Source organism: Nyctereutes procyonoides, unplaced genomic scaffold, assembly GCF_905146905.1.
Source record: "Nyctereutes procyonoides isolate TBG_1078 unplaced genomic scaffold, NYPRO_anot_genome, whole genome shotgun sequence".
Lineage (NCBI taxonomy): Eukaryota > Metazoa > Chordata > Mammalia > Carnivora > Canidae > Nyctereutes > Nyctereutes procyonoides.
The window spans coordinates 42,697,211-42,841,389 of NW_026575146.1; the positions used below are offsets into that span (position 1 = coordinate 42,697,211).

The 144,179-nt window shown below is 40.4% G+C and overlaps 1 protein-coding gene and 1 long non-coding RNA gene across 4 annotated transcripts; one reads left to right on the forward strand and one right to left on the reverse strand.

Moving 5' to 3' along the window:
* Positions 1 to 9,910: 9,910 nt before the first annotated feature.
* LOC129500180 (uncharacterized) lies at positions 9,911 to 43,367 on the reverse strand. Its single transcript, XR_008662510.1, has 3 exons — positions 43,266 to 43,367; positions 34,291 to 34,375; positions 9,911 to 10,186 (listed from the first exon to the last, which is right to left on the reverse strand). It is a non-coding gene; the product is annotated as an uncharacterized LOC129500180 (long non-coding RNA).
* Positions 43,368 to 43,731: 364 nt separating this feature from the next.
* Positions 43,732 to 119,723, forward strand: RASEF (RAS and EF-hand domain containing). Of its 3 annotated transcripts, XM_055310331.1 has the most exons (17): positions 43,733 to 44,291; positions 73,288 to 73,434; positions 77,006 to 77,096; positions 82,794 to 82,889; positions 85,613 to 85,690; positions 88,330 to 88,445; positions 90,517 to 90,585; positions 91,993 to 92,077; positions 92,978 to 93,066; positions 100,630 to 100,864; positions 101,182 to 101,319; positions 101,434 to 101,581; positions 102,832 to 102,913; positions 104,143 to 104,257; positions 107,923 to 108,042; positions 110,272 to 110,348; positions 116,490 to 119,723. In XM_055310331.1, the coding sequence occupies exons 1-17, from the start codon at positions 43,843 to 43,845 to the stop codon at positions 116,593 to 116,595; spliced, it is 2,241 nt and encodes a 746-aa protein (XP_055166306.1). In that variant the 5' UTR covers positions 43,733 to 43,842; the 3' UTR covers positions 116,596 to 119,723. The 3 variants fall into 3 exon arrangements, with proteins under 3 accessions (XP_055166307.1, XP_055166308.1, XP_055166306.1); XM_055310332.1 differs by lacking the exon at positions 90,517 to 90,585 and having other exon boundaries at positions 43,732 to 44,291; XM_055310333.1 differs by lacking the exon at positions 82,794 to 82,889 and having other exon boundaries at positions 43,732 to 44,291.
* The last annotated feature ends 24,456 nt before the right edge of the window (positions 119,724 to 144,179 follow it).

Genomic DNA, 144,179 nt, shown 5'->3' on the forward strand with positions numbered 1-144,179 from the left:
AAAGGAAAGGTAAAACTAGAAATGAAGTCTTGGAAGGGAATTCCAAAATGGTTCCTGTTACTACAGTTTCAAATTTCACCTTCAGTCACTCTGGAATACTAATCCTTTGGTTAAGAAAAATTCCAGTGTGTTTTCCTTGTTTCTTTGTTAGAGTTATTACTATTTGTGTATATTTGCTTCTAATTGTTTTTCATACGCACATTTTTAATAGTTGTAACTTTTTAAAAGATGTTATTTATTTATTTGAGAGACAGAGAAAGAGAGAGCATGAGAGGGGGAAGGGGCAGAGGGAGAAGCAGACTCTCTGCTGAGCAGAGCCCAATGCAGACCCAATCCTGGAACTCTGGGATCATGACCTGAGCCCAAGGCAGATACTTAACCGACTGAGCCACCCAGTCACCCAATAGCTGTAACTTTTTTGCCTTTAACATTTTATTTATTTATTTATTTATTTATTTATTTATTTATTTATTTATTTCAATTTATTTATTTATTTTAAGATTTTATTTATTTATTTGCGAGAGAGTGAGAAAACATGAGCAGGGGGAGGGGCAGAGGAAGAGAGAGAAGCAGACTCCCTGCTAAGCAGGGTGCATGACTTGGGGCTTGATCTCAGGACCCTAAGATCATGACCTGAACTGAAGGCAAACGCTTAATGGACTGAGCCACCCAAGCGTCCCTGCCTTTAACATTTTAGCAAATATTTTCCCACATTATTAAAAACTTGCAATTAACATCAGGTTAATGTTTGCAAAATTTATTATCCATCTCTCAAGTGTTGAACAGTTAAAGGTTTCTAGAATTTGAAACTAAATACTGCCCCAATGATCTTTGTGCATGGAGACTCCTGCCACTTCTTTTATGACTATGTATTTAAGCTAGAATTAGGGAGATTTCTGGGTCTAACCACATGAAATACCTTAAAATCTTGATACACATTTCCAGATGATTTCAATGATTGAATTAACATATTATACTCCATCAGGAGTGGGAGAGAATGCCTGTTCATGATACTCTTGCCAGTCACTGTTCTTTGGGGTGGGGACAAAGTGAACATCACTGACTTGGTAGAGAAAAAAAGATGTTGTGTGATTACTTTAATACTCCTGTTTTTTATTACTTGGTTTTATCTTTATTCATCTATTACTCTTTGCATTTCTTCACATGTAAATTTTCCATTCAAGTTCTATTGAGGGCACAGTGGTTTTTGTAACAAAGACATTTTATTCACTAAACACAGTTCTTTTCTCTTTAGGTATTAGATTATTATATACATATTTTATTTTATTTCTGATATATTTGATGAAAATTGACTCTTAAACCCATACAGATTTTTAAATACAATGCTTATTTTTATTTTTAAAAGATTTTATTTATTTATTTATTTATTTATTTATTTATTTATTTGGAGAGAAGGAGCAGTGGTGGGGAGGGAGAAAGACAAGCAGATTCTGCCCTGGGTGGGGAGCCTGACGTGGGGCTCAATCTCAGAACCCTGAGATGGTCACCTGAACTGAAATCAAGAGTCAAACACTTAACTGACTGAGCCACCCAAGTGCCCCATAATGCTTATTTATTTTTAAAGATTTTATTCATTTATTCATGAAAGACACAGAAAGAGAGGTAGAAACACAAGTAGAGGGAGGAGAAGCAGGCTTCATACAAGGAGCTCAATTCGGGACTCGATCCCAGGAATCCGGGATCAGGCCCTGAGCCAAAGGCAGACACTCAACCACTGAGCCACCTGGGTGTTCCTCTTGTTTTTAAGATATAAAAATAATGTGTTTTTTAATAATTGAGAACATATAGAATTAGAGAAAGAAAATAAAAATTGTTCTTAATTCTACTACCCAGTGAGGAATACTGTTCCCATCTGATCTATTTCTTTCAGTCCTTTTTCTATATGTTAAAAAAATAATTTGAATAAAACCATGATCACAAGGAAGTTTTATAACTTTTATTTTCATTGACTACATTGAAAGTCTATCCTGAATTCATTAAATATCTTTTGAAAAAATAATTTTTAATTGTTGCATAAAATTTACATGCAAACTCACAGATAATTGGATGGTTTCTGAATGTTTATTATTATATGTAATACGATGAAAAATCTTAGGATAGAGACTTAGAGGTAGAATTACTGGATTGGGGGCATGAACAGAAATATTGCAAAATAGATATCTAGAAAGTGGTAACAGCATATATTCTAGCAGAATGTAAAAGTGTCAATCTAACCTCATTTTACTGGCAATGAGCATTATTATAATTTTAAATAAAAATTTTTGCTTCTTTGATAGAATTAAGTTATACTTCATCATTTTGCTTTGCTGCTCCTTAACAGCAGAGTTGAACATTTAATAGAAAATTTGTTTATCCTAAGTTTATTATTTGTTTCTATTTTTCTGTGAAATATATGTTTATATTTCAGAGGTTTTATTTCTTTTTAAGAGCTCTCAATATAGAGGATATTAACTTCCAATCACAGCTATTGCAAGCATTTTTCAAGTTTTCCATTAACATTTAAAAACTATATTCAGGGGCAGCCCGGGTGGCTCAGCGGTTTAGTGCCGCCTTGAGCCTAGGGCATGATCCTGGAGACCTGGGATCGAGTCCCAGGTCGGGCTCCCTGCATGGGGCCTTGCTTCTCCCTCTGCCTGTGTCTCTACCTCTCTCTCTCTTTGTGTCTCTCATAAATAAATGGATAAAATCTTTAAAAAAAACTATATTCAAAATTATAAAAACTATTTAGTTACATTAATTTCCTTTATGTTTTCTTTCATTGTTTTTAGTTTAAAAAAAGCCGTGAATGCCCTGAACTTAATTAAATATTCACCTATTTTTTCTATTTTAAAATGTGTTTTCTAAATTAACTATTGATATTATTCTTTGGAAACTAAAAACGTGCTGAGAAAATATAATTACATGTATTATCAACATCCTAAATCATCCGCTGTTAATATTTAAATATTTAAGTATGTATGTATGTATTTATTTATTCATTTATTTTGCCTTCCTTTTTTCCTACTAGGAAAAGAGATTCAATGTCAAAGATGCAAGAAAGGAAACTTCCTTCTCACTTATTTTGGTCACTCCTGTGATGTGAAGATTTGGCATGACTTCTGTGAGCTGGGCCAATCTTCTAATACTATTTCCTAGACAGTATTAGAAATGTTTCTAAGTAGTATGTTATTGGTTTAGAAGCTTCAATATCAGATAGTAAGGTTTCCTCCTCATTAGAATATAGAATGGCTACACATTCTATTACACTAATGTGTCTGTCAATTCTTGTGATAACAGCACCTTTCTATTTTATTTTTATCAAATAAAAGGAGACACTCCTCATTTTATTTTTCAATATTTTAGTCTCCATTCATTCCTGTTCCATTTTGTGGACTATATTTAGAAATGTTTTCTCAATTTATTTCCAAAATTCTCTCTGAAATTTTCTTATTAAATTTTTTTGGAATGCCTGGGTGGTTCAGTGGTTGAGCATCTGCCTTTGGCAAAGGTCATGATCCTGGGATCCTAAGATCAAGTCCTGCATCAGGCTCTTTGCAAGGAGCCTGCTTCTCCCTCTGCCTGTCTCTGCCTCTCTATGTCTCTCATGAATAATATATAAAATCTTAAAAAATAAAATAAAATAAAAAATTTTGAACATTAAGTTATCTTAGAAGAATCAATATCTTGTCAAATTTGTAAACATTTGCATTCTGCATATAACCTTCAGCTTGATTTCTAGCTCATTACTTCTTCCACTGCATACAATTTGCCAGTTAATCCATCAATTGAATTCTACATTTTAGTTATTACATTTTCATGCTTGGATTTCTTTCCTTCCTTTCTTTTTCTTTCTTCCTTCCTTTCCTCCATTTCTTCTCTTCTCCTCTTTTTCTTTTCTTATCTTTCTTCAAATCTGCCTGAGCTTGATAGTTTTCATTATTTGCCCGTATTTTCAATATTTTCTGGAATTTCCTTAGAAATACGACATAGTCTTATTTTATATTCTGTATATAAAAATTCCAATGTCTTCAGGCTCTGTGCATCTGACTTTGCCACTTGTTGCTCCTGGCAATTCCTGCTCATTGTGCCTTGTTTCCTCATGTGGCTTGTAAGTTTTTAATGTCAGCTCGTGTTTCAAGCTCCTTTGGGAATGCCAGGAGGACAGGGTACATGTACACTTCTCCAGTAAAAATTTGCCTGTTCTCCTTCCTGATTCTGCAACTTTGCTAAGTTGCATCTTAAAAGGAATTCTGGACTTAGGGCTTTTCAGATCAAACAAGTGGTACAAATTTAGGTCATAAAGCAGTGTGAGGCATAACTTACGATTAAAAATATGAAGGGGAGATGGGCAATTTCTGTGGTGTCTACTTTTTTTGGGTGGATGCAAATTCTTCTTTTACCGAAGGTAGGGTCATTTAAGATCCTGGCTCTATGTGCACATTTCTCTTCTGACTCCCCTCTTCATACATACCCTAGGGTGTTTATATCCTGTTCTCTGTGGTGCCATTAAAATACAAGATCTGTGACAGTATCCCTATTTTCATCTTAAATTAAGATGCCAGACCATCCATATAGAACATTCTCTTAGTAGAGAATGCAATGCTAGTGTTGCAGGATTGGCAAATACTTACTCTCAGCCTATATGAAAAGTAAAGGTTGAAGAGTTAGGGAAAGAATTTTGAGGAGTAAGTTATTAGTCTGCTCTAATGAGAGAGGGCAGTGCACTTTGACTTCAAGCCAAATGGTAAGGGGTGGTGAGAGCACATGTGCCCTGTGGTTTAGGAGTCATAGAGACTAGTGTTAGCCTTATATTCTAATGAGAGAGGGCGGTGCACTTTGACTTCAAGCCAAATGTTAAGGGGTGGTGAGTTTGGCTCATGTGCCCTGTGGTTTAGGAGTCATAGAGACTAGTGTTAGCCTTATATTCTTTTGAGTCCATTTTGGCACCTAAATATGGTTGTTCTCATAGTCATCATTTGTCTACATTGAAATATCCATTTGCATAGGCTAATGTATGCCAATTGCTCTGAGGCCTTAATAATGCTAGCAAACTACTACAAAGGAATATATACATTTAATTTTCTTTAAATAAATATAGTTGTGTGAGTAGTAAAATGCTTTTTTGGTAAACCTATGAAGCCGGTGTTACCACAGATCTGTGGATTGATATCAAACTGACACTGAAAACAGTAAATATATTCAGAAATATGTACCTTCCACTTTGGTAGTTGATTCGTTGGAATTAGAGAGATTCTTGATGACCACATAAAACCTTTTTACTGTTAGGAAAAAAGCATTCAATCTCATTGAGGGGATAGTATGTAACATGGCATTTGAGAAGAAAATAAGATAGGCTAAAGTCTCACACAATGATAGAAATGACAATTTTTTGATTAACAAATTGTCAGCATGGGGCACATTCCTTCAATTTTCAGCAATTTGAGATCCTTACGTTAATCAGCTTTTGTAGAATGCCACCCACTGTTCATACAGCAGCTAGTAAGGCAGTAATGAAAAATTGTAGAACCAGCATTAGATCAGAGATCATGCTGACTAGAGTGCCTTTATTTTGTGTGAAGACCTTTATTATTATTATTATTATTTAGGAATTGGTCAAAACATGCCGTGTCCTCCTTAAATGACTCTGTGAGTGCTTTCTCTCAGGACAATAAATGGTGCTAATAAGTTGGCAGGCCTCCCACCAACTAGACCTTTGATATATTTTGTGTGAGCACATTAATATGAAATCAGAATTATGGAAAAACAGGGAGTATTTCCCTGCTCATAATTGTCTTTTTATGTAATGCAAAATCAATCAAACTATCATGTTGCTCCCAGGAAACCTGAACCACTTATAAAATAATGACTTTTGTTTTTATAAATTGGTTTAATTTTTCCATTTCTTTATTGCTTATTAGTTTCCTACAACATGCAAGGCACTGCAGGGGCTAAATAGATGCGTGGGCAGAGCCCTGCTGTGAAAGAGCTCACGGTATCCTCATACACGCTATTGTTTGGTCCTCATGTTTTTACTTCCTCTGTATTCTTGGTCTGTTGAATAAACATGACAATATTCTTCATGTGTGAATGTGACACTGATCACTCCTTGTCTGTTAGCTATCACTTTGTGCTTTTTTCTAGGATTGAGGATAAGGACTGCTGGTGTGCTTAATCTCTCTTGGTACCAAACTCTAGACATTTTCAGAAACATTTCTAAGGCTAATTAGTATATAGACTGTCACCCAGAAGGAGAACAGAATATATTGACTGATGCAGGACTGGGTATTGTGATCTTTGCAATTTTTTTATTGGCTCAATCCGTGAGTAGTTCCATAAAGCGAATGAGACTGTGAAGTGGAATTTCAATCATCTGTGATTCAAAGAAAAGGGAGCCAACCTGCGGATTGTTCTCAGTAGAGTGGCTGAGTATATGGTGATGGAAACCTCAAACAGGAGGTCTTAAGTTGGGTTTGATGACTGTGCTTCAAAGGGTATAGGAACTTCCTGAGATTGTAAGTAACATTTTATATTTAACAAGCTGTGTGTTTTCTTGAGGAGATAGTCTATAGCTCTCATTGGACTCTCTGAGACAAACAGAATTCCCAAAAAAGTTGCAAACTATTGGCCTAGGTCAGTAGTTGGTGAATTTTTTTTTTCTGGAAAGCACCAGATAGTAAATATTTTAGGCTTGGAAGAAAATATGGCCTCTGTAAACAAATGGGTGTGGCTGTGTTCCAGTTCAATATTTTGTTTGTTTCGTTTTTTTTTTTTTCTCTTACAAAAACATGGTAACCTGCAGGCTGTAGTCCTCTGACTTCTGGTTTAGGCTATGATTTGGTAGCATGAACTTTCAAAATACTGTGCTTATACAAGTTTTCCCTTTATGAAAATCATATCTAATATAATAAATTTTATTTATTTTTGTTTTTCCTGTCTTATTGAAGTATAATTTACATGGATTAAAATGAACAAATCTTAGGTGTACTACTCAATGAATTTTTGCATGCATATACATCATATAACCTACATCAAGATATATTTCATCACTCCAGAAAGCACCCTAAAGTTCCTCTTTAGCTATAATCTCCCTCTCCCTAGAAGTAACCATTCTTTACTCTTCATCACCATAGCTTAGTCTTACTGTTTCTTGAACTTCATTTAAATGAGATTATGAAACAGTGTGTATTTTTTGTGTGTCTTTGGCTTCTTTCCCTCAACATAATGTTTTTGAGGTTCACTTGTGTTTTTGAACACATAGATTTATAATACAGACATCTAGGTTCTGTATATTGTTGTTACTCAAGACCCCACTTAACTAGAAAGAATTTGTTGGTCCTTTTGGTGTTTATAGTGCTATATTAGGGGCCACGAGGAGATGTAGGAAAATTCCTGTCTCTATCTTCTCACCACTTGGAGTTAAACCACAAACATAGAAACTGCAATTCAAGAACTCTTAGTTACAAATAACATCAACAAATTGAAGCATGAACTCTGAGTACACTTTCTCATTGGAGAATTTAAAGGTTTAAATGTATTCTTAACAAATGAGGGCTCTTGTTTCTCTTTACTTTTAGATCAGTAGAAACAAATTTGGTTTTATATTACCATTGCCCCATAAAATTGCGAAGAAATTTCTAATGTCCTTTGGTCCAGTGCTTCTCAAACTTTTATGTGCATGTGAATTACCTGGAAGTCTTGTTAAAATGCAGATTATAATTCAGGTGGTCTGAGTTGTGGCCTGAGAATCTGCATATATGGCAAGTTTTCATATGGTGCTGATGCTGCTGGCAAATGGGAAACATGTTTGAAATAGCAGGGGTCTCATATAGTAATCGTTACTGATGTGTTTTAGACCAGGGACGGCATCCAAGGGAAGTGGCAGTGAAAACTCAGGGAGAAGTAGAATATCTGTGAGTTGAAATGGAGGGAAGTTGCTGAGAAACTGGAATAGTACATGAGGAACAAAAGATACTAAGGATGATGCTTAGAGGTTGGCTTTATGAAATTAGACAAATAGCAGTAGCTCTGGATACCTCTCCAGATCACTATCTACCTCTGGATTGCTTCTGGCCCTGGGTCTTTTGCAGCCACAGGAACTTACAGATTTGGATTCCTACTGGAGCAACATCTATTTCCCATTATTTCTATGTTGAAACTTAAATGATCTGAACATGCTTTGTTCCTGTATTGGGTTTATGGTGGATTTTTTTTCTTAAGAAATGCTGCCTTCTCTATACCATAATATTTACCTAATTTGTTCTCATGATGCTACCTAACCACTTCTGCTTTTATGTATTAAATTTTGGCATAACATATGCTTTTATATTGTTAACACATGTAGAACCTATAGTCTTCAAATGGAAGATTTAGGGACTCATTAACACAATTGCTTCTGACTATTCCATATAACAAGCACAGCCTAAATCAGTAGTAGCAGGTTGTACTGCACTTTTGCCTCTGACACCCTTTGTACCCATCTCTATAATTCCAGAGCTGTTTTTAGATGCTCACATAAACAAATGTAAGACTTTTCATTACAAAGTCTTTCTAACTGCTATCTTTTAAAAAATTGAGTGTATTTGAAAAATGCCTTGCATCAAGACAGTTATCTGGAGGCCCTGATGAGGTGAAAGCATGGCTCTGGTGAAGTAGCTAGAAAAGTAGTTGTAAGCTGGAAGAAAAAGAAGTCAAGATTTAAATAAGGGATGCCCTAGTTAGTAATTTCAGGGTTATGACAAAGTTCAAGGCCATACTAATGGAATAGGTGGCTGATGGCGGTGCAGAGAAGAAGATCGTAAGAGAGCAGGAGGTCAAGAACACAAGGTCCAGGTGTTAGATGGGCCATCCACTTGGTTACTAAAGTCATCGAGGATATTGGTAGGATTTGGGTAGGGAGACTGTGCCCATGCTAAAGTCTTTCATAAATGGTGGCAATTGAGGGATAAGGGAAGTTGATGTGTGACTACAAGGGTGACAAATAATAGCTAAGAGGAAATTGGAGAGGCTGTCATGTATCATGTGATAGGAGGAGATCATTGTTGGCAAGTGATGGTGGGGCACAGAGAAGACAAAAAGTCTCCATCCAGATGTTGAGCTCCGTGGCAGTGAGAGAATGAAGAGTCTCCATTTGTGAGGCATGGACAGGGGAGGGGTCTCCCTTAAGGCAAGACAGAGGGATTAGGCATAGAAACAGATTAACTTCACAGAGAATTTTACTGTATGGAACAGTATTTACACAGAGCTGAGCTCAAGGGTTTTTGATGGGTTTAGAGGGATGGGCTGGGTCAAGGGCCCATAAGTACCAATAGAGGTATAAGGGTGGAAGAGAAAATGGATGGCCAGAGATTCATACTTTGGGTATACTGAAATATGCATATAATGAAAATGCATAATGGGTTCTCAGTTAACCTCTTCGAGGAGAGTAGGCAATAGGCCCATGTACAGATGACTTCTCTTAGATGATGTTAGTTCCAACGACTATAATTTCTGCAATCACTTGGCCTCAGCTGGTGTTCTTCAAGGCTGCAACCCTGCAGTTAAGGCATGAGTTGGTGTAAAATCCTTATTGTTATTCAGCCTTATAATCAAAATTCCTGACTATGATTAGGTTCACCTTTTACACCCTAGCATCACACATGCTTGCAATAAATTGACTGGGATCTATGATAATGCAATCATACACTTTTGTAGTGTTTACAGGCTTTGAAACAGTTTTCAAGGTACTTTCAAGCACCTTAACCCATATAATGCCTTGCATTTTCTTTTTATAAACACAAAGCTTTTTTCTTAGGGTTTACTCATAATTATGAGAAAACTCCAGCTGAGAAAAGAGAATTTTATTTTGGGTTAATTTCAGTTAAATTAATTGTTTTGTAAAGTGGAAATGAAGAAACACATTGAGGGGGATTAAGATTTGAAAAATAAACTTGAGGAGTGAGAGGCAAGGTGTACCCCTCGTCAGTTTTCAGAACCCTGAATGGGTCAAGTTGAAGTTAACTTCATTCAGCAGGTGGGTGTCTATATTGTTCTCCAGGCTTGATGATGGCTTTCACTCTTCTTTCATTTTTAACATAACTGTCCTCAGCGCAGGAGACTATTCTCTCATTTAGCTTCGTGACTCTTCAATATTGAAGGGAAGTGGCAGATATTGTGACTATCTGGCTGTTAATGCAAAGCTCCACTTGGTCTTGAAAGTAGCAAAAAGAAATAGAGCATGAAGTGTGGAAACTTACTCTTACTCAAGCTCAAGCTTGAATCAGCTACATAACCCCTATTAAACCTTAAACTACACAGACAGGACTCGCTGCCCTCCAGAAAACAGAAGTGATAGATGTGAGAGGCACTGGGACTTTCTTTTCTTGGCCAGGGTCCATGAGGTTCTTTCCACAGGCCATCTTTACTCTGTTCTGGGTCCCAGGAAGTGGGGAGGGTGGGAAGAGTAGGTTCTTGGTACTCAGGGCTTAATCCCTGTGGTTGGCCTGTGGCCATGCTGCTGCCTGGGCTCTGTCCCCTCCAGGTGACTGGCCCAGGCTGAGTTCCCCTTGGTAGGTGGGCTCTGGAGGAGAGAACCCCATTCCAGCCTTGAGGAAGGCAAGTATCATGACCCTTCCAGTAGGTAAGGGTATCAGCCTAGCCACAGGGAATTCCTTGGCTTGATCCCTCTCTGCCTCCACATCCAGGGAAATAGCTCTCAATTTTTTAATTTAATTTTTGTTTGAAATAAAGTCCTTAGTTAGCTAAAAAAATAAATAAATAGAAAAAGAAGAAAAGTATACAGAGTTAAATGAGGGATTTGACAGCTGATGCCATCTACAAGAATGTAATTATTTGGGAGATATAGAGTTGTCTAGTCAGATGAAACAAAGAATTTCCCAGGATTTGTTACTGAGATTTTCTTGTTCTGGGAAGAAAAAGGAAATAATTCCTTTTAGTTTGCATGGACTGATACCACCAAGTATATTTGTACAGATTCATCCTCTCTCATTTTCTCCAGCAGACCTTGATTATTAAATGCTTTGTCATTACATACAGACAGCATTTTGAGGAAAGGGTCTCTTATGTTGTTCATCTCCGTTTATTGCACAGACCGGCTCAGTGTTTCTTGCAATCCTTTTCAGTGGCTTTACAGATATCATGAAAGGAAGGCTCTCCAAGAATCACCTCGTTTGTAATTTCCTCTATTGATTGGCTTAGAATTATGGTTTATGGGTTCTTTTTTGTTTTGAGGGGGTTGTTGTTTTAAAGATTCTTATTTTTTTCAAACAAGAATAATGAATTCGGGGAAAGAGTTTGCTCAAACCAAAACGTTGGTTGCTTTATGGAAAATTTAAGGAAATGCTTATGTAAATCCAATGCTTACATTGTGCTTAAACAAAAGTCTGTTGGTAATATTAATATCAATATATATTTTCCTTTTCCTTCTGTTGGTAAGTCTTCCAGGAATTTTCACACCAAGATTTCTGAGTGTAGTCTGCAGAGGATTCTTTCATCAACTTGGCACAGATAGAAATATCATCTTGACCTTGTTTCTGAAGGATGTTTTAACCTTACTAATTAAGCAACCTCCACTGCTATTCAGTGAAGCTCTCTTGAGAGTGAAGAGCCTTTGATTTGGGAAATTTCCTAATTGGATAGGACCTCTCATCATAAACCAGTCATAACATGTTGATTATAGTTTTACCATTAGGAATTCCATTGCTTAACACAAATGGATTATAACAAGAATTTGATTAACCTAAGTCAATTTTGGCCTGGAGGTACTTGGAACCATTGACAAGATCAAGTTACCTTAGCAATCCAGGAGTCCAAGGAAAGAGGCCTTTGATTCATGATAGAAAAAAAAATGTACTATAGAGTTTGCATTTTTATGTAATAGCAATTTTCCAATAATGGCTAAAGTCTAATGCTCCTTTTCTCTCTCTCAACTTGTATTTAAAAAAATTTTTTTTGTTGTTATAAAAATATTCAGTACTCAAAATTGTATAAAGAATTCCCGAGATCCCTGGGTGGCTCATGGGATCCCTGGGTGGCTCAGCGGTTTAGCACCTTCCTTCAGCCTAGGGTGTGATCCTGGAGTCCTGGGATCGAGTCCCACGTCAGGCTCCTTGCATGGAGCCTGCTTCTCCCTCTGCCTGTCTCTCTGCCTCTCTCTCTGTGTGTGCATGTCTCTCATGAATAAATAAAATCTTAAAAAAAAAAGAATTCCCAGGTACCCATCATTCAGCCTCAATGGTACCAATATTTTGTGAATCTTGTGTCGTCAATCTCCTCTACTTCTGTGTTTTCTGGGGTGATTTAAAGCAAATCCCAGATACATTATTTTACCCATAAACACTTTAGTATTTGCCTCTGACAATCTATTTGTATGTTGTTAAAATAACTATAAATGCTAAAACTTACATTAGTGCTTTATGGTTTTAAAGTGTCTTATCTCATTAAGTTACAACAATCATTTGTTATATATTACTATTACTATTTAAAAAAAACACAGAGGTTTTTGAGTGTTGATGACATTCTCAAGGGCCACTGAATAGTGACACTGGGTTTTAAACTTGGGTCTCCTACAAATACTCAGTTCAGTTTTGTACTTCCCATGTATATGACCACATCAAGTAAAAGCCTTATTCCTTGGGTATTCAACTTCACCTGTTCTGCACAGAGGCTCCCTTCTTTTGGTCTTGTCATACCTGAGAATCATCTAAAGAACGCTGAGAGTAGCCAGAGAAAAGTGGTCATTGGAGATAGGTCTTTTTATTTTGATGTTTTGACATCTGGGGTCTTGGTGGCCCTGGAGAGACTGCTGTTTCCAGGGCTCCAGTTCCCAGAAAGAGTAAAGGACTTACCTGCAAGTGTGGTTTTCATATGCAAACCAACCAATCCAAAGCCCATAACACCCTACCCACCTTCTTTACTTTGTTCTTACACTCCAGGCCCAATCACTGCAGGGCTAGGTATCAGACAACTAGGGAGAGCCCCTGTACCCTAAAGCCCACCAAAATTATCCAAACTAACTAATCCTAAACCTGCTTACCCTGCCTCACCCCTTCCTTCCCATGGAAACCACATAAAGGCTCTGTTGTTTCCCCATGTAGTCCAGTGTCATGTGGTGTGCCCCACCTCTTAGGAACTGTTGGTCTATTGGCCTCCTTCTATTTGGATGATAATAAAACCTACATTTTATTAAAGATTTTATTTATTTATTTGAGAGAGAGCGAGAGAGCATGAGCAGCGGGGAGGGGCAGAGGGAGAAGCAGTCTCTCCACTGAGCAGGGAGCCCGACTTGGGGCCTGATTCCAGGATCTCAGGATTATGACCCAAGCCAAAGGCAGACACCCAACCAAGTGAGGCACCCAGGTGCCCTTAAAACTTATATTTTAAAACAAGATGGTGAAAGTTGAGTAAAATCTCTTGAGACTAATATCAAGGCCTTTCTAAGATCAGCCAAGCTTAGCTAGAAGCAGGTGAGGGTTCAGGGTCAGGTATCAGATCGGAGAGAATAGCCATCAGCACTGGCAATGAGCTCAAACACAGATGAACAACATCATAGTTGAATGGCAACAGGCAATCATTACCTTGCTGTCTTCCCGAGGTGGGTTGAATTCCAGGAGGAATTATATTCTTTCTTAGGTATGAATGTCATCTCAAATGCATTTTCTTAAGGATGAGGAAGGCAGCATTTCTTTGCACCCTGATGTTGATGTGTCCCCAGTATTTCTTTCCTCAGGCTACCATTCCCGCTGGTCCTGCCTATCCCATTTTCCCTTGCAATAGCCAACAGGGAAGGACTGTATCTGAGGTTTTCAGTACCCGACTCTACTTCAAATGTCTCTTCTCTGAGATTCTAGTTCTCAAGCTAATGCTTGCATATCCAGCTCAGTGTCTACTTCAGGTAGAATTTTAGATCAGGCACCATAGACTTCTCTAAATTTACTATCTTCATTTTACAGATTAGGAAACTGAGCTTTGGAGAGGTAAAGGACTGGTTTTAAGAAAACAAGCTGCAAAAAAAGTAGAGGCCTTTGCCACATTCCCTTACTACAGCTGGTAATTTTCAGTAAAATTTGACTTCTATTCACTATAGATCAGATCTCAGCATAACAAGTTCTAGCGGACTACTAGTTGGCCATAGCACAATTGATATAATAAATATTTATTTAGATAACTGGGAAATGACTTTCTTATGAAAAAATGTTCTTATAATCATTTATATCACATTTCATTCTAATTCTGATACTGTCATATGCTAGATTTTTCTGACTTTTGCTTCCATCTATACAAATATACTCACAAACTCCACTAACACCCAACATAAACACACCCCATGTCTGAACACTCACTCTCCTTTTGCCCTTTTATTTTTTAAAGATTTTATCCATTTATTCATGAGAGACACAAAGAGAGGCAGAGACATGGGCAGAGGGAGAAGCAGGCTCCTCGCAGGGACCTTAATGCGAAACTCGATCCCAGGACCCTGGGATCCTGCCTTCAGCTGAATGCAGACATTCAACCACTGAACCACCCAGGTGCCCCAGAATAGAAGTATTTGGCTGCCTTGCTCTTACTGCCAAGAGTGTAGGTTCCCTGGCTTTAAAATATCTACACCTGCAGACCCTGAACATTGGGAAAGTCCCCAAGCTTTCTGAGGCCTGCCTGGTCAGGAGCCTGGAGTTATGAGAAATAACTACACCTAATGTTGCTGGCCTCAAAATGGTGAGACTTCTTGGACCCAGACTTGTAATGAAGTCTCTATGTTCCTATGTTTCCAGAACATAAAACTAGTAGTGCTTCTATAGCTTTCCAACCTCATTATGAAGTAATGTGGCAAGATGTGCACTTAAGAAGGGGAAAGAATCCCATAGTATCAGGATAGAAAAGGTTTGGATATCAGATTATTTTTTCTATTCAAAACAATACATTAAACTGGAGAAGCAAATATGATTTCCTTAAGGAAACAGCGCCATGCAGTTATAGAGCAGACGACAGACTTAAAAGTCAACCCATTAACTGGATCTTTTGCCACTTCTGTAACTGAACCAATATTTACAGTAATTCAATAAAACTCTTGAACAAACAAGAGATAATGATGATAGTTATCATTTATTGAGCCCCTCCCATATTCCAGGAACTGTACAAGGCATTTGTTACATGCATTATTTCATTAGCTTCCCATCTTATCTTCCCTGTGGGAGAAGAAATATTATCCTGAATTATCAAGTAGAGTCATTGTAGTTTTGGGTATTGAAAGAAATACGGTACAGGTCACAAAGCCTGTATGCCTGGACCCAGGTGTGCTGATTCCCTACCTGACTCTTCCCACCCCCCCCCCCATATCCTCTGATTTCTGTCTATGAGGAAGGACAAGGCAGGCTGACTTCTCCCTCCAGATATGATGAGCCAAAAGGTTGACATGACCATGGGACATGGTCACAAACTGAATATGAACTGCAATTCTGTGAACTTGGAGTGGATACTTCTGGCTGAGAACATATTGTCATCATGTCTGGTTGACTGCAAGCCAGTGAAAAGGTGATCTGTTGTAAGCAGTTGAATTAAAACTTTTTGTGCTCAGTTTTCTCTTTTAGAGCTGCAATCTTGAGCTCTGAAGTGTTTTTGCCTTGAACACTGCTCTGAATGATGTAATGAGAGAAGGACAATACTACATTTCTTTCTCTTTTAATCAAAATGCCATGCCCTTGAAAAGAATTCTCCATTGAAAGTTGACAGTCTGCTCTTAGTTCACTTGATGATGTATTTAGATATGTTTGGGGAAGTCTTTAAGTCAAAAATCTTAGTCTCTTTTTATTCAAAACAGCAAACTCATAGTAACAATAGCTTAATCTTAGTTAATTTCTAGACATTCTCTTTTTAATCCATGAAAAGCTCCCAAATTAGCATTATGTGTGCCATGTTGGATTACTTGGTATCCTAAATGAGGTGATGGATGCTGTACAAATGCAGAGCCTATTACTTAAATTACGTGAGTCTAGTTTAAGAAATGCTGTATCACTATCAATTTTGAGGTTCCTTAGTTAATCTAAGTATAATCAGGGATAAGCACTTCTAAGACTCTCTGATTTATAAATTTTAGGGCATTGGGGATTCTATAAATTTTGGCACTAAAGGAGGCATACAGGATCACAGATTTGGAGCCCCGTCCCCAAAAGTCTTGGGGCTCTGGGTGTTGATCATGAAGCAAGGCACAGTTGCTAAAATACGGTCAGTGCTCTGTAAATTTGGGGTAACTTAATGACTGGGTTGAAACTAGACTATGAAGGCTATATCACAGTAAATAATGTCAATTGAAATTTTGTGAGACAAGTCTCATTTGGTGGGGTCTTCTTATATTTAAAAGCTTTGCCTAGGGCAACCCTGGTGGCTCAGGGGTTTAGCGCCGCCTTCGGCCCAGGGCCTGATCCTGCAGACCCTGGTTTGAGTCCCATGTCAGGCTCCCTGCCTGGAGCCTGTTTCTCCCTCTGCCTGTGTCTCTGGCTCTCTCTCTCTCTCTCTCTCTCTCTCTCTCTCTCTCTCATAAATAAATAAATAAATAAATAAATAAATAAATAAATCTTAAAAACAAAAAAACAAACTTTGCCTAGAATTACTTTAAAATGAATAGCTACTTCCTAATTTGCTACTGTTTAAGTTTGACTTTCTCTTATAAAACGTTTCCTCAAAGTGTGGATCAGCTGAGTGTATGGGAAAATGAAAATCACCTAGCATAACATGGATCCTGGACAGGATCTCTCCTGTGATTTTCCATTTTCTTGTGCCCTGGAAAGTCAAAGACCCTTTATGATGTTCTCTAAATGTCAAGTCTTTCACTAAATTCTTAAGAGAGTTGCAATGGAAGAAAGGTAGCTCTCTTTGCTCTTGAAACTGTAGGCTTTGTGGCCCAGATAGAGCTCAAGGTTTGAAAAGTGGGCTCTGCATTCACTCACATAAAGAGCAGAAATGTATATGTGCACTTAAACCAGACACTAAGCAGTAAAGGCAATAAATATTACAGCATAAATATGAAACATCATAAGTAAATGCACAGATGATAGAACATGTATAGATACGGATCTAGGTAAAAACACAGAGATGGATAGTTGTAAGAGTTGGAGAGGATCGTAGGACTTGACTTCCCCTTCTCTGTGGGTGTGAACATCCATACACATGTAGAGGGATAGGACTTCTAAGATCCTGTTCTATTATAAATTATGAAAAGGAAAATCTGAGTCTGTGTTCATTCAGTGCCTAGCACCACCCTACTTGCAATTAGGTGATTATTATTGATTTTTCCTGATAATGATAATGTTAGGGAGATGAATAAAATCTTCCTATTAAGATAGTACTCAATAGTCATTAATATGATGGTGATTAAACCATAATGAGCAGTGGTTAAAATAAGCAGAAAAATCACACAGATACACAGTGTTAATCACAAGTTAGATCTGATTTTCCCGTCTAGTTCCAGTTGATGCATTTCGATCCTTCATAACACCTCAACTTCTTCACATCTCATAACTCATCTTATTTTAATAATAACCTAGAACTGAACCTACTAGGTCTAAACTTGGCATTCTTTTTAGAATCGTACAACTAATTCCACTTTATATCATTAGTTTATCAGAGTCTTTCTTCCTAATTTTATTAACAGAGAACCTCAGTGCTTGCATCAGATGACTGACTTTTACCAGTTTAGTTCTTAACCAAAAGTACTTTTGGTAAAAATGCAGGCTTCGGAACCATCACCTCTAGATTTGACTCTGCTTTGCCACATCCTTAGGGGCAGCCTCAGCAAGACATTTCACTCCCAGGTGCACACTTTCCTTATTGTAAAGTAGTGATCCTAACGTATATTTTGTAGGACCACTGTGAGGCTTAGAGCTGGTGCATATGAAGTGACTAGCTCAGATCTGACACACCTCAGGCAGTCCTCAAATGAGAACTACTAATACGATGATGATAATAATGCATCTGAAAAAAATGCACATTTTAGTCATTAACACTCTTGACTCATTGCCCTGTCTTTTCTGTGCAGAGAGCCCTGGGCTGGAAAAGAAAATCTTGTTTGTTTCCTCTTGCAGGTGAGAGATCGGATTGTCCAACTCATTGTGACATAGTGTCCTAAGCTGGACAGGCTGGCCCTCAGCTCCTGCTCTCGATAACAGACAGGAGCTTGGTGGAAATCAGTACCCATTTGCTAACCCTCAGGTAATCTCTCCTCTGTGAGCATTGCAATCAGACCCCAGCAAAGTAGTCACATTGTTCTTTAGCACCATGGTTTGGTCTGTGGAGTTTTCTTCAGTTAAATCACCAAAAGAACAAATATACTCTTGTAGATGGATGAATGAGAAGCCGGGGTTCTGCCTCATACATTTTTTGTGTCTTGGTAAAGCAGCCAGAGTTCTTCTGTGAGGTGACCTGACCCATCAACGCTGACTGGAATAGAATGAATCAGAAAGGAATGGATGCACAGTCTGGGGATCTGTGAGATTTTGTCTGACCAAAGATTTTTCTGAAGGGCAAATTTACGATATGATTCCAATAACAGCACCATGACCATTCTACATTCCTAATGGGCCTGTCTTCCCATATCAGTAAATGGTTCTAACCTCTTCTTCCTTTCACCCTCAAATGTAAGTCAAGAATGGGGATGGTGAGAAGAGGTGAGGGGAAGACCAAGCAGTCATAGAGAACATGCCCTCCCTAACAGAAGCCCCCTTACCAAAGAGTGTTCACCAGAAAAAGGCATGGCATTAAAGCTGATGCTCTAAAGGGTCTGAGCCACAACACTGTTTACTTAATTTATACCCATCTCATGACCAGTTTCTCCACTTTCTTTTAACTCAAAATTACACAGCTGCAAAGGACATGGAGGACAACCTGTTATATATTTATATAATATAATGTTATTAGCCTTTCTTCCAGTTACCATTTCTGTATATCAAACCACCCTGAAATCAAGTGGTATAAAATGACCATTTTATTACATTCATAGATTCTGTGGTGTATGAATTTGAACAACGAATGGGAATGATAGCTCATCTCTGTTCTACAATGTCTGGGGCCTCAGCTGGGAAGACTGAAAGGGCCTAGAATCATCTGGAGGCTCTCTTACATGCTTGACATCTGGATAGGGATGACTTGATCTCTGTACTGAGCTGATACTGATCACTGAAGAGCTTACACATGGCCTTTCCCTATGGTCTTACCGCATGGCAGCCCCAAGACAGTGGTATTTCCTACATGGCAGCTCAGGGCTCTAGCAAATGTATCCCCAGGAAGCAAGGTGGAAGCTGCATCACTCTGTATGAACTAACCTTGGAATTCATTTAATAACATTTCCTCTGTACTCTACTGATGGAAGTAGTGAATAAGTGTGTCCAGTTTTATAGGGGAGGGCACGTAGATCTTACCTCTCAACTGGAGGATTGTCAAAAAGTTTTACAACCATTAAAAAAAATGGCCATTGCCCATTCTATAGTTGAGGCATGTAAGGCAATATTAAAAACTTTCATATAACTTCTAAATTAATTATAGATTTATAATTTTTGAGCTGAAGAAAACCTTAAAGATCCCTCTAATCCAAACATTTGTTTAAAAAATGAGGACATTATCAATACCAGAGAGGTGCTGTGACTTGCCCAAGCTCACACAGCTGGGCAATGGCAGGGCTGGGGTCAGATCCCAGATCATCTGACCAACAAGTGTTCTCTCCATTAGACTTAATGAGTATCAGCAACTGAGCAACACTCACTACAAACAGCTGTGATGGAAGAGAACTTCGGAATAGCAAATGACACTGGCAGCATCAACAATTGCACAAAATAGGGATCCCTGGGTGGTGCGGCGCTTTGGCTCCTGCCTTTGGCCCAGGGCACGATCCTGGAGACCCAGGATCGAATCCCACATCGGGCTCCCGGTGCATGGAGCCTGCTTCTCCCTCTGCCTGTGTCTCTGCGCCTCTCTCTCTCTCTCTCTGTGACTATCATAAAAACAAAAAAACAAAAACGATTGCACAAAATAGTGACGACCACCACTGCTGAAAAATGGCGGATGGAGTAACAGCTGGGAAATCCAGCAATATGCCACCTCTTTAATAATACTGCCTTCTATTGGATTAGCACTTTCACAGACACAAATATTTAATGCCAAAATAACTCTAAATGATAAACAGTTATTCCCATTTTTTTTTCCCGAAGGGAAACTGGGGCTCACAGGAATTAACTTGTCCAAATTTGCCTAATTAGTAAATGGCACTGTGGGCCTCTGCACCAAGTCATCTGGCTGCACAGCCTATGCTATATTTTCCCCGGCAGGAAAGCTGTTTTATTTTTCTATTTCTCTTAAAAGATTTTATTTATTTGAGAGAGAGAGTAGTAGAGAGAGAGAGAGAACAAGCAGTGGGGAGGGGTAGAGGGCAAAGGGAGAAGTAGAATCCCTGCTAAGCAGGGAGCCCTACATGGGGCTCGACCCCAGGACCCTGTGATCATGACCTGAGCTGATGGAAGACACTTAACCGACTGAACTGCCCAGGTGCCCAGGAAAACTGTTTTAATCTTTAATATGCAACATAAGTAGATAGGGGTACCCTAAATCTAAGTACGTTTGCCTTCTATATGGGGAGGGGGTGGAGGTCATGGAATTCATCAGAGACAAGGACACAGAACCAGCACCGTTGACTCCAGCACCTGCATCTGTCTCATGAGCCTTCCATGTCTTAAGAATTGTCCTGTTTCTTTTAGAAAAGAGAAAGGGAGTAAAAGACAAGCAATGCCATTCCTGCTGCTAGAAATGCACCCCCTTTTTAAAAAGATGTTATTTATTTATCACGAGAGACACAGAGAGGGGCAGAAGGAGAAGCAGGCTCTCTGTGAGGAGCCCAATACAGGACTCGATCCCAGGACCCCGGGATCATGACCTGAGCCAAAGGCAGACGCTCAAACACTGAGCTACCCTGGCATCCCAAAATATACCCTTTCATATGGGCTTCTACTGCTGGCTTCCAGGAAAGCCAAGCAGAGGCATCCAGAAGTGCTTATCTGCTTCCCTGGAGAAGCAAGGCAGGTAAGTTATGGTGGTTTCTGAAAATAAGACTCTAGAAGACCCTGGAGGTGATTTTTGCCTCATTAGCTTGAAAGGTGATAAACTGACTAAGGTGACTTTAGAGTTTAAACAAAAGAAGAAAAAAGATTAATAGCATAGAATATAAAGAATATAAACAAGTTAAGATATAGTTATTATTATATCTGTGTAGATGTTTATATTACAAGCCCTTCTCTCTAACGAAAGCTGAAGCTATTTTTGCTCTTGAAAAAGTTTGACAATGATTTCTCATATAGTTTTTCATTTAGAAGACTTTTTATTCTATTTCTTGATTCTGATACTTAAAAATACTTAAATGATGGGACGCCTGGGTGACTCAGTCAGGTAGGTGTCTGCCTTTGGCTTGGGTCCTGGGATCAAGCTCCGAGTTGGGCTTCCTGCTTAGTGGGGAGTCTGTTTCTCCCTCTTCCTCTCCCCCTGCTCATACTCTCTCTCTCAAATAAATAAATAAAATCTTAAAAAAAATACTTACATGAAAGCAGCAAAAACATTTGAGCTTTGTTTGAACTCTGATCATGGAAATCTGGTTTATATTATCTTTAGTACCTTTTAAAATAACTCTCGGGGATCCCTGGGTGGCTCAGCGGTTTAGCATCTGTCTTTGGCCCAGGGCGCAATTCTGGAGTCCCGGGATCGAGTCCCGTGTCTGGCTCCTGGCATGGAGCCTGCTTCTCCCTCCTCCTGTGTCTCTGCCTCTCTCTCTCTCTCTCTGTGTCTATCATGAATAAATAAATAAATCTTAAAAAATAAATAACTCTCATGATCAGAAAAGTCTATGAAATTCTAAGTAAGACTACACTTGTTTAGATATTTCAAGTTCACGGTACTTAACCAAGTTGATGTGGGGGACATAGTAGACAAAGCTCTATCTCTAGGAAAGTAAGACTTGAGCAAAGCACAATGTGATTTGAGTTGCTATGTGTCTTCTTTCTAACAGCAAAATTCCATTGAAGCGTCCTCTCCACTCTGTTTAGTTAAATATGAAGCTAATGTTCCTTCATATAGATATATCACCTCTTGACCTGCTAGCTAGGAGAGGGGAAACTGAGTGTATAAACTTATGAAAAGCTCCTACTAAAGCTTTTACTTAAACTCTACGGGTATCTCAATGTGAATGGATGCCAACAGGTAACCAATACAGGAATCCATGCATTGGCAAGAAGCTGCCACCGGCTCAAATATCTAGACCTAAGCTCTACAGGAATAAGCCAAAGAGGGTAGGGAAATTGCAGATTATCCTTTTTTTATCCAGTTGCCTTATGAAAATGAACCCTGAGTTAATTATCCATTTCAGTTCATCATTTTAAGGGCACCTTAAATGTAGTCTATAATGTAGACAATGATATGGTAGGCCAAGAGGAATCTGTATAGATTCTTAAAAGAGTAAATCCTTGATAAATGAAAATATGAATAGAAGAGACTTATCCAATCAACTGACAGAAGAGTTGTTTGCCTAGAGGGATATATATACCAAGGGTGTATTATGTAGAGTCTGGTATCCACTCCTCCAAACTTGGAATTAAAATATGGTCATAACTATTCACATTTCTAATTAATTGCTCATTTTAGCCATTCTCATATATAAGAAATCCATTTTCCTCCTCTTTGGACTGCCTCCTAATTATCCTGGAACAGGCTAATTAGTGAGGCTTACATGATTGAAGGAGGAGGTAGTCTATCTAGCTTCTCCCATGTGGAGAGACTGGAAGCTCATGAGTCCACTATTGTCATTGCTTCCTGCTGCCCCAAGGGATGATGCCAGGGTCCCCTGCAGCAGTGATGCTTATGAAGCCAGATCTCCACTGAAGCCAATGGAGTTCTATGAGGGAGAATGAGCTCAATACCTCACATCTAAGCAGTGTACCCCAAGACTGAGATCTTAAGATTGTCCTATTGGTGTTTAGTGTCTTCAATTCCCTTGCACAGCTACCTCCCAGGGTAGTAGTTGACTGATTACAGCTGGTCCTGACACTGACATTTGTCAACTCGTGGTTCTTGCACTGCTATCTTTCTTTTCTCTCTGGTCAGCATTTTTTCTTACACCCTCAAATCATAATTGCCCTTCCCCAGGATATTAGAACTCACAGACCAGTCTTCCAATGGAGGCTATCTTCCAAGAGGCCCTACAATTACCAATCTGAGGGAGAGTCTCACTTATGCCAGGGCATGGGACTAGCTTCACTAATGTTGAATAAAGTCAAAAGGAATAATATAGTACACAGAAATGGTGTACTCTGAACCATTGCTCCCTTACAACATAGCCTTACAGTATAGTCTAGCACATGCTAACCTACTCTTTAGAGTGTGTATGCTCTCTGCACAGGCTACCATAACAAAATGCCATAGGTTGGGTGGTTTAAACAACATAATTTTATTTCTCATAGCCTTGGAGGCTGGGAAGTTCAAGATTAAGTATGGCAGCATGGGATTCTGGTGAGAACTCTCTTTTCCTAGCTTGCAGATGGTTGCCTTTGTGCAGTATTCTCACATGATGGGGAGGAGGGGGAGCCAAGCAAGCTCTCTGGAGTCTCTTCTTATAGGAGCACTATTCCTATCATAAGGCCTTGTCTTCATGACCTAATCTGAACCCATTTGTTTCCCAAAGGCCCCATTTCCAAATACCATGTCAGTGGGAGTTAGTGCTTCAACATATGAATTTTGGAGAATTATAATTCAGTTCATAGCAGGATGGCCTTTTTATTTTTTGTCTTCAGTGTTCTCCCTGTAATGTTGCTTCTACTGCAATACTCACCACTTATTAGTCAGATATATCTATTTTTTCTTACTGCATTCCTGGGCCCTAAGCAAGTCTAGGGATGTGATAAAATGCCCATTTTAATGACTCTTAAAATTTGATCACAGTTAATATTAGATAGATAATATTCTATCATTGCAGTAGCCAGCTCCCAAAATAGCCCCCAAGGATTCCCAGCTTCTGGAATTCAGCCCTGTATCATCCCTTCGAACACTATTATATTAGACTTGGTCTGTGAGACCAACAGAACACAGCAGAAATGATAGCATCTCACATCACAGAGTAGGTGATAACATTCTTCCCCTTTTTCATTATTTCTTGTGGGGAAAGCCAGCTGTCACATCATAGGGACACTCAGGCAATCTTAGGGTGAAGTCCACATGGTGAGGAACTAAATTCCCTGGTATATTTTAGCAAATATGTTCGTGAGCTCTGAATGGGCCGTCTTGTAAAAAAAAAAAAAAAAAAAAAAAGGATTTTAAGGGATTAAGTCTACTTCTTTACATCTCTCATAACACCCAGAACATTTAGTTCACCATGAGGTCGTTAGTAAGCCTAAGTCATTCTTGGTCGCTTAAAGCATCTTCATTGCCAAAGATACCTAAAAATATTTTTTTAATAAAAATAATAAAACAAATGTAGAGGGGATATTAGTTTGGCATGGGTGCAGTGTGAAGGGTAACGTGCACAGCAATAATTACTGTTTGAGGTTTTACAACATCATGAAGGATGCTTCAATTATTTCATCTTATGAAAACTGATTTTATATCTATAAAATAATAGAATAATCAAATTTATAGAAAATCAACTTCCTAATGATTGTAAGAAGTCAATGGATTCTCCACTTCTAGAAATTATTAGTGTTTTGTTTTTAGTTTGTAGTGAAGTAGGAGGGTGGAGTAATGGCTGTGGTTTCCTGGAAGCAGTTTTATTTTCCTGGAAGCATCAAATAATGTTCTGGTACCTATTTGTTGTTATTGGTACATATCTTTAAAATGTTTCAAATAAAAGATTGCTCTGTGATTAAGTCTTCACTCCCTAGAATCACAAAGCTGAGTATTCTAGGAACAGACGGGACAGAGCAATTCCTATCATTGAGTCTAGCTGGCATACTTTAAAAAATATCATAAATTCAAAATAATTAGGTGAGCTGTTTGCAGCGAGGGATAGGAAATGACATCCAAGACAAGTGCTTCCTTCAAGTTACTTGCCACTGAATTTGAGAAAAAGTATCTGTCTCACACACACACACACACACACACACACACACACACACACGCAAATCTAAATGGTATACACATCCTTTGAAAAAGAAAAAGAAGCTTTAAAGGGGGGGTGACTTTTGGGAAAGAGTTTAACCTCAGATAATCCTTGCAGGACTTGGCGGGATTCAGGTGGGCAGAGGAGAGGAAAAGGGAGTCTAGGCAAGAAGAGATTCTTCCACATCGTGATTTTTTTAAAAACAGGTTATGGGGATCCCTGGGTGGTTCTGCGGTTTAGAGCCGCCTTTGGCTCAGGGTGTGATCCTGGAGTCCCGGGATTGAGTCCCACGTCGAGCTCCCTGCATGGAGCCTGCTTCCTTCTCTCTCTCTCTCTCTCTCTCTCTCTCTCTGTCTCATGAATAAAGAAAATATTAAAAAAATAAAACACATAAAAACCGGTTATATTTGCCCAAAGCTTCCTTATGAATCGGATCATCGCAATCCTGGAAGATGCTTAGGGCAGGTGGTAATAGTTCCGCTTGCTGAGTAAGACCTATTAAGCCAGAAAGCTACTTGAGAACTTTCCAAGTTTGTTATATAGGAGGGAACTTGAAACATTGTAGCCAGCTGTGATTAAATGCAAAATGAATCCTGCAAAGCCTCAAGTATTTGCTATGTGGCTCTTTAAGAAAAAGTGTTCTAACCACCAACTTAGGACGTTCAAAATAAGAGAAAATATTTTTAGTTTATTATAATAAAATCAAGATATGGCACTAGTTATGAATCATCCCATAAATAGTTTTGTGTATGTCACTTTTCCATCTAAACATATGCCATGTTCTCCTAATTAACCATCTTTCCAAAAACATTCTGATGTTTGCTTGGTATCTCATTACGCAAATGCGATATAATTAATTTAAGTATTATCTTCTTGTTGGGCATATAGATTGCTTCTAATTTTACTTATCAAAAATAATAGTGAAAAATATCTTTGTACACAAATATTTGCATCTTCCATTACTTCATTCATATAAAGCCCCCAAAATAGGATAGATTGTTCAGAAAATTGTGAAATCAACATTTTTAAGGCTTTTAAATAAATATTGCTAAAGTGCTCTCTGAAAGGCTGTACAATTGTATTCTTCCAATAGCAGTGTACGGAGGTGCCTGTTTGCCACATCACTGGAAACCTCAGTGCTCTCTTACATATATAGCAAACATTACGGAGGGAGTATCTTAATTTGTTTTGCTGATGATTCTTGATATAAAAATTTTAAATATTCTCAATGGCATTTTGCATTTCTTGATTTTATTTTCTATTTTGTGTGTGTGTGTGTGTGTGTGTGTGTGGTCTTTACCATTGAAACATACATCTTGCTGGGCAGCTGGGTGGCTTAGTCAGGTAAGCCTCTGCTTTTGGTTTGGGTCGTGGTCTTGGGGTCCTGGGATTAAGCCCTGCATCCAGCTCCCTGCTCACTGGGGAATCTGCTTCTCCCTCTCCCTCTGCCCCTCGCCCTACTTGTGCTCTCTCTCAAATAATAAAATCCTTAAAAAATAAACATATGTCTTGCTTCATAGATTTGTAATATTCTTTATAGATATTATGGTATTAAAGCTGGTTTTAAAAAATTTTGTAGGTATTTGTCCAAGTACACCGTTTTGTGAAAAGTCTTCCAGTCGATTCTCTTAGGTATTCTTGATATACCAAATGTATTTTAAGGTAGACTACATGAATATGTACAAAATATACATATTTTAAATGTAATGTGTTACAATGTAATGTTACAATGATAAACATATACCACTCTATTTTTCTAGAGCTAAACTGCTTGATTTACTTATTATTAATTTTTAAATTGAGGAATCATTGATAAATATTATGTGTTTCAGGCATACAACATAATGATTCAATATTTGTATATATTGCAAAGTTATCAGCACAGTTAAGTCTAGTTAACATCTGTTAAACTTAAAATCTCTGATTAAAGATACCATATGAGACAATCATTTATCCAATTTGGAGAGTTACACACAAAGCCCTTTCAATGAAACTCATTTGTTTTAAGGTCTGATCCACTGATGTTCTAGAAGAAATATAAAGGTTATACTTGGCTTCCTCCTGTGGAACTGCATATATATATATACTAGATACAGGGTCTGGAAATGGGCCTGAATGGAAAAAAGAGGGGCATATGGAATAGACATGATTTCATACTACCCAGGTATTTTTCATTATTATAGATTTGTGCCCTTGTACTAGATCATCATGGGGCCCATACACTTCTGTTAGATTTACAGAACTGACATGCTTCCTCTCCTCTTTGCAACTTCACCACTATCATCCCTCTTTCTAATTACACATCTATCTGTGATCTCAGTCATAATTGATGCAGCAGTTGGTAGACAGAGGACACTTGTCAGAGTCCTACAGATTTTTATATGAGAAAAATCAGTCAGAGCAAATAGAAAGGAAGACATCATAAATTTATTTCATTATAGCCTTGAAGCCTACTTTTCCATCAGACCCAATTTGTTATTGATGCTTAAGCTGTGCTACAGATGGAAATTGCCCCCTCCCCACCTCCCTGCCTCTTTTTCATTTTGTGTTTCACCTATGAATGTCTGGATAAAGACTGTGCTTATCATCCCCTTGATCAGCTTACTATACGTATTTGATTTGTATTTCCCTGATGGCCAGTGATGTGTGTTTGAATTTCACTTATAAATGCCTGACTGAAAAGTAACGAAGAAAAACTGAATATATAGTATGCTGAGGCTAATGTTTAGCCACTGTTTGACTTTTACTGATTTTTGTCTCTGAGACGAAAGTAGCTCCTTTGGGTGATGTAGAACGTAGAGTATGATTCAACTAGAACCAGAGTCCTTCCTGTATTACCGTTGGTGGTGGGCCTCCATGAATGATACATAGCTCAGGTCAATACCCTAATTAGGAGACTATCTTCATGTTAGAAGGATGCTGTATCTCTAATTACACTGATACATAACAGAGGCTTCAGAGAGTTTCCTAAAGGATAGGACTTACTAACAGGCAGAACTGAAGACATTTTTTCATTCTGGCTTGTCTCCAAAGGCCAAGATCACACTAATTACAGTACAGAGGAGAGAAAAACTACAGACTTGAGCTTATTCTGCTGATTTTCAAGATCTTATGGACATTGAGATTGTAGGCTGTGTGTATGTGTGTAGGTATGTATATGTGTGTTTTGGTAACTATGGCAACATCCCATTTTTGTTGGCTCTCTTGGCAGTCTCTTATTGGATTATCTTGACTCCTCAGTATCTTTCTTTTATATTTTACTTTCACGTCTTCAATAAAATATTCAGTTAATTCAAATGTGAATTCAAAACCAGTTACATTGCATTGTTTAATGTACCCAACCCAGTACTTCAGTAGCTTAATTTACAGAGAGGTGATCAAGTAGGTAAATAATGACAGGCACCTGGACACTCTGGTGTCTCATTGTTTTACTGCAACTCTTGTAAGCATGGGTACCTCCATAGCAGAGCCTATTTTAACAGTTATAAGAGAAAAAAATATTATATTTTAAAAGTGATAGGGACTTCCAAAGGTGGCTGAAAATTTTGAGAGAAATATTTATAGCAATATAAAACCTGTCCTTACATTGCCTTCCTCACATAAGTGAATGTATTTTCTTAGAAGAAAACATAAGACACCATTCTTGTGCTCATGAAAACACTCAACAGAAACCTGTGTCTGCATCCTGTGGTATAATCATGCAGTTTTTACACTATCATTGAGGTTTGGGCCAGAAATGAACAGGAACAATTATTAAATGGAGTCTTGCCCACTCATTCACTAATAGACTATGAGGAATTAGCATGGGCTTTGGAGCCCAATTCCCTGGCCTAAATCCCAGCTTCTATTAGCTGTGTGACCCCAGGTAAGACACTAAGCCTCTCTGTGCCTCAGTTTCCTCATCAGTAACATGAACATGAAAATGATAGCTCCTGCCTCAGGAGCTTTGTGGGGATTAAGTGAGTCAGCATAGGAAAAGATTTAGGGGCCTGGTATATGCAATGTTTTCTGTGTGAGGCATTATGATTTGCTTATAAATACCATTAAAATTTTCTTTATTAAGATAGCAAGTATTATTCATCATATATACACTCAAGCTCCTTATTTAAGGTAGTTATTTCTTCTTTCAAAAGCATTTTATTAAGAATAAGGTAAAAATTATCATTACTCAATTTGAATAAACCCATTGTGGAGAATTTTGAATTTTCTTAATTATTATAGGGAAGACTTATTCCTTAGATAGCAAGGGCCTAATCACTCAGTGGAATCCAAACAGATATAAGAATTTCAGTATTTATTCAAGGACACTTTCCCCTTACCCTTGGTTAACATTAGGAGCATTTTCTAGGGTATGCTATGTGAAACATTCAAAATCCTCATTCCAAATCATCTTTGATAGTGAGTACAGGCCACATCTACTCTCTGGGTCTGTATCTGGAGAGCAAACATGGTAACACTTAGGATTTAAGTTTGAAAGTTACTTTCCCTTAAGGTTGGCATAGCCCTATCTATATGGGACCATCTCATGTTTCTGACATTGACGACTCTCCCGTTCCCTGACAGTTCTGGGGATGGTGGAAACGTTTGCTATAAACCTACCTGCCCTAACATCCCCCTCTTTTTGCTGATCTCCACTTTTATCTGCCTTCCTACAGAACCCCAAGTTTTGTATGGAAACCTGGTAACTAGTCTAACAGAAGAGTCTGGAGTGGACAGAAGAATTAATGCTTTTGGAGGGTGTTAAATACTGAACATTGATTCTGGTAAATCAGAATTACTATTAGGAAACCCGACTAGAAGGTCAATTAAGAATGCTGCTTACCAGAGATTATTGACTTTAGGGTCTGTAGACTTACTTTCAATGATGTTTCTTTGGGGCGCTTGGGTGGCTCGTTGGTTAAAAGCCTACCTTTGGCTCAGGTCATGATCCCAGAGTCCTGAGATTGAGCCCCACGTCAGGTTCCCTGCTCAGTGGAGTCTGCTTCTCCCTCTGCTCCTCCCCCTGCTTATGCTCCCTCTACTTCTCTCTCTCTTTCTCAAATAAATAAACAAAATCTTTAAAATAAATAATCTGTTTTTTAGAAGTATAATTTGTTTAGGTTGGTAGAATCATTGGGAATGATTCTCTGGCATCAGGATTTTCTCATCATTGTGTCAGAGGTGGATCTGAATGTGGCCAAAGCTGTGAACCTTTGTTCGAGATCAGTGATTCTCAATCTTTATGTGCATCAAGATCACCTGGAAGACTTATTAAACCACAGACTGGTGTGGGGCCCTAGGTGGCTCAGTCAGTTGAGTGTCTGACTCTTGATTCTGGCTCAGGTCATGATCTATGATCTCCGGGTCGGGAGATGAAACCCGTGTCCGGCTCTGTGCTCAGTGCAGAGTCGGCCTGAGATTCTTTCTTCCCCTCCCTCTGCCTCTCCCCCTGCTTTCTCTGTCTCTCAAATAAGTAAATACTATATTTAAAAACATACACACACAGACTGCTGAGCCCCACTCTAGAGTTTATGATTCAGTGGGTTAGAAGTGAAGTCCAGCCACCACCCCCCCACCAATTTCTAACAATTTCCCAGATGATGCTGATGCTGCTGGTCCAGGAGTCAGCCTTTGAGAACCAGCAGTTTAGGTTATACAGGGATCCCTTATCCTGGAAGAGGACTTTTTTACTCCCGAGATGTAGGTAGACATTTCAAGGTCATCCAAATTCTGGGGTGGGACTTATGCTCTCACAGTCCCTCCTGTCCTGCCCTGCCTCTTGGGGTCCTGCTCCCTCTTACATGGACAACGGTAACTCAGCCCCTTCTTCTAGCTCATCTGTAAGCAAAATAAACTTGTAGAAACATTTCAAAGAACCTAAGAAGAGCCTTCATCACATCAAAGCGAACACTCTCTAATCCTCAAGTGTCCATCAACAACCTTGCTGGGTCTGGCGTTGCTACGATTTTCTGCCTTCTGTCTCTGTCCCCCCACGGTCTTCCTTACCCACTGTCAGGAGGAAGAAAAACCCATCCTCCTATCTGTAAAAAGTGGCAGAACTATCATGTGTTGTTCTGCAGATTCTTTCCTCCTATGAGAGTCTAGCAAAGAATTATCCCAAATTAGACAGTTTTCTTCTGGGAAAAATTCTGGTGCCAGATGTTAAGATAATGATTATTTTTACTTCATTATTATCAAATACCCATCCAAAGGACATCACCATAATAACCCTCTGGATTTATCTACTATTATCATTTCCTTAAGAATATCAAAATAGAATCTGACATATTTAGATCTTTGCCCCTATCATCTTCACTTTTTTTGGGGTCTGGAATTTTATTAGGTGTGTTCATTGTACATGACTCTTTCACTGAACTGTATCTGCTGTCTCTGTCTGGTTGGGATGGCAGGACCGATAGGTGAGGAAGGATAGGGTGGGGTTAGTGGACATGCAAGGCCAAGGTAAATTTGAGGAATGAATTTTTGAAAACTTCATCAAAAGTACATTTCATTATTCTTATAACTTTTTGTTCCCTTTGTCCTTCCCAGAGTTTACTGGTGAACTATTGTCATATTAGTTTGGAATGTGTGAAACTGTTTCTGCAAGAATGTCACCCTGGATGTGGTTAAAAAACTTTGAAAACTGTAGACGGTAAGAGAATGTTGATTTTTGCCCACTTGTATCTCTTTCAGTCTTAAATGTCATCACAAAATGAAGAGAAAACTTGATAAAAGCTGTGCATTGGTTTGTGCTTATCCATAAACCCTCAGGGTTGTTTCCATTTTATTAATACAGGGTTTCAGCAGTCATTAAATATTTCCCAGAAAATAGCTTCTTATAATTTCACTTAAAGCTAAACCAAGTTTTCACGACCTCTCATATAGCACAAAAATTACATGAGTTCCTTTGTACTTTGGAATTCATTAAAAAGCTCAGGAAAAAATGCTTGGGAGAACTTAGATTCCTTTCAGCTATGTTGGCCTCTGTCCTCAGAATACCATTTACTAGAATGATATACAAGGTAGGGAAAGAAAAACACTTGAGTAGTTATTAGAGTTGAAATTACCATTTCAGATGTCCCATATTTCAAGAATTTGATTAATCCTAGTCTCCTCTGTGAAATCTGAGCTTTTTGAAGGAAATCTGAGATTTCTGTAATGAATTAGCCTTTTAGGAAATAGAGGAATCCATAGAACAAATGGGTGAATCCACGGAACAAATACTTCTGTATAGAACCTGAGGAACTTTATAGGTTTCAAGACAAACAAAATAATGGAACAGTTTGAGGAATTTCTACTGACTGTATATCTCATAAAATTTAACTAATAATTTATTTCTGGAAAATATAAATTGAGAGCTTAAAAGACAGAATGGAATTTACATTATTTTACAAAATCACTCTAAAAGTACAGTATTCTCAACAAACGTGTTGGTGGGCAAAGAATTCTGTCTTCTTCAAATATCTCATTGTATGGTGCAAATGTGACCTCTTACTTTTTTATTTTAAGCTAATTTTTCCCTTTATTCACCCATCTTCTTTAACATTAAAGATGCGCAAATTACAGAATACATGTAATCCTGATTCTGTATTTCCAATTACTACATTAGTAAAAAATTAGTGTCCTACTTCATTGCTAAGCTGAGACTCTAGGGTATTGGTGAAAAGAGCCTTATTTGAATATCTCATCCTTTGAATACTGAATTATATAATGCTTTCCAGAGGAATAGGAAGGGTTTTAGAATTTTATAGATCACTATCTGACTGATCTAGTTTGTCTCATTTTGTACTTCTGGGAATAGAAGATTTAATCTTTCTTAGTCTAAAGAAAAGATTAATATTTTAACATCTCCTCGTATTATAGATTTGGGAACTACTTTCATGCCACATAGAATTGTACATTTCTCCATTATTTTGGATGATATAACTGTACCTCTGATCTAACAACGCACACACTGCATTCCCTGGAGCTAAAAGTAATTTTTGGGCATTTGAGATCAAATTCATAGGCTTTTCTAGGAGGAAATCCATTGTGGTCTTAGAACATAATCTGTCTTTTGTTAGAATATAAGTTTGGGAAAAAGCTGAGGGTGTCTTAAGCAGCTCTAAGGCAAGTAGTAAGTAAATAAATAATGACATGATTATCGTTCTAGTACTATCTATATTAAAATGCACACAAATGCCTAATAATTGTTTATAATTATTCCTAATTTTAAATCCTGTCTACTTTCCAAAAGGCTTTGGGACTTATTTTGGTAAACACACACACACATACACACACACACACAGCAGAACAATTTGAAATTATAGTAAACAAAATGTTTGATCAGAAACCAGGCAAAAAAACAGGAGAAATGAAACTGGGTCAAGGTGAGTGAAGCAGTTGGAAGACTCAGGTTGGAATTGCTGGCAGGGAAGGCAAAATGGGAAACACCATACAAATCATGGTCTTTTATGCCTTCTAAAATAAGACCTGGAAATTCTTCATCAAAGTAAAAATTAATACATTCTAAGAAGAATTTATCATAGGATTCTTCTAAAATAATAAGAAACTGAAAACTTTAGTGATCAGACACATCAGACAACTGCACAAAATTCTGATTGGTCAATATTTTATTTTAAAAAATGTTAAGTTATCATTGATAGAATTTCCACATTCTTCCTTCATGCTACCACATATTGTCTTGGGATGACTGCACTTCTTTCCCTCTAAGTTGAGATACTGTGTTTTTATTGGATTTGAATAATTTTTAGAGGCATGACAGTAGAGGACTAGTTTGAAAATAAGGAGATCCTTTTTAGTGCATTATGTTAACTTGTGCTATGAGAATAAGTGAAACATGTACTTCATGTAGAGCATAGTTGGGAAAATTCTTCTGTAAAGGGTCAGAGAATAATTATTTTAGGTTTGCAGGTCAGATGAGTCTGATGCAACTACTCAGCTGTGCCCTCCTAGTGTGAAAGTGAATGGGCAGGGCAGGACTATGTTCCAATAAAACTTTATTTATGGACATTGAGAGTCACAGTAGAGCTGAACACATACCTTTTCCTTCAGAATAAAGCAGGTCTTCAACTTCAGATATTCTCACCATTCCTCACTAATGTGACAAAATTTAAAGATGTACTTGATATTCTCAAGTTTGATGCTATCTTTCTCCTTGAGAAACATAAAGTGTTTAACCTAAAGACTTTTCATGCACTTACCATGCTTAGAATCTAGGCTCATTCTTTTCACTTTTTTTTTAGCTTGAAGATTGTCCATCTTTATGGCTGCACCATCACTTCTGACCTGTGCAAAATAAGAGAAACTTACAAAAGAGTCAAAATATTTCATGACACTTCCACCCTTACCCACTACTGTTTTCAGGAAAATAGAATTTCTAGTAATAAGGACATTGAAAATATACTAAGTTAAATATGCCCAGAAATTTTTCCCAATTAAAGTGAGATATAAGTTATTTTTGTATCAGATAAATAATCAAGGAATAAGTGCATGTAAAGTGTTGGCATCTCATACAAAAATAACATATTTTTGAATGTCAAACACCTCGACCCCCCAGAATGATAAAATTAAAAAGTACAAAATTTTAAATATTGGTATCTTCTTGCCTGTTTGTACTATTTGTCTATAATGTGTTTAAACTTTTACCTGAGATTCCTAAATGGTAAATTGCAGTCTACTTTTCTTGAGTCACTTAGTGTGTTATGAGAGAAGAATAATTTGGCTAACTCTGGAAGGAATATTTTCTCTTTTATAGGCCATATATATTTAATTGTATGTATTATGGTTTTATATGTAATACAGCAATGTCAAATATGTTGATTTCTTCACGACTTGTGTCAGAGTATTGTGGTGGCTTCTGGGGAGCTCTATATCCTACAGGGTACTTTCACAAACTGCAGACAAGGCTGTGCCCTTTGACTTGAGTCTCCGTAGTGAGTATTTTATGCCAAGGAAAGTAGCTATGCACTGTCTCTGGCAGGGTTTCCCAGACACTGGATAATGATTCATGTGGATGTGGAAGGTTAGGGAAGTGGGGCAGGTAGAATGGTCAAGGGAAGGAAGATAAGCAACACCGACATCAAGCAATGTCACCCAGTGATGACTGTCTCAGACCCAATGCTTAAGGTTATTATGCAGGTCAACTTAGAGTTGTTCTACATAGAGGGCAAGGGGGCTTGAACACCACCACTACTTTCAGAGGAGATAACAAATTGCTCAGGTCCCTACAGCTGACTAGATGCACACGCAAAGCAAACTCCAGCAGCCTTGGGGCAGTCTTCAAACAAGTGATATAGGAGTAAACAGTTGGGTGGAATGCATAGGGGATCTAAGTGGATGGGGCAGAGCAAGATAGCATTTGCTACTTGCACTATGGAGGGAAACACGAAGCACTTGAATCAGTGATCTGGTTTGAATCCTAGTTCTAGTCATTGTGTGATTTTAGTTGTTTCTCTCAACCTGAGATTTAGTTTTCTTGTCTCTATAATTGGGAAGCCTAACCTTGTGAAGGATATTTAAAGGATGACCTATGATTGCATGGTGACAAAACAGGGAAAGGATCTTAGGCAGAGGCAATATTGTGGAGGAAGCACGGAGTCTTAAAAAGACTGCTTAATTTTTGGGAAACAGTATTGCTGGAGGACAGATCCACGTGTGCAATAGGTATGTGGGTGGAAATGGGGTCTTATGGCGACACTTAAGAGTAAAGCATAATCTCTTTTTGGAAGGTTTGGGAAATGATATCTAATTTAAGGTCTAAAGCAGGTGAGGTGGATATTAGGTCAATATGGTAACTGAGCTGAAATAGTGCATCCCACTTCAAACACAGAGATGAGGAAAAAAAAAAATACAACCAAAAGGGTGTAATATAAAGCCAAACTCAAAGCAAAAAGGTGGGGTAGATTAAAGATGGTAAAAAAAATTTTTTACTACTCCTCTAATTGAGAGATGGTGACTATTTTACCTCCTTTTGAGTCTGGGTTGGTCTTAGTGATTAGCTTGAGCAATAGAAGTTCAGCTGAACTAACATTTTAAGACTACTGAGGCTAGGTTGTAAGAAGCCTTGAAGCCTTGGCCCAAGACCCTTTGAACACTCATTGTTGGAATCCTGAGGCACCATGTAAGTTGTCCAACTATCTTGAGGGAGGGACCATGTGAAGAAACCGTGAGACCCTATGAAAGCAAATGTTGAACTAAAATTTAAAAATTCAAGGGATCCCTGGGTGGCTCAGCAGTTTAGTGCCTGCCTTTGGCCCAGGGCACGATCCTGGAGCCCTGGGATCGAGTCCCATGTCGGGCTCCCGGTATGGAGCCTGCCTCTCCCTCTGCCTGTGTCTCTGCCTCTCTCTCTCTCTCTCTCTCTGTTGATCATAAATTTAAAAAAATTTAAAAATTCATCAATATAATTCACCACATTAACAAGATAGTGAAGGAAAAAAAACATGATCACCTAAATAGATGCTGGAAGCATCTAACAAAATGAAAAATCCACTCATGATAAATATTCTTAACAATGTAGGAATAGAGGACAATTCTTAAACACTATAAAGAACATCTACAAAAACCTCTACAGTTAACATTACAATTAACAGTGGAAGAATGAATGACTTCCCCTGTGATTAGGAACAAAGCAAGGAGATCTGTTTTTACTACTATAATTCTACATTGTACTAGAAGTCCAAACCAGTTTAATAAAGCAAGAAAAAGAAAACATATACAAATGGGAAACAAAGAACTAAAACTATCCTTTTCTTCTCATGACATGCATGACTGTATATGGAGAAAATCCTAAGACTTCTTCCAAATAGCTACTAGAACTAACAAGTCAGATTAGCAAGGTCTCAGAATATAAATTCATTATAATTGAAAAATCAATTGAGTTTTATATGCTGGCAACAAATAAACAAGAGATAGATCATGTTCATTGATAGGCAGACTTAATACTAAGATATCAGTTCTCCCCAAATTGATCTACAAGATTCAACACAACCACAATGCCAGATACATATGTGTAAATTGAAAAACTGATCTTAAAATTTATGTGGAAATATCTAAGACCAAGGAATGTCCAAAACAATTTGGAAAAAGAATAACAAAGCTGTAGGATTTATACTACTTGATTTTGAGACTTATTATCAAGCAATGTGATCAAGACCACATGGTGTTAGTGAAAAGGATAAATATACAAATCACTTGGACAGAATAAGTCCAGAAATAGACCTACACATGTATGGTCATTTGATTTCTGACAAAGGTGATTCTATGATGAGAGGATCCTTTTTTTTTTTCAAAAAGTAGTGCTGAAAGACTTGGATATCCATATAGAAAAAAACTCAATTTTAAACTTCAATTTTAAACTCATCCAATACACAAATGAACTCAAAATGGATCATAGATGCAATAGCAAATGAGAAAATCTGTATTTCTAGAAGAAAACATAAGAAATACCTTTGCAACTCTAGGTAGACAGGTTTGTTAGATGGGTCACAAAAATATAAACTACAAAATAAAATATTAATACAATGGATTTTATCAAAACTAAAACCATTTGCTCTTCAAGAGACACCATTAAGAAAATGAAAAGGCAATGCACAGAATGGGAGAAGATTTTCAAAGTATACATATAAATGACAGAGGGCTTGTTTCCAGAATAAAGAAAAAAACATACACAACTCATAAGATGGCAACCTAGTCAAAAATGGCACATGATATGAACAGACATTTCATTAAAGAGGATACAAGAATGGTTGGTAAGTATATGAAATGTCATACAACATCACAGTTATCAGGGAAATGTGAATTAAAAGCACAATGGGATACCAATATGCATCCATTAGAAACACTTCAATTAAAAGGACAGCAGCAAGTGTTGACAAGAATGTGGAATAACTAGAACTCTCCCATACTACAGGTAAGAATGTAAAATTAATCCCTTTGGAAAACACTTAGTCATTTGCTTATAAAGCTAAACATATACCTACCATGCGATCCAGAAATCTCACTCCTAGGAATTTACCCAAGAGAAATGGACACATATGTTCCTTCACACAAAAACTTATACAGTAATAGTTATAGTAGCTTTATTAATAATAGTCAAAATCTGGAAATATCCCAAATGTCAATCAAAATATAATGGATAAACACATTGTGATGTATATGTATAATGTAATCCTACTCATTACCAGAAAGGAAAAAAATTCCGGAACTGAATTCATTCAGAAAGGAACTGAAATCTGAAACAACATGAATCAATCTAAAATCATTATGCTGAGCAAAAAAAGCCAAACATGTTAGAGTACATGCTGAACGATCCTCATTACGTTCAACTCTAGAAAAGACAAATTACTTCCATTAAATCTAACTTCTGAGGTTCTAATCATGGAGCCCTCTCACAACACGGCAGCTACTTCTTCAAGACCAGCAAGAGACTCTCACTTCAGGCTCCTCAGACAGTCTTATATAACATAATATAATACAAGACTGACTATCCATCCCATCACATTCGTAAGATCTGCTCACTTTGAAAAGGAAGGGATTATACAGAGCATGTACACCAAGGAATGGGAATTTGGGGCCACTGGAGAGTCCTGCTTACCACAGTTGCCTTTTGGGTTTTACTGTCCAAAAGTTTCACTGCACCAAATTTAAATTTCTCTTTCTCTCTACTACCTGCATATATGATATGAAATGCAAAATTCTTTTTCAACTGAGTGAAGCAAGATGTACGCATGAGACATAGTTTTCTAATGTGGGAAAATGACATAGGAGTGTTGCTTGGTCATTAAAAAGTGGGATCAGATGTTTGAAACTCAACACTCCTCACTCAGTTCTAGTACTGAATGTCTACCCTGCTCTGGTTTGTGAAATGATGTTTATACTGTTTAGAGAATTATAGTGATATTTAATTTTTTATAATGCAAGATTTACCAAAATCTGATAACTGCCAACACATATACACACACAATGTTATATATTGATTACAGAAACAATATACATTCGAAGAGGAAGTTCAACTGGATCTATAATGCTGTATTTTCTAAAACCAGATCTGATAAAATGTTCACATTTGCAATTTTGGGTATATGGGTGTTATATTTTCCTTTCCCTTTTTTCAGATTTACATAAAGAGAAAGAAAATCACTATGATGTAAATTTGACACATTCTTTTCTTGTAAAATCTTCAATTTTCTTATTGCTTCCTTAGTAACAGCAAGCCATGGCAGATATTCATGAGAAAACCAAGACTCAGGGTCTTGCAGGGGCAAGAGTTTGAGAGTTTGAGAGTTTCTGAACTTACTAATTGGTCCCTCAGTGGTATGCCATTACTTGGATATCTAGTTCCATCTAACAGGCTTATTGGATTTTCTGGCGCAGAGTAACTATAGTGTTAAATGACTTTGAGGAAGGCTCTTGTACCTGAAGGAAATCCTATAGGGTAGATTATAACAGGCTTCCATTAAAAGCCTCTTCCATTTTACTGGGTAAAGGGGAGTTTAAGATGTGGTGCTCATTCCCTGTTATAGGAAATTGGGCCAATTTATGACATAGTGGCAAAGGGATAATTTCTCATGATTCATCACCCTGGTCATTGGCTATCAAGAGGTTTCCCAAAGTATGTTCTCAAGATCACTAACTTGGTGGAAAGCCCTCTGAAATTGAAACAAAAACAAAACCAAACCAAAAACCTGGCTTCCGTAGTCAAATACATTTAGAAAATTTTAGATGAAGCAAGTATAAACAGCTTTCTTTATCTCATTCAAGAAGGGATAGAGTAGGATTCTTTTCCAAATTTATTTGTGTTTTAGAAATGTACTTGATCACCATATCATCTTTTCACTGTTTTAAGAAACACACTCTAACAAGATTATCTTTGATTTTTAAAATCCTTGGGTAGCCACAGAGCAAGCTGATCTTTCTCAAAGTCATGCTGATAAATACAGGTAAGCTCTCTTTACCTACTAAATCACTGGCTCTCAAAGGTTGCTCTGTTATCTCCAATTTCTCATTAGCTCTTTCTGGTTGCTAGAACAGAAAAGAAATACTTCCTATTTCTTTCTTCTCCTTCTTTCTTGAAAAAATTAGAGACAGATTATATAACCCTGGCCTTCCCCTGAGTATATTCTGAGGATATTCAAAAGCATTTATCAGTAACTTGTGAGTGGCTTTGCAGAAGCATCTCACATTTTAGATAAACAGGAGGTTTCTTACTCTTTCTGTAAATCAACTATTTTCTCACTGATTTACATGACAATTTCAGAATTGTCAACTTGTACTTGTGCCTAACAAATTAGTCCTAAGCTTCGTTGCCTCCTCCTCTTTCCCCTGATCTTCTCTGCCATGTAGTTCATGATGTATAAATAAACACTTAGAAATATGAAAGGCAACCCAATAGGAACTTTAAGGATTTTTTCATAAGCCAAAGAGTCCTTTCAAAATGTGAGTGATTCCTTAATAGAATCAACTAGAAAGTCCAGAAATAAACCCAAATATAGAGAGAGGAATTAAGTATGTCAAAAGTGACATTTAAATCCATGGAGGAGGGAGCCCTGATGGAGACTAAAGGGAGAGCTATTTGGGTATATGAAATGGGACCAGATCATAGAGGACTCTGAATGCCCAGATGAAGAGTTTACCCTTAGTTCACTTTTTATTGGGGAACCTCTAGGAATTGATGAGCTTAGGGTGCAGGTTATCATCTCAACCTTTATCGACATTTTTGGCCAGATAATTCTTTGTCATGGGAAATTAGCCCCATGTATCACAGGATGTTTAGCAGCTTCCCTGGCCTCTACCTACTTGATGTTAGAAGCATCTTCCCCTTTACAAATTGTGATAACCAAAAATGTCCCCAAACATTGCCAAATGTCTCCTGGACAACAAAATTATCACAGACTGAGAACAACTGAGCTCTAGGACGACAATAACCGGTGTTTGAGAAGGACTGTCCAGTTGTGGTTGTTGCAGAACGAACAGAAGGTGAGCAGGACAGGACCCTGAGACAATTCTTAGAGGCTATCCCAGTACACTAGGTATGGTACATTTTTACAGTAAGGGCCTCTAATAAAGTACATATCCTTCTATCTGTGACCTTGTATGGTCCCCTCTCACATTGATATAGGGCTTGGCCACGTGACTTGCCTTGATCAATGAAATATCAGCAACCACGACACAAGCTGAGCCTTGAGAAGCATGTGTGCATTGGAACTTAGCCTCTTGGAACACTGCCCCCATGAAACAAAGCCCACACTACCCTCCTGAAGACACATGGTCCAGCTAACAGCCAATACCAACTTCCAGATATGAGTGAGGCCCTTTAACATCATGTAGCTACAGTGACTACATGATCTTAGGCAAGCCTGCAGAAAAACTACCTACCTGAGCCCTGCCCAAGTTAATGACAACTTAATTATGAACAAATGAGATGGCTGCTGTTTTAAATCACTGAGTGATTGTTGTATTGTTATGCAGTGATAGATAACTTATAGTAGGTCTGGAGCAGATCACTATCACTGGAAATGAAAAGATGTATACACAAGACATTCACAAGAATCAGTATCTCTTGATGACCCTTCAGTGAAGGGACTCAGTGAAAGGGCAAAACGGGTAAAAAAAATAGAAGAATTGAGAAGCTGAGTGCAAAGGGCAGATTGAATTCAGGATTGAAGTTGCATGAGCAGTCTTCAAGAAAACACTTCTGACTAGGCAGTTAAAAGTATTAACTCATCTATTTTGAAAACTACTGATACTTAGTAATTGCTAACAGTATAATGATAATAATACTTCAAAGGTTCAGTTTAACAAGTATATTTCTAAAGCTTTAAAGGCATTACCAAGCTAGCCACTTCTTACTTCATATGGAAAAATCAATCTTTAGAATAAACAGGAAAGCACATAAACTCAAAATCAATAACAATTTATATTGCACTAATGATAAAATTCATTTCAATGTATTAGCTGTCCACTTGTATGGAACTATATTCGCTTAGCAATTAGATTGCTAAGACCATGGCCTTTAATGGAATGCCTCTCATAATTGACCAGTTAAATTTACAGATGGTGATTATCAGTGGTATTTACAGCTTGATAAATGCTGACCATTGACTCTGTTCATTGTATTATTCAAGAATTAGCAGTTCCTCAGATGGTTAGCACTTAGCTTTATGTTTAAGAACACCAGCCTGGAGGGATGTCTGTCAAATCCCCTACTTTATTTTAATCCTAATAAAAAAAATCAACTAATAAGCAATAAAGAAAATCTGGAATGAGATAAAAATGGAAATATGGAGTCATAACTAAAAGAAATGGCAGTAAATAAAAGAGAGCCTTAAGCGAGGAGGGAATGCATAATGTGAAAATAACCCAAACGCATTTTCAAAGGCTGTTAGGATCACAGAAGAGAACATATGCGTAAGTTATATGACAGAGGGAGGGTCTCTTGGAAACACGGTAAGATTTAAAAAAAAAAAAAACAAAATCATTGACTTTGTAAGATCTTGTACCCATGAAACAGTATTAAAGAAACAATAGCACTGCTGAAATGAATATTTAAGATGAAAAGGTAACATGAGCTTGGATATATTATTTCCGTCGAGATTAATCTAAAAAAAAAAAAAAGAAAGAAAAAAGGTACTCTAGTCTTTTATCTAGTCTAGCAGTCTTAAATGCTGCTGCCTGCCAAAGGAGTTTGGTTTTTAATTCTTTCTCAGGTTGGGGAGACAAGGACGGAGAAAGCTTACTTGGATGGAGGGACCTGGAGGACCTATGTGATTTCTACCGCGTATAGACCAGGTGGAATTTAATGTTGAAAGGACACGGATTAAAGCAAGCCAGTAAAATCAGAGAACGGGGTCTTCTGGTAACTCTTGTGGTTTAGTTCGCAAGAAAACCTGTATATGCAGACGTTTACCAACGTCCTGGAATTGCAAGATAATAGACTACAAGGGATCCCTGGGTGGCGCAGCGGTTTGGCGCCTGCCTTTGGCCCAGGGCGCGATCCTGGAGACCCGGGATCGAATCCCACGTCGGGCTCCCGGTGCATGGAGCCTGCTGCTTCTCCCTCTCCCTCTGCCTGTGTCTCTGCCTCTCTCTCTCTGTGACTGTCATAAATAAATAAAAATAAAAAAAAAAAGATAATAAACTACACATAACCTTCACCGATTTGGAATCCTACCCCTACCTTCCTGCCCGCTCCTTCCGTCCAGGTAGCTCTGCACGCTCCTACTAGTTGCCGGCTTTCCCGGAGCAAACCGTTTCACGCCGAGGGGCCGGGCGAGGCCAAGGCCGGGACCCCGCGTCGGTGGCCGCCAACCCGGGCCGGGGGGGGGGCGGGGGGGGGCGGGGGCGCGGTGCTGGAGGCCCCGCGGGCCGCGGAGGCCGGAGCCGGAGCCGCGCGCCCCTCCTACCTGGCTGGGCGGGGCCGGCGGGCGAGGGCGAGGGCCAGGGCCAGGGCGAGGGCCAGGGCGAGGGCCGCCCCGCGGGCGCTCAGTGTCGGGCGGGCGCTGCGGCCGCAGGACGCGGAGTCGGGGGCGCACCCGCACCCGCACCCGCCCCGCTCCCGGGACCCAGGGGCCGCGCGCCGCCCCCGCCCCCGCCGCCCAGGCGCCCGCCCCGGCCCCCGCCCGGACGTTCCCGCAAGTGGCCGAACCGGCCGGACGGGCCCGACTCGCCGCCGCTCGGGGCGGCAGCAGGTGGCCCCGGCGCGCAGAGCGCCCCACCGCGCCCCGGAGCCGCCCGGGCTCGCCTCGCCGCGCGGCATGGAGGCGGGCGGGGACCGCGAGGAGCTGGCCCACCTGCGCTCGGTCTTCGCCGCGTGCGACGCGAACCGCTCGGGGCGCCTGGAGCGCGAGGAGTTCGGCGCGCTGTGCGCGGAGCTGCGCGTGCGGCCGGCCGACGCCGAGGCCGTGTTCCAGCGCCTGGACGCCGACCGCGACGGCGCCATCACCTTCCAGGAGTTCGCGCGCGGCTTCCGCGGGGCCCGCCGGGGGGGCCGGCCCCGAGCCGGGGCTCCCCGCCCCCCCGCGGCCGCCCCAGCGTCGGCGGGGCCCGACCCCGAAGAGAGCGGCGAGGCGGGCGAGGGCGAGGACGAGGACGAGCGCGAGGGCGACGGGGACGCGCGGGCGGCCGCCTGGGGTCGGGCGAGCCCCGGCCAGGCCTGGCGGGACTTCCAGGAGCGACTCGGCGACGAGGCCAAATTCATCCCCAGGTGCGCGTCGGCTTGGAGCGCGGGGGCGGGGGCGGGGGTGGCGTCGGCTCCCGGTCCTCCCCGGGCGCCGCCACCGCCCGCCCTGCCGCGGGGTGGGCGGGCCCGCCGCCCCCGGCTCTTCGGGGCTCGCTTCTCGCGGTCCAGCGACTCTCAGCTTTTCCGAGCGAGGGGGGAGATTGCCCTAGAGTTGCAGAAAGGGAGCGCGCTCGGAGTCGGGGTTGGGGGAGAAAGTTTCGCTTGCCCATTTCTGAGCCCTGCAGAGCTCACACCGTTCGTTGATTCCCGGGGCCGCAGTGAAGTGTGCGGCGCCCGGAGTCCGCGCCCCGCATCTCGTCGCACCTTCCAGCGGGGCCTCCTGGCTGCGCCCCAAGCGGCGACCCGCAGCTGCGAATGGCCGAATGCCAAATTGGTGTCCTTTTGTATGTAGTCGTTCTTGTTGATTTCCTGCAACTACACAGAAAACGAAACATGTTGGGCATTTATATTGCTGGACTTTACGTCTTCAGTGATGCCTACCGTGTGCCAGGCATTTTGCAGAGTTCGTTCATTTGATTTTTGCAGCCACTCTGGAAGGTGGATTTTCTTATCTCTGACTGATGGAGAAACTCAGACCCAGAAATTTAGAGGTGTAAGACATTAGGGAACTTGACTAGCTAATAAAAGAGCAGAGATTTGATCTCGATGTTGAACTGAAAAACTCGGCTTTTCTACAGTGGAATAGAATGATAAAATCATACAGTAAATTCTCTGGCTTGGACAGACATGATATCAAGTTACTAACTTAATTCTCGGGGGGGGGGGGGGGAAGAGCATACCTGCAGAGGCAGGGCGTGGAGAGAAAGATGCTCAGGTTTTATTCAAGAGTCATTTGCATCTGTTCGCGCCTTCCTGTCATGGTATGTCTCCAAACTGCTATTTTCACATCTTCCTCTACACTTCCTCCTCAGGCACTACAAACACGTTAAAGCTATAAAAAATGTATTTCTGCTCTCTGTTTGGGTTCTAGTTGAAAGCTTATGGAGCTGTGGCTGTCGTTATTAAGAACTGAGAGGTGTCATTTTGGCTGGCAGCTCACATATTTTAGATATGAGACTCAGAAAAGCAAGTAGCCCTGGAAGGGTCAGTGGTCTTGCTCGCTCACCCATTCACAGCTTGGACCTGCAGGCCTGGGAGTTCCACTTCCTCCTCTGCCCAGCTCCTCCCTCCATTGGAGAGAAAGGCATGGAGAGTGACTCACTGCAAGTATGAGTTGAATGGTGTGGAGAAAGTGGGTGTGATACCCATCTTTTCTATTATTTACAAGCGAGTTAAAGGGCAACGTCTCTTCCAGGGAAGCACAAATTTAAACATTGCTGTAAACTATACTGTTGGAATGATCTTTTATCTGTAACTTGGTTTGGGTCCAACTAATTAAAGAAGGTAACAATTTTAAGAGTAAGGAAAGGAGAGCCCATACATACCATGTTTTACAAACGCATACCTACACACAGATCTGCTTTTCACAGTAGTCAGGTCTCAGCAGTAAATATTTGACACTTAACCTTGAAATGATTAGGATGATCCTCTTAGAATCAGGATTACTATTAAATCAGGATTTAATATTGCTGGTGACGTTATTATCATGGCTTTCCAAACTCTTCAAAGGTTATCAAATTTAATGGGCACCAGTGTCACCTGGTAGACTTGTGTTTTTAAGCCACACCCTCTTCTGATTGGAGATTAACAAGCACAATATTTGCCTTCCTGTGCTTGTTCAACTGGAAAAGAACTAAACTGAGTTGCTTCATCTGATTGTTACCATGGCAGCCATTAACTGTTTCTGGTAAATTCGAGCGCTTCTATTCCACTTCCGCATACAGCTGTTCATCTTCTCTTCCTCTCATCCAGGTGTGGTAAAAATCTTTTGTTCTCGATAAAGCCATTGGCGTTATTTCAGCCAAATAAATTCTGCAGACGTTATTGGGTGCTTATTTTGTGCCAGACATGATTGTAGATACTGCCCTACGTCCCTGGGAACAAAGAGAAGGATGAGCTGTAGTTCATGTCCTCAAGATGTTTATAGTGTGGGTGGAACATTCAGCAAAGAACATTGCAAGAGATTCCACATATTGTGGACATAGCCCAACAGAGAGCAACTAGGAGCTGTCTTTGAAATGTTGATTTTCATTTTTAAAAAGGTCATGTATTTGTTCATTTTACTCCATAATATATCAGGGCTTATTTTAATATAAAATATTACACTTTCCTCCGGTGGGAAGATTGTTTCTCTAGAAAGGTATGCCATTTCATTTGGTGGCTTTGTTTCTCATGTTGCTCAACATCCTATCCCTGGTGGCTTCTTGTCCCATGCTTATCCAGGGGGTTTCCATGTCTAGTTTGAGAAAAACAGGTATCAGATGTAAGAATGTTTGACTCCTATAAGGCAAAATGTAGTAGGGTTAGCAGAATTTCCATTTGTAAGACCTTTCTAGCTCCTGGTTTTAAAATATTAAGCAAGTTTGGGTTAAATTCCCCAATCATTAATAATTGTGATCTTAGAGGAGAAGTAATGTTGTACTGTAAAAAGATGAAAGTGGTCTCTGGGATGTGTGTCAACGCACTTAGAGTTGTTTTTTTCTTGTAAGATTGAAAGATTCCTTCCACTAACATCCCCAGTAGTCAAGTGACCTGTTAACTGAGCTGGCAGGTGTTAAATGATCTACAGGGTCAGGATGGTCATCAGCACTTCCTAGTGAACTGGAATCAGGTCAGCCAACAGGTGAAATCAGAATGGTCAAGGTTAAAGAAGAGAATTCAGGAAGAAAGATTGTACAGTGTCAAGAAAACTCCACGAAGTGGGGAGAAAATGTTGGGTGAGAGATAGAGAACACACTTGAATCACCTAACCTGGCCAATATCTTGTGCCAGGGTTGTTATGAAAGGGAGTTTTGTACCTAGTAAGTACTTAATAAGTGTGCTGAGTATATGTGTGCAGAATGAGCAGAATAAAATGGTGTTTTTTGATTCCTTGATTCGTATACTGAGAATGCAGTTTATGTTATGTGCATTTTCTTCATTTGTTTTGTTGATTCTCTCTCTCTCTCTTTCTCTCTCTCTCTTTTATATTCTGGTGTGAGCTGGCCATGGTGTTCCAAGATTGGCAAGAAGAGAGGGAAGTAAGACGTGTGTGCACGTGTGCATTTAACATTTGACCAGGGGTAGGAGGATGCCAGAATTCTCTCCTCTAGTTGGGCCTGAAGCTTTTCAGAGTTTTCTTTGATAAGTCAACTTAGAACCCCACATTTTCACAAAGAGGTGAGGATCCAGCTGGCACCAGAACCATAGTGGATTTGTGCATGGGACAGGTACTGCCACAGTGGCTAGATCAGGGATAGACCGAGGGTGGCACTTGTGATGTAACAGGTGATTGGTGACCTGCCAGGCACGGCTAGGCTGCCATCTGTTCAGGCACCAAAATTGGACCTATGTGGTCAGCTGTTTCTCATGGTTTGGGACCTTTCTACATACACACTGTTGAAGGGGTGGCTTTTATCTCGATAATTTAGAAACAATAAATTTAGTTGAGAAGAACCAAGACTACCCACTTGTGAGCTGTATATGGATTATCAAAAACAGTGTACTTCAGCATATCTCTATAACCATAGTGATGATTATGAAAATCAAAAGAAAAAGGTCAGTGGCTGAACACCAATCCCACTGAAGCAGGACATTTTTATTTTATTTTATTTTATTTTATTTTATTTTATTTTATTTTTTTATTTTATTTTATTAATTAATTTATATATTTATTCATTTATTTATTTATGAAGTGGGCCATTTTAAAAACATGTAGCTACATGTAGGCAGAGGGATAGTTTTCATACTGGTCCAGGTTTCTTTTACATTTCCCCATCTTGGGTTCCATGTTAGCCCTTTCCAGTCCGATTCCTTTCTTTCCTAATAATGTGGTTGCTTCATGAACCCCCTTCTCTTCCATGATGTGCTTCGCAAGATGGGAAGGCAGAAGGCAGATGGCAGCAGAGAAACATAAACTCAGAGAGAGGGCTGGAGACATGGAGGGGGAGAGGGGCCAGGTGAGGGGTGGGGAAAGACAGAGATCAACAGACAGACGGATTAGATAGTGTCTGTTTCCCCTCTCTTTCCACTGAACGAGTTTATGGCCATGAGCCGGAGACGAGAGAGGCAAATCAGCTCTGCTTTATTAGATTTTAGCTCTTGAGTATCCTCAGTAGGTAAGCAACTTGTTGCCTTGGATAGTGTTTGTAATATTTGAAGATATGTTTTTCCACTCATGTGGCCAGGAATATTATCTGGTGTTCATCTAAGGAGGTAAAGACTTGTTCTAGTCTTGAAGGACGAGAGTGGTTTGGACCCCAGTCCTGGAAGATAATTGAGGTTGTTTTTCGCTGCGTGTCTTATATACCTCTGGCCCTGGCTTTGGGATCTATCCGAGTTCTGGCCACAGTCTTTCCAGAACTCTTTGCTTTTCTCTGTTCAGAAGTATACTATATATATGTGTACTCACTATATATACTATATATATATATATGTGTGTGTGTGTGTGTGTGTGTGTATATATATATATATATATATATGTATTTATATACGTATGTATCCTGACAGTTGTTGGTCTGTTTTGTCCTCTTTCGTGTATCCTCCACTATAATTCTTGTGTGTCATTACCCTGCTGCTGAGTGGGAGAACCCTGTCTGTTAAGAAAACCACAGCTTTGCCCTGAACCTTCCCAGCTTTGCTCCTGGGCTTTGTAGTAGTCTGTGCATGGCTTGGCTTTTTTTTTAATTAATTTATTTATTTATGATAGAGAGAGAGAGAGAGAGAGGCAGAGACACAGGAGGAGGGAGAAGCAGGCTCCATGCCGGGATCCCGACGCAGGACTCGATCCCGAGACTCCAGGATTGTGCCCTGGGCCAAAGGCAGGCGCTAAACCGCTGAGCCACCCAGGGATTCCCCCATGGCTTGGCTTTTATGGGCTCTGCTTGCTGGTGGTCCCCCCTGGTTTTGATATTTGAATTTTATCTCAAGGTAATAATTGAATTTTGGCCTCCTGGCCCCAGAAACATCTTTTGGCCTTCCTATCCTTGGAGGGTTGACTCTCTGGCCAGATGGTTAGTGGCCCTGCTCCAGACTATGAGATCTCACTGCTAGTTCAGAGTTTTGTTGTTAGGTTTTGATAAGAGATTATTTATCCTTATGGTGTGGACACAAAGAAAAAGGCTTAAAATGGCGTGTCCTTGGGAAGACTACACTCCAGGAACCATAGATTGTTCTTTTAGCTTTTCTTTTATCCTGAAAATTTGATTGGCTCCTTCCCAAATCACTGTTCATATTCGTGGTTCTACTGCCCCTGTCACTCTGAGCATATGGAAATCTTTGCCTGTTTCTTCATTTCTGCCTGAGCTACATAATCTTATTCATTCGAAAAATGGAAGTGGCTGGATCGTGTCAGTTCTGTCTTGAATGGAGGTTTGGAGGCTGACAGCAGAAACGAGACGTTGTAAGTGATGAGGAAGACATTCAAGTGCCTAGGTTTTTCTCTCCTAAAATGGTGTACACAGTATACAGTTTTGCTTCATGCATACCTTGTTACAGTTTTGGTAGCTCCCCATTGCCGTATGTAGTTGGAAGGAAGAAATTCCTTACCATGGGCATTCAGGTTGCTTCTATTTGATGATATTAGTCTTATATCAGGTTGTAAAATGGAAAGCAAACACTATTTTCCAGAAGGAAGTTGTAATGGGGGAATATATGTATGACACATGATTTCTTTAGAATTAGTTCCTCAAAAAAATTCCATTACTTCAACTTGTAAATATTTGGGATTTTCTTTTTTTTTAATAAATTAATTTTTATTGGTGTTCAATTTACCAACATACAGAATAACACCCAGTGCTCATCCCGTCAAGTGCCCCCCTCCGTGCCCGTCACCCATTCACCCTCACCTCCCGCCCTCCTCCCCCTCCACCACCTCTAGTTCGTTTCCCAGAGTTAGGAGTCTTTATGTTCTGTGTCCCTTTCTGATATTTCCCACACATTTCTTCTCCCTTCCCTTATATTCCCTTTCACTATTATTCATATTCCCCAAATGAATGAGAACATACACTGTTTGTCCTTCTCCGATTGACTTACTTCACTCAGCATAATACCCTTTGGGATTTTCAAAATTAGAATTGCTTATGTCAGAGCAGTTATAAAAGGAGAATAGTGAATTTTAACCCTTAAGGACTTTGTATGTCATAAAAAGAGCTACAGATGCAGTAACTCAAGCATGTTTAATTCTTTCTCATTCACTCAAAGTGCCTGCCAGTGCCCTAGGCACTAGAGAGACTTTATGGACTTGACCCTGACCTCCAAGGACCTTATTGGTCTTACTTTGTTAAATATGTAGGAGTTTCTGATATCTGAAGGACCTGGGATTGCAGTATAATCCATGAAAAAATACCTCCTGGTGTATACCCCAGGCTGTGGACATTTCATATCAAGAATGTTTCTCAAATCAGGGGCCATAGACCTTTCGGGGTCTTTCCATGTATACTTGGAAATCTTAGAATATCAAATGTTTTTTTTTTTTCATTTTTATGAGAGATAATACAAGCTAATATGCATACATTTGGAATCACCTGAATGACTCCTAACTTACAAATTTGGCCATACCATCTCAAAGCCTAACTTTGTGGTTAAGATTGTGCAGCATCGGGATCCCTGGATGGCGCAGCGGTTTGGCGCCTGCCTTTGGCCCAGGGCGCGATCCTGGAGACCCGGGATCGAATCCCACGTCGGGCTCCCGGTGCATGGAGCCTGATTCTCCCTCTGCCTATGTCTCTGCCTCTCTCTCTATCTCTCTGTGTGTGTGACTATGATAAATAAATAAAAATTAAAAAAAAAAAGATTGTGCAGCATCCCACAGCACTGCATTCATTGTTGGGGCTGATGAGGAAGGCAGAACAGGGGATGGATGATATATGTTCATGTGAAGTGGCTGATAAGACAGAGTGTTGGATTGCTGTGGTCTCAGTAGGAAGTGATGGGAGAGTGGGGTTTTGGTAATGTCGGTGTGCTTCAAGGAGCTCTGTGCAAACTGCACTGCTATATTAACATTGGCTGTGGTGAGTTAGTTTCAGAGTAGGTGAATGTTGCTAATTCTAATTTCATTGATTTTGTAAATATATGTTGCTTTTCTAAATGTCTTGGAGCTATTAGAAGGTTTTATCTGATTTATGTTTGCTCATATTAAGCAACATAGTATAAATGTATTTATGCCAATTCTGGAACCTAAAGGAGATATTTTTGAGTAAGGGCCTCATTTTTTAAAAGATTTTATTTATTCATGAGAGAAAGAGAGAGAGAGGCAGAGACATAGGCAGAGGGAGAAGCAGGCTCCATGCAAGGAACCCGATGAGGGATGCCATCCCAGGACCCCAGGATCACGACCTAAACCATAGGCAGATGCTCAACCACTGAGCCACCCAGGCATCCTGAGCAAGGTCTGCATATTAATCAAGTGTGAGAAGTACTGTTCTAAAAGGACCTGAAATTTTCAATAACAATATAGGATTGGAAACGTTAGTTTCTTTATTTTTCATCACTTATCAATCTTGTTTGTCACTTAACTTGAGGACATAATACTGTGGAAGAAGTTCATCTTAAGTTGCTCCCAGTCTTGTCATTTATCCACAGAAGAAACTCTTCTTGCCTTTTTCTTTTCTTTCTTTTTAAATTATTCGTGAGAGACACAGAGAGAGGCAGAGACACAGGCAAAGGGAGAAGCAGACCACCTGTGGGGAGCCTGATGTAGGACTACATCCTAGGACCCTGGGATCACCACCTGAGCCAATGGCAGATGCTTAACTGACCCAGCCAGTCAGGCATCTGGAGAGAATGACACATTCTAAGAGCACTCTCCTGCCACACACACCCCAAGGGCAACTACTCCCTTCAATTTCAATTTTTTAAAATTTAGTTTTGGGACATTTTATGAGACTGTTGATCCATGATACCCTATTGTGATTATTTACAATTACAAAATTATGGAGCATGTTCAAGTGGCCACTTTGTTATAATGCTATCTTTGACCAAGAATATTTTTTTAAATGTCTGGATATAAAGCAAAAAAAAGTGCAAATGAGGTATTCATCTGGAAATCCAAATGCAGTGGTGAGAGTGTCACCTGCTGCCAGAGGTAGAAGGGCTCACGGGAGGTTGTGGCAGCATTTGTTGGCTTGTTCCCCACGTACTAGGCTTGGCGGCTGCACCACTGCATCCCTCAGTGGCACCCAATCACTTCATAATTCTTCCCTCCATAGAACAGAGTCCCAGTCTGCCCTGGACTGGAATGAATTTCAGAAGAGTCAACCAGCATTTACTTAGAAAATGCATGTTTTAGGGTGTTTGTATGTCATGTTTTCTGACAGAAATGCCATAAACCAGTGTTAGTGTTTATGATGCAAAATTATTTTTTCTTTTCCTCTTTGGGGATACATGGCATAGCATGTACCTCAGTCTGGCAGATAGGGTTAGCTTGGGGATGTTAATGAATGAGTTACAGCACAGGCATTCCTGTTTTTTTTTTTTTTTAAGATTTTATTTATTCATGAGAGACACAGAGAGATAGAGAGGCAGAGACGTAGGCAGAGGGAGAAGCAGGCTCTATGCGGGGAGCCTGACATGAGACCCGATCCCAGGACTCCAGCATCACACCTTGGGCCGAAGGCAGGCGGTAAACCGCTGAGCTATCCAGGGATTCCCCCTCCTTTTTTTTTTTTTAAGATTCATTCATTCATTCATTCATTCGAGACACAGACTGAGAGAGAGGCAGAGACACAGGCAGAGGGAGAAGCAGGCTCCTTACAGGGAGTCCGATGCAGAACTCGATCCCAGGACCAACAGCATGCTCTGAGCCGAAGGCAGGTGCGCAACCGCTGAGCCACTCAGGCCTCCCAGGCATTCCTGTTCTAACATGGTGTATGCATTCCAAAAAACCGTGATATTCTGCAAACACACAGGATATATAATATATAAAGGATGGGGCCAACCACTCAGTATTGTACACCTTTGTAACCAGAACACTCAAACCCAGTAACAATCCTAATAAAGTACTAGCACAATAAAAATAAAATCACACTAGAATCTTAATAGACCTAGAAATACAGCAGGCTAGGAATACCTGTAGAAAGTTTAAAAAATGAAACTATAGGATTTTGTAGTTTATTTTTTTGAAGACGAAGGAAGTTTGATGGAGGAGGTATATGGGTTGTGGCTGCTGAGTTATAGGGACATGGACAAAATGCATAAGGCTCTGTCCAAATGCAAAATGCACATGGACAGTCTGTTCCAGGAGAAAGGACCCAGGCCAGATGGGCGTTGTATCCAGTGCTGTATTACCTGCAGCCTGGTTCTTCGGCTTTGGGAATGGACTTGCATTTGGTGGCTATTACTTGCAGGGTTGGGGCAAAGCATTAATATGCTGGTAAACACAACTTCCACTTTAGCATCACTCATGTATTCACCTAGGGAATGAGCTAATCAATGCTATAGGAACAGGATCGTGACAGAGCAGTCCTAGTCTTGAGTACAATTCACAGAGCCCACTAGAGCAAGGTGCAAAGCCAGGACCAAGTATGAGATTGGTTCTGTGTGTACACATTTGGAGGCTTTGTACTAGTCTAAAGGGATAAGGCATCGCCTTGCTGCTAATAGATTACAGTGAATAAGCTGTCTTCAGGCCAATAAAAATCTGTCTGCAAAAAGTCTGTAGATCTTTCAGACAGGTTGTTAAAATCCTAATGAGCCCTGGCTACAATTAAAATCTTATGATGTAGCTAAGCATTTGGAACCTTAAAAAGTGACCTACCTACTCCGTCGAATGACACTGAAAGTTCTTATTCAGCAACTGAAAAATAATTTGGTTCTTACTGAATTCAATTTACTCAACTGAATAAATTGAATAATTGTATTTAAGACTTTTAGTCAGTGCTAGCTTGTATGAAGCTGGTACATTTGTTTATGTGTGACTAACTCTAAAATGCAATGATTTAAACCACCAAACCACCATATTACTTAGGGTTCCCTAGAGAAACAGAAACGTGTGTGTGTGTGTGTGTGTGTGTGTGTGTGAGAGAGAGAGAGAGAGAGAGAGAGAGAGAGAGAGAGAACTGAAGGAATTGGCTCATCATTTGTGGAGGCTGGCAAGTCCCAGCTCTGCAGGTGTAGGCCAGGAGGCTGGAGACCCAGGGAGGAGTCTTCTTCTCCCTATTTCCCACCCTCCCTCCTACAAATGCTGTGGGAAAGGCATTATGCCAAGAAGTCCAAAGGCTGAAGTTTTAATAAGAAACAGTAGGAAATTCTTAGAGTAGGGACAGGCTGTTACTCTACCATCTCCAACTACAAGCTCCGGTCCCTGACTGGGGGTTGCTAACAAGGATGCAATTTGAGAGGCATAGGGAAGCTCAGATGTGTTCTACCACATAGAAGTCCTAAAATTCCGCCATAAGAAAGCCCATAGTTCCATGCTCATCTTCCCAGGAAGAGGCATTTTTAGGTTCCCAGGAACTCAGGAGATGCTGCTTTTAAATCCCCCCTTTTCTCAGACATGCTTCTCCAGGGCCCCAGCCCTGCAGCATTGGTAGCACCTGATAGTGGTTCTAGACTGGCAGACTCGTCCGCCCCACTGTAAACCTGCTGAAGCACCTGCATTTTCACAGGGTCCCTGGGTGATTTGTGCATATATTTAAGTCTGCCAGGGAAATGAGAGATGAGGGTATGGGATGTGCCACATTTGGTTGGGAGTTGCTTATGAAAAGTTAGACCCAGAAAGAGATTATGGAACCGAGGTAGAAAAGATGAACTTCACATGCTCCAAAATTCTGCCTTGGTTTGCCTCTGGTTGTCTGCAATCTGAATTGTGAAACATTCAGGACTGAATTTACTATGAGGTAGCTGATAATTCACCGAGTATATGGTGTATTCTGCAAAGTCTCCTTCAAAGGCAGATACGCGTGTAGAACAGTGCATGGATCTTCCATGCGTGCAGCTTGCTGAATCTTCCCAGATGGAGCACTTCCGTAATCCGCATCCAGATGGAGAAACAGAACATATCATCACATTTGCAGAAGCCCTCAGTGCTCCCTTCCAAGGCCTATTGCCCTCGTCCCCAGGTTAGTCATTATCCTCTGCCTGTTTTTTTTTACTTACACACAGGACCTCAAACATTGTAGTTACCTTCCTCTGCTCAACCTTAGGTTTATGAGCTTGGAGTTGTACCTCTGACATTTCATTGCTGTGGACTATCTTTCCATGTAAAGATTGGACAATATCCATTTTACTACTGTTGGTCATTTGGGAAATTTCTACTTTGTGGCTATTACTGCTGCAATGAGCAGTCTGTCATATGTCTATTGGTAAGCAAATGGACAGATCCAATGCCTTGCTTTTAATAACTGCAAAATAATTTAAGATTTCCTTGCTAACTCAGGGCCATCATCTTGAAGCTTTCATCCTGAGCCATGGTAGAGTGATACCTCCAGGATTTGTGGAGATGGTCATTCAACTTGGCTTTTTGAGTTCTGTACATATTTTCTGTTCTTGCTGTCGGGCCACCAGGTTACACTTCATTGTTGTCAGTTCTTCCTTCCATCCTGGGTACCTTCGTCTGCTAAAGATTCAGAAAGCACATGATCAAGTATATTAGAATTGTGTTTTCAAGCCCCTGTTTGAATGCAGGTTATTCCTGTATCGATCAGGGGTGTCTCAGAGGCTACTTTTCATTCTTTCTTGGCTTTCAACCTTCTTTTGGGTTGCTCCTTGGTGCCAGATCTCTGAGTTTTTGGTGGCTGGAGTGCTGCTGCCATTTTGAAATTATTATTATTATTTTTTGCAGTCTTGCTTATTTTTATTCCTGTGTTAGCTCCTTTTCTCCTATGTTCATCTTGAAAGTTCTACAAAGTAGACATGATAAATCTAAATTATCTTGTAGACATTATGCCACTTAGATAAGCATGAAAATTCATTTATATTATTACAAATACTCATGAGAAGTAGGCGTCTAGCCAAGAGTGGGCATGGGCTTATGCTTGGATGAACCCATGGGAGGGGCTGGCAAGGTGTGTGTGTGCATCTGTGTTACGGGCCCCCAGTTCAATAGCTGGCAATTGAAATTACTTTTAATGCTCTTTTTTTATGAGTTTTGGGGAAAAGCAACCATTCAGCATTTATTTCCATTCTGTCTAGTAGCTTTGGGGCCAGTTGTACTACCCAGAGGGGATGTAATCCACACAGATGAGAGTGGAGGGCAGCTCGTGCCAGGGAACCAGAACTGCAAACCTGGGAAGAGTAAAGGTTTGGGGTGAAAAATATAAACTGACATAAATGTAAATACACAGCTCACTGAAATTGCTTTTTTTTTTTTTTAATTTGATGAACCAGTGAGTTAAATTGATGACTCAATTAAGAGACCGATTTTTCTTTTCTTGGCTCTCCTGAGGGGTTGAGGTCATATTCCTTCAGAAGATAGTGTTTGCAAATCTGAAGGTTGTTTGCTCTTTTAGGGGGCTGTGGCTCTGGGAACTCAAAAGTGGATTAGTTTTCAGGACAACTGATCCTGGTATAAGGTGAAAAAGTCAGATTTTAATAGGATTTTTGACTACCTTCTTTTTTTAAATCACATTCCAGAAAATCACCCTTTGGTTGTTCAGAAAATCAAATTAAAAAGTAATTAAACTTTCTGCTGGATGCTGGGAAAGCAATGAAGTGGACAGTTGATGAGCAGTGAAGTGTATCTCGGGAAGCTTCTACCTTGTGGAAAATACGCCCCAGGCACCACTAAATGAGACCAGGGATCTCTCAAAAGGTCTTAACTGTTGAAATGTCGAAGTAATGATGTCAACAACTTTTTATTTTAAAGCATTCAAGAAAATTTATAAGGAAATCTCTATAGGTAATTTGGCTTTTTTGGTCTTTTTGATCTATTGCTGAGTAAAACAGAGAGACTGGAAAGCCTTTATTGATTCATCTTTATGTTTGATGGTTAGGTAGGAAGGTGGGTAGGTAAAAATCAATGATTCTTTAAAAAAAGTAGATTAAAAAATTCTTTGATATGCTTTTTGTGCAGTAACTCAACAAACACTATCATGTGTCCAAATAGTTTTAATCTAAGATGGTACAAGGATGCTGTAGAAAAACCTTTATAATTTAATTACATGATCTTTCAGAGCAAATTCTTACAACTCTCAAGAGAGCCAGAGCAGGCTGTGTATGATCTACAACAGTAACATCCATACTCTGGCATAAGGTCAAGATTTGACTGTTGAAGAAGATGTGACTGTGGCTTAGATACCAAAAAGTTATCTTTCCATGATATCTTTAATAATTTAGCTTTAAATGCCAGCCAATCAAAAATTAGTAGTAGGTTTTCAGTATCTATTAAATACAAATTCAAGAAACAGGTTTGCTGCTGAGTGAACAGGTAGGATGCACTTATCCCAGAATATGCTAATTTTAGAAGAGAACAATGTGCTTGTTAGTGGTACTCATGATTCTGGAGTCTTCTGGAGATTTTTTATTTATTTTTTTTTTTATTTTTTTTTATAAGTTTTTTTTTTATTTTTTTTTAATTTATTTATTTATGATAGTGAGAGAGAGAGAGAGAGAGAGAGAGAGAGGGAGAGAGAGAGAGAGAGAGAGAGAGAGAGAGAGAGAGAGAGGCAGAGACACAGGCAGAGGGAGAAGCAGGCTCCATGCACCGGGAGCCCCATATGGGATTCGATCCCGGGTCTCCAGGATCGCGCCCTGAGCCAAAGGCAGGCGCCAAACTGCTGCGCCACCCAGGGATCCCTTCTGGAGATTTTTTAAAAGGACAGGCAAATCCTTATCTTTTATAGAGGCTGGTGGCAGGTTATCAACGTAATGCAGTATTTTAAATCTGTATTGATCTACGTAAAATCACGTGATTTGTGTTTTGAGGACTCACGTGTATATTATAATGTTTAGAAACGTAAACGTGTATATTCTGTTACAAATGTATCCTTGTTTATTATCAAGGAAATATATTCAGGATTCACATTAGTTTAGCCATTCAGCTGGAGTCCAGCTGAAAAACTCAGCTGCAGTTTCTGTTTTTTTTTTTTTTTTTTTTTTAACCTACAGTAGGATGAAGGAACAGGTCGGGGGAGTGGAGGTGTCTGGAGGACAGAAAGTTGGGGCAAGGACAAGACTTGGGAGTGGGGGCAGGACCTGATCATCTCCATTATCAGTAAAAAAATATGTGAATGAAAGAAACCCCCAAAAACTCCACCCCCATTGAAATGGCCCCAGTAGGGGGCTTGTCCCTCTGCCCCAGGGGAATCTGGGGTTAAGGGCATGAGTGGGGAGGATCCAATTTAGACGGGGGGGGGGGGGAACCCAGGGGGGGGAACCCCAAGGGGTTAATGCTACACAGCATCACCCCTACCTGGGGGCTTCACAGCTCAGCACCTCCTCCCCTCCTGGTTGCCAGAGGGCCTGCAGACATAGCCCACAGGCCCAGATCCCTCAGATTGGGCCAGGAAGGAGGGCTGGGGGTCATTTCCCCTGTGCCCCCAACCATTTCTCTCCCGAGTTTTCAAGAAACTCCCAACCACTATCCTCAGTGTTGAGAGTAACAGTGTGCACTCTTGCCTATAGAGCTACAAGATACTTTCAGAAATGCTCTGCTATCTCAGTGTTCAGAAGGGGATTGGCCCTTCTCAGCGTGGTGGTCAGATTTCAAACCACAGGTAGTCTTGTCCCTGATCCTTTGACCCACAAGGTTCATCTGCTCCCTCCTCACTACAGCCTTCCTTGGGCTGCCTCAGATCCAGCACAGAACTCCACCCACTCTGCTTCAGCTCCCACGGAGTCCTTCTGCAGGCTCTGGCCTCCTTCATTCATTAATGTGGAATCTGTGTCAGTTCAGGTCTCTGGTGCTGCAAGGCCTATGGAGGCCAACAGGGTAACTGGAAGGTAAGCATCCACAGTAAACTCAGTCCACAGAGCTTCAGATTAAGTGTGGCAGGGGATCTGCAACGGAAGATTTCTTGTGGTTGGAACAGTTAGGCAGGCTTCATGGAGGAGGTAGCATTTGGGAGAGCCTTGACTGATGTGCAGTATATGATTACTAGATAGGAAATAGCAAAGGTTTTGATTTTGATCAGAGACCAGTATTGAAATACATTTCCACTAGGAAAAGATGAAGGTGTTTCCCATGACATATTTGATTTAAACTAGTCTTCTTTGTTGAAAATTCATGTATTATGTGTTGTACACTATGCAAACTATGAGGACAGTGAGCACCTAAGAGTGCTTGGAATATGAGCAGGTTGAAGGAATGAGATAGGAAGTAGAGTGGTTGTAGCATTGATCCTGCAACCCAGAATTTTCTTGCAAATAATGTGAGAGGAACTAATATATTTAAAATTATCTAACTTTATTGGAATGTTATTTTATTATCTGATTATACTTATACTATTATATGTGTGGTCCTATGAGATAGTTCTATCGAAAATGTTTTAAAAAGTTATTTCTAAAATGTATACATATTTTATATACATCAAGCTAAAGAAAATCTTTATACCAATTATGTGAATATTTAAAAATTGTATAAGTGGAATAGTTACTTTTGGAAAATATTTAAGTATTTTTTTTTAATTTATTTATTTATGATAGTCACACAGAATGAGAGAGAGAGGCAGAGACACAGGCAGAGGGAGAAGCAGGCTCCATGCACCGGGAGCCCGACGTGGGATTCGATCCCGGGTCTCCAGGATCGCGCCCTGGGCCAAAGGCAGGCGCCAAACCGCTGCGCCACCCAGGGATCCCATATTTAAGTATTTTAATCAGTGTGTTGTCTCTACTTGTAGTATTTTCCTGAAGAATATATCTTTTTTCATTGTGATCTTTTATGCCTTTTCTGCCCCATAAAATTGCTTGTAATGTTCTGTAGAAGATTATGATTATTAAGTTTGAAATTATTGACATTAGTAATTGACTCTTCTCTGCAGATCATGTTGGTTTTTTTTTTTTAAGATTTTATTCATTTATTTATGAGAGACAGAAGGAAAGGCAGAGACACAGGCAGAGGGAGAAGCAGGCTCTCTGTGGGGAGCCAAATGTGATACTCGATCCCAGGACCCCAGGATCACGCCCTGAGCCAAAGGCAAATGCTCAACTGCTGAGCCACCCAGGCGCCCCAGGTCATTATATTTTAATGGAGAAAACATTTCCTGTCCAAGCACTGACCTACAATCATAAGAAAATTTGGTAATGAGCCCAGAGCAAATTCCGATAAATGGAAGATCTTCTCAATTATATTTTGTTTTGGTATTGAGACGTGTAGGTATTGGCATACATCTCTGTTTCTGCCTTTGCTGGTCACAAGTCCTATGTTTTCTTACTCCCTTCAAAGTGCTTTCCTTGACACATTCTTTGACAGATTTCTTAATTCTTACAGGACAATACTTGTCAGATAAGTTTGTCTCCATTTATGATTCTTAGAAATGTTTTCCCATACTGAGATACTTCAAAATTGTAGGGCTTTTCAATTTAATTTTATTTTGGCACAGAGTATAAATTTAATCAAATAAAAATAAGAGGTTGAGATATTCCAAATCATAATTACAGAATTTTGAGATTTAATTTGTACAACATTTGAGCTCCCATTTCATCTGTTTAGTTCATCAGTGCCTTCCTGGTTTCAGGCTTATTTTTCAATTAATTCCAATCTGCTGACAGCTTCAAAAGCTGAAGACAGTTTTTATAGCTCCCATCGTTGATTAATTTGATAAAAGTTTTCCAACAGATTTTGAGCAGAATGTCATGCCAACTTATGGGACAGGTTTACAAAAAACATAGGACGATTTGTTAAGTAGTCCTCCAAAGGTTCAAATGTTTCCAAATCCTGAATAATGATAAGCCACAGAGAGAAAAAGGAATCACCACAAAAATTGTTAGATACTGTAATTATATGTGTGAATATATTTAAAATTCTGATAGCTACAGCCTCTCTTTCAGTTGGTAGACTCTCAGAGCCTGTCTGGATGCCATCATATGCCCCACCACCAGTTCCACATGTATTTCTACTTCATAGATTTCTTAATTTAGTACACATTTTCATTTTTAAGCACAATGCTTTACTTTTATATTTCACTAAACTTATAATAACATTTGTAATAAGTTTGGATGCTTTACATTCAACAGAATGAGCTTCCATAATCTTTACTCTGATTCTATGAAGTGGATGGGAAAAAAAAGAATCAAACCGTTATTGGAATTAACTGATTTTCTTTTTGAAGCATTGATCACAGTGATACCAAACTGGCCTAATTTACCTCTGCAAAAGTTTTTATTCAGTTAATGGAGACACAAAAGCACTTGTCACTTCACCATATGTGTACAAGAAAACTTGGGAGTGGAAATGCACAGACTCAATGTAGAACCATAATCTTTTGATCTAAGGGAAGGGTCATACTTTACATGCTGTCATTCTGCAGCAGCATGGATGACACTGTAGACCTTACATGGTTCTCTTAAAAGACATTGGGTTTTCAGGAGATTTGTTGTCTTCCGGTTTTCACTATATTTCATGTGGTTAATGGTATCATTCTGGTCCACCACGGTAGAAGCTACATGTTGACAAACGTTAAAGAAACCTTTTTATTTTGTTTAGGATGTTTTTAGATTTACAGAAAAATTAAGTAATACAGAGTTCCCTTAATATGTGTGTCATTTCATTCACAAGTAACATCTTGTATTGATGTAGTACACTTGTCACAATTAAACTGACACTGGTACATTATTATTGTTTAAATCCATACTTTACTGGGGCACCTGGGTGGCTCAGTGGTTGAGTGTCTGCCTTTGGCTCATGTTGTGATCCCAGGATCCTGGGATCAAGTCCCACATCAGGCTCCTCATAGGGAACCTGCTTCTCCCTCCGCATGTGTGTCTGCCTCTCTCTGTGTCTCTCATGAATAAGTAAATAAAATTTTTTAAAAACATCCATACTTAACCAATATTTTCTCAGTTTTCCCCTAATGGCCTCCTTGTGCTCTAGCATCCCATCTGGATACCACATTCTATTCATCATCCTATGTCCTTAGGCTCCTCTTGGCAGTGACAGTTAACATTTTGAGCAAGTTCCACGTTTATCACCTTCATTCTTGTGGAAAGGAAATTTGGTCCTTAACTGTGTATTAAGCATGCTTCTTTGTTGTTCCTTGAGGTCCTGGTTGCCAGAAGGGTTTTATCACAAAACCTGAAAGCATTACCATTGAATAAAATAACTAGTTATACATTTAAGTTGTACTAAAATGGTTAAATGACAGTTGCAAGAGCATCCCAGTTACCTTCTATTGCTGTGTGATAGGACGGTCTGACTTCTGTCTTCAGTACCCATTTTATGGGCCCTGTGCCTCTAATCTCCTAATTTCCCATTGATTTGGCCCGGTGGCCACCTGGCAGCCTGGTGTACCACAGGGCAGATGTCCCCTGGCATTCTCTGCCACCATCTGAGACCTGCAGGAGTTATCTGTCTCCAGCTTCTCTTGTCCAAGCCTAATTTGTTTTATCAGTGAGTATTCTGTTCCTTGTTTCTGAAAGGAAAGGCCTAGTCATGCTGTGTCTGAAAAGGGTCAGGAAAGGAGAGATGGGTTTATCACTGATTGCCTTCTGATTTAGCCACGTGTTCATGAGCAGTCTCTCTACTGCAAGGATGTGTCATGTACCACTGAGTTACAGATCCACCAACTCCCCTTGGCTTATGATAACGCAGCTGTTTATTTTATTTTATTTTATTTTATTTTATTTTATTTTATTTTATTTTATTTTTTTTTTTTTTGTTAGTAATTTTTTTTTGTTAAAGATTTTATTTATTTATTCATGAGAGACAGAGAGAGGCAGAGACACAGGCAGAGGGAGAAGCAGGCTCCATGCAGGAGCCCGATGCAGGACTTGATCCCAGGACTCTAGGATCACGCCGTGGGCCTAAGGCAGGCACTAAACCTCTGAGCCACCCAGGGATCCCCTTGTTAGTAATTTTAATGCATAGTTAGTACATAGTTTACTGTTACTTACTGTTGATGTAGCTTTTTGATGGGCATTTATCCAGAATTTTCTTTTTTATAAGTCAAAGTGGATAAAATACCAGACGACAGCATGAGATTGTCTCAGGTATACTTGGAAAGGTGACATGTCCCCTTTCGAAAATACACCAACTTGCACTAACATTACTAGATTATGCCTACATTTAAATTGACTCCCGGTAAATTGATAGAAGAGAAATACTGGGATCATGAATGTCTACTATGAGTACTCTTTAAGTCAAGAGGTACATATTTTCACGTATATGTGTACACATACAGGCACATTGACAATGTGGTATCCATATATAAAAAAAATTGATCTGCACCAGGGGCAGGATGTGACCAAAGGCCTGTTTCCTGTGTCTAGAAGACTAGGTCTGCATTACCCTATCCTCATTACTGTGCTCAGGGCATTCTTTATGTTAACAGACTATAACAGGGATCAGAGGAAGGCCTATTTGGCCCTTGGCCTGTTTGTGTAAATAAAATTTAATTGGAGCGAAGTTAAGCTCATTCGTGTGTTGTCTATGTCAGTGTTCATGCTCCAGTGGCAGAGTTGAGTATTTGCAACAGAAATAGTAAATGTTTTCTGACTGATGCTTTACAGAAGAATTTTACTGACCCCTTCTTTTGAAGTACTTGGACCCAATTCCAGCATGGGGTGACCCACTCCCAAACCAGGCATTCCATTGCACCAGCAGGATGTTCAAGAATCAATTCAATTCTGACACTGTCTACTTGGAGATAGCATCAGATCCCACAGGTTGAGGGTTCAATCCTACAAGACTGCCACCACCCCCCACTTCAGACGCCAGTCACAGATGCCAGTCACACACACCCCAGGCTTCTGTGTACGGGGTGGATGAGACTGAAAGTTTCAACCCTTCAGTCATGTGGTTGATCCTCCTAGCCACACTAGCCACCTCTTTGGGTGGGGTCTGAAAAATCACCTTCATTAATAAAAGGCTCCTGTTTCAACCTTTATGGCTTTGAAGGTTTTTAGGAATTGTGGATGAAGACCAAATATATCTAAGAAATGTATTTTGGTCATCTGAATGACCAAATACATATTTCTTAGATGTTAGGATATCACACCTCTGGACTATGAGCCTCATAGGCTGACCTCAAGGATGATCCAATTTTCATTTCTCAGTTTCCCCTATACTAGCACTCATAAGATAACATTTCTATCCATGAGGTTTCCACACTACACCACTTTCTCCCTTTGACCCTTTCCCCAAAACGCAACCCAGAAGCACACAGGAGATAAACACCTACTTCTTACTAATGCACAGGGGGAGCGGAGTCAAGAGCAGTAACAGATCACAAGAATGGCCAACATTTCTCAATTCCCAGTAAGGCGCCTGGTATTGTTGTGTGTGCTTCAGTTGGGGGTTAATCCGCACATTATGTGGTAGGAAACTCTTCTCACTTTATGTCTGAGGAAACTGAAGTTCAGGAGGCTAAGAGTTTTGCCCTGGCTCCCAAAGCCAGGATGTGGTGAGGAAGCATTTGATTTAGCCAGGCCATTACACCTGTCCCAGGCACTCTTCACTCATGACGGAAGCAGCCCTCAGCTGTGAGGAGAATGCCCTCCCTAAACTTTCAGCACAGTGCCTCTTGCTATTTCTGCCTCCCCCCACCCCATCCATTGGCTAACTCCCAGGAACTAAATGTCAGTGATTTCAAAAAGGAAGCAATTTGCAATTTGAAATGTTTCTAGACTTTGAATCATCTCCCAGGGAGTTTCCATTTTAAAATCTTTGCAGGGATGAGCACTGGGTGTTATACTATATGTTGGCAAATTGAATTTAAATAAATAAAAAATAAAAAAGATAAGAAATTTTGAAAAAAAAAATCTTTGCAGGAATGTTACCCATCCAAATACTTAGGGAAGTAAAGTACTTCTCAGGGCGATGGGAATCCCAAAGGAATTTTACCTGTGGGAAATGTATATGGGCAGGGAAGCCTGGAGGAGGCCCTGGTTGTTGGAGACCTGGGTGAGATCATCCTCTGAGGAGCCGCAGAGCAGAGCCAAGGAGAGCCCAGGCCACTGGACTGGCTTGTCTTTCTACCTGTGGAATGGTGGAACCAAGTTGAAGAGACCATTGTTTTCTCCAGAAGGGAGAGCCAGACAATCATTTGGTAACTGAGTTAATGAAGAGCAAGACCTTTTGTGAGGACACAGATAGGAATCTCTTCCAGTTGCAGGTGGCCAGCTGCAGGCAGTTAGTGGGCGGAGAGGCACACCATGTCTGGAAAGACAGACACAGATTTCCCAAAGAGAGCTAATGCTGCCCGGTTCTAGGGGCACAGCTGCATTTGCTTATTGGATTATTTTCCACTTATTGGGGTTTGTTCTGAAAGTATGCGAACTATGTAATAAAAGTATGTTTTGAAGTCAGTAACTTTTATCTAACTTGTGTGGGGATAAAAGGATCAGTCTTTTCACTGACCACATGACAGTATGATTGGTTCAGGGCATCTAGAAAGATTAGCGGGTGTCACCTAGGTAGGAATATGCCCATTTTTTTTACCCCCCTCCCAAAGAGAAATAAACTATCAGTTTTTTTAAAAAGATTTTATTTATTTATTTATTTGAGAGTGAGAGAAAACTTGCACAAACAGAGAACAGCAGAGGGAGAAGGAGAAGCAGACTCCCTGCTGAGAGGGAGCCTAACTGGGGCTTGATCACAGAACCCTGAGATCAGTACCTGTGCTGAAGGCAGACGCTTAACCAACTGAACCATTCAGGCACCCATATCAGATTTTTAAAAAAGAGTCACTTTTTAGAACAGTTTTAGGTTCATAGAAAAATTAAGAAGGTACAAAGATTTCCCATATACCCCCTGCCTCCACACTTGTACAACCTCCCACATTATCAACAAACCCCAATCTGAATGATACATTTGTTACAACTAAAGAGCCTGCATTTACACATCATAACCATCCAAATTCCTTATTTTACATTAGGGTTCACTCATGTATATTATATGGGTTTGGGCAGAGGTACCGTGACATTGTACAGAGTATTCTTTGCCCTGAAAATCCTCTATGCTTCACCTATTCATCCTTACTGTCTCCCCTCTAATCCCTAGCAACCACTGATCTTTCTAGTGTCTCCAAGTTTTGCCTTGTCCAGGATGATAGAGTTGGAATGATGTAGTATGTAATCTTTTCAGATTGGTTTCTTTTGTGTAGTAATATGCATTTCAAGTTCCTCTATATCTTCTCTCATGGCTTGGTAGCTCATTTCTTTAGTGTTGGATGATATTTCCTTGTCTGGATGTACCATAGTTAATCCACTACTTACTGAAGAACATCTTGGTTACTGCCCAGTTTTGGCGATTATGACCAAAATGGCTATACATAATCATATGCAAGTTTTTGTGTGGACATAAGATTTCAACTCCTTTGGATAAATACCAACAAGCATTGATTGCCAGATTGTATGATTGAGAGAATGTGTAGTCTTCTGAGAAACTATCAGACTGTCTTCCCCAGCTACTACCATTTTGCATTCCTATCAGCAGTGAATGAGTTCCTGCTGCTCTACATCCTCACCAGCATTTGATGTCAGTGGTCTGGATTTTGGCCAGTAGGTATGTGGTGCCATCTCATTGTTTTAGTTTGCATTTCCCTGCTGCCATGTGATGTGGAGCATTTTTCATATGCTTACTTGCCATCCATGTGTCTTCTTTGATAAAGTGTCTATTAAGGTCTTTGACCCATTTTTTAAATCAAATTGTTTTCTTATTATTGAGTTTTAAGGGTTTTTGTGGGTATATTTTATTTATTTATTTATTTATTTATTTATTTATTTATTTATTTATTTATTTATTATTTATTTAAGATTTTATGTATTCATGAGGGACAGAGAGAGAGAGAGAGGCAGAGACACAGGCAGAGGGAGAAGCAGGCTCCTCGCAGGGAGCCAGATGTGGGACTCAATTCAGGATTCTAGGATCATGCCCTGAGCCAAAGGCAGACACTTAACCTGCTGAGCCACCCAGGTGTCCCTGCTGGTATATTTTTAGATGATAGTACATTAATCAGATATGCTTTTTGCTGGTATTTCCTCCAGTGTGTGGCTTCTCATTTTGTTGACACCATCTTTCACAGAACAATTGTTAATTTTAGTGAAGTCCAGTTTATCAATTCTTTTTTCATGGATTATGCCTTTGGTGTTCTATGTAAAAAGTTTCCACCATATCTGTATCTAGGTTTTTTCCTTTCTTCTAAAAGTTTATAGTTTTGCATTTTATGTTTAGTTCTGATCCATTTTGACTTCATTTTGGTGAATGGTGTTAAGTTCTGTGTTATGTTCTTTTGCAAGAGGAAGCCTACTTGTTCCAGGACCATTTGTTGAAAACACCATCTTTGCTTCATTATATTACCTTTGCTCCATTGTCAGGTATCTGTTGACTGCATTCATATGGGTCTCTTTATGGGCTCTGTTCTATTCTGGTGATCTGTTTGTATGATCAGGTTTTTATTGTCTAGAATTTTACATATTTTGTAGCAGAGGAAAGTAGAAGTTCACGAAAACTTCTGAAGTTGTACCTTTCTGGATTAAATGACACAACTTAGATTTACCTTTATCTCTACAAACTTGTTTATTAAAATCATGTGCTTATTTTTATTTCTCTGCTTCAGCCAAAACTTTGTGAAAATGCGAGTAGTTAAGATTCAGACTCGGTCAAGTCATTGTTTCCATTTAACACTTCCAGTGACTTCCCACCCTCTCAGTAACTGTCTCCTCCTGTTTCTTTGCTGTGCCTTCTAGATCCTGGTAACTTTTCAGGCCACATCCATATCTCCTGCTGCTGCCAACCTCCCCCACTCTGAGCTCTCCAGCCCTCCCAGCTTCTTCCAGTTACAGGAGTGGCTGCCTTACCCACCTCCCTTGTCCTGCCTTCTACCTCTGATTACTGGTGCCTCAGACAGGCTACTGCTCTCTTGCCCTTTCTCACTTACTGCCTACTTGGCATCTACTCATCCCTCAGGTTATTCCCCAAGTGCTGGTCATGTTCCCTGTCTATGTTGCCGGAGTATCTTGTCGTTAATCTTCATAGTGGGTCTAATGGGGGAAGGGACCCAGTCTGTCCATAGCACTTTACCTCCAGGATCTAGCAGGGTGCCCCATGGATGGCATGGATGTTTTAATTTCCCAGGCTCAGATGTTAAGGTCATAAGGTCAATTTTCTTATGCCAGTCCCTAGTGTAGAATGTTGCAGACATTGATACTCAATACTGTTACCTTTTGTTCATAAAAAACTGTTTTGGGTTTTAGATATATTTGACCTGTGATCTGAATGATGAAGTTAGCCTCCTATTTTAATGCTTAATACAGCAAGACTTGGAATCTAAGAGACAGTTTCCTAACGATCTTACTGGGTCACTGTGTTCCTTAGTGTGGAGAGGCATTGGCTATCTCGCAGAGGTATTCTTAGACCAGAGGTGTCCAGGCATTCTGAGTAGCAGCACTAACTACAGTATGTGCACATGAATGTAGATATATCTGTGCTCTTCTCAATAAAGTATTAATCTTGTGAAAATCTGTGACCCTTTTATAATTTTTACATGTCTTGAGTGTGCCTGTTTTCTTGTAAGTTCCCATAATAGAGCTTTCAGCTCTATTAATATTTGTGATTTAAAATGCTTATTTCCCAGGGACCATTTAAAAACTAAATTGTGAATTTTTTCATCAAGTAATTTACTCACCACAACTCTCTCTCTCTTTTTTTTTTTTTGACACAGATCATCTTGTAATTTATCAAACAAGAAGATAAACAGCTCAGGTTTTAAACATCTGAGGTTGGGTGGTAAATTCAGGGAGTGCTTTGATCTACATTTCTCTGATGTCTGTCTCTGCTTTTCATTTGATCTCTTTTCCTTCAGACATAAATTAGATTATTTTTAGTGTTAGGGGCTCTCTTGGCATAGAAGTGTAGAGACTGTGTTTTGTCTTGGCTGATTAAAGCCTATGACTTGACCCTTCATTTTTACCGAGGATTTGTCAAGCACACCTGTAAGCAGTTCTACATGGTATTTGTGAATCCAAGTGTAACTGCCTGAGATTAGGCCCATACCCAGTGAATTAAAAGTGCTTTGGGCCTTTACATCACCAGGCACCATTTTCAGGTCTGATGTGTACTGCCCTGGGTCCGGCCAGAAGGAAACAGAGCTATGCATGCGGTGCAACATTGTGCATTCTCTGCTTGCTTAACCTTTGACGTGGGGAGCAAGGACACTAGGGGAGGCCAGTGACTGCGACACTCTTAGGAGTGGAACAAAGATTGTCTTGGCACCAGGCAGTGGCACCACGTCTGCTGAGTTGACGAATCCACAGGTGTTCAGCTGCCTGGGCAGGGCATAGCATTTAAGCTCACAGAGAGGCAAAAGGTATTACCTCTTCTTACAGTCAGGTACTTTTCTCCATCAGGTGTCAGAATTGCCAGGTGTGTTCTGTTGGCTGTCTGTTGGCATAATCCAGATGGTTCTCTAATTTCACAGATACAAACCAAATGAAGCACACAGACATATGGGGCCTGGGGAAGGTGGGAGTGGGACTTATTGTCTACAGTAATACTTTTCCCAGATAGCTTTACATAAACCAAATTTTATAAGATTTTCTCATTTTAATCTTTGTCATGCTTTCATTCTTTAAAGGTGATCCTTTGTAATGTGGACAGTCCTTGCAGCAAAGATACATATCCTCCTACAAAGGAATTTTTAAAAATCTTGATAGGTTAAGTTTTCTTAAATGGAGACATGCCCTTGGGGTCCTTGAAGGACCAGTTCAGCATTTACTTTTGGCACGAAGAGGTATTTCCTCCATGAGGATCTGGACTCTGAGCCAGATGGGCTGAATTGGAAACCTGGCTCTGCTACCAGGATAATACTTCGCTGTCTGTGCCTCAGTTTCTTCTTTGCTAAACAGCATACTAGTGATAACTTATTTATAGGGTTGCCATGAGGATTAAGCGAATAGTACACATAAATGCTGGATCACTGCCTGGACTGCATATGTAAGGTGCTTAATAAATGTCTGCTTCAGGATACGAATGCTTCAGAGTAGTCTTCTGTTCTCTTTAGAGAGAGTGGGTGGTGATACTATAAAGATTTACCCTGGTCATAGAAGCTTTTACTTAGTTAATATGAAGCTATCAAGAAAAAGACAAGGAAGTAACTTTATCTGGAAGAGGTTAATAAAAAAACAAAATAGGAAAATATTATGCCAACCTTTTAAGTTCAAATTGACTATAACAAGTTCCAAATCCTGGTGGCTTTATAGAATACAAACATATTTCTTTCTAGTGGGTCATTCAGATTGAAGTGGTCAGGCAGCCCTGCTGAGCAGTTAACCTCAGTGTGGTGATTCAGGAATCCAAGCACATCCTATCCCATGACTTTGGCATATTGGAGTTCTTCACTTCAGCTATGGAGATGAGGAAGAGAGACGATGGAGGTGGAGAAGGAGCAAGAAGAGAGAGAGGGAAGGAGAATGGAGGGAGAGATGCCGAGAGAAAGAGAGAAAGAGTATGAATGAATAGAAGCTGAGGATCTTATGAAGAATTTTAGGGAACAAGCATAGAAGTGACAAACACACCATTTCTATTCCATTTTATTGACTAGAACTAGTCACATGACTCTAGTCTACCTGCCTGCGGTTATGGGAAGTCATCTCTCCTTGTGTGCTTTGTAATAGGAAGCAGGATAGATGAGTAATTTTTTTAAGATTTATTTATTTATTTATTTATTCATGATAGACACAGAGAGAGGCAGAGACACAGGCAGAGGGAGAAGCAGGCTCCATGCAGGGAGCCTGATGTGGGACTCAATCCCAGGACCCCGGGATCACGCCCTGAACCAAAGGCAGATGCTCAACCACTGAGCCACCCAGGTGCCCAGGATAGATAAGTATTAACTATATAACATATTTTCTGCCAGTGTCACGTATTTGCTATAATTGATATGTTTGTATACTTCACTGTCAACTATTTCTAAAATTCTTTATAATGTTAAGACCATCAAGATTTACAAATCATGTTTCTTTCTTATTTTTGAAACTGGCAGAAAGTCAGGAAATCTACTGATCTCTACTTCTGAACATTTTATTGTGCTGTTAGCCAATAAACAAGGACTCTAGGTGATAGGATTTCAATGGCCATCTCTGATAAGCAAGTTCCTATTAAGGAGAAAGCCTTTTTGTTTTGTATCATGCTGGTGATTAGTAAATGACAAAAGGCAAAGAAGTTAATGATCCTGTTATGCATTGAAATTGCATGGGGCAATCTAAGAGTATTTTGTTTTGTTTTGTTTTGTTTACTGCTCTAGTAAATATGTCTCACTGTTGCAGCTAGTGTTTGTACTCAGCTTTGATGGGAAGGATGATGGCTGCTTTCTGTATCTTACATCAAACAAAGTGGCTTAATCCGGCAGGTTTATTAATAATACTTCATTTGAAAAAAATAATACTTCATTCGAGCAGTTCTCTTCAATCATAATTGGCCTCTGCACAGACTGAGCAGTTTATTTATAAGTGGAAACCTGGGGGAGTTTATAACTCCATGGACACATATTGAGGCCATGCTTAACTAAGCTTCTGGGTTAATATCTACCTCACATTTTGCATGTTTCATAGTTCTGTGAATTAATTTTGAATCCCATTTCTTCTGCCACGATTCAGATGCTTTACCACAGTTTGGAAGCAAAATAATGTTACGGCGGATCATGTGGTCTGCAGCATCACACTGGGGTCTATTCCCAGCTCAGCTACTCGGTCACTCTGGGACTTTGGACCTTTTACTGTTTGCTCTGGCTGCCTAGGAATTTCTAGTAACAACTACCAGACTGGGTGACTTAACTGAAATTCATTCTCATACAGTTCTGGAGGCTAGAAGTCTCAAGTCAAGGTACCAGCAGGGTTGGTTCTTCCTGAGGCCTGTCCCCTTGGCTTTCAGATGGCTACTTTCCTGTGTCTTCACAGAGTCTTCTTTCTGTACACTTAGCATATCATCCACTGAACTTGAGTCAGGAGCACCGCCAGCTCCCTGACTCACTTTTTTATCCTCTAGCAGGTGAGCTGCCCAGTCACATCAGTTTTTCTTTTGAAATGACTCTAGAATATTTGTCTTTTAATAAAAGTTAATAATAACTAATATGAGGGTTGTCACATATAAATACATATGAATTTGTATGCAGTAATTTTTAACTGACTATAAAATAATAGGTATATTCACTCTTATAAAGGCTGAAATATGTCTTATTAGGGATTGGTGGAACATGTTATTAATCCATTTAATGATTACCTAACTTTCTGTGCATCTATTTACCATTTTTTATTTTAATTTAATTTTTTAAAAATATTTATTTGAGAGAGAGTGAGCACAAGCAGGAGGGAGGGACAGAGGGACAGGGAGAGGGAGAAGCAGACTCTCTGCTGAGCCGGGAGCCTGATGAGAGGTTCAATCCCATGACCCCAAGATCACAACCCAAGCCAAAGGCAGCTGCCCAACCAAATGAGCCACCCAGGCACCCCTATTTACCTTTTCTAGAATTTCTATTTTTTAAAGGTTTTATTTATTTATTCATGAGAGACACAGAGAAAGGCAGGGACATAGGCAGAGGGAGAAGCAGGCTCCCTGCGGGGAGCCCAATGTGGGATTTAGTCCCAGGACCCTGGGATCACACCCTGAGCCAAAGACAGACCCTCAGCCACCGAGCCACCCAGGCATCCCTCCCTTCTGCTCCTTCTATTATTGTTGCCTTTTTCTTCCTTGATTCTTATGTGTCTCATTCCTAAAAGTATTCTGAAAATTTGCTTTTTTATTTTTTGCTTGGTTTAATTAAGCTTTTAATTTCATTATGATTATTTTTCTTGGCAGAAAAGAACAAGTTAGTACCTTGTATCTAAACATCAACCTTGTGGAGCCAAGACTAATTCAGCCATATGAACATGTTATCAGGAACTTTATCCGTGAGATCAAACTGCAGAGCACAGAAATGGAAAACCTGGCCATTGCAGTGAAGAGGTATTGAAGCTCTTCCTTCCTTCTTTTTTCTTTCTTTCTTTCTTTTTCTTTTTCTTTTTATCTTTCTTTTTTAGAGAGAGTGAGAGAGAAAGAGAGAAGAATGCGGGCAGGAGGGGGGAAGGGGCAGAGGGAGAGAGAATCTTAAGCAGACTCCTTGTGAGCGTGGAGCCCAACACAGGGCTTGATCTCAAGACCCTGAGATAATGACCAGAGCTGAAATCAAGAGTCAGATGCTTTACTGACTGAGCCACCCACGTGCCCCTGAAGCCCTTCCTTTCTAAGTGGCACGTGGGGTCAGACCTTTAACTGGCTCTGTGACCAGATGGCACATAGAGCTGCGCTATCACATTATGATGTGGGTGGACTTCCCCAACCTCAGGAATCTGGTGCTTCCTTGGCTGAGCCAGCATGAAGAAAGCTGAGTTGGGCAGTACTTTGTACGGGCATCCAGCAGTCCATCAGTAGGTCATCCTGTCATATAAACTTTTTAAGACCAATGATTCCATACAGAACAGCTTAAGAGATTTGTTATCTTATATCCAGCCACTTGAAACATACAGGAAACTTTCCATCCAGAGAAACAGACAGGACTCCACTAGAAGCCTGGCCTTATGAGACAGGGGTGTGACTTGAGGCAGGTTCCTGTGTCTGCAGAACAAGACTGTAAAATATTCAAGACTGTATGGAGGCACAGTAGATGATGTCATGGGTAGAGTCCCTCGTACCAGGCCTACCGCGTGGCTGGTGCTCACTGGTGGGACTCTTCCTGTCTCTGGCCTTCCTCATCAAGCCTGAACTTGAAAGCCAAAAAACTTTAAACTCATACTGTCATGCAGATAGTTTGTGTAAGCCATAGCTGGTTTACATAGGATATCTTACTGGTTTTACCAGCAGCCCAGTGCAGGGGAAGAGCTTATATGTGTTACAGTCTGAAATCAAATTTTTTGCTCTGCAGTGGCACCACAGTCCTTTGGCATTAGTGGGAAAGAGAGCAGTTTGTTTGCCATAATTCCTGGGTGTTCTGTTCTGCAGATGCTTCTCGTTGCCATCTGTTTTGGCAGTGTGTGTTGCATCCTGCTAGTCTCTGCCCAGAACCTGTAAAGGCCCCTTTGATAGAATGCACCCCCTCTGCAAGGGGACAGGAGAGGGTACTCCTCTATCTTTTTATTCTTTCCCTCAAAGTGATGCTCAAACCATCTAGTTGACCCTTTGGAGTTTAAGTGAAGGAAATTAAAATATAGGAGTATTTTAAAAACGCTAATGCTAAATAGGACTTTTCATAATTCTGGAGTCATATAAGAATTGAGCTATTCACAGGGGTTTTCTGAGGAACATTTTCAGTTCCTAACTCTGAACTTTTCCCTCAAGTTAGCCTGCTAGGGGCTTTCAATGGGATAGTAGGATGGTCCTCTGAACTCCAAATTCTGTAGAACAGTATGGAACCTTGGGTGATTCGCAGACAGACATATTGAGTTTTTAGACTGTCCAGTGAATACCTGTTAAAACAGACAGACTTCCACGGGCACTCACATACACAGACCTACACAAAGATATGTGGGACGCACACATACACATATTTATACATGACCATTAAGGATAGTACCATGTGAACCCACAAGGGAAAGAAGAATGGTCTTCTTCATGTTCTCATCACCAGCCCTGGCTGCTCTGTCCCTGCAGAGTGAGTGTGTTACCTGCACTGAGCTGTGTCAGTGCTTGTCTCCTCTCTGCCTCTGTGCTATCAGGGTATCCAAAGTCAGGCTCTGTATCAGCTATCAGAGATTTGCCGAAGTGCTTATATGATGACCGTGAAGTTCTCTTATGTTCTTAACTGAGACCATCTGCCCTCACCTGGGATTTTGGATGGGGAAGGTGTCTACCTTTTTGCACTGTACTTGCATCTGAAGAGTGGTCCCAGTGTTTTGACGAGATCCCTGGACTAGGTCAGAGTGGACAGTCTTCACCATGCCAGACATTTCACTAGGAGTTAGGAATTGCTGGGGCAAACACTATGTCATTATAGACCAAAAAAAAAAAAAAAAAGTTGCTCAGAAGTGAGGAAGGCAAAAAGAGCACATGTAGGAGCAGTCCTGGATGTCTAGAAGGAGAGGTTGGAAAAATGGTCACGGGAGAGAAAGGATGTGTGATTTGGCTGTTGTATAGTTCCAGAGTTGACCAAACAAAGTTTGGTCAAAACCAACAAAACAAAGTTGCTGTGGAGATACATAATTCCTAGATTTCAGGTAGCAAGTATGTATGTATGTGTGTATTTATTTATTTGAAGATTTAATTTATTTGAGTGAGCATGAGTGAGGAGGAAGGCAGAGGGAAAGGGAGAAGCAGACTCTCCACTGAGTAGGGAGCCCGACTTGGGACTCAGTCCCAGGATCCTGGGATGATAACCTGAGGTGAAGGCAGATGCTTAATTGACTGAGCCTCCTAGGTTGCCCTCAGATAAGAGGTATTTATAAACGAGCTAGAAATAGCTGACTTTCCAAACTAGGTTAACATTTCTTGGGCAGGCTGTCAGGTAAGGATGCAGAAGATAGTAGTAAAGTCACTCAAAATTTTATTTTGGGGCCTTCACCCTACCCCTCAGTAGTCATTTAGAATTTTTTAGAAATGAAACTAGTGCACAGACTGTGTTACCAGGGAGTAAACAAGTAGAAAGCAGGTGAGATGTGTCCCAGAAGCCATCAAACTGGCAACTGGCAGATGGGAGGCCTTCTGTTTAGGTCCTGCCCTCTCCTTTTTATCAGTAGTCTGTCAATGACCCTCTAAACCCCATGGTGGCTGCTTTCAAGTCTCTTGTCATGTAGTTGAATAGGCAAGACGTATTTATGAGAAAATTGAGATAACTGGACATACAGCAGAGAGAGAACAAAAAATACTTTTTATAGGGTTTAATCTGAAGTTTCAACCATTGTAAAGTGTACAGACGTCTCCAAACTAGAAAACTAACCTAGAACATTCCTCAATGAAATGTTCCCATTTCTAACTTTTTTTGGCAAATCAGTGTGCTCCACCTCTATAAAGAGGTGATTTAGTGATGCTTTTAATAAAAGAAGCATAATTTTTCTACAATGTAAAGATCACATTTGTAATCTAGAACTTTAGGGAACTGATTAGAAATCATTTGAGATTCCTTTTTTCCCCCTTCTAACTATAGCATATAACATGTGTGTTTCGTATAATAACATTGCAAAATTATATCTAAAGATCTATTTATCATGGGATTCTCTTTTTGTCCAGGACTGTCACTCAGTTATGCAGCAAAAGGGGTTTTCAGAATTTACTGAGAACTTCCCAGTGATTTGATACCTTTTTCTGTTCTTCACCACAATCTAGTTTACTAGTATTTTATCTAATTTATACCATTTACTTAATATCTAGGTTTAATGTCATTTTATACCCCAGTGGTCAAATTGCCAGCCTGTTTTATTTTGTGGAAGGAACAGGGAATATTATTCTAAATGCTATGTTTCTTCTCTATAAAATAGGGGTTGAGATAGATGGGGTTGAAGTTGTCTGCGTGTTGCGGTGAAAAGGTGTGCTTCTTCTTGAATTTCAGAGCCCAGGACAAGGCAGCGATGCAGCTGAGTGAGCTGGAAGAGGAAATGGATCAGAGGATTCAGGCAGTAGAACACAAGACGCGGAAAGACGTGAGTGTGTGGGATTGGCCTGTTCATTCCACGAATCCTGGTGCAGGCAGTGGGCACTTTGTAGGTGCAGCAAGTCTATAGGCTCCCAGGGACTCTTAACGAGGGCCTTTTTTTTTAAAGATTTTTTTTTATTCATGTATTTGAGAGAGAATACAAGTGGTGGGAGGAGCAGAGGCACAGGGAGAAGCAGACTCCCTGCTGAGCAGGGAGCCCGAGGTGGGGCCCGATCCCAGGACCCTGGGATCTTGACCTGAGCCGAAGGCAGACGCTCAACCGACTGAGCCACCCAGGTGGCCCTCAGTGAGGGCATTTTTGGTGGTGGTGGTTTGGGGGAGAGTAAGGAGAGAGGGAGCAGATAATTTCAGTAGTGAGTGCAGTGAAGACCAAGTGTGGTAGTCGGCGATGGGAAGATGAGGTCAGGAGGTCAGGGACCCCTTTGTGGAGGTGACATGAGCGCTGTGGTCAGACGGCAGAGCCCCCCCTTCAATGGAGGGATGGTGGTGTGGTTTTATTCCACGATGTCACTGACCACATCCTCTGCCAACTTGAAATCTAGATTGCAGGGAAACTAAAATCCTCTCTGCAGACTTCATAATGGAATGTACTCTTATTCATCACTGAAGGAACTCTTATGGTTGGAAGTTACTACCTTCAGTAATTTCTGTAGAAGCAATACTTGTGTTTTTTCCTTCTCAAGTCTAGTTGAGTGATTAATGTTTATTGGAAGGAGAAAATAGACCTATCTTTAAGGCTACTATTCAATTGGACTTTTTCTGTTCATTTGCCCCATTACCTCTGAGTGGCCACAGGTAGTGGCATCTGATCGGCCTTCATGTGCTTCCCGGCTCTGCCTTTGCCTGGGCTGGGTGGCCCTGGAAAAATAACTTGACCTCTGACACTGGTGGTATCATTTTTAGGATGGGGTAGTGCCACCAACCTGCTTGACGGAGGTTCGGCCTGTGATCTGGATGGGTGCTCCATGCCTGAGAGGTGCTGGAAGCATCATGGCTGTAGCCGGTCTGTTCTTCTCTGTTGCTCTTTGTAACTCTGTGTCCTTTCAGAGTCTGCCTAAAACAGCTTCATCACATGTATGATTTCAGGTGTTTTTGTTGTCTCATCTCTTAATGACAAGGTTAATAACTGTTGGGATGTCACATTTAACAGAGTGAACGGCTCAGAGTCCATGGGCCAGCTTTAGTGTGGTAGAGATCCCATTCTTCTGCTAGCACTTCATCTGTTGGGAGTCTAGAAACAGGAAAATCATATTTTTTCCTGCCTTTTTTTCCTCTCCATCCATCTAATCTGTGTGCTCGTTCATTCATCCAACACTTACCAAGCGCATGTGCTGTTGTGCCATCAATCTCACTGCCTCCTCCAGCTACGTACTTAACAAACAAGTCTGTTGTTAGTGTTGGAGCCCTTACCATGGCTCCCACTCCTTGTAATGTTGTGTTGGGTCCACTGTAACGTCAGCCTCAGCTCAGCCCCTGTGATTCTTCACTGCACAGCTCTGGTCTGGCGTGATCATTGCTCTTCCTTCACTCCAGCAATTCCCTTTGCCCGTCCTTTCCATCTTCCTGAACTCAGCAAAGCTTAGAGAAAGTCTCCACTTCTCTTTGATGCTGTCTCCCAGTCCTCTGGCCATATTCACCTCTTCCTGACCTTGACTCCTATTGTACGTACAGTGTTATTACATTGTCCTGGCTCAGTATTTTATCTTGTAATGGCTTTTTAAAGTAAAATTGACATGCAAGAAGCTGCACAAATTTGTAGTATAGAGTATGATAACACTGGGTATACCTGTACGGTGTGAAACCATCACCACAGTCAAGATAATGGATATACCTGTCCACCATGGAAGTGTTCTCATGCTCCTTTGTCCTGTCTCCCTTCCTCCCTTCTCTCCCCTCCTTGCCAGGCAACCATGGTGCATTTTCTTTGGTAAAATATCTGTTAAAATCTTTTACTCGCTTTAAAAATTAAGTGATGTTCTTGTTACAGAGGGATTTTTTTCTTTTTCTTTTTTAAATACAGTTTTTTTTTTAAAGAGTTGTATTTATTCATGAGAGAGGCAGAGACATAGGCAGAGGGAGAAGCAGACTCCCTGAAAGGAGCCTGATGTGGGACTCAATCCTGGACCCCAGGATCACACCCTGAGCCAAAGGCAGACACACTCAATCACTGAACCACCCAGGGGTCCACAGTTCTCTTTTTTTCAAGGCGGGGGTAGAGGGAGAGAGAATCACAAGCAAACTCCGCTCAGAGCCTGATGTGGGGCTTGATCCCAGGGCCCTGAGATCATCACCTGAGCTGAAACCAAGAGTTGGATGCTTAACTAGCTGTACCACCCAGGTGTCCTTGCTGTGGAATTTTGAGAACGCTTTATATATTCTGATTTTAAAATTCTCTCCCTGCTGTGACTTGTCTTTTCATTCTCCTAACAGTATATTTTGAAGAGTAGAAATTTTTCATTTTGATGAAATCCAATTTGTCGGTTTTTCTTTAATGGATCATGGCGTCTAAGAAATCTTTACCTAACCCAAGGTCACAAAGATGTTCTGCTGTTTTCTTCTGTAAGTTTTATTAGTTTTAGGTTTTACATTTGGGATCCATTTTGCATGGTATGGATCAAAGTTCATATTTTTTTGCAGGTGGGTATTCCAGCACTGTTTGTTGAAAAGGCCATTTGTTCTCCATTGAATTGCCTTTGTACTTTGTCCCAGATTGGTTTACTGTATTTGTGTGGATTTATTTCTGGGCTCTCTGGTTCCATTGATTGCTTTATGCCAGTATCACATTGTTTTGGTGACTGTTGCTTTATAGTAAGTCTTGAAATCAAGTAATATTATTTCTTCAACTTTGGTCTTTTTCAGAGTTGTTTTGGCTATTTTAGATCCTTTAATTTCTGTAGAATCAGCTTGTCAACTTCTTAAAAAAAAAGGGAAAAAACCTGCTGTGGGTTTGATTTGGTTTCATTGCCCTTATAGACCAATTTGGGGAGAATTGGCATCTTAACAATAATGAATAATTTTTGATCCATACACTGATGCATTCTCCATTTCACTTAGCAATGTTTTGTGGTATTCAATATACAGATCTTATAAATCTTTCCTCAGATTCATTCCTAGGTATTTGATACTTTAATGCTACTCTAAACAGTGTTGTTAAAAATCAATTTTTTTAAAGATTTTATTTATTTGATAGAAAGCACAAGGAGGGAGAATGGGAGAGAGAGTAGCTGACTCCCCACTGAGCAGGGAGCTCCACGCTGGACACTGGGATCATGACCTGACCCAAAGGCACCCTCAATCAGCTGAGGCACCCAGGCACCCTAGAAATTTCAATTTCTGATTACTCATTGTGACTATATAGAAATACAGTTGATTTTACATATAGATCTTATACCCTATCATATTTGTTTACATTGTTCACACTCAGTAACTTTTTTGATAGATTCCATCAGATTTTCTACATAGATGGTTAGGTAGTCTATGGATAAAGGCAGCTTTACTTCTCACTGATGTGAATGATCACTTTATTTTTCTCTCCTTATTGCACTGATTAGAAGAAGAAAAGTAATAACAGACATCCTTGTCTATTATCACTCTCTCAATACAAAGTATGATGTTGGTGGCATATTGTTCATGGATGCCCTATATTGAATTGAGCATGTTCCTGGATGGCTGACAGTTGTCGTTCTAATTAGGAATGGAATGTTGGATTTCATCAATGCTTTTTCATACCTATTGAAATGTTCATGGTTTTTCTCTTTTTTAGAATATCAATGTGGTGAATTACACTGTTTTTCAAGTATTAAAACACACTTGCACTCTGGGGACAAACCTCAGTTATGTATTTTCATTTTTATATCTTGTTGAATTCATTTTGCTAAATTTTATTTTTGCATCCATGCTCATAAAAGATTGGTTTGTAGTTTTCTTTTAATGTGTTTGATTTTTGTATCAGGCTAATACTATTCACATCATAGAATGAGTTGTGAAGGATTCCCTCCCTTAGTTTTCAGGAAGTTTGTGATGAATTGGTCTGAGCCACCACCATTTCTACCTAGATTACTGTAAAGATCCCCTATCTGATCTCTGGGCATCTGCCTGTGACAGGTTGGGAATGGAAAGAACTTCATAGTGATAATTTCCTTTATTGAACTCTGAATAAAATATTTTTAAACCATAAAAGTTGTTATGTTAGGGTTATGGCCTTGGATTTAGTGTGAAGACTTGCCTAGTTACATATAGGTACATTTCCATGCCAGGAAAGCTGTGCAAGGGAGTGCCTCATTGGGAGGCTCATGTCTTTATCCACCTGTGAAGTGGCAACACTTGCTGGGCTCACCTGTAAAGCTGGATAAAGTCAAGAGACTCACTTAAAAAAAGGTTACCGTGAGTGAAGATGTTGCCCTTCTCTTACACATTTTCTCCAAAGCATAGAATATCTAATTTACATGGATTATTAATTTAATTGGATAATTCAATATAATCCTTGCATTAATCCAATAGGGAAACGGAGGCTGCAAGTAAGTTGTCTCAACTAGATAGCCAGTAGGTGGGTAGCAAGACTAAGTCAGGCAGGTGTTCAGACATGGGGTCATGTCTCCCCTGCAGAGGGGCCTTCCCTTACCACCCTGACTCACCTCCTGTCACATCTCACTGTTAGTTTCTCTTCGGCATTGCTTCCTGAGATCATCTTTGCTTCGTCCCCTCCCCAACCAGGATGTGCGTCTGCCTGCATTGCTCCTGCTCTGTCTCCCTGTGCATATAGGAGGCCATCAGTGGACATTCATACACTCAACTTCACTGGTTATTAACATAAAACTTTATTTGGATACTAAACGTAGGGAATAAAGTTCCATACTTTGTTAAGAGAAAAAGGAAATTTGAAGATGTGTGGGCTCTTGGGAACTTTAGCCTCAGACCTCCTGGGGTGCCCCCTTGCCTTTCTCTGATCCAGGCAGGAAGCAGTTGAGAAGTACTAGCCCATGCGGAAGCACTTAGCATAGACATTTGCAAGTGATGTGATTTGAATTCAGGTCAGGTGTAAGCTTTTGGAAGAAGGACAAACCCACCAGACCTTCCTGGACCCTGATGAGATGATAGGGTTCAAGGAAGCACTTGGACCTTTGGCTGTTGCCATATCTTTTAATTAATAATAGTGATAATTAATTAAACTAGTTAATTGATGTGCTATGGCTTTCTGTCATACATGAGTAATAGTCTTAGAGGTGTCTCTCCAGGTGATGTGTGGATGTAGGCTTTCAGTTCTTCAGGTTTCAATTCCAAAAGAGCCATACCTCCAGAATCATTTGGTTTACTTCTGCCATCCATTCTTGCCTTCCCTATGTGGGAGACTTTGGGTCAGCCTTAGTTTGACACAAAACATTTCTCATTCTGTGGAATTTTAAGAATCTATTTAAATCAGGGATCCCTGGGTGGCGCAGCGGTTTGGCGCCTGCCTTTGGCCCAGGGCGCGATCCTGGAGACTCGGGATCGAATCCCACGTCGGGCTCCCGGTGCATGGAGCCTGCTTCTCCCTCTGCCTGTGTCTCTGCCTCTCTCTCTCTCTCTGTATGACTATCGTAAATAAATAAAAAAAAAAATTTAAAAAAAAAAAAAAAAAAAAAAAAAAAAAAGAATCTATTTAAATCAATAAAATCTTCTTCTTCTTCTTCTTTTTTTTTTTTAGGAAAAACGTAAAGCTGAGGAAGCCCTCAGTGACCTCAGACGTCAGTATGAAACAGAAGTAGGGGATCTACAGGTGACAATAAAGAAACTCAGAAAGGTAGGTTTGTGGCAGCTAGGCTTCTAGGAATAGCCTTAGTATATCAGTGTGTTTAAGTTTTTAGTGGCCAAAAACAGTTGGAATCATATTAAAGCAGCAGTTAGAATCAGATTTCAGAGTCAAACTGGGCTCCCTAGAAAGACACTTTTATTTTTTGAGTCACTTTTTCAAAAGTCTCTGATTTTCTTTTCTGTTTCCAAGGGCAGCATATCTTCTGCACAGATCTAATAAATATTTCTGACCCCTTGAATAATATCCATCAAACCCCAGTTTTCCTTCCTCAGATGCCCTCAATTCCCACATGTTCAGTGGACTCTGCTCATGACAGAAGGGATACTGTCTTTGCTGATCCCACATCCCTGTATTCCTGTATCCCAACCCCCAGCTGACTGCAAGGTATATGGTCAGTATTGAGTGAGTATTTATTAAATGAAGTAAATATTCTTCTTCTATGTAGAAAGTTCCAGATCTAGGGGACCCCTGATCAACAGGAGGTAGAACTTGTTGAAATGTGAGCAAAGGTGTGATTGGGTTTGGCCTTTGCTATGTTTGGTTTCTAATGAGGAGGGCGTGTTTCACCCAGTGGTGTGCTGGTAGCTACTTAACAACTGGCTCTGTAGGGGGAAGAGGGTCAGGGAGGAATCTGTAATATTTTCTGATTTCCATGGTATAAATACTCCCACCATTAACAATTTCAGGCTACCAAATTGACATCACTGAGTGCAGAGTTTGGAAAGAGGTGTGTAAAATCAGCTCTCACCTGCCAGCATAGATTGTCTGTAGCATGGTACTAGGTCCACCTCTTGCGTGTGGATTGTTTCTGTAACTAGTGGAAGTGTCTTGGCTAAAATGAAAATGGCTACTTAAAAAAGAATCATCCCTGAAAGTGGCATTGTGAATTTGGGCACAACACTTTGCTTCTCTGGTTGTTCCTATGATAACCTCTAATGCTCTCTCCAGTGTTTATAGTCAATGAGATTAAGTGACGGTTAGCTGCATTTTGTAGGCTATTGCAATTCAAATCTCTGGAATTATTAAAAATTCTCCCCAATAGCCTTTTTGGGAAATTATGATCAGTATCAACCTTTTCTCTAGTCTCCAAGGTCATTAGACCATACATAAGAATTCGAATGGTCTAATGACCATTTGAAAGGACCAGTCCTTTGTTTATGCTAGAGTCACAGATTCTCCTAGCCCTGGTCCTCCGTTATTTTCATGTCTTCCAAAATCTTTAGGCCAAAAGAAAGTTATGTAGGAAAGACACAAAATTTCTTGCCATGTTATGGCATAGATGAGGACCAAATAGTCCGTGAACAGTAAGAGTCAGAAGTGATGGGACCAGAGTCTTTATCAAGGCTCTGCCTGCCACTTTCTGCCTGTTAAAACAGTTGGCGTCATTATCATTTCATTTCTCATTTGTAAAATGGGATTAATAATTGACTGTCCTGTCTAACCATAATAACTGACACATTATTGACTTAAAGTTTATTAAGCTCTTTTTCATAGTTCATAAATTTAATTCTCAAACTTTCTCTGAGGATAGGTAAATATCCTACTTTCACAGATGAGGATACTAAGTTCCAGAGCAGTTAGTTAAATAACTTGTTCAGACTCACAGAGCTAATAAGCATTGGAGTTGTCTTGCTACAGTTTGTGCTTTCTTGCTTGTACCAGACTTCCCACCTGCTCCGGAGGTTTGTTCTGCAAGAGAAAAATGATGATGTTTGTGAGGGAATGTAGCTTAGCCTATGGAAAAGTTTACAGGTTGATTATGATTGCCTTTACCTTATGCCATTGATTCTGAGGAACTAGGTTTTTTTACTCCTACTTTTTCTTCTCTGAAATTGTCATGCATCTGAAAAAATCAGGGGATTTTCTCAGTTATGATCAGCCATGTAGCATTGTTGTGTGAAAGCCTATCGTTGATACATCTGGTAAGATGAAGAAAGTCCAGCATCAGGTTACTTAGACTTTGACTTAGACCTGATGAAATATAGCATTCATTTTGATCAGTGCCTAACTATTCAGTTAATGGAAACCCACAGACCCCACAATTCCCAGGGACTATTAGCTATTTGTAGGAAAGACATTTTTGTTGTCCATGTTAGAGATGCTCCTAAGCCAGTTTAGTCTGGCTTAACAAGTCAAGCGGAAAGCAAAGTTGATGTATATATTCATATAATTTTGTGTGCGTATGTCACTAGCTTCCTATCATACTTAAATTTTATTGATACCAGGTATTTTAATAAGCATTTACAGAAATTACTGTGAAGAAAACAGGCGAATCTGATGCTAACCCTACTGTTAAAAACCTTGGACTCTGGTAAGGGAACTAAGGCATTCATAAATAATTATAATACAGGATAGAGTGTTAAGTGCAGATAAATTTCTAGGAGAATATAAAGGTCTAGATTCATATGCACATAACTGAAAAGGCAAAGGTAAATCACTTTATAGGTGAAGGGTTTCCCAAAAGGCCTTTTTTGTTGTTTTCAAGGAAATTCATTCAGTGATAAAAGTCCCTTTTTTAAATGTTTAAATATTTAAAAGCAAATTTTCAAATCCTCATGGATTATGTATAGTTTAATGATTTACAAAGTTGCATGATGTTAAAAATCGAAGACTTTTAGAATTCCCATATCTTTATTCAAGGATCTTCAGCAACTTAACTGAATCAATTCAAAGTAAGTTTGTTAAATGCATACTTTTATTTGTTCTTTCAGCTAGAAGAACAGTCGAAACACATCAGTCAAAAAGAAGATGTGGCTGCATTAAAGAAGCAAATTTATGATTTATCAATGGTAAGAATCACCTTTCACTTTCAAAGTACATTTCCTCTTGGACGACTGTTTCCTAGACATAATCATGCTGTTTATCGATGTTCCATGGATGGAAGAGTAAAGAGGAATCAATACTTCACTTAGAGAGAGCCTTTGATATACCTTTGAGGAAAGGTGTTATTCAGGCTTTTACCCTCAGTGATACGCCATCTATTGTGAATACTTTTATTTATTTTTGGTTCAAAGCACTAATGGCATGGCCCTTGCACATCACGTCGTTAACCCTGCTGTGGTCTGTATCCCTGGCTTTGTAAACTGAGGGTATGACTGCCCTTCTCTTCCTCCAGCGCTCCTCTTTCTGTTCCTTTCCTATCATTTGCTGACCCTGTGTCTGGGCTTTCTGCTGCCAAGCTGACAACATTTGCATCTGTTTTGTCATCATCATCAAGTTGTCTTTATTTTGTTTTTAGGTGGCCTCTCAAAGTTGAAAGCCAGTAGTGAACATTTCCTTAATTCAGACTCTGCATATTCTCATTGCAGAGCCCAGAAGTGAGCTAGCTGTGCTAGAAGTGCATTTTTTTCTCTCTAGTCATTAGTCCCGTACCACTTGGAAGAGAAGACTCCCATCAAGTTGGAATGTGCCAATCAGTTCCAGATTTTGCCACATTGGCTTTGTATTTGGATCGTGACTTTCTTGTAGAATTGCTTGTTTTTCTTGCATTTCCTGGTTGAGTTTGTGGTTTCTTGGTACAGAGAAACTCTGACATCTTCATGACATCATCCATCAATGCCTTCCAGCTTTTTATTTATTCTTCTCAATGCATGGAATTTGTCTTTTTCTCCTTGAAAATACTAACTTTGGAGTCTGCAAAATTTCAGTTCTTATTGGACTGATTGTTTTTTAAACCTCCTACCCATATATCATTCTGGAATTTCTGAGCATTTTAAGTAGCTGGTGTAGGATTCCTGTGCAGCTAAGTAAATAGATCTGTTTACCTCAGGGCCTCTTTCCTGAGAGAGTGTCTTCCTTGGAGCTGTATGTGTGAGGCTGGCTGTCAGACTGGGGGACCTTTGAATGAGTGGGGTATGGATATTTAGAGAGAGGCTTCAGTGTACCATATGCGGATCATTCAGTTCTTTTTATTTTTTTTAAGATTTTATTTATTTGAGGGAGAGAGAAAAAGTGAGTGAGTGCAAATGGGGGCAGAGAGAGAGAGGCAGAGAATCTGAAGTGGATTCCAAGCTGAGCATGGAGCCTGACTTGGGGCTTGATCTCATGAACCTGAGATCACAACTTGAGCCGAGACCAAGAGTCAGATGCTCAACTTGACTGTACCACCATGCGCCCAGTTCAGTTCTTTTTAAAAAGACAAGCCATGTCTTACTGCCTTAGAAACCAACTCTATCTGCTATTCTTTGCTAGTGTAAGAGAGATTGGCCTGGGGGCAAAGAGAAGCTGTGCCTTAGTATGTGATCTTAATTTCTGTTTTTAGCTTCATTTCTGACTGTTCGGGGTTCTGCCTGGCTAATTGTCTCCTCCTCTGCTCTGTAGCACAACCTTCTACACGCCTCTCCCAGACCTCCTGTTCTCCAGCTCTCTTCCCTTTGTCAGCACATTCCCATCCACTTTCCATCTTCCAGAAATGTATTTAACGCATGTGACAGTTGGGGGGGGGGGCCTCCTCCATTCTTGTAACTTGTACTGATATATTTCATGTTATTTGGCATTTCATGTGAATGGGGTCTCCAAAGGGAAAGAAGAGTGCTCAGCCCATCATGTTGCACCAGAAGCCTCCGATGTTTGTTTGTTTATTTTAGAAAAACAGACATTTTTTAAACCACACTAGTTTATTTCTTTTTAAAGATTTTATTTATTTGTTCATGAGAGACAGAGAGAGAGGCAGAGACCTAGGCAGGGGGCGAAGCAGGTTCCATACAGGGAGCCCAATGTGAGACTTGATCCAGGGACTCCGGGATCACGCCCTGAACAAAGGCAGATGCTCAACCACTGAGCTACCCAGGCATCCCCACAGTAGTTTATTTTTATGTGCAGAACTTACAAATGTGGGCAGCCAGGGTGGCTTAGCAGTTTAGTGCCACCTTCAGCCCAGGGCATGATCCTGAAGACCCGGGATCGAGTCCCACATTGGGCTTCCTGCAAGGAGCCTGCTTCTCCCTCTGCTTGTGTCTCTGCCTCTCTCTCTCTCTCTCTCATGAATAAATAAAACCTTTAAAAAAAAAACTTACAAATGTTAGGTGATAGGATTTTTTGTAAAAACTAGCCAGTCTGCCTGGTACTATTAATTCCACAAAATGTTTACCAGATTTATAGCTCTCATTGAGCAAAACAGATGTTTACAGGTTTGATCTGAGATAATTTGCCAGTTAACATGTTAAAGTACGTCATGATCATGTCTTGACTATTGTTGTTTGGCATCAAATATCAAGCATTAAAAAAAAAGAAGAACCTCAAGGTTTTAGCTTTTTGAGACCTTAATACTTTATAATAATTTCAAATCACCTTGAATTGATAATTACCTCTTTGAACACCAAGATTTGAAGAACTGTGGAGGGGTTGGGGTGTTAAGGTTCCACTGCACTTGACTCCTCCCAGGTGGAAGACACTGAAACTAATGGCCTGTGCTGTTCCTTTTCTCCAGGAAAATCAGAAAGTTAAGAAAGATCTTTTAGAAGCACAGACAAGCATAGCCTTTCTTCAGAGTGAATTAGATGCTTTGAAAAGTGATTACGCCGATCAGAGTCTGAATTCAGAAAGGTATGAAATTTCACATTTTATTTTTTAGTTTGAATGAAATGTTTGTTTACATTGCCATCCATGTAGAAGTCACATAATCTTAAAAAATTTTTTATTGACTTTGCTAGTATATTCTTTGCTTCCAAAGATTTTGCTTTCAGTGTTCTGTTTCCCTGGTGACTTTTGTGTTTAAATTTTTTTTAACAAACAAATTAGTTTAATTATTTACTTCTTAGGACAGTACAGGGCTTAATTATGTTTATTGTTGGGAACAGAAGAATATAACTAAAGTGTTGAGAGTCAGTGCTAATTGAAGTGTCTTGAAGGTAAGAATCCTGGCCCTCCAACATACGAAAAGGGAAAAGGTGGGCATCTTAGCAAGTCATTTCTTTTGATATACTTTTATTTTAGAGTATGGTGTTAATAACACAAAACCTAACACACATACGCATACACGGGCATGCATTTATGTATATATATGGATGCATTTATGTGTGTATATTTATATAGGTATTAGCATTCACATATTTGCATATAAATGCATATATGGATATACATGCATATAAAATACATACATATACGTGTGTGTGTATAAACATGTACACTTGGGGAAAATATGCTTTTTTGTTTTCTTTGCTTGCAAATTTTAATCTCAGTTAAGGTCATGTAATGGTCAGCAGTGAAACATTTACTGTATACAGGCTCCTGAGCTATAGAAGGAGTTATGAGTGTATAATATATATAAAAAAAAAAGCAAAGATGTGGTTTGTGCTGCATGAGAACTTCAGACATCTTTGGGAAAGACACAAAGCTGAAAGGTTGCAGAGTTAGCGTAGGAGCTCAGCAGCGCCCAAAACAATCTGAGCAGCAGTATCGTTACAGGTTGGGCCCATTGCCATGTGATGGTAGATAAAGTGTACTTTTTATTCAGAAGAGGCAAAGGACTTTATTAAAGAGGAGATACTTGAGGTCAGCTTGGGAGGAGCTGGTTTGTATTGGTCTCAGGGATCAGGGGCAGCGTTGGTGAAGTAACACAGGTAGCACTGCTGTCTGCCAGGCACTGTGCTTAGTACTTTACCAGCATTTACTCTTTCAATCCGTAGGATACCCTATGAGGTAGAGACTTAGTATCCCCATTTCAGATGGGAAAGGGAGTCTCAGAGATGTTCCAAGTGAGGCAGTAAGCAAGGCAGAGGCCAGAACCAAAGGACAGATATGACTGGTTTGAGAAGCCGTGGTCAGACATCTGGATAGAAAAAGATATTTGAAAGTAAAAGTTAAATTAAAAATTTTGAAAGCCAGTTTAAGACTATAATATTAGTGCCTAGCATTTTTGGCTGACATACTTAAATTTCTGTTGTAAATTGGGAAACTTTCAGCTTTATCATCAAAAAAGTGAGAAGAAAGGTTATTGTGGACAATAGTTAGAGGAGAGCCTGAGAGTCTTTGGTAGCTTAGTGATGGGGTTTGTCTGCTTAGAAATGGAGCTGAGGCAAACTAGGGGCTGTTGGTGAGTGGCTAATGTTCTAGACATTATGGGGCAGAGGCCAGGGCTTTGTAAAAAAAAAACAAAACAAAACAAAAAAACCCTCAGGAATCTCTGAGTATGGGTTTATAGCAGACGGTCCTATGGACTCCTCTGTGGTTGGGATGAGGAGGGTTGAGCCAGGTGGGGAGAGGAGAAGAAATCAGAAAGGAGAAAAATAGGTGGGTGGGGACTGCATAAGGCGGGGAGTGAACAGGGAAGGGTCAGAGGTGAGAGAGCAAGCTGGATTGAAGGCCAGGGGAGAGGATAATGAGTATGTGGGGAGAGGGGACTCAGCAGAAGGTGAAGGCTCATGATGTTCCGTGAGGAGCAGAGCTGGGTTTAGGAGGCAGAGCAGGACCTTGCACGGGAAGCACAGGGGGTGCTTGTGGGCGTGCGGGGCTGCCTTCTGCACAGAGGAACTGAGCAGGAGCCCAAGGAGGTAGAAACCCTGGCCAAGGACACACACATCTTTGAGAAAGGTGAAAGGGGGTCTCGGAGGACAGGTACATGTAAGGCAGGACTGAGTACCTAATTCTTGCTCAAACATAAAATATGGTTTTACAGGGATCTGGAAATAATCCGAGAGTACACAGAAGATCGAAATAGTCTTGAGAGGCAAATTGAAATACTCCAGTAAGTTCCCATATAAAACGCTCATTACATTTATACTTTCCTAATGTTCCTTAATAAGACATGTGCCACGTATCGCACCAGTTGCTCTATCCTCAAGACTGGGTTTGCAGGTCCTTGCGTGTTTGCTGTGACTGTGGTACATTTAGCACATCCATTTGGCTTTTTCGTGCTTTTAATCCTAAGTAAACTAGTCAAATCCAGGGACTAGACTAGAATTCTCTAAAAGTTCTCACAAGTCAGGTGATATGTTATTATACCTCTGTAGAGACCAAGGGCTCTGACCTCAGTGGCTTTCTCTGCAGCTCAGCACACTGAGGCCGTCAGGAATCTCCAGTTAGTGCACGTCATGGCCCCAGACACACATGATCATTCTTGCCCAATGTATTGTTCTTGGTGAGAATGATGTTTTTCTTAAATTTTTTTTAAACCCTACTGGAAATATTATACCTGCTCTGTCAGCTTCACACCTGAGTTACCATAATTCCAGCCTCTGAGCACCTTCTCCACGAAACCTCCCCCGCCTCTGCCCATGTTCTTTTCTTCCCGTGTATTTTCTTCTGGTTTGTCTTCCCAAATGAAGTAAGGTCAGGCCTGGCAAGTTATTTTTCAGCATTTCAAAAGCTCATTAAGTCTCACTGGTGGCAGTTAGAGAGTTGACTATTACAATAATTCTGTTCATTCATTCTTTCAGCAGATTTTCATTCAGCACCTTTTATGGGGCAGGTATGCCAGGAGCTGAGGATAGAGTGGCAAGTAAAAAGGAAAGAAAAAAAAAGTCTCTCTCTTTATGGGGCTCATCTAGGGGAAGAAGATGGAGACTGATCTATAATTGTAGAAATAAACATAAAATGCCAAAGGAGAAGTAGGACAAAAGGAAGGGGTGTGCCTGCTGGGGACATAGAGTACAGAGCTTCCTCCTAACTGGAAAGGTCCAGGAAGTGTTCTGGCAGATGCGGCAGTTGAGCTGAGATCTGAAGATTAGCCTTAAGTAGGGCAACATTGGCCACTCTCAGGCAGAGGCTCTGTTATTCTCATTTTTAAGAAGAGGTTGCTGAGAGAGGTTTTAAGAGAGGCTCTGACTGATAAATGACTCCCATAGATCAGATGGGATGTACACACCTGCCCTGGGATTTTTTTTTAAAGATTTATATTTATTTATTCATGAGAGAGAGGCAGAGACACAGGCAGAGGGATGTGTCAAGACCGTTAAAAGAGAGATGATCCATCAGTTAAATTGTAGTTCTTGTAATAAGTTATGATCTCAGTTTATGAGGTTTGAAGGGGAGTGGTAGAAAGTTGCAAGAGGTGGTAAGTAATTCTGCATTCTGAACTTGCAGCCTGCAAGGAAAGTGGCTTTTACCTCAACTTTCCTTATCTGTTTATTTATTTATTTTATTTGCTCTGTAGAACAGCTAACCGGAAGTTGCATGACAGTAATGATGGCCTTAGGACTGCCCTTGAAAACAGTTACAGCAAGTTCAACAGATCTTTGGTATGCAGTAGAATTTTATAATATGTTTTGTTCTTTCTTGTACTTGAGTATTGTGATGAAGATCCTGTATTTTCTTAAAGGGGAAATTACAGTAATGAGAAACTATTCCATTTAGTAAGAGGAGGCAACATTTTCCCAAATTATATAATATTCTACTCTTCTGCAGAAATAAATGCCTGGATGTTCACCAACTCTCTGTTGGTTGTTCAGGAAAACCAGGGAAAGGTGTATAAGGTGTGACCTGGGTCCTGGAAGAGTTTATAATGCAGTAGAGAGTTAAGATGTGCATGGATAGCAATGATATAAGAAAAAGTGGGAAATCTGTTGGAAGTCGGAAGAATGTATTGTCTGTTTGAGAGGAGGGAGAAGGTGCTTCTTGCAGAGGAGTGCATTTAAACACACTGAGTATTCTTTATAGTTCTGAGATGGTCAGAGTGGAGGCCTTGGATTTGAAACTCTGCTACAGAAAAAATCTAAGCTCCTCTTGGAATTTTGAGCAACTTCCCTGGACTACATATCCCACTTTTGGGGTCAACTTTGAGTTTGGGGTTCCTTTGCTATAGCTTTAAGTATGGACAAGTCAATCACTAATCCAAATTATGGTTTGAGAAGAGAGGAATCCAAAGAAGTTGGTATTGTAGGGTCCTAGCCCTTGTGGGGAACCGGGATGCCCCTTTATGGCTTGTGCAATGGGGTTTCGACCTAAGACACAATGAGAGAGTACTATGGGCAGTTACCTTGTTGTGATTTTTATCTGAGTGCCTGTGCTCACATTTGCTCATGTAGGATACCAAACTTTTAATTTCATTAGAAGTTGAATGTGCTATATATATGTATATGTGTATGCATATTATATATATGAAATAATAAAACCTTGCTTATGTATTTTACATATTACAGCGCATAAATAATATATCACCAGGGAATACAATTTCTAGAAGCAGTCCCAAATTTAATGGTCATTCTCCTCAACCTCTGGGCTATGACAGGTATGGTAACACCTACTTACTTTTTATTTGAATTCTGGATCAAAGTTTGAAGGAAAGTAAATTTCCCTAGAGATGAATAAAACACTAGAATCTACTTTGGACACTAATTTTTATTTTCTGCTATGTTATTTTAAATTTCCAGGGGTGCCTGGGTGGCTCAGTGGTTGAGCGTCTGCCTTTGGCTCAGGTCATGATCCCAGGGTTCTGGGATTGACCCCCATGACTGACTCCCTGCTCACCAGAGAGCCTGCTTCTCCCTCTCCCTCTACTGCTCCTCCTGCTTGTGCTTTCTTGCTCTCTCTCTCTCTCAAATAAATAAGTAAAATCTTTCAAAAAATTAAAAAATACATATTTCTAAAACATGTAAAAATTAAAAGTAAAAAATGTTTCAAAGAGGGCAAAGGATTTCCTTAAGATGTTACCATGACTTGATTTTACATATGCTCCCCTGACCTCATTCCCTCATCACGTCTTGTTCCTTAGAAGTGGGCTAAGTGAGAACTCTTACAGGGAAATTAGCAGAACTATAGTGTAGGACGCTGTTGTATATGCAGGATGTGATGTTGAGAATCTTGGCATGATCTGTAAATGCTTAATAGCTCAGCATAATCTTATGTAAGCTGTGTTCAAGGATGGCAAGGATGGGGAAACTTTCAAAACAAGTAGAAATATGACTAGTAGATGTTTGTGCTACTGTATTAAAGGAGTCAGACTTAGCAGTGAAAATTCAGCTCTATTTTGAATCAAATGAAGTGAAATATTGGTCCTGCTATAACTTGAGATCTAGAAACAAGGACTGAAAGATTACATGTGTGTACTTGTGTATATAAATATAAATGTCCATTGTTACTATTTAAAAAGTTAAATTTGTAGTATATCAAACCTTGAAAGTAGAAGTGAATGTATAAACTGTAGGATTCCAGCTCTCCATTCCCAGTGCAACTTTCTGATACATGTTCATTTCCTTTGCATTTGAGACCTTTTGTTCTAAAGAATAATGTACTGAGAATTAAGGTGACAGAGCAATAGGGGACCCTATGCTTGTTTTGTTCCTCGAACACAGCTAGGTAAATATCAAATTCCAAATACCCAAGAATTGATCTGAATGCCAAGAGAACAAGATACAGAACGAGAGGGTGAAAAGTAGCCACATCATGGAAGGTGGGAGATGCAGAGACATGATTCCAGGGAGAAAAGAATCGTAGTTGCTGCAGAGGGGAGGGACCCTTGATCTCAGAGAGAGGAGAAAGAGAGAGATAAAGATAACAGATAGAAAGCAGCACCTAGGGGATTACACAAGAGGAACACTTCCCTAATACCATGGACTGGGAGGATTAGAATGGCAAGTTTTACAAGCACAGAGCTCAAAGTCTGAAGTTGCCGCCACAGCCAGGAGGAACCTGGTGGGCATAGCAGTGCTCCCGTGGGGAAGAAGGGCAGAGGCCTGGGAGTGGATGGCGTGGTCTGAAGATCCCTTGGGTCATTGGGGGAGAAATGGTTTCCTCTTTCTTGGAATGCGTTTGGGAGGAGAGGCGGCATGGCATCTCAGAAGGAAAAGAGTTGGCGGACACCAACGTGCTGCCCGGTTCACTAACATAGAAACTGAGACACCTGCTGAGGGCAGCAAACCTTGCTGCACTTTACCATAAACTCTAAGTCCCTTGTGATCATGTGACTACTTCTCTGGGACAAATTGGCACTAACTACAGCATGATGAGACCCTCCCCCGGAGGATCAGCGTGGGTCCGCGTAGCACTGGGTTCCTAAAATTTGGAGTTTTGAAATGCACTATACTCTTGAGATAAAACGCAGGAGTACTGGGCTGCTTGGCAGGCAGACAGTGTGGACACTGACAGGGTGAAGGCAGGGATCCGATGGAAGCCAGAGACACAAAAGGGGAGAATGTTTGCTCTTCTATGAGGGCTTTCTGACAATCGGCAGGTGCAAACTTCCTGCTGCCAGGACAGGAGAGTAGGGCAATGCCATCCCCTTCGCCCCTGACAGACTTCAGTGAGCAACACAGCGCCCCCAGTGGAAGCTGGAGTTACCACACCCCTGCACCTGCGGGTGCATTTTTACTAGGGCAAGTCAGCCTGAGAACCAGTGCAGCAGGCCCCTCCCACAGAAGACCAGCACAAACCCCTTGCATGCATCAAGTCTACTGATTGTAGAGTGCTACAAAGCTTCAGCTCCAGTGGAAATAAGATCAGGCTTATTTTGCCAAGCAGACCGAAGCACACCTAATTAAAACACCACATACTGGACAAGGTCCAAGCACTCCTCAGTGCAGGCAAGGAGAAACTCTGCAGAGGACTGACCTGAGGGAAAGAGCAGCCAAAACATGACAGCAGAGTACACTCTCTGAAACACTTCCTGAAGCGCCAGGCCCTGGACAGTACAGGGCCTCTTAAAATGGCAGGAGATAAAACAGGTTTCCTTAACACACACACACACAGAAGCAGTGACCTAGACAAAAATGACAAGATGGAGGAATACACCCCAAAAGAAAGAACCAAAAGAAGTCACAATCAGGGAGCTAATCAAAACAGCTATAAGTAATATGCCTGAACCAGAATTTAAAACAACAATCGCAAGGATATTAGCTGGGCTTGAGAAAAACATAGGAGACACTAGAGAACCCCTACTGCAGAGAAAAAAGAACTAAAAAACTAGTCAGGCCAAAATAAAAAGATGTTATAGCCAAGAGACAAGACCAACTGGTTGTAATGACAACAAAGATGGATGAAGAAGAGGAACAAATCAGTGATATAGAAGATAAAATTATGAAGGTGCCTCTTGGTTTCAGCTCAGACTGTGAGATCAAACCATGCATTGAGCTCCTCACAGAGTATGTAGTCTGCTTGAGATTCTCTCTTCCTCTGCCCCCCTTTTCTCTCTCTCTCCCTCTCTTAAATAAATAAAATCTTTAAAAGAAAAAGAAAACCAAAGCTGGGGGCATCACAATGCCTGACTTCAAGCTGTATTACAAAGCTGTGATCATCAAGACAGTGTGGTACTGGCACAAAAACAGACACATAGATCAATGGAACAGAGTAGATAATCCAGAAATGGACTCATTACTATATGGTTAACTAATCTTCAACAAAACAGGAAAGGATATCCAATGGAAAAAAAAGATAATCTCTTCAAAAATGGTGCTGGGAAAACTCAACAGCCACATTCAGAAGAATGAAACTGGACCACTTCCTTACACCATACACAAAAATAAATTAAAAGTAGATTAAAGACCTAAATGTGAGACAGGAAATCACCAAAATCCTAGAAGAGAACATAGGCGGCAACATCTTTGATCTCAGCCACAGCAGGTTTTAAGTAGACACATCTCTGGAGGCAAGGGAAACAAAAGCAATAATGAACTATTAGATTTCGTCAAGAGAGAAAGCTTCTGCACAATGAAGGAAACAAAAAAATTAAAAGACAACTTTTGGAATGGGAGAAGATATTTGCAAATAACGTATTTGATAAGGGGTTAGTATCCAAAATATATAAAGAACTTATCGAACTCAACATCCAAAAAATGGACAATCCAGTTAAGAAATCGGCAGAAGTCATGAATAGACATTTTTCAAAAGAAGACATCTAAATGGCTCACATACACATGAAAAGATGATCAGCATCACTCATCATCAGGGAAATACAAATCAAAACGACGTTGAGATACTACCTCACATCTGTCAGAATGGCTAAAATTAACAACACAGGAAATGAGATGTGGGCAAGGATGTAGAGAAAGGAGAACCTTATTACACTATTGGTGGGAATACAAGTTGGTACAGTCACTGTGGAAAACAGTACGTAGGTTCCTCAAAAGGTTAAAAATAGAACTACTCTGTGAACCCAGCAATTGCACTACTATTTACCCAAAGGATACAAAGATACTGATTTGAAGTATCAGTACATCCTCTCCAGTCTTTATAGCAGCACTATCAACAATTAACCAAATTTTGGAAAGAGCCCATATGTCCATCTACTGATGAATGGAAATGAAGAGGTGGTATGTGTGTATATATATATATATATATATATATACACACACACACACACACACACAATGGACTATTAGCCATAAAAGAGAATGAAATCTTGCCATTTACAATGACATGGGTGGCGCTAGAGTTACTATGTTAAGTGAAGTAAGTCAGAAAAATACCATATGGTTTTACTCCTATGTAGAATTTAAGAAATAAAACAGAGAACAAAGAGAGAAAAACAAAAGAGAGAGGGAAGCAAACCATAAAAGACTCTTAACTATAGAGAACAAACTGAGGTTTGATGGAGGGAGGGTGGGGGATGGGCTAAATGGATAATGGGTATTTAAGGACACTTGTTATAATGAGCACTGGGTGTTTCATGTAAGTCATGAATCACTAAATTCTACTTCTGCAACCAGTTTTACTATATATGTTAACTAAAATTTAAATAAAAACTTGAAATAACAAAAAATAAAGAATGTACTTAATCACCCTGGCAATCACAAAATGCTCAGGTCCCCTTTCAGGAAGGTCTATTACCAGGGCTTATTGGTGATCACTTTTAGGAAAATTCTATCCAGGTATCAGATGTCTTTATTGCTCACTGATTTGTGAAATAATAGATGCTAATGGTTTATATACTTGTAGGCAGCTCAGTTGCTCTGCAATTGAGAAACAGACATTAGTTTTTTAAAATGTGTGAGTTCATGGGGATCCCTGGGTGGCGCAGTGGTTTAGCGCCTGCCTTTGGCCCAGGGCATGATCCTGGAGACCCGGGATCGAATCCCACGTTGGGCTCCCGGTGCATGGAGCCTGCTTCTCCCTCTGCCTGTCTCTCTCTCTCTCTCTCTCTCTCTCTCTGTGTGTGACTATCATAAATAAATAAAAATTAAAAAAAATGTGTGAGTTCATTGTAATTTTTCTGGACTAATATTTAAGATCAATTCTAAGCACATAGGGAAAAAGATCTATAACTGAAAATTATTTCAGAAATTTTACCATGGTTCATTTTCGAAAAGATTATACACCATGAATAAGGCTGATCAGTATTAGACTAAGAACTCAAGAGTAGGTTCTTTTTTTTTTAAGATTTTATTTATTCATGAGAGACACAGAAGGGCAGAGACAAAGGTAGAGGGAGAAGCAGGCTCCCTTCCGGGAGCCTGATGTGGGACTCTATCCTGGGACCCTGGATCATGCCCTGAGCTGAAGGCAGATGCTCAACCACTGAGCCACCCAAGTACTCCTCAAGAGTAGGTTCTAAGGGACAAAGTCCTCACACCCCAGTGGCTCAGAGAGATGGGGGTTTAGCACTCAGGTGCTCATCACCATGAATAATAACTAGAAGGCCACCAGAGTTTGGTCTGATGTGCTCTTTAAAGGGTCATTAGTTGATATCAGAAGTTAACATTTTTCTTTTTTTTTTATATGACTATAAAAATTTAAAAGCATGTTATAAATTTAATTTTATTGCTTTTGTGGTCTTACTGATTTTGACTTTGTACATTTGTTTTAGTTTTGTATTTTTTCTAAGATCTGTAACAAAATATAGCTTGTTCTATATTTGTACATAATTATGAAAATATTCTTTGGGCAGGTAAGAACAGTTTATTTTTTCAAGTTTATTTTTTCAACTTTGAGAAAGTCTGATCTGTACCTGTATTTTTAATTTGGAATCCAGCTATTCATGGAAGTGATTTCTTGGTTCAAGATTTCACTTCTTCCTTCCTTATCAAAAATCTGAATACGTTTTTTTAAAAAGTTCTCGTCAATAATGAAATGGAGCTGAAGTGTTTTGTATTATATTATAATGAGAATGGTTTTCTTAGGTTCCTTATAACGTGTATAAAATCCGTTTTAGAAGGAGAATTTCATAAATTATGAAACAATAAAAAAATATGTGTATACACACACACACACACAGCTGGCTAGCTAGAGATACGGTATGAATACATGCCCTCAGGATAAGGACTTTACAATTGAGTAACATATTTAGGGAGAGTTTGGTTAATTTTTTACCTTTTAGGTTAATTTTAAGCATTTGCTAATGGCACCAAAGTATTTTTTTAAAGATTTATGTATTTATTTTAGAGAGAGGGAGGGAGAGAGAGCTTCAAGCAGACTCTATGCTGAGTATGGAACCTGACACAGGGCTTGATCTCACAGCCCTGAAACCATGACCTGAGCCAAAAACCAAGAGTGTGACTGATCTGACGCTTAGCCAGCTGCACTACCCAGGTGCCCCGGCAACAAAATATTTTGACTTTTCAGATTTGTATGGCTTATACTTAATCATATGGAATGCAACCTCCGTTTTCTGAGCATACTCATTTCTTACTATTTTTATCTCCATAGACCTATATATCCTGTCCATTTCCCCATCTGATGAGATAGCGTATGCTAGGTGGCCAGGATGGTGCCCAGTGTGTAATGGAGACTAAATAAGTTTAGCCCTTATTTTTCTTTCTTTCTTGAGCATGCATGGTCCAGGTTTGGGGGGAGTCAGAAGAAAGAGATGGAGAGAGAGAGAGAATCTCAAGCAGACTGAGAGAGAGAGAGAGAGAGAGAGAATCACAAGCAGACTCCATGCTGAGCACAGAGCTTGATGTGGGGTTTGCTCTCCTTACCTTGAGATCATGACCTGAGATGAAATCAAGAGTCAAATGCTTAACCAGCTGAGCCACCCAGGCACCCCATTATTTCAGTATAAACTTAGTTTTTTGTGAAAATCAAATAGAATAGCAAAAGTAAATAGGGAAATAATGCAATTTCTTTCAATTCTCCTGTTTGATGTTAATTACTCCCTAACTTATAAGATGTTAGAGAGTTTCACAAATGGAAACATCAGGGGTTCCAGCCTTTATCCATATCACTACCCTGTGAAACCTCTCCTACAAGAGTCTTTCTAGATTATGTATCCACACCTAGTGGCAGAAAACTCCTATGTCCTAAATGTCTGTCATTTTTCGCCATGTTGATATAACCCCTAGAAAAATTTATCAGCTGGTCCTTATTTTGTCTTGTACAACCTGAGAGAATGTATTCTTCATCTTCATGTATCAACTCTGAGTATTTGAAGAGAGAAACCATTAAGACTTAAGATGAATTCATGTGTCTGAGGGTTTTGAATCTCTAATCACCATGGTTGCCTTTCCCTTCCAGATTCTCAGCATCTCTTTTTAAAAGTAGAGCTGTTATCCAGAAATGGATAAGATGTTTGGAATATGGTCTAACCACATTAGAGTAAAAAGGTTCACATATTCTACATATATTTTTTCTTAACCTGAGGTTGCATTTATGCCCTGGACACTGTGATTCCTTTTGTATCAGGAAATAAAGTGATTTTAAAAATGGCTTCATTTTTATTAAATGTTAGACTTGAGTGTCTATCTTAATTGACTGTTGCATAGAATGAACTGATGTTGCTCTGAAGATTTCTTTTCCTCTGGTGCATATCATGGACCACATTGTGGTTCTTGGGAAAGTGACTGTTGGTCTTCTGGACTCCACTGCTGTGTAGTCCTGAGCTTTGTGAGCTCTGGAGTAAAGCTCTCTTCTCCTTCATCACCAGGTCATCCCACTCTTCCTACATGGATGAGGACTGTGACTCGTTGGCCCTCTGTGACCCTATGCAGAGGATGAATTGCGAGGTGGACAGCCTCCCTGAGAGCTGCTTTGACAGCGGCTTGTCTACCCTAAGAGACTACAATGAATATGACTCGGAGGTGGAATACAAACATCAGAGGGGACTTCGGAGGTCACACGGCACGCAGGAGAGCTTTGGGGGCGATGCTTCAGACATAGACGTAAGCCCCAGAAATCACTGTCTCCTGGGCCATATCTTCGATAGAAATCTGTCACCCTGTTTCACTTGTATCTGTCGTGGGAATACGACTTAAAGGCTATAAATATGAAACATAGTCAGTAGAATGTTTTCCTTTTCCACCAAGGTAGGGAAAAATTATCACAGATTGACATTTGGGGCCACTCTGTTCTGTTACAACACTGACTGTAGATTCAGCTGCATATTTTTCTGCTCTTTAATCCATGATGTATATGTGTAATGAGAGACTTTGTTTTTTAATGGCTGACTAAAAACAAAAAAAAACAAACCAAAAACCAGGTTCCTGATATAAGGGATGAAGAGACGTTTGGTGCAGAAGGTGTGGCTGCCATCTTAGACTGGAAGCCCCATGGGTCCCCTAGTGAGGGCAGCGTGGTCAGTTCTTCAAGAAAGCCCATCTCGGCTCTGTCACCACAGGTAGGTAGTGTCAGAGATATTTTTTAATGAGCACTATGAATTTTCAGTGCCACCTAACTTATTAGGAAGAAAACTGGCACAACCTTTGTCACTCAGGGTGACTTTTTCCCCTAGACAGACATGGTGGATGGCAGCCATAAATCTTCCAGCTCACAGAAGGCTTACAAGATTGTACTTGCTGGGGATGCTGCAGTGGGGAAGTCCAGTTTCCTCATGAGACTCTGCAAGAATGAATTTCGAGGAAATACAAGTGCCACCCTGGGTATGATTCCTTCTTCAGTTGATAATGGGGGAATAATGTCTTCTTGGGCTTGATTTTATTTTCCTTAGAGATTATATACACAGATACACAGATCTCTCTCTGTATACATACATAATACACAGGGGTGTGTGTCTGTGTATGTGTGTGTGTCCTTGTCTATATAATGGTCCTCTTCTGTTTTGGTAAAGGCCCAACTTTAGGAAAAGACTGACAAAGGACAAAGGTATCCACTTAGCCAGTCAAAGCAATCAGACCAAGTTTAGAGCCAGAGATGACAGATTCATTTATTCAGCAAACTTCCCCTGTGTTCTGCTGTGAGCTGGATACTGTTGTAGGTACTAAGGACACCCAATGAACAGAGTCAACTGAATTCCAGCCTGCAAGGACACAACATCCCAAAGGACGGCTGGTTTTGGAGACAGGGCACTTCTGCACAGGTGGCCAGAAGAGGCTTTTCTGATAAGATGTCACTTAATGTTGATAAAGTGGCATTACTGATGGCCAGTTTGTCATGGTCAAAATCATAGCCAGGTGTGTATGTTTCCCCCCTCCTTTACAATGGAATACAAGAGTAAATACTTCTGAGAACAAGAGAGAAGTGGTGTGATTTCCCAAATTTGCATAATAATCAGTAAAAGGAGTCAAAGGTATGCAAATTATCATTCACCTTTCTCCTTCATCTAAAGAGTTCTTATTTGATAACTAGAAATATTAGAATAGATTGATTACCCTCTTCACAATGGGCATCTTTATCAGTTTATGGTTGTTATACTCTCCAAGATAAAAAGCTGAAAGTTCACTTTAATTTGATTCATAAAAAAACTGCAGTGTTTTGTTCAGCTGCTAAAGAGCATGGCATATATACAAACCTTCTGCGTATGCACACCCATAAACATGCATATATGTATGTGCACACATATTTGCGTGCACAGACACACATAAACACGCAGAGACATAACAGAGTCCCATCTACTTACACAGGCAAGTAGAACATAGATTTTCCTTTTGTTCGTAGATTAAACCTTTCCCCATGTCAGCCAACCTGCAGATGCTGCACCTGCGCACACATGTGTGGTCTGACTTGTAATTAGTATTTGAAGGTCACTCTCCTCAAAGGCCACATTCATTCCTCTCTGCCTCACTGAGCTTTGGCTTACTGGCTTTTGTCTTATCTAAAGAGGGCTTGAGAGTAAAAACCAGTGGAATTATTTACATCATGTTCCCAGTGTTCTCTAATAATTCCCTTTCAGGAGTCGATTTTCAGATGAAAACTCTGATTGTGGATGGAGAACGCACAGTACTCCAGCTCTGGGACACGGCTGGTCAGGAGAGGCAAGTGCTTTCCGCAGCGCTGTGGGCTCTGCTGTGGGCTCGCTGCGGCGCAGCCTGGGTGTGCATGGATCAGCCTCGTGGGACGCCTCATGTTGATTATGCTCCTGATCATGTCATTATTATACACTGTGTAATTACATAGTACATTAGGATTTCGGGAATGCTTGCCTTTCCCCACATTCTTCCCTCCTTCATTCATCTGTTGGTTGTGTGTGGAGATCTTTAGGCTTCCTCTGAGCCACTGTTCAGTTGGGAAGAAGAGAGAGAGCCCTTCCTGAACAAGAGAATTGAGGTGAGGCGGCCCTCCCGAATGCAGTGTCAGTGAGAGGAGGTGCTTAGCCAGGTACACGCAGAGATGGAAAGAATCTGTCGGCTCCCCTAAGTTCACACGCTAAATAGAAAACTCTTGTCTGGTGACACCGCCTTATCTTGCATTCATTGCTGAAGAGCAGACACTGGGCAAACATAGGTTTTAATCCTGACACCTTGGAGATAGAATCTCTCCAGTTGTTCAGCTAGTAAGTATGGGGTGCTGCCTGCCACTGTTCCAGGCACCGTGCAGACTGCTGAGATCCAACAGTGAGCAGACACAAATACACAAATGCTGCTCGTGTGGAGCTCATGTTCTCTAGCAGACTGAGAGGTTCAACATCTAAAAAAACATTCGTGGTATTGCTTTTTAAAGATACTATAAAATACTGCAGTTGGCTTAAAGTTGGGATATATATGTTGAGGTATGCCCATCCCCCAGTGGATATAAAGCTTCTGGCATGTTGCATGTTGTGGCACTCCACACTGTTAGTTTCTCTCCTATGCCGCCCCCTATAGTACTCCCCTCCCACCTACCTAAACCATGATTTTTTCTAATGTGCATCTCCTTTTCTCCTGTGTCCCACATGTGGGCTTGGGAGTTTGTGGCCAGGGCTGAAATTTTTAAGAAATTATGCGCTCAACCTTGTCCTGGTTATGCTTTATGGTTTTGTAGACATGCTTGGAATCATCTGATGAAGAGATTGCTTGGCTCCCATAGATCAATGCCCCAAATTATCATTCTGTTACCTTCCACTGAATCATTCTAGTCCTTGGAGATGCCTGGTTGCCATAAAATTCCTCTGAATGGGGATTTACTTTAGAAGATGAGAAAAAAAGCAAGCATAAGATGAAAAAGGCACAGCACCTGACCAATGGACTGCTTAGAACCATTATTTACATGCTTTTCTCTTTGGCAGATTCAGAAGTATTGCCAAGTCTTACTTCAGAAGAGCCGATGGTGTTCTGCTGCTGTATGACGTTACATGCGAGAAAAGCTTTCTCAATGTACGAGAATGGGTAGACATGATTGAGGTAAGACACTGAAACAGAGAAGCAAACAAAAAATTACACAGGAGTCACAGGCCGTGTTAGAAGATGCTATTTCTCTTCTTTGTTGAGGAGCCCACCATCAGAAAGCACTGGTGCAGGCTAGTCAGGAAGGACTAGGTGTTAGAGGGGGACTGTCTCAGGGTACCTGGCAATGTTGGCCTTTTCCTCAGTAGCTGGGTGAGTTTCCACAGAGCCACTGAAGGGAGCTTCTGGGAATAAAACTCCTAGTTTTCTTACAGATAAATTAGAACCCCTTTGGAAGTAAATGCAAATGTAGGCAACCTGAGGAGCAGCAGCTCTTGCACATGGGGTGGTATGTAGTATGAGTGGGTGTGCATAGTGTGCCCGAAGTGCAGGTTTAACAGCATGAATGTGAGCATGTGCAAAGCCAGCTTTTTTAAATGTGTGGTAACATCTATGCTTTTTTTTCTGGTTAAATGAGGTGGTATCTTTCATTTGAGGAGCTTTCATATCCTTTGGTTTCATGGTAAATAATTTCTAAAAGTAGGAAATGATTTTGACCAGTTGGTGCTGCCAACAGTTGTTAATCGACATAAAGCTACAGTTCAAGTAGTGTTTCAATATACTTTCTTGGTAAAACAAAACCAAAATTCATGGCTAATATAATTTCATGGCTAATATAATTAAGTATATTATCTCTAATTTTTAACAGGCATTAAACAGTGCAGTGGTGGCTAAACAGAGAATTGATTGCTGTATATCAGGTTAGCCTCTAGCTTCTTCTGTTGGGTCTATTTCATAACCTGAAAAAAAAAAGTAGAACTAATCTTCTCTTTCTCATTAAAGAAAAGATGTGAGAAATGACAAGGAAATGTACATTGTTCTACTGAAATATCATGACTTAAAATTATTATAAATATGATGGAAGTGTGTTGATGTTTATGTAGTATTTTTATTTTTTTAAGATTTATTTATTTATTTATTTATTTATTTATTTATTTATTTATTTATTTATTTATTTATTTATGATAGACACACAGAGAGAGAGAGAGAGAGAGGCAGAGACACAGGCAGAGGGAGAAGCAGGCTCCATGCAGGGAGCCCGATGTGGGGCTCGATCTTGGGACTCCAGGATTGCGCCCTGGGCCAAAGGCAGGCGCCAAACTGCTGAGCCACCCAGGGATCCCCCATAGCATTTTTATTTCACAAAATTTCCACGTTATATTCGTCTCTGTAACATATCTGAGGAAAGAAGAAGTGTAATGTTATTCTCACTTTTTATGAGAAACCTCAGGCAGAGAAAGTATATGACCTTGGCTTGTGGTTATTCAGAGTTTAGGGGTTGAATGGGGGGTTGGATCTCTTTATTGAATCCTGGTTGCTGCTGTTATAAAGCGCTGGAGGAAGCAGCAGTTTGAGAAGAGAAGCTTTTGATACCTAGAGAGGAATTCCAGGGTACATTTATTGCACAGAGAAGAAGCATCTGCTCAAGGGATAGGCCTCCTTGGATAGAGCGATGAGTCCAGAGAGTAACATAATCCCAATGACTCGTACCCACAGATATTTAAAATCCACAGCAAAATGTTTTATTGTTGAAACTGTTGGACTTAACCTGCATTTTAAGTCTTTGGTTTATGCTTGAGGACAGGAGGCCCAAAGGCAAGGTCAGCCACAATGTTGAAATAACCCTAGTGACCAGCCACAGTGTGTGCTGGGACCCCATAATTTGCCATCATTTGCTAATCACCTGTATGTGGTAAGTTACCTTTCCAGCTACGTGGATCACCTTTCAGAGGGTCCAAAATGGATGAAAACTGTATCCAAGATGAATTCTTGAATTTGTCACGGGGAAAAATTAGATACCCCTTAGCATTTGACTTTTACCTTCAGAAATAAAGGGCTTGATAAACCTCTGCCATAGCTCACCCTTTCTAATTTAAGGAAATTCAATGGAGACAGTTTATGTGGCCACTATAAATATGGGTGGAAATAAAGAGTGATTGTTGGGGTAGGCCAGAGGATGGCAGGAGGTAGAACATCAGTGGTGAGTAGGCCCTCTGAATTAATAATTAATACACTTCGATAAAAGCCACTGGGTTACAGAGTCGTACAATAAAATTGTGGATAAAATAAAACTATGGCCATGTACTTACCTGTCGTGAGTAATGTATTGATTGAAATCTTGGCTGAATGTTGAGTGGAGGAGACACTGGAGACATAAGATCTCTTCTTGACTTTTGTGCATGCACTGTTCTAGAGTCTGCAAGGTACCCACAGTAGGGGAGCTCGTCATACCCTAGTAGGAGAAACAATAAGCAACAAACAAAGAAAATAAATGGAATGACAGAAAATGATAAATATTGTGGAAATAAAAAGAGGGAAGGAGAAAGACCTGGGCACCGTACTGCAGGTGGTGTGGTCAGGGCAGCCTCACTGGAAGGTGGTGTTCAAGTCAAGACTTGAAGGAGTTGCCAGTATTTATGGGAATAACTTTGGGAAGCCATTTATATGCTTGGGTTCTTGGCTTACTTAAGTATTTAAGGGATACCCCTTTGGAACCTGAACAGTTTGCCAAAGAACACAATTAACTAGCATGTTAATGGATGAGGCACCTAGTTTTGGGGAGGTCCTTTCACTCCCTTTTCCCATCTGCTCTTACTACAGTCTGGTGCCTTTGGACGACAGTGGTCTGAAGAGAAACGAAATCAGATGTAATGCTGTCATTTTTAAGGCTCGTTTCTTGATCCCGTGACAGGTGTGGTACCAAACTGAGAAAACACCTGGCACCTCTGAGCAGTGTAGGGGTAATGTCCATACACCTTAGGGCTGCTGCTTCTCTTGCATAGGAACCAGAGCCCTGTTGTTCTGTGCCATTCAGATGGTCTTCCTCTGTTCTCATCAGAGTCTCCTTGAGGTGGAGTGGGTCCTTACTGACCCCTTCATTTTACCAGTAGGAAAACTAAGGCACAAACATGAAGTAATTTGCCTGATTTCAGAGGCACAACCAGTGAGTGGCCAGGTGGTAGGAGGGGTGGTCTCAGACTCAGCTGTGATCCTCACATTTCACATTCTATTGGGCCCAGTGTAGACCTGGAATGGTGGTGTGGTTTGCATAAACTGATTTGGGAGCATTATCCTTAGAATCAGTTTCTTCGAATGATTGGAATTGACTCCTGGTAAGAAAAATGTTGACCTTCAAGACCTTCATATTTTGCTTTTGTTGTAAACCCAATATTGAGCAGTGAGTGTGGAACTTCCAAACTCTGCTTTTATCCCATTATGCTTGAGGGATTTCTCATGTGTTTTGTACCTCAGATGATGAAGTTGATTTGTCATAACCACTCTTTGGAGTGAAAGTTGCAGAAAATTGTGTGGGTGCCACAGCCAAATATAATTCTCAAATATAAAGTTCATATTGGTTCGTATGGTGGGGGGCAGGTACGAGGGGCTTTTGGACCATGGCCCTGGCCTTTGCAAGTTCTTAATTTAACCTCTCTGAATTTCAGTGGTCTCACCTGGCAATGGGAAGAAGTTTGGCTCCTTTTAGAGAGATTTTGAGGATTGAAGAGATTACTTCCATGTCATGTGGCACCCAAGGGGCTTTTGGAGAGTGGAAGCTGCTCTTGCTAATGAAACGTGTTTCTGTTCAGTGTTTGATGAGCACACAATTTTTTTTTTCCTGGCAGGATGCGATCCAGGAGAGTATTCCTATCATGTTGGTGGGAAACAAGGCTGATCTTCGTGCTGCTGCCACAGCAGAGGAACAAAAGTGTGTCCCAGGATACTTGGGAGAAAAATTGGCCATGGTAAGGGCAAAAGTTGGTATGTTGGGATAGACTTTAGGAGTTCATGAGCTCTGTAGTCAGCAGCCCTTCAATTTTGTCTACATTCGCTTTAAGAGGTTCTTTGGCAAACCTCCACCCTTTTTCTTTCTTTGTTGTTTTAAAGATTTTATTTATTTGAGAGAAAGAGAGCATGAGCAAGGGGAGGAGCAGAAAGAGAGGGAGAAGTAGGCTCCTGCTGAGCAGGGAGCCAGACTCGGGGCTTGATCCTAGGACCCTGGGATCATGACCTGAGCCAAAGGCAGATGCTTAACTGCCTAAGCCACCCGGGAGCCCCTCCCCACTTTAATAAATGTAAGTAATTGTACCAAGGACTAAACTGCTCATGAAGGTACAGTGATAACTGAGTTATTTTCCTTGTTGAAGAACATTGACAAAGGGACCCATGATTATCCTGCCTTCCTCCTCACCTTCAGCTAGTTCCTGGAATCCTCTAGTTCTGGAATCCATGTCAAGAAAAAATAATTGGTGTCCTGTTTAGAAAACATGGCTTAATTCCAGAAGGTTACTGTGCCAAAGGGCAGTGTGTTACCTGAGTGGAAGAGAATTGGGAAACTTGGTTTTCTTTTTTCTCTAAGATTTGTGCTTAGTTGAGTAGTCTAAAATTATTTTTGGTTATGCACTTGAATAGAGGATGAAGTTCATTTCTATCTAGTTTATTACTAGGGGCAGTATTTATTCTCCCATTATTAGCAGTGTGTGAAATGCTCCAGGGTCCCCTTATGAGCCGTCTTTCCCAAACAAGGAATCAGAGGTACCTGGTGTTGGATAAGTTCACGCCATAGCAGTCTGATCTGATGCTGCTACCACTGTGTCTGCATCAGCACACAAAAGGACTTTCTGTAGCATGTGCACATGAACTTTAAAAAGAAGCTTTAGGGGCACCTGGGTGGTTCAGTCAGGTAAGCATCTACCTTCAGCTCAAGTCATGATCTCAGGGTCCTGGGACAGAGCCCTGCATTACATCGGGCTTCCTGCTCAGCAGGGAGTCTGCTTCTTCCTCTCCCTCTGCCTGCCACTCCTGCTGCTGGTGCTCACTCTTATGTTCTCTCAGATAAATAAATAAAATCTTAAAAAAATGAAATGAAATAAAAAGTTTCAGTGTCACTGTTTTAAGTTAGAAAATCTTTCTTGTTTTAAATTTTCAAACTATGAACCAAACATGCTTTTAAAAAGTCCACAGGCCCACAGCACACACCATTCTCCTTCCCTAAGGGAAACTTTCTCCAGGCAGAGACACAAAAATAACTTCATCAGTTACAATTGTGGCAAGTGAAATGCAGGAAAAACACAGAGGGCTGTGAGGTTTCCTAATAGCAAGACCTGACAGGGGACATGTCAGACTTCCAGAGCACTGAGTCCTAACTTCAGGGGAGAATTATGGAAAAATTCAAAAGGTAGGAGTCAGCCTGGAGAAGGGTGTGTGGAGGAAGGGCAGACCCATGTAGTGGGAACAGCGGGTGCACAGATCGTGAGGTGGGAGGGAATGTGGGACATGAGAGAAACAGAGGGAAGGTCAGGGTAACCAGAGCATGGTGGGCGAGGCAGAAGGGTGGCAGGAAAAGCTAGGAGGTGGGCCAGGACTACATGGTCGTGGGGCCTTGGCGGCGGTGGGGAAGCATTTGAGCATTACTTGAAGAGGAATGGAAGCATTGAAAGGTTTGAAGCAGGAGAGTGATAGGATGGTCGTATACATCACCGCTGGGAAGGAGAATAATAGAGCGCTAGACAATGTCCATTGGTTTCAGCAACACGGAGGTGACTGAATCTTGATAGGAAAATATGATAGTGTGAAGAGATGCATGTTGGCTGCCAGCCCGAAGGAGACACACTTTTGATGGATGTTCAATTCGTGAGTGGTCACCTTCAGCTATCATTTTTCCCTCTCTCAGATTATCTGATAGGGAACGTTTGTAGCAACTGGTAGGACAGTGGGGAATCAGAACCTTAAAACATGAAATTGTGTATTGTGCTTGCTTTTAAAGCAAAATAAAAATCCCCTGACTAGGAGCTGTGTCTGGAATAACTAGACTCAAATTCACTATTTTTTGAAGTATTGAAACTGTGAATCCAATTTCTTAGCTATTAGCATACTCAACAGGAGAATATTTTTATTTTATTTGTTGGTTTTAAAAGCTAAAATTGCAGGAGACTTAAAGTCTTCATTTAATTGTATATGTATCTTTTCCACAGACCTATGGGGCATTATTCTGTGAAACCAGCGCTAAAGATGGCTCAAATATAGTGGAAGCTGTTCTCCATCTTGCTCGGTAAAGTGGTGTCTTATGTTTGGAAAACTGAAAGCGGGATTGAATTTTCATATGGTGGGTGCTTAGGTCAAATTTCTTTACTCTAACATGAATATACATTGGAAAACACCATCTTGTATTCCAGTACTAGTTAGAGAAACAATTGAACATGGATCTTATAAAAACCGGTAATGCTGCTTATTCACTGTGAACGTTGGCAAAGTACCTTTACCGCCAAACAAAGCAGGTGCATCTGAGGTGTCGTTGACATTTCTGCAAAATGTCACCACAAAGCTAATAGTTGACTTGTATGAATCATTTCCAGGAACCAGATTTTAAACACAAGAGACTATTATGAAATTAACTATCTATTATGACATTTTCCGGGGTAAAGGGAAAAAACTCAACAAAGCAAATTGTATATCATGCCAGTTGAAAGCACTTTATTAAAATTATTACTCAGGTATTTATTAAGCTAAGGCAATGCTGTTAATGATAAATAACATTTGGGGATATAGATTAGAATAAAAATTACATCCTTGAGGAACTTGGATATAAATGTGAATGTTTTAATCCTTAGAGTAAATTTGATTTTTAGGAAATAACATTATCTGCTAGATTTATGCCTTCTGCCTAGTTTTCTGCCACAAATGAAAAGATGATTCTTTACTGGCCTGAAGGGATTAAATATCTGAAAGAAAAAGAAAGGAAAGGAAAAAAAAAAGAAAAGAAAGAAAATGTGCATGAACAAAACCCAGGCCAGTGACCTTTAATTGCCGACAAAATCCAGGCCAATGATTTTTAATTGTTGTCAAAGCAAAGCCATAATTTGGGGGTGGAGGGTTCTGATCATTTGTGAAATCTTAGCTTTAGTAGGATAGTTGGCCTCTTCTACTCATACATGTTGACAAGTAAAATACTTTGTAGTGTTTTAAATGCTGCTTTTCCATTGATGATTTGGTGTTTGTAGCGCTCACTGGCTGCTTAGCCTGGGGCCTTGGGCTAGATCCTTAACCTCACTGGAGAAAATCAGGAAATGGGCCCCAGGACTTTAAGTGGCCTGCTTGGCATTAGTCTGGCAGGGCTTGGCAGGTGCCTTGAGCTCAAACTCAGAGTCTCTGAACATTATCTCCTTTGATACTGGTCCAAGAGAGAGAGCCACCTGCCCCCACCACACTGGAAATTATCTTTGTGTAAAGCAAAAACAGTGCTAACTTTGAGTGTGACCTAGAACAGGTAGAAAAAAGGTAAACATTTAAATAGATTCGAGAGAATGACATGGTTTTCTGCCTGTGACTTGTAAGAGAATCATGGGCTCATATCACATTTGTCAAACAAGATTCCAAGTAAAACCTTCACAATCTGGGTGAAATAATTGACCCCATGCATGTGCGGGCACATAGGGGCCACTGTCTGTTTTGGCCGAGGAAGTCTCAGTCAACAAAGATGGGGAGGAGATTTGGTGAAATGCACCAAAAATGGAATCATTGCCGATGGTAGGTGTTTATATTTTTTCAGGTGCTCATACTGGTGTTTCATTACAGTGTACTTGGTGGTTCCTGGGTGGAGTTGGTGTGCTTGCCGGGCTAGATGGGTGTGGGAAGGGCCTGCAGGTCTTTAGAGCATTGCCGGGCCTGAGACTGAACTGGAGCAGATGGTGTTGGGGGGGGGGGACACCTTACCTTTGGCAGTGGGGTGCTGGCTTGCTGCTTCGGCCCAGCAAAGGACACTGCCGGCCAGGCCCCTGCGTGCGAGGCTGTTGCCTTCTGCCCAGCTTATTGGAGGACCATGGTGTCAGGAGATCTTAAATCTCCTCTCAAACAGCTTGTGGATTCAGACAAGTCCCTGTGTCTCTCTTGGCATCTCTAATCTGTAAAATGAGGGAGGAGCTGGAAAAAATGATTCCCAAGGGCCTCTCCTTCTGACACTATGGTTCTACACAGAACAGCCGATACTCCACAGAGTACCATCATTGCTCTTTGATGCTGAATTGTCTAATGGGGTCATATTAAAAGTTAAATGACTCCAAATTGCCATGGTCCCACCCAAAGTGCCAAATTTATTCTCTTTATTCTATCATAAAGGTGGGAGAGGCTGTGAGCTGCCTGTGTGTTTCACCCCACCTGCTCCTGCCCAGCACCCTGTTTTCAGCACAACTGCCACACTGGCTTGTGCTTCTTCACTTACAACACCTGTGTGCAGAGGCATTTTGATAAGAGGTCACTCCTTGTGGATCACTTATCAAGGAGTTATTTTATTGTTATTACTGCACTGTGGCCTGGTGTGAGGTCTCTGGTTTAGTTATGTTAGTGGTGTGTTAAATATGAAAATTGTAAATAAAGCAGGTATTTAAAGTCTTTAATTTGCTTTGTATCCTGCTTTCATATTTGTTTGTTAAAATGTCTCATGACAATGGTAGAGTTGCTGCAGGTGAAATGATCATTTTTAAAGGTTTTACATCCTTTAGAAAGTTATGTATAATGTAAAACATGTTACATTCTCGGTTTAGATCTCATAAGACAATTCCCATCACGGCTCTTTTCACACTATGCCATGTCGTAAAATGTGAACTAGATGAGTTTATGGATTTGCACTGTCTGAAACAATTCTGTTTTGAAGGGAGGCCATAAATGTTTGGTTAACACCCTAAAATACTAGTACTGCTTTTTTGGGAAACCTCTCAATACCAGGAAAAGTTTCTTCTAGAAATGCAATTTCCCTGTGGTGCTGACAGGACATTTATCACAATCATTGTCTGTTGGCAAGTGAATCTGCCATCACTAGAACCACTAGCTTTACACATTTTGCACTAGATTCAAGTTCCAAAGGCATTTAATTGATCAATGGCCTGAGATTTGAAAAACAAAACAAAACAAAAACACAAAAAGAACTCAGGCTGATGTATCAGTTTAGCCCAGGCTCTGAGCCTGTAGGTTAGACTGAGTCATCTAAAATGCAGTTGTTCAGCGTGTAGTAGTTTTTGGTGAGACAGTCTAGTTTTCCCAGCTTTAAACCTGTTGTAGGTGTTTGGAATATCTTTCTAATTTCCTTGAAGTGGGAAATGCCTGCACTTATGGTGGATTAAAGAAACCGAAGGCCAGATGAACAACATGGGTACATATTTTTCTCCTTAATATTTGCTTTCAGGTTCAATAACTGCATTATTGAGAGAGCACTTGGCCCATGGAGGCCCCATACGTGGTTCAATAGAGATATCAAGGAAGTAAATACTTGCAAGCTATACAGTTTAACATGAGAGGGAAAACAAAGAAAACATTTGACCAGGAAGCCAGATGATTGTAACTGATAGAGGCTATTGGACCGCCCAAAAGGGAGACATGGGAGTTGTCTTGTGTAGGTGCTATGTTTATTATACCCATTCTGCAGATAAGAAAGTGGAGGAGTAGAATGCTTAATCAACCTGCTCAGGGTGGTAGCACTGGGACTTATCGCTACCACTCTGAAGCATTGGCTTGCCACTTCAGGATTGGCAATCTCAGGATTGCGGTCCACATTCTCCTCTTTTTTACTCTCTCTCTCTATTTCTCTCTCTGCCTAATGTCTTCGAGCCCTAGGGTTTCTAGAACTGTCTCTAGCTGGCAACTTCTCCATTTTCTATATTTTTAACCTCCACCTCTTTTTAAAATTCCGTAACCACATCCCACCCATCAACAAGTGGAAATTCCAAAGGTGTGACTATATCCAACATGTCCAACCCTCAAGACCTGGCCTCACCTATTTTTCTGGTTGCATCTCTTGCTTCCCAAAGGAATGATAATCTGTAGACACAGCAAACTTTATTTCTGCTTGTGGCCAAGCTCTTTTGTGTCTCCTTGCCTTTATGCATGCTGTTCCCTGCACCTGGAATTTCCTTTCCTCATTAAGTGGAGATCAATTTGTGTTCTTTTAAGAGGTCCCTCTTCTGGCAAAGTATCCATGCAGCTCCATCTCTTCCTTCCCTCCAGCACAACTGTGGTGTACCCTCTGTATTCCTGCATCGTACCATACATGTGTTAGTAGTGTTTTGGCAACCTTGTAATGATGTGTTTAGATTTCTGTCTCTCCTTCAAAGCTCACTAATCGAGGGTCCCAGAATTTGGCATGAATTGGACATTTGTTGAGTGACCAAATGTCTGAGATGATGCAAGTGGAAGTTATATTAGTTTTCTGTTGTTGCTGAACAAATTCCCACAAACATCGCTTAAGCAATGCCAGTGTATCACGTTCCAGTTCTGGAGGTCAGGAATCTGAAATGAGTCTTACAGGATGCTTGAGGTCGGATCGTATATCTTCTTTCTTTTCCTGAATCTTTGTTTCCTCATCTGTAAAGTGAGTATAATAATGCTCACCTGTCACCTGTCAGGTTGTGTGTATGTGTTTATGTCGTGTGATTGTATATGTGTATTAAGTAAGAGAAATATGAAAATGTATAGTATAGCATTTATTAGCTGGCCTTCAAGAATTAATTTCTCCGTCTTTTTTTTCTTCTGCTAAGACATCTTCTTTCTAACTCACAGCATAGTGGTTTCCAGAACATGTCAGCACTTTCTGGAGTGGTGCTGACTAATTTGGTAGCCACTAGCCACCTCAAGTGTGGCTAACCCAAATTGGAGTGTGCTGGTTTTGAGTGTGTACTGGATTTTGAAGACAGTATAAAAACCGTAAAATACTTCATTACTATTTTTATTGATAACATGCTGAAATGATATGTTTGCTATAGTGAGCTAAATAAAATATATTCATGAAATTAAACTTACCTGTTTTCTTTTTACATTTTTTTCTAAATGTGCCTCCTAAAACATTGAAGATTACCTATGTGGATTACATTACATTCCTATTGAACAACGTCACTCTACTAGGAATATGCCAGTTCTAAGTAGTTTCAGGTATCTGCTGCTCTGTAATAAACCAAGACATAGTTGCCTAAAACAACTATCACTTTTTAATTTCCTGAAATTACCAGAATTGGCTGGCTCTCAGCTGGAAGGTTCCTCAACTGCTCTTGCTTTGTGTGTCTATGCATTTGCAGTCAGACGGTGGCTGCTGGGCTATGGCTCAGGCTGGATGGCTGACACCAGGGTGCCTATCCTTGTGGCTGCTCAGCCTCAGAACCACTCTGCTGGCCCTCTCCACTGAGGAACTCTAGCAGCTAAGAGCAACCAAGCCTTACTAACACCTGGCTTGGAGTCCCTGCCCACCATCCTCTGCATTCTGTTGATCTAAGCAGTCAAAGAGCCAGTCCTACAGAGGGAGAGCCCACAGTGGGGGTTCTCTAGTCTTGATGGGGAGCCCCAGGCACTGATGGGGAAGGTAGGATTGTTTGCGGGCCTCTTGGGGATGAGCTGTCCCAGTCAAGATTGCCATCCAGGGTCCTGTCTGAGATGGGACTTTAGGGTCTGCATGTTTCCCAAGCATCCCTGGGAATACACTTGGAAGGATCCTTCCCTAGGAGGTTTTCACAAGGTCTTAGAGATCTTTTGTCATTGTAGCCTCTAGTGTTAATTCTAAAAGAAATTTAGGAAGAGGCAAAAGGAAGATTTTTTTTTCTGGATATTAACCATTCATCATTGTCTCCACAATCGTGTATAATTAAAGAGTGGTTATAAAGTCATCATTGCTTTTGTTAAGGTCAGCAAGTATTAGAGATGGAAGCCAGGTTCTAGAGTGCTAAGGAGTGAGCTGTGCATGTGTTAGGCTGTAAAGCATGTGAAACCACAGCAAAGAGCAGGAGTAGGCCGTCGTGTATGCAGGTGTGACTGTGTGCGTACCTGTGCACGTGTGTCCATGTGTGCCTGCCTTGTGCATGCGTGTGGTCTGGTGATCAGAGCGCAGGCGCAGAAGACAGCCTGCGTGATTCCCACTCCAGCTAGAGGCTTCTCCAGCCATGTAACTGGAGGGAAATTTCTTAACCTTTTTTTTTTTTTTTTTGTCTTGCTTCCTCACACATAAAATGGGACACAGCAAAATCTCATGGTCCTTGTGAGGCTTTAAGACTGTCAATACCTATAAAGCATTTAGAACAGTGAATGGGTGGCACACAGCAAGTGCTCAGCAGTACTGTTTTTATTTCTACAGAACCATTTGTGGTTTAGTTTCATACCTCATTTATTCATTCATTCATTCTCTCTCTCTCTGTCTCTCCCCTCCCCCCACATCCCCCAGGGAAGTGAAGAAAAGAACCGATGAAGATGACAGCAAATCCATTACCAATCTGACTGGGACCAGTTCCAGAAAGTCAACCCAGATAAAGAACTGTTGCAGTAGTTAAATCCCAAACATCCTTGGCCTGTCAAGTCTTCAGTCCCAGAGTACGGGGTGTCTGGTGACTCGTTTGCTTCTTGCAGAGTGGCACATCCTCCAGACTCTGCCATGTGGAAAGTTACAGTGTGAGAATCTGAACTGTGCTTTTAGATCCTTCTGGAGCCCTGGCTCTTTGCTATGTCTCCACAAGTGATTGGGGTCCTCGGTTAAATGTACTTGTCTTGGCCTTGCAGTGTTTCAAAAGATAATATGTAAAAAGGACTAAAAAAATCACATGCTCAGATCAAAGCTGTAGAAGAAACTTCCTGACGTAGATTCACGTGGTAGTAGCTGACTTTGTAGATAATCTACAACATTTTTTTCAAGTATTTGATACTAGAATACTAGTAAAAGGGGATTATTATCCTAGCTTTGCTGTTAACTAGCCTGTAGTCTCAGACCTGTCAGCAGCCACAATAGATCTGTCTCCTTATCTGCAAAACAGGCAGCTTGGCTCTGCAGGCCTGGCCTCTCAGACTCTGTGCACTGTGAGGAGTGGGAAGGACTCCATGATGGCCCACAGTTAATGAGGACTCTGACTAGTTGTACTTTTTAAATATTGGGGTATTGAGTTTTCTCATTTCTGGAACAGAATTTCATTGAGGGAAAATATGGTAATGTTTTAGGCTCCAGTGTAGACAGCAAAATCTATTTTTTTATATACAAAGGAAAAAAACATTTATGTGACAAAAAGTTGGACAAAAACAGTGAAGTCCATGGTTTAAATTCCATGTTAAAAATTCTAATGAAAACATTGGAGTCAACACCACATACTAGTCAAAGTATAATGCCCAGGAAAGTTGTCACTCTTAACTTAAAAATATGTAACAGCAAGTCATGGCCATGGGCTGGGGAAAGGCAGGAGCTGGGAGTGATTGCTAATGGGGATGTGGTTTCTTTGGGAGATGAGAATGTTCTGGAGTTATACTGTGGCAATGGTTGTATGACTTTGCAAATATATGAAATAACATTAAACTGTTAAAAGGGTGAAGTTTATGGTATGTGAATTATATCTCATTTAAAAACAACCACTTGGAATGATTTAACATTTTGCCAAATGAAAATATGCGTGCTTGTTTCAGATCTTCCCATCACTTACAAGCATAATCTCCAATGCAGTGCAAATCTCTGAACAACCTAGTTGTCGGCATTCACTTCCTAAAATAACAAACGGTAAAAGAAATGATGTATGTTTTTGGAAACTGATCTCTTCAAAAGAGGAATTATCCTTAGGAGTGGGAAGTCACAGCCCTTTGCTTAATGTGACTAGTGACTCCTCCTCACCAACAGTGTGAGGTCCTTCCAGAACCTGCAGTAACTCCTAGATTTCCCCACTAAAATGTCTCTGACAGCAGAAATGTCTCAACACCTGACCCGAGAAAGCCTGGTTTCTGGTTTTTGGTTCTCAGTGGCCTTGAAAGCAATTAAGTTATCCCCAACCAGAGATGTGAACTTAACTTTGGTTCATATAGGTCCAGGTTCCAAGTAGTCTGCTGATAAAAACTTAAATAATAACTGTTATTTATTGTGTTATATAAGCTAATAATATTCTTTTGTGTTGAATTAAAACAATTCCGATGCTCAGTTTTCCTCCTGTTTATGATTTTTATGATCAAATCTTAAATTCCCTAGCTTTATTTTTTTTTAAATGAAAACTGACCAGATATGTTACACATACAGATTATAAATAGTCACGACATCCTTGAGTTTGTAAAAGCATGCCCTCTCTTCATTGACATCTAGTTTTTTTACTGGGAAGTTTGATCTATCCCTAGCAACTCTACCATGCATTTCCATCTGCTGGCTTTGGTCACAGAAAAAGAATTTTACATTTTTGATGGGAAAGAATGCCTCGCTTGTGGAGTCTTGTCAAACTGAACAGGGAAGGAGGTGGTTACTTTGGTGCCATGGTGAGATACACATTTTGCCACTACTGGTTGCCTCCGGGGCACCTTTGGAACCCAGGTTAGAAAGGATCTATGGGTTGGCATATGGGACACATGTTTCCGGTATTTGGTGTAGTTGCAAACAACTGTGTTAGTATACATGTTACTGTGTTGCCTTTATTTATTTTCCCCCAAAGTGCCTCTCTGTATTTGTCTGACAGTTTGTACATAGAACATATCTTTGATACAGAAGTATTATCTTGGCTTTTGCCTCTGGCTTGTATGGCTAGTACCCCCAAATTGATTCTGAGATTGCACAGGCACCTTTGGTAGACAATGCAGTCGTCTTTGTTCGAACCTGAATAAATATTTTGGCAACAGAATCCAAATCAGAGACTTACAGCTCTGGTAAGCAATCTTATTTGAAGAAAAGCTACTTTAAAAGCTCTTTCAGCTGCATTGGTGGGAAATCATAATTATCAGCAACATTTAATTTCAGGAAGGTGTTCTCAAGGTATATTTTTTATGAGAAGAAAATATTTAATGTTTTTAACCTAGACTTAATGTGACACATTCGCATAGTCCTATGCAACTAACTCATCTTGACTCAATTTTTCCTTCGAGAGCTTTTAAGATCATGATTATACAATGCTCCTTTTTTTATGCATCCTGACACATTGGATAATATTTTAATTTTATCATGGAAAATAATGTTGGATAAGGAGACACTTTTCTCTGTTAACTTTTAGCTTCATTCATTTTCATAATTTATTTTTTCCACTTGCTGCTTTATATGACATATGTGACATTTGATTATTTAATACCAAATGTGATTTGCATAAACCCAAGTCACACAACTCTCTTGCTGAAGATAAAATTGAGGTTAAAAGATAAAGATTTATTTTCATATTTGTATAGTGATCAGCTTCAGAGTGAAGGCTTTTGTGGGCTTTTATTGTATATGTGTGTAAGAAATTTCATATGTATATATTAAGTAGGCCTCTGAGTATTGAATAATTGTTTCATGATTTTGATTTATTTGGTTTACATTTTCATTGTATCGGCCATATTTCATTTATACTGTTTATTTCTCTTCAAACCATTAATAATTATACCATAAAGTGTAATTTTTATAGCAATGCAAATGTCTAAGGAACTACAAATATTTCCTGCATTGTAAATTTAATAAAGCATGCTTCCTTTGGCCTTTCGTGTGTTTCCTTCGGCTTTACTGGAGACATCCCTGAAGCAGCTTAAATTTTAGGATGTGCCTGCATGAAACCATACCTCTAAAACAATCATCTTTTCTGGCCTAGGCAGCTGGCTGGTTGGAGAAAAGAACGAACACAGGGTGTTCAGTGCTGTGGCACGACCATGTCATCTTGGCCCGCGGGGCAGCAGGTCACACCAGGGTGTGACAGCCACAAATAGGGAAGGAAGCTTTTGTAGAAAAATTTCAGTACGGGTTCTGGCCATCCTCATGCCCTCAGGCTAGTCCCTTTCTCCGACACCCATCCTGCTCCTTCCATCCCCCCACACTGCCTAGCCAGCTCTGCTCATCCTCTTTTTTTTTTTTTTTAAGATTTTACTTAATTATTCATGATAGTCACACACAGAGAGAGAGAGAGGCAGAGTCACAGGCAGAGGGAGAAGCAGGCTCCATGCACTGGTAGCCTGACGTGGGATTCGATCCCGGGTCTCCAGGATCGCGCCCTGGGCCAAAGGCAGGCGCCAAACCGCTGCGCCACCCAGGGATCCCTCATCCTCTGTTTTAGCTGAAACCTTTCTTCCCTCAGGAAGTCTTCCCTCTCAGCCCCTAAACTAGGTGGAGGCTGACAGCTCTCCCTCAGGCAGCACCCTTTCTAACTGGTCAGCGGTTTAACTAGACACACAGGCCCGAGCCCTGGGCCCTTTGCTGCCGCCTCCCTTCTGCTGTATATATGCTAAAATGGGTAAGCAGATAATTAACTTTAAATAGGCTTTGGAAAGAGTTTCCGCAGACACGCACACACCTGCTCATCTGCAGTAGCCCTGGACGGTGAAAGGAGAGGCAGCATATGCTAATGGCCGTGGGCCTGAGCTCTGCAGCCAGCCCCATATTCCTGCCCGTAGGGTTATTATGAACAAGGAGCTTACCCTCTATGTACCCCAGCTGCTGCCTTGATAAAACAGGAGTAGGGGTACCATTCTTATGGGATGCTTATGAGGACAACATGAGTTAATATATATACATTATTTGGAATAGTATCTGGCACTTTGATCACCCTCAATTAAAAAAAGACATTTGTGGGGTACTTGGGTGGCTCAGAGGGTTGAGCACCTGCCTTCAGCTCAGGTCATGATCCCAGGGTCCTAGAACAAGCTCCATGTGTCAGGCTCCCTGCTCAAGGTGGGGGAAGGGGGTCTGCTTCTCCCTCTCCCTCTGCCCTTCCTCCCACTCATGTTCTTTCTCTCTAAAATCTCTCTTTAAAATTCTTTAAGGAGGGCAGCCCGGGTGGCTCAGCGGTTTAGCGCCGCCTTCGGCCCAGGGCCTGATCCTGGAGTCCCAGGATCGAGTCCCACATCGGGCTCCCTTCATGGAGCCTGCTTCTCCCTCTGCCTGTGTTTCTGCCTCTCTCTCTGTGTGTCTCTCATGAATAAAATAAAATCTTAAAAAAAAATAAAATTCTTTAAGGAAATGTTTTGAAGCACCATTGATAGCCTTGGTCTTGTTCAGGACCTTGTTAACCACCATCAATGAATAGCAGAATTCAAATTTACCAGATTACTTGGGGGACAGGGCATTATAGAGGATTCATTTTGACATAAGTTCATTGACTATGTCCCATACATATTCTTGGTATTTCGATGGACATGAAGTTGGGTATCACATGGGCTAGGATATTTGTGTAGAAGGATTCAAAGAGGAAGAAATTGAGAGAAAAATAAAGATCTGAAAGTTAGAATGGAAAATTGTGAATGAAGTTCTTACAGGTGTAGGACCTCCATTTTTTTTAAGTTTATGATTTTATTTATTCATGAGAGACAGAGAGGCAGAGACATGGGCAGAGAGAGAAGCAGGCTCCCTGTGGGAATCCTGAGGGGGAACTTGATTTCAGGACCCCAGGACCTGAGCCAAAGGCAGATGTTCAGCCACTGAGCCACCCAGGTGCCCTGGACTTCCATTTATTAAGGTCTAATTGGGTCAAGTAGTTGAAGGGATGGAGAAACCCCAGAGCTCTGATTGAGAATGTAAATCTGAATGACCGTTGACATGGTGGTGGATAATGGGTAATGGGGTTCTTGAACTAAAGAGAAAGTAATCTTTATGTTTACACCATGACAGACTGTTCAGAAGGATCTCTGGTGGATATATCCAAATACCCACAACATGAGAATTAATTCCCAGGAAAACAGTGTTTTGCAAGTTTTAAAGCAAAAATTACTTCTTTCCAGATTTAGATGTTAAGATGTTTTCAGAGCTGAAAATTGAAAACAGGCAAAAATGCCTCAGCGTAAATTGCAGGGTATGGTGAATTTTCAAATGCAAAAATCTAGAAATAGGTACCAAATTTCCTTTATTTTTTTCTGCATCTGTGTATCAGGTTTATTTGTGATTTTATATTTTTTTAAATTTCAGTAGAATGGGGTTCTAGTTGTCATTTCACTTCTGACCTCTCAGGCTGGCAGTTCGTGAGCCACATTTCATAGCATTTGACATATACTTTCATAGAGTTTCTCACTGTCCTTCAGATTTGGGCTTCCTGAAAACTTTTCCATGCATATTTTCTGGCACATCTTCCCATTGCCGTGCAACAGGGCAGAACTAAGAGCTGGATAACGATCCTTTCAGGGGCATCTTATGAGTAGTTCCAGTGTCATTTTGGGAATCCTTTAATTCACTACCACTATTTTCTTTCCTTGATCAGTCATTCCAGAATCAGATGTTTTCTCTCTAAGATGAAATCCTCAAACATTACATGATCTCTAAGGCCCTCTGTGATCTGGCTCCTACTTGTTGACTCACTATGATTCTAGACACTGAGGATAGAGAGCAGGTAAGATAGACTGTTGCAGATTGCATTTTGATAGGGGTTGACAACAAATTTTCAAACAACTAAAGATCCATATTCTGCTTCCTCTTCCCCTTTGTCCACCCCAAAATCTATATTTGGGCTCCGGGAACTCTGTTCTCAGATATGCCATACCCTCTCACCTACACCCTTTGCTCAGGCTCTGCTTTCTGCTGGAGCACTGTCTGTCTGCTCATGTCCATTTGCCTTCATAATTCTTGTCCACCCTGGGTGTCTGGGGGTTTCTCCCAGCAACTATGTGGGACCCTGAAATCTAAACTAGAGCCTCTCCTTCATGCTGTCTCCCTGCAATGCTCATAAAAGCCCTTCAGTAGTGGTCGCAATGATCAGCTGACTGTACCTGGCATGCTGGATGATTTCTACCTCCCACAGTCCATTAAACTTGACTGAGTGAAAGTAAACTTTCTCCGCCCTGGATGTCACTTTAGCAGTATCATGACTCTTTTGAGTCCTCTGGATTAGGGTCTCAACTTTCCTATTCCACAGACCACTTTGAAGCCCAGGAAACCCTCAGAATAATGTTTCTAAATGAATAAAATAAAATACAGAGGACTATAAAGGAAACCAGTGCTATTAAAGGCTATTCCCAAGATATTTTTAAAATTTTGTGATAATACAATGTTTGTGCTGCTTTATTGGCACAAGATATGGTGACAGATCTAATAGGCACCATACTTGTGGTACAGTCATGAAAGTAAACTATATTTTGAGACATCTGCACCAAGCTAGAGTACATCATGAATATCCATGGTTTTGTTGATGGCACGGTCACAGATACTAATAATATTACTGCATTTTGTTGCCAGCATTTTATATGAAACAAAATGCTAAGTTTCAGTTAGAGTTTAGTTGGTGAAAATAAACATGTAAGTTTTGTCCCAAGTTAGACATATGGATTTCTACCCATAGTAGCAATGGGCCCATGACCCAGGTAAGAACCTCTGGCCCTGGATAAGAAGGTATATTCTGATGAGAATTCCCATAAAGTAATCAAAACTCCAGGTTTGACTTAGTGGTGTTAGTCTCCTCTCTGCTCCAGCTCAGGCCTGCTTCAGCCTGGAAGCCTCATGTGGGAAGAGGGGCTTGGTCACCCTAGTCTGTCCGGCACTGCTGATGTACTACTTACCACTGATACACTTTTCAAGGCTCCAGGCAAGGGAAGCATAGTACTTACACCATGTTTTACATGTTGGCAAGATACATCTCATAGAAGAAAAGGAATGCATGTGGCCAGCCATTTTTTTTTTTTTTTTTTTTTTGTGGCCAGCCATTCTTGACCATAAAGTGTGCTTAAAATTTAAGGATAAAATGTGACCCTTGCAGGAATGTGTTGGAGTCTACCTCCTGCTTCAAAACCACAGTTTTGAAATGAGCTAGAATGAATGATTCCTCTCATAGCCATGGATACTGACTGAGGAAGTAAGGAAGGTATAAAGCCCTTAAACCCCTAAAATCAAAGCAAAAATAAAACCAATTTACAGCAAAAACCTCCACAAGTTGGCACATGGTATATAAGATTAGGAGTAAGGTCAAGTTAAGAATCAGAAGTCTTGAACGTATTCTGAGGTGAGATAACATATAAATTTTATCCTCTCTAAAATACCATTAGAACTAGAGTCATATGGATTTTCTTTTAAGGATAGTTAGACCCACAAGGACAGAAGACAATTATAACAAAATTGTGAAGCTGCAAAGTAGGTAGAAAATTGAGAACCCTGGGGATTCCTGGGTGGCTCAGCAGTTTAGCACCTGCCTTTGGCCCAGGGCATGATCCTGGAGTCCCAGGATCGAGTCCCACATCAGGATCCCTGCATGGAGCCTGCTTCTCCCTCTTCCTGTGTCTCTGCCTCTGTGTGTGGGTATGCCTCATGAATAAATAAATAAAATCTTAAAAAAAAGAAAATTGAGAACCAGATTAACCTATGGAAACTGATTCTTAAATCAGTAGTGAGAGAAAACTTAGAATAATCTAGATTTACATTGTGAATTTCCCAAAAGGCTGAGGAACTAGGGAAGCAGGTACCTCTGTAATTGGTAGCAAAAGGGAAGGTGGGGTGAAAGTTTGAGAAGCAGTTCTATCCTTAACTATTGTTCTTCCCTGCATGCTACTACTATCCAGACCAAAGTCTGGAGATGTATTTTCTGGAGTAAAACAGAGAGCTCCTAGATTGGGTAATATATGCCAGGCACAGTTGAATGTTGGTATTCTTCAAAAAAAATGGGGAAATCAAGTGACAGTACACATCTGGGTTCTTGGTGCCAAAAGGCAATATTCCCCACTCAGCTTTCAGGACACTGACACCTTCATCCTCCCAAGATTGAAATAATTTTCCCTTGAGTATGACCAGCCAAGAGGGAAGACCTTAGGTTATTGGTGTCAGATACCCTTGCAGAAAATACAACTCTCCCCCTTCAATCACCCTACAGTTAAGTTCAAAGTCAGCAAGTCACTCACCAAACTTTCCATCAGGATTTTAGCTCCCCTGAACAATCCATGGAACACTAGATATTTGTACAAAGACTCTAGCATGGAAAATAGAGACCAAATAAGGCAGAAAAATATCAATTTGGGGAAATGGAACCCATGCAGAGAAAAGAAAAAGAAAGCAATCATGAATATATTTATAGAGATAGACAAAACTATTTGCATCCATGAAACAAGAACAAGTTACTATCAATAATGAACATTTAAAGAACAAAAGAGAACAAATGTATGAAAAAAGTAAGTAATATAAAGTTTGGAAGATGAATTTAAGGAGTATTTCAGAAAGAAACACATAAAGAAGGAGAAATCAGGAGAGGAAGGAAGTCCAACATCCAATAATAGCTGTTTCACAAGAAGACATCAGAGAAAAAAGAACAACATGGTCAAATAATTTAAGACAAATTTCCAGAACTAAAAGGCATGTGTTGCTAGATTGAAACAGCTTATCTAAAACCCAAAAGAAGGGATAGAAATAGAGCATATTGTCATTAGGGCCCTTTGCCCAGTAAAACAAAACAAAACAAAACTTTCTAAGCTTGCAGAGAGGAAAAAAACATAGGAAGCAAGAATTAGAATGGCTATACATTTTTCAATAGAAATACCAGAAGCAAAATGACAATGAAACAATACATTTAAAATTACAAAGGAAAATTATCCAACCTGTAATTCTATACCTAGCTAAACTTTTAATAAAATGCCAGTTAAAATGAGATATTTCAAGATATTCCAAGGTCTCAAAAACCTATCTCATACACTATATACCTTTTCAAAGAAGCTTGAGGAGAACTTGTTACAACAAAGGAAGAGTATGTGACATAATACAGGAGATAAGACATTCATCATAGGATGGTAAAAAGTCCAATCCCCAGGGAGGCAGTGAAGGAAGATTTCAGGCTGAGAGACTTCACAGGTTGTAGAGGATACTGGTTCGGATTGGAGCAGTATGACTTAAGAGAACTGTCACCACAGAGTGCCATTACATCATCTTTTTATCTGAGGACAGAATGGCAGGGTTAACCTAGCCACAATCCTTATCTGTGTACTCCTGTCCTTGCCTTGCACTGGTAAAGTTCCTACTTGCTCCTTCATGTCCTCCCGGTTGGATTAGCTGCTCATTCCACCCATAGAAGTATTATATTTTTACCTTTCCTGGGAGGTGGTGGGAGACCATAGGGAGCTAGGAAAAAAAGAGAGAGAGAAAGAGAGAGAGAGCCTAAGTGCATGAGCTGCAAACTCTCCCTGTGTATATTTGCTGCAGTATCTGGTACCCAGCTCACTAGATCCTTCCAGATTGCCAATATTTAGTAAACCCTGTTTCCAGAAACCAACTCGTCAGATTTTCAAATGATATACCCAGAAGGAGGGAGGGAAGGAGGTTAAAAGGAAGGAAGGAGGGAGAGATAGAAGAAGAGAGAAAAAGAAGAAAGAGGAAGGTTCTATAATATAAAACACAATTTTCAAACACTTTAAATATTTGAATTTCATTCAAAAATTTTGCAATTACTTGTTTATGTTTTTTATAACTACAGATGTACGGGTCTTCACAACAGTATTTTAAATTTCTTGATTAAATGCTGTGCTGGATAATTCAGATGGTCAGAACCAGTGGTAGACATTTGTCATTTCCTTTTGTACCAGCATCTGAACACCCTTCTTCTCTATCAGGAATCCCATACCATGTGAGTGTTAGTGAGAAATGAAACCCCATGGATCGTGGGAGGAGTTGAAAGGAGCAAATGTTCTGTCTCCCCATCCCCTAGGGTATAGGTATGTAAGCTAGACTTAGTTTATCACTGCCTTCCCACCTAGCACTGTGCTCTAAAGGAGTGATGTAGATGTGAAGGTGGTTAAGAATCTACTCACACAATAGTCATGAATCCCAGACCCTCAGGGGGGGCATGGCCTGGGCTCTACACCCCAGGGCCTAACTTCCCTTGGTTTCTGCTTAGCATCTAGAATCCCCACTGGTTCTTGAACCTTCTTATTGATTCTGTGTGACCCATAACTTTTGGATAAGATAATTTTCTGCTAAGGTTCAAAAACAAAAATAATATAAAATGCAATTAATCCAACAATCTTTCTAGTTTGCTTACATGTGCTATCTCTTAATTTTGATCTCTCTAAAATAGTTTGTTATATGTATTATGTCTTGTTTTTCTACTTGATCTGACAAGTTACCACCAACTTTATGACTTAAAAGAACACAGCTTGATTATTTTATAGTTCTGTAGGCTAAAAGTATAAAAATAGGTTTGATGGACTAAAATCAGTGTCAGTAGGATGTCATTCTTTCCAGAAGCCCTAGGGGATAATCCATTCCTTGTCTTTTCCAGCTCCTACAGGCTGTTTGTATTCCTTGGCTCATGGAATGACATCATTTCTGCATCCCCTCCAGCAGTGACACCATTTTAGCTTCCTTTCTTTCCTCGGGATCTGACTGCCCTCCCTTGCTCTTGCCCTTAAAAGAATGCTGTAGTTACATTAAGAAGACCTCAACAATCCAGGACATTCTCCATCTAAAAATCATTATTTACAAAGACACTTTTGCCAGAAAGTAATATAGTTACAGTTTCTGTGGATCAGTGCTTTAGTGAGCCATTATTCTGTCTACAACATCCACAATAAATTTGTAGCATTATCTTTTTCTTTTCACAGTCTGCAAGTATCAGGTAACTTAATTTTTTTTAAAAAAGGAGAATGCTTGACTCTTGCATAGTTTGCCTTTTAATCTTTTAATATTGAAAACTTAAATAAGTACACGACCCAAAATTTTCACTTAAAAAATATGATGTGTGGGGGTGATTTAAAAAAAAAATTCCTAAATGCTCTCTGAAAACAGGAAATGAACATTTATGATTTCAAACATTAAGTTTATCTAAATGACCACAACTTGACATAGAGGGCCAATTAAACATTTGTGCAGCACCAATTAGGGGGAGTACTTCTTGACAGTCTGGGCGGAAAGAAAAAACAAAAAAGGTATATTCCCTCTTCCTGAGGAACATATCATTTAGTTGACAAGATCACAAAAGAGGCCACCTCCTCAGTGCTGGAGAAAATGGAGCAATTGGAAATTCCAGCTGTGTAGCAAGGGAGAATGTACATTCCCCCAGGCTTCTCCATCAGCCACCAGGTTGATGTGTACTCTGTCTCTCTTCCTGTTTTATAGGCTGTTCAAATGGCTGTAAACAGATATGGCCCTTTGAGGAGTTTAAAACTCCTGAGATTGTAGACTTAATGGAATTTCAGTGGGAGCACTGAGCAAGTACAGAGAGGAATTGCTAAAAACATGAATCATAGCACGTGAAACTGACCTCGTGCAGATGGTCTATCCTAAAGGATATGAGATGTCTACCAGAGCGTACCAGAGGAGCAGCAACCAGACCCGCAGTCAGCTCAGATTGGGGCAAGTCACAGAGAGGATATATATTTCTTATTGTAGATGGGAAAACTTGTATTTCCTGTTTTCTGTGTCTTACAAGCTTTCTACATATTTTCTCATGTTATCCTTGCAGTTAGCAGATGAGGAAATGAGTGTAACCAAGCTGAGTGACTTAGCTTAATGGATTCAGAGCCTGGGGGTAGAATTGGGATTCTAACCCAGATCTGTTTGAGGTCCCCCCCTCCCCGCCTCCCCGCTTCTCGATAGCACCCTATCCCAGACAATGTAAGTCTCAAAGGTCACCCAAATTTATTGAGTCAGAATGGTCTTGGAGAGGAAAATCTCTCACTTAAAAAAAAAAAAAAGGACAGGAACAGGAAACAGCTTTTCTTTCTATTTGTCTTGACTCACCGAGCCTAGAAGGAGCCATAACATTGTACTGTGGCTACTATTCTGATTTAAATTCAAGAAGCCAACTGAATGGCTTTTTCCTTGTGGCAGGCCAGGACTCTAACAGTTCTTGTTTTAGAGTGAGGGTAGTCAGCCTTCTGCTCAGGTTGTGATACTGGGATCCTGGGATTGAGCCCGCATCGGGCTCCCTGCTCAGTGGGGAGTCTGCTGCTTCTCCCTCTGCCCCTCACCTCGCTTGTGCCCTCTTGCACTCTCTCTCTCTCTCTCTCAAACAAATAAATAAATATTAAAAAAAAAAGAATGAGGATGGTTTGTATAATATGGTCTTGAATATTGGAAGCCTTCAAGTTGTCCTAAGAACTGGCCCTTAATTTCCCAGTTGGATAGTGAGCAGAAGAAACACTAGCCTCTCCATGGCCATAATCCAGTGAGTGGACATCCAGGATAGAATTAATGCCAGTGCTGATAGGGATTTTAGAGATTATCCATGCTAAGCACTTCTGTAACCAAACCAACATAAATTCACTCCTTGGAGATTGAAAACTGCACCAGGTTGAGCTGTTGCACGAAGAAAACTATTTGCAGCAAATAAGGAGATAGGGGGAATGGTCCAAAGTGGTGACTCACCCAGCAAAGGTGAGTGGATTCTTTTTATTTAGGGTCAGGATGAATATTTAGATAGAGAAGCCTTGTAGAGGTGGCCATAAGGTCAGGCATGCGCATTAGGGAAACATTCCTACACACACGTTGTATGTTATGTAGAGAAGGCTTGTGCTCCTCCTTGGGGGTGGGGGTGGGGCAGAGATTTTAGTATTACAATGAGGTAAAGGTATTTGTCAGTCATTCCAGAGGTCTCTCCATGATCCATCTGTACAAGTGTGAGTCAGGGGTTGTGCTCAAACTGGTCTGGGTGGTCTAGACTGGCTGGAGGTCTTGTTAGGGCAGGTGCCTGGAGGTCTTGTTGGGGCAGGTGCCATTGCTCCAGGGGCAGCTTCACTTTCTGTCTGCCTAAGAGATAAGCTAGGAAGAAGAGCTTAAGGAAAAATGTGGGACAAACCTCAGTGAGTATTAGCAGGCAGGTGGCCTAGGTTGGGTTTTGGGGCCTAGGTGGTGGCGCTTTGTTTTTAATCAGCCAGGTAACTGGTGTTCAGGGATAGCCTGTGATTTTCTGTGTGGTTTTAGGGCTGGACACAGAGCCCAGGTCTCTGGTTTTCAACCAACAGTTCAAGATACCACACTGTCTCCTGCTTTTTTAGGAATGGGAACTGAGAAATTCTTTATTTTCTTCTTTTCTTTTCCTTTCTTTTCTTTTTCTTTCTTTTCTTTTCTTTTTTCTTTTCTCCTCCTTCCCTCTCTCCCTCCCTCCTTTCTTTCTTTCTTTCTTTCTTTCTTTCTTTCTTTCTTTCTTTCCTTTCTTCCTTCCTTTCTTTCTTTCTTCTTTCTTTCTTTCTTTCTTTCTTTCTTTCTTTCTTTCTTTCCTCTCTTTCTCTCTTTTCTCCCTCTCCTTTTTTCTTCCTTCCTCTTTCTTTCAGTTGGGTGCAGAGGTGAGGGCATGAGGGGTATGGGGACTCTGCTTCAAGGCAGAGAGAGAAGACAACAACTAGAGGCATATGGTCTGGTCACTGGTGACTCTCCTGTTAGGCATAGAAGTAAAATTCTTTCCTTCAAAGACAAACATGTAAGCAGGACCCTAACCTATCTTACTTTGGATATTTAATGCAAAATACTCACCATCAGGTAATTAAAAAAAAAAGCCATGTAATGGCAAAGACTTAGGAAATAAACTACTGGTCTTAGGGAAAAAGAACTGTACATGTGAATCAGTTATATGAAAGAATACAAATCACATAGTGACTCATCAGAACATAAATTCAGAAAACCTACTCAATGCAGCTTTTTTTTCTACCTGATATACTTCAAGTCTTATGAAAAATCTAGTTTTTTCCCTTTTCTCCTTCCTTTTTAATGTCCTTCCTTCTCTTCTTCTTTCTGTAAAGTATATACTCACTCATTTTTTCCATTTAGTCACTGTTGTGTGTTGAATTGTATTTCCCTAACATATATGATGAAATTCTTTTACCAGTGAATGTGACCTTATTTGGAAATAGAGTCTTTGCAGATGTACTCAGATTAAGATGAAGTCACATTTGGTTAGGGGGGTCCCTAGTCCAATGTGTCTGGTGTCCTTATAATAAAAGAAGACAGACACAGGAAGAACTTCATGTGATGATGGAGTCTGAAATTAGAGAGATGTGTCTACAAGCCAAAGAACACCAAGGATTGCCAGCAATGCCAGAAGCTAAGAGGAAAGTATAGGACAAATTCTCACCTACAACCTTTAGAAACACCATGCCTCTACTAACACCTTGATTTGGGACCCAGCCTCCAGAACTGTGCGAGACTACATTTATGCTGTTTTAAGCCACCTAGTTTATGATAATTTGTTACAATTGCTCTAGGAAAATCATGCTCACTTCGGCAGCACATATACTAAAAAACTGGAAAATAATATAGTCACCAAACATTTCCAGAATACCTGCTATAGCCAGGAGTAGAGTAGGCTATGTGGTAGGGAGAAGGAGAGGAAGAAACAGGTAAATATGATGCAATTTTTTACCCACCAAGAACTCATAGTCTAGGAACCTTAGTGATTGTTAGGAACCTTTGTAATTGCCCCCATCCCACCCACAGGTATACCCACTTTTCAGAATGGCGATCAAGGACAGGTGACATCTCTGTGTTATACTTTCAATTCAGGGGATTGATCATAGACAAAACTGTGAGGAAAGGAAGTATGAATAAATTTTCAGTCAGGCAGTAATCTGGATTGGCTTCAGAAAACTGAAAGCCAAAGTTTTAAATTATTAAAAGAACAATAATGGTAATATTGAGGATTCTGCTTTGGGTTATTTTGGGGTCCTTGGCCAAGATGAATAGAATTGAATAAATCAGACAGAAGAGGGTAGGAAATTTCTGTCTGAAATATTTCTAGCCAGGATTCAAGGGGAAAATGTAGTATGGAAATCATTAGTTCCCAAGGACATGCATACACATACTATTTCTCCTGGAAGTTTCCCTTTTATAGTTATATTCACATACATGCAAAATGAGTGCCATTGCAAGGTTAACTGCTGTAGCAAAGTTTGGAATGGGAACTAAATATATATTAAAAATGGGTTGGGCAGCCCGGGTGGCTCAGTGGTTTAGCACCACCTTCAGCCTGGGTTGTGGTCCTGGAGTCCCGGGATCAAGTCCCATGTCGGGCTCCCTGCATGGAGCCTGCTTCTCCCTCTGCCTGTGTCTCTCTGCCTCTCTCTCTCTTTGTGACTCTCATGAATAAATAAATAAATAAAATATATTTTTAAATGGGTTAAGTAAATTATGGTGTGCCTATACAATGAAATATTATGTAGCCATCAAGAATGACCCAGCTCTATGGATACTGCTATGCAACCATTTCTAAGACATTGTTAAATGAAAAAGAAAGTTATAGATTGATATGTATAATATAATATAGTTTGTGATATTAAGGTTATAAATACATATATGATAACTTCTTTTCCAGAAGAAAATCAGGGGAAGAAAATTGGAGAACTAGGAGACAAGGGTGAGAATGAGGTTACCACTCAGTATACCCTTTGGAACATTTTGAGGTTTGCTTCATGTATATGTATTGCCCACTTAAAAAAATAATCACAAAGCAAAACAAAAACAAAAAACTAACCCAGCCAAACAAAATACTTGTGGTCTTGGTGCTGGCAAAATTGGCCCTTCTGCCCATATTCCAATCTGCTTGGCTCATCTTCTCTGGCTTGCTGGCTCTCTCTTGACTCCTAATACCCACCACCAGCCCCCTTTATCCTGACAACACACTTTAGACAGACTCCTCTGGCGTCTATCTCTGGTACTTTTCTTGGGCATGATGCCATGAATGCTCTCTGGCTTTCTGGAGCTCAACTTGCTGGAGCCCACCAACTCCTGGCCAGGCCACCAGTTCACTAGACAGCACGCACCTGGCTGCAGACACTGCCTAGGTACAAGAAGGGAATGGTTTACATGGTTGTCTGTTGTCTAGATGTAGTAGTGTGGCTGCCTCTAACGACATTTTACCTTCGGTTGGCCTGGAATATTTGGTTCCTTCCTTCACTTTGTTTTTTCATCGGTTGATTTGTTGGTTCTTTTGTTCATTCAATACTTCTAAACCTGCTAGATAACATTAGGGGCATGCTAGGAGAAAGATTTCACAGCCCTCTACTTTCCTTTTCCCCAACCCCATGGATAATTTAGATTTTATTATGTCCTGATAGCATAAGATTTAATAATTAAAGCAACTGAACATGTATGCAGAGCAGCAGCTTCTGGGGATTACAATTAAATGACCTTCCTTTCACCCTCACCAGAAAGGATCTAAAAGGTACAAAGAGGCATTTAGTTTAATGACATTTGCAGAGGAGCCTTATTTCCCTTGGCTGAAAAAAAATTTTTGTTTTGGAACCTGTAAAATCCTTATTATTGAGGCTTTTTAGTGTTCCAGTTCTCCCAGAGGACATCTTAGGGAGAACAATGAATGCCTGTAGGCAATTGACCACTTTCCATCCTCAGCCACCAGGGATCTTGGGTGAGGTTAGAAGAGCTGCCAGGAACTCCATCAATATTGAAAATGCCTCTGGCTTGATTAAGCTTCGGAAATACTTCATTGATCCTATTCAAATATTTATTGAACATCTACCTCAGACAGGGTTTACTAATCAACCTCAGAAAAGTCACCTTTGCCCAAGGCCTGAGAGGGGAAGACACACATGAACATGGGGCAGGGAAGGGAAATTCCTTGTGGGGTGGCTGAAGAATGGGCTGGCTCAGCTCCAGAGAAGGATCCAGGAGAAAAAGCCATTAGGTCCCAGAACACTGATAGGGCTTATAGTTCCTGGTATCAGAGGTATTCTGACCGGAATGGTCATCTAAGTAGGAAAGGAAAGCTACAGGGGGGCAGTAGAAATGGTCCTTAGGAAGGCGATGGTTCTCATTAAGTGGAGGAACTGTCTTGAACAATCCCACAGAAAAAGGCAGCAGCTTTCTTGAGTTGCCTGCCCTATAGAAAGTGTTCTTTGTGGGACTCTTGGGTGGCTCAGTGGTTGAGCATATGCTTTTGGCTCAAGGTGTGATCCCGGGGTCCTGGGATCGAGTCTTGAATCGGGCTCCCTGCAGGGAGCCTGCTTCTCCCTCTGCCCGTGTCTCTGCTTCTCTCACTGTCTCTCATAAATAAATAAATATATATAATCTTTAAAAAAGTTCTTTAATGAGATAGTTTAATAGTATAGTGTTTAAGAGTACAGACTCTGAAGACTAACTGGGTTTGGATTCAGAATCTCCATATAAGTTTGTTTACCTTCTCAGGACCCCATTGTCTTTATCTGTAAAATGGGTATGTGAGAGTACCCACCATGCAGGCTTGTCTGAGGACTGCATAGGGCACTGAGATAGTAAAGGAACCATAGTAAGCACTAAAAAATGGAAACAGTTATTTTAACTGAGCCCTTCTGAAAATGGCCATGTCTTCCAGTGAGTGGAATTATTAATTCACCTAGTTTTGAACTTTGTACTTGTATGAGTAATAAGATTTTTGTGCTGCAAAATACATTTCTCCCCCTTTTTGTGGCTTTTCTCTGCCGTACTTTTCACAGCACGTTTTGATCTCAAACGATGCAAATGAAGGCAGCCATGTGGTCTGTAGTCCTCAGAGTGAGAATGTACATGCACTCCTTAAATTCAAAGAGGAACCCATCGTTATTGGCTTAAAATGTCACAAAGAGGTTGCAGCTGAAAATCCCTGAGCTCTTGAAACGATTCGTCTCAGATTTCTGCCCCTCTCATATTGAAAGTATCATTGATCATGTTGCCTAAATCAGTATCTTTCCCAAAACCTGCCTAAATTATCCTTCCCAGAACCTGTGTGCTAATTGTATTAATCATTTGAAAATAACTTCCTCTTGAAGTACAGGTCGTTGGTGTTTATCAAAATGGTTTGCATTGTACGCAAGTTGACATTGCCTAAGGAGAAAGTCAGACATTGCCATCAACAACAAAAGACTTCTGAGTTTGCCCTTAAAAGAGTGACAGTTATGAATATTCCCCGTCCAACTTTCTCATTTGCAGAACTTTGGCTCTCATCAAGTCCTCATTGGTCTTGCCCTTCTTTCTATCCCCACACTCAATCTACCTCCTGGCTCCTGAGTCAAGCCTGAATAACTTCTGAGTAAATTTTATTTTTGCAACTGAATTGTAGTTCCGACCATATGGACCTATTCAGACTTTTGTAACAATCCACTTCCAAATGGTTTGCTGTCAATTCAGTTCACGTTGCAAATCAAATGTAACCGTGGTGCTGAAAATCACTGCTTAGAGAAAAGCATTTCCCGAATGCCCGTTGCAGCTAGGACTTAAAGGGGCCAGTAATTTTTCAGGGAAAATACCCATGGCCATGCTTTTTTTCATAATGTGTTTTGTTTCAGTGAATTGAGGGCATCATTTCAGTTCCGTGAGCCAGCAGGGTGCCTGGAGAAAGGTCCCCTTTTTTAGAGGGGCCACGGGTCTTTCTGAAGAGTAATGCGTCAGTTCTGCAGCTGTGCCTCTAGGTGGCAGTGCAGCCCAAGACAACGTGCTCGCTCCTCTGCTTTCCTCCCCTCCCCCTTGTTCTGGGTTGGCAGCACAGGTTGGATTGGCATGCAGGGAAAATAATCATTAAAAATAAATGCAATCAAAAGAAGTAGGTTATTATAGTGGCACATTGGAACTGCGTTAGTTAGAAGTCAGTCGGCCTCCTGTTAGAAATGTCGTTTGGGAAGACTTGGCTGAGAAAATTTGCTAGAGGTGAAAAGTGACATTCTCTAGGTCTCAAACTTGTAGCCTATTTAATCCTAAGAAGTTTGATTTCAGACGGTTGAGCGGCTTTGAAGGAGCACGCAAAGACACACATGTGGATTTGTTTTCCGTAAGTCAATCTGTAACCGTTTTTGTAACCTTGAAATGCACTATGACCTAATGACTTACTGCGGTTTTCTTGGCCAAATGAGGGTATATGTCCTTGGTAGGATCTTAAGATTAAATTCTGAAAAATACTGATGCGTGAGCAGGGAAGATATTAGAAAGTGCAGCTTAGTTAAACATTTGGATAGGTTTAGCAACAACCCATACCTCCCACTTTCTCCAAGGCCAATCCTTTCTCCTACTCCTTCTTCTGACACCATGGTTTCTTCCACTTTAAAATGAGGAGTCACTCTCAGTGAGCATTATCATCCTATGTGTGTCAGGATGTTCCAGGTGATGGTATGGTAATAAGCAACTCCCAAGAATTAGTGATTTACCACCACCAAAATGGATTCCCTACTCGTACAACATCTCTAACTTGGGTGGTGGGTCCCCTGCTCCACACTATCACGGAAGTTCTATCACCTTGTAACTGCACCAGGAAAATATGTGCTCCTGGGCTTTCTTTTCTATGCTCTGTTCTGGAATGGATACACTTCTGCCCCATTCATCGACTACTAGTTAAATATGGATGCACTCAACAGCAGAGGAGAGGGGGTAAGTATCACAGCCTCCAGCCTACATCACTTTGCACTCTGTATTTTCTGATTCTATAATTCTGGTGGGATACTATCTTATTTTTATTTTAATGCCGTCAACCATCAATACCAAATGCATGTTAATTCCTCAAAAACTAAATTCAGTTGAATACCTGGATGAACGCCCAGGCTGCCATTGAGGTAAAGGCTATGTAATTTATCCTGAGGACTCTAATTCTCCTCTTCTAGGCAAAATTAATTGCTTCTTCTCTGTGCTTTTGTGGCACTTTGTTCATGCTGATAGTTTTGCATTTGCCACAGTCCAATTTGTTGTTATTCTTTCTACACTCATAGAATTTGGTCTCCTTGATTGCAGACACTCATATATTTTTTTTAAGATTTATTCATTTATTTTACAGTGAGGGAGAGAGAGAGAGAGAGTCACAAGTAGGAGGGGCAGAGGGAGAGGGAGAAAGAATCTCAAGCAGACTTCACACTGAGCACAGAGCCTGACACAGGACTTGATCTCAAGACCCTGAGATCACAACCTGAGCTGAAACCAAGAGTCAGAGGCTTAACCCAGTGAGCCACCCAGATGCCCTGGCAGGCACTCATTTTTATGCATCTTTGTATTGCTGATGTCTGAAAAGATAGAGACAAAAAGAATAAATGGATACAAAAAGTTAACCTATGAAAACATGATAAAATAACATTTTTGAGCTCTATGTACTCAAAATATTAGGGTTTAAATGTATGTAATATGCATAGGTGCCACATCTCTATTCCTGTAATAATTCTATAAGGTAGGTAGATGAGGAAACTGCATTTTACAGTGGTTAAGTAACTTTCCCAAGGTTTTGAGATAGAAAATGCTAGGGCTGAGATTTGAGTAAGGCCTCTTTGATTGCAGAGCTGTACTTCTGAAGCATTATGCTATAGGGACTTATATCTTGATTTGTATGTTTTAATTTAAAAAATAATTAAAAACGTATTACAATTGATTGAAAAGTTCACCATGCAAAGTGGCCTGAACTTAAAGGAAATCCTCCAACACCTGACAAGAGGCCTAGATTCTCTTTTTCTTTCTTTTTCTTTTTTTTTTAGATTTTATTTATTTTATTCATGAGAGACAGAGAGACAAAGACACAGGCAGAGGGAGAAGTAGGCTTCCTGCCTGGAACCCAATGCGAGACTCAAATCCCAGGACCCCGGGATCATGACCTGAGCCAAAGGCAGATGCTCAACCACCCAGCCACCCAGGTGTCACTGGATTCTGTTTCCCATGCCAGTTCTACCCTGACTCTGTGTGAATTTGGGCAAGGCTCTTCATTTGCCCTTTTCCCATTTTCCATATCTGTAAATTAAGAGTTAAATTTGGGCCATTAATTTTCAACTTTACTATACATACTGGAGGTCTTGTTAAAACGCAGCTCCTGATGCAGTAGGTCCAGGTGGCCTAAGGTTCCACAATTCTAACAAGCTTCCTGGTGATGATGTTGTTGCTGGTCTGTGGAGTACATTTTGAAGAGCCAGGAGCTAGACAATTGTTAAGGCTTCGTATTCTCTGATTCTGCAAGTTGTTAGAAGGTCTTGCTAGAACTGCTTTTCTTTTTAATTTATATAATTGGCACAAAAATAGGAAGCAGTGGATCTGGCTATCTTCATATATAGGTCCTTGATCATTCAGCCCAATATTCATTCTCTTCCAGCAAGAAATTGAGGGTTTCCCTGGAGATTTTCTCCAATCCTCAAGCTCTGTGCTTCAGTGCTTGTGAATTTGGGAGGCATCCGTGTTTAAAATTTTCTGGCCATGACAGTTGGTTCAGGGAACGTCTTGAGACAGATGGAAAGCCAGTCAAATTGAACCAAATGTGTTCCTGAGAACACAAGGACAGAGTCAGAGACATTTTCCTGCTAGTCTTGAACTTGAAGGACTGTGGAGGTGCCACGACCGTCTTACCTTATCACTGTAAACATAGTAAGGTATCCACCAGAGAAAATGGATCTAAGACAGAGGGAAAGCCTAGGGGAGTCTGTTGAGCTTTACTTGTAAAAGTCACTTAGCAGGCTAGACCGTACATGGTTAGGTGCATTTATTAACTTGTGTATCTGTGCCTTTGCACTCAAAATGCCACGTGTGATTGACCCATTGAAGACTTTAACAACTCTGCACCTCCGTCTTGTCCCAGACAGGGGTCTCAGGCCCTGGGCTCAACATTGGGGAAATGCACCCGAGGGATGAATTCATAAGAATTCAAGGCTGCAGCCACCACTAAAAACTAAGCACATAATACAACAGAGGCATGGATGAAGCAGACAGATTAAGGCCACAGGCCAAGGGTTAAGAATGGAGCCTACAGCGAGTACCTGGAGCTGCAGGCCTGGCTGTGGTATCTTCCACAGGAAAACTCTGGCCTCTGCTCTGGGTGAGGAGGAAATCATGAGACATGAGACACGCCAAGCCAGGAGGACAGAGAAGGAGGATGTGTTGCTCTTTCAGGCCTTAATAAGGCAAAAGTCATAGACTACAGATGGAAATTTGTTTGGTTAGGAAACTGCTGCTTGCAATGCTTCTCTCTCCTCCCACCCTCCCTCCCTGTGTGTGTGTGTGTGTGTGTGTGTGTGTGTATGTGTGTGTGTGTGTGTGTGTGATTATTTATTTATTTTCTGACAGAAGCAGTAATCTCAAATAGTCTCTTGAGACTGGGCAGCTATTATGGATGTCACAGATGAACTCCTCGTAGGATGGCCGACTTCACTTTGACCTGAGGCAAAGCTATTTAAATTTTATTAGGGAAGAGGGCCAACCACCCTATTAGACCTTTGGGTGATTAAAAGAAAATCATCCTATAAAACGTTCCATTATATACATCTGTTAACTGACCATGGCTTCTCGATGAATTTAAAATATCTGAGAGGCAGATAGCATAACAGTAACAATTTATCTGAATCAGACTAAACACACTCAGTTTCATGGAATATCATGGGATCTGTGTTTTTCCTATTTATGAGCGATCCCCCTTCCTTTCCCCTAACCCCCCAAATATGGTTCCTTCAGCATATTTTGAAATCCATGTTCCTGTGATTGTTTTTGTCTTGCTTCAGTAACTCTGGAGCATTTATCCATGTAATAGCATGGTCTTCTGCTCCACTGCTTATATAGCCCTCACGCCTCAATGAATTTGCTTGATGGGATGCAGACAAAATGCTGCTTAGTATATTTTATGTATCTAAATGAATATTTATAGCAAACAAAGGAGGTAGACATTTTAAAAAATATAATCACTTTGAGGCAAATGGCTAATAAAGTTTTATCATATATAATAACTTACATGCTGCATACCCCTTATTTGCCTTGCAGTTGTGCCATATTTGACTAAAGGGTGGATACTGATGTGTTGGCTTATTAATAAACAAAAATGCATCCTAAAATATGATTGCAGGCTCCCATTTGGGGTTAATTATTCTGCAATTATAATTTACTTTTGTAAAGATATTATGTGTATAGGGATGTTCTGAACAGGAGATTTTCGGTTAGGGAAAATTAGACAAAAAAAAAAATTATCAAAAGTATGTCGGGGCTCATAGAGGAATCTAATGCTTTTGCTAAGAACAGTTTCCTGACCAGAATTTTTGATTTCTGAAAGCAAAGACCATTTTGTAATAAATATATAGAATAAACCCATTCTTATTAAAATATTAATAATAAAAATAATACTATGGAAGAATCTGCACCAAGGAGTTTTCACAAGAGACAAGATAATAGGTTACTATCTCTTTAAATTTATTTCCATATAATTTTATTGTGAAGTTTATAATAAAAAAAAACAAAGTAAATGTATTTTTCAAAAAGGATCCCAGCTTAGTGTATTTAGAAATAATCTGCTATACCATCAGAAATATGTCTACCAAAAAGTGAGCTGTAAAGTAAAATGAAGCAATTTCTATGGATGTGTACGGAAGAAAGGACTAGATGCTTCACAACGATAGAAATTCTTGAACTTCGGCATGGCAGGGAACATAGCAACAGCTAATCCAGCACATCATTTTAAAGATGGGGAAAATGGAAGATTGGCAGGGTTAGTGTCTTTTCTGAGCTCAGGCAGCCAGTGCATGATGAGATGGTCATACACATGAAGTTCCAATGAAAATCTTCTTTCCAGGTTAAGGTTGGTAATTCCCAAGTTTTGAAGTATGTCTGCCATTGCATTCGAAAGCTAAGTAATACTTTAGCTCATTAACTTAAGAATCCTAAAACACCTGTGTCTTCATTGCTTATATTTTATTGTGCTGTACGATTCTGGTTTTGAGTGTGGGAAATGAATTAATCATGACTTTTCCTCACAGCCCTGTGAGGCAGTGAGCCCTTATTATGGTGCCTTCATTTTCCAGATGAAGAAACACAGCACCAAAAGGGTAAGTGATGTGCCCTGGGTCATAGGCTGGGTCAGCGGGAAAGTTTTAACAGTAAAGCCTGGGTTGGAGGGTTTTATCTCAGATTCATTCTATCCTTTTGGATTAAAAACAAGCTCTGAAAATCCGGGACACTTATTATTGACTTACAGATTTCAGCATTTTGGAATTCCAAAGATTCAATTTTCGTAGTAAGGAAAAAGACAAAATTAAAAATAAATCTAGAAATATAACAGCAATATTAAGAGGATAATCAACCCCGCACCATTGAGAATAATTTTGCATATCTGTGAAGAACGTAGTACTTATAATATGTCTCTGTATAAACCATTTGTTTCTATTCTATGAGAAAGATACAGAAATGCTCTTTTTGTCTGCTTTGTTTTTATAAAAATGTGCACAGGGCCCATAGAAAGGCTTTAGATTTGCCTATCTCTGGCTTGTGTGATGTAGCAATGAAACTGTTTTTATTGGATCATTCTGTGCATAAGAATATTTCAATTATGTTTTTCAAAATCTAAATTAAATCCTCCATTAATTCAATGGGAAGGAGTCAGATAAGGTGAATCACATTAGCCAGATTCTCCTGAGACACTCACACCCTCGCTGAACCCATTGGGACTCTCAATTCATCAAGTAAGTGCCCTTGTGAAAATTCACAGGTTTTTTTTTTCTGCTTTAGGTCTTTGGGGGGACTTGGTTTATAAATGCAAGTGAATTTAGTCATGTTCGTTCGTATTTCATAAGAACATATGTATATGAAATACACACACACTTAAAATTATTCTTTGTTGGTGGAATGAACTGAAGCTCCCATCCCTTCTACCAGGGCAGAAACTTGGCAATCAGAGAAATGGGGTGAACTTTGTACCAGTCAGCATCTTCGTTGTCTTCAGGAGTTAATATGAATTTCTGTCATATAAAGACTTACCAGGAGAGCAGCAAGTGGGCTTTCAGAATAACATGGCTAGGGGGAAGTTATTTGGGTATTAGATTAAGTTGAGCTCCTAAGAGCAGTCCTTTGAGTTGCTTCCTAGGTTGAGGGCAGTTAGAGAACATGGTCTTCAGAGACACTAGTCCAGGTAACTTCCAGAAGGTGATGACTTATAGTAGAGACCAGCTGTGTTTGCCTCTGGGTTCCTCAGGAGGATATGCTTCAGCAGTAACGCTGGTGGGAAGAGGTGAAGGGAGTTAGTCACCCTTTCTCTCAAGGAGAACCACTCTTCCTTCCAGACTGACTCTGAAGAAGCCTCCGTTGGTACCAGCTGAAGCCAAAGGCAGCCAGGTATAGAGGTCCAGGAATGGGCTGGTCTAAATCGAGTGGCAAGGTGTGTTTGGTGTGTCCTGAGGGAGGGCAGTTGACACCGTAAGAAGGCTGAAAGAGCATACTGCCAGAGAACTTGGGAAAGAATTGGAGGGGTGTGGAGTTTAAACATAAGAACCACATTCAAGGAATCTGTATGTGCCAGGGTTGTGGGGAGTGTACCTACCAAAGACCTTGTGTTTGGGCCTGTAATGTGGAAGGGCTCTACGGAGAAAAATGAATCTGAACCAAAATGGAATCTGTACAGTTGTGGTATGACAGGGCTTGTTGTGACTAGAAAGATGGTGGACAGTATGGGATAGTGACTCCAGGAAGTAAACTCCGACAGATTATAGAACTTGTTTGATGTCTCTTCCTGAAAAAGCAATTCTGATAAAAGTTAGCCAGAACCATTAGGAGTGACTCATTTGCCTTTTGGACAGTATACTTATCACCGTATTAATAATTATATATGATCAAATAATAAATACAAATAGGGGGGAGGACACATTTTTCTTTGGGTGAGCATCACTTAGCTAGTAAAATATTGTTTGCATAGCATTGTCTATACATCTTTTTGTGCTAATTATCTACATTCATTAGAGGGAGGTAGTTTAGGGGTTATCCATCTTAAAGGTGATAAAATAGCAATCCAGAGGGGCTCAGGGATTCCCAAAGCTATAGGGAAAATTAGTGGTGAAGCTAGGACAGGAAGCAAGATTCCTCAGCCCCAGGCTGACATTCTTCTCCATTGAGCTATGCTCTCTAGTAGTATTTAACCCAGAATGTTTTCCCTGGAAAATATATCTCTTCTTCCCAAATATGGAAAGAAAATATAGTCAGTTGAGCGGCAGGGTCATCTGGTACTGATGGGAAAAGACTTTGGATAATTTCTTGGTCCCCATCATTCTCAGTAGAATGTACTTCCTCTCCTTTTCACTTCCTTTCTTACCCTACTTCCCAGTCCCATAGGCCAGCCCTCTCCAGTTTATAGAGCAGTATTGAGCCCAGCTTAATAGTGTGTCTTGTAAAAGATCTAGATTAGATTTATTTATCCTTCAGAGGGGAAATAATTAAAGAAAACCATAGTATTTCTTTCATTTGAGTCATAGTTGTCACTAGCTCAAGAAACACTAGTGAAATTATTTTTGATATCTTATCTGGACCCTGCAAAAAAATTAGACTTTGTTTTGAAACATCATTGAACTTGATCTTTCTTGATAGAGAATTGTCATTAGTTTATGCATTTGTCAGGACTAGCAATCGGGCTGTTTCATGTTTGAGTGTACATTCTGTCGAGTGAATTCTTTTTGGGTATCACAAGAGTGCAGAGTTTAGAAATATGTAATGACAGAGATGATTTGCTCTTCTATTTATTATCTCTCAGGAGAATTTGTTATGTTAAAAAGGAAGACTGTAGTGCAAATCTATTTCATTCCCTTTTGATGGTAACCTTCCCATATACAACATATAAATTTTGGAGGATACAAATTCCCTTCCACCCATCAATGCATACATAAACCTTTCAAGCTCAGAGATTCTAGCAGATGGCTGACAAAGCTTTAACTTTACTGATCATGATGCTATAATTAAGGAAATGTGGACTTTGGAGGTAATCATTAGTTCTTCTGTGTGAACATCTAGCCTGGGATTTTGCCGCCTACTATGCTTCCTTCTTAATGACAATGTTGGGAGGCTTCCATGTAATTGAAATTGTCCCCTTTGAAGAATTGATGTGTTAAGTGATCATGTAATCTCATGATGAGCTAGTAATGGAGAGATGAATAGAATTTATATACTGGCACAAAGTGGAAATTATAAATAGACAATCATATGGTAAATTTCTGTACCATTCTGCAAGTTCATGCTGTAGAATCAAAGTAGTTACGTGCTGCCCACTGCTGCATAAATTTAAGGAGATGCTTCCAGTCACATTCTATGGATTCAGCATCTAAGGGTGAAGGACTATGTATGTCTTATGTGAAGGTGGGGGTGAGGAATGTATTGTTCGGCTATTTCTGCAACAGCATTGCATTT

Bases quoted from the DNA above. Each gene is read 5' to 3' on its own strand.
- RASEF (XM_055310331.1), top strand. From the start codon at position 43,843: ATGGAGGCGGGCGGGGACCGCGAGGAGCTGGCCCACCTGCGCTCGGTC. The intron at 44,292-73,287 runs GTGCGCGTCGGC...TTTTCTTGGCAG, and splicing joins GAGGCCAAATTCATCCCCAG to AAAAGAACAAGTTAGTACCT. The intron at 100,865-101,181 runs GTAAGCCCCAGA...ACCAAAAACCAG, and splicing joins GCGATGCTTCAGACATAGAC to GTTCCTGATATAAGGGATGA.